General features: G+C 44.3%; 2 protein-coding genes across 2 annotated transcripts; one reads left to right on the top strand and one right to left on the bottom strand.

The window, feature by feature from the left end:
- Window positions 1-3,848: 3,848 nt before the first annotated feature.
- On the top strand, window positions 3,849-20,515 carry SRPRB (SRP receptor subunit beta). Its single transcript, XM_073625532.1, has 7 exons — window positions 3,849-4,046; window positions 9,355-9,449; window positions 10,645-10,722; window positions 11,688-11,770; window positions 13,349-13,485; window positions 13,728-13,782; window positions 19,695-20,515. The coding sequence occupies exons 1-7, from the start codon at window positions 3,914-3,916 to the stop codon at window positions 19,909-19,911; spliced, it is 798 nt and encodes a 265-aa protein (XP_073481633.1). The 5' UTR covers window positions 3,849-3,913; the 3' UTR covers window positions 19,912-20,515.
- A 9,654-nt stretch (window positions 20,516-30,169) lies between these two features.
- On the bottom strand, window positions 30,170-139,930 carry RAB6B (RAB6B, member RAS oncogene family). Its single transcript, XM_073625531.1, has 8 exons — window positions 139,472-139,930; window positions 85,138-85,196; window positions 83,881-83,934; window positions 67,959-68,064; window positions 45,633-45,744; window positions 40,572-40,665; window positions 33,804-33,870; window positions 30,170-30,967 (listed from the first exon to the last, which is right to left on the bottom strand). Exons 1-8 carry the CDS (start codon window positions 139,539-139,541, stop codon window positions 30,903-30,905), a joined length of 627 nt encoding a protein of 208 aa, XP_073481632.1. The 5' UTR covers window positions 139,542-139,930; the 3' UTR covers window positions 30,170-30,902.
- Between the last annotated feature and the right edge of the window lie 4,249 nt (window positions 139,931-144,179).

Here is a 144,179-nt window from a genome sequence, read left to right as displayed (position 1 = left end):
GGGTCTGCACTGATGGAGGGGGGTCTGCACTGAGGGGGTCTATACTGACTCTGCTGGGGGCACCTGATGCAAGGACGGACTCTGCTGGGGGCACCTGATGCAAGGAGGGACTCTGCTGGGGGGGCACCTGATACGAGGACAGACTCTGCTGGGGACACCAGATGCAAGGACAGACTCTGCTGGGGACACCTGATGCAAGGACAGACTCTGCTGGGGACACCTGATGCAAGGACAGACTCTGCTGGGGACACCTGATGCAAGGACGGACTCTGCTGGGGGCACCTGATGCAAGGACAGACTCTGCTGGGGACACCTGATGCAAGGACGGACTCTGCTGGGGGCACCTGATGTAAGGACAGACTCTGCTGGGGGCACCTGATGCAAGGACGGACTCTGCTGGGGGCACCTGATGCAAGGACGGACTATGCTGGGGGCACCTGATGCAAGGACAGACTCTGCTGGGGACACCTGATGCAAGGACAGACTCTGCTGGGGGCACCTGATGTAAGGACAGACTCTGCTGGGGGCACCTGATGCAAGGACGGACTCTGCTGGGGGCACCTGATGCAAGGACGGACTCTGCTGGGGGCACCTGATGCAAGGACGGACTCTGCTGGTGGCACCTGATGCAAGGATGGACTCTGCTGGTGGCGCCTGATGCAAGGACAGATTCTGCTGGGGGCACCTGATGCAAGGATGGACTCTCATAGTTGCCAACATTGTAAAAAAAAAATGTGGGACACTTTTGTGGCTGTAGGCGGAGCTGTCCAATAATTAGGGGGCGGGGCATTCACCAGCAGGCGTGGCCTATCAAAAACAGACAAGTGCGGCGCGCTAAGCGCGCCGCGCCGAAAAATGGGCGTGGTTTACGCGAAATTGTGGGCGTGGCTTAAATGGGCGTGGCTCTAGAGGGTGTGGTTAGAGTCTGAAATGAATGAGGGATGGAGAGGGGGGGAGAGGGGGAGAGAGAGGGAAATGACGGGACAGCAGCCCCAGATCCTACACAATAAAAATATGTGTATTCTAGAAAGTTTAACAATCAGCAGATAAAGATACTCCAAACACCTGGTGTTAATGCTTCAATCATCCCGGCACCATGGTTGTTATGGTGTCAGGATGATTGAAGCGCATTATTTCTATTATTACATTGTAATATAAAATGAAATCATTCAACTCACCATAATGCAGAATCAGTGGGATCCCTGAGCGTGTCACCTGCCACGTCGCCTGCCACCAGCCGTCCGTCCTTGCTTCAGATGTTCGAGCAGAGTCCGTCCTTGCATCAGGTGCCCCCAGCGGAGCCCCCCTCACACCAGGAGTCCCCGGCGGAGCCCCCCTCACATCAGAAGTCCCCAGCGGAGCCCCCCTCACATCAGGAGTCCCCGGCGGAGCCCCCCTCACATCAGGTGTCCCCGGCGGAGCCCCCCCTCACACCAGGAGTCCCCAGCGGAGCCCCCCTCACATCAGAAGTCCCCAGTGGAGCCCCCCTCACATCAGAAGTCCCCAGCGGAGCCCCCCCTCACACCAGGAGTCCCCGGCGGAGCCCCCCCTCACACCAGGAGTCCCCAGCGGAGCCCCCCTCACATCAGAAGTCCCCAGTGGAGCCCCCCTCACATCAGAAGTCCCCAGCGGAGCCCCCCTCACACCAGGAGTCCCCGGCGGAGCCCCCCCTCACATCAGGAGTCCCCGGCGGAGCCCCCCCTCACATCAGGAGTCCCCGGCGGAGCCCCCCCTCACATCAGGAGTCCCCGGCGGAGCTCCCCCTCACATCAGGTGTCCCCAGTGCCCCCCCCCTCACATCAGGTGTCCCCAGTGCCCCCCCCTCACATCAGGTGTCCCCCCCTCACATCAGGTGTCCCCAGTGCCCCCCCCACTCACATCAGGTGTCCCCCCCTCACATCAGGTGTCCCCCACTCACATCAGGTGTCCCCCCCTCACATCAGGTGTCCCCCACTCACATCAGGTGTCCCCCACTCACATCAGGTGTCCCCAGTGCCCCCGCCTCACATCAGGTGTCCCCAGTGCCCCCCCCCTCACATCAGGTGTCCCCAGTGCCCCCCCCCTCACATCAGGTGTCCCCAGTGCCCCCCCCACTCACATCAGGTGTCCCCCCCTCACATCAGGTGTCCCCCACTCACATCAGGTGTCCCCCACTCACATCAGGTGTCCCCCCCTCACATCAGGTGTCCCCAGTGCCCCCCCCCCCTCACATCAGGTGTCCCCCCCTCACATCAGGTGTCCCCAGTGCCCCCCCCACTCACATCAGGTGTCCCCTGTGCCCCCCCCCCCCACTCACATCGTGTCCCACAGCGGTGCGCGCGCTCACCCCCCACCTAGAACCCCCGCCCCTTTCCATATCAGACTGGCAGCGGGGCGGGGGGTAGGCGGGGCGAGGCGGAGCGGGCCGAGGCGAGGCGGGGCGAGGCGGAGCGGGGCGAGGCGGAGCGGAGCGGGCCGAGGCAGGCCGAGGCGGGGCGGGCCGAGGCGGAGCGGGGCAGGGGGTGGGCGGCGACGCAGAAGCTTCGTCTAGCCCCCCCCCCCCCAGCCGTCTTCCTGAACTCCAACAAAATGGCGGCCGGCGGAGACAATGTCTCCGCCGGCCGCCGACCTCTAGCGGCGGCGGCGGCGGCGGTTTCAAAAACCGGAACCGAATTTTTCGGGACATTTGCCGGGACGCCACAAATCCGGGAATGAAGTCCAAGTCCCGGGAATGTCCCGGGAAATTCGGGACAGTTGGCAGCTATGGACTCTGCTGGTGGCAGGCGACGTGGCAGGTGACACGCTCAGGGATCCCACTGATTCGGCATTATGGTGAGTTGAATGATTTAATTTTATATTACAATGTAATAATAGAAATAATGCACTTCAATCATCCTGACACCATAACAATCATGGTGCCGGGATGATTGAAGCGCTAACACCAGGTGTTTGGAGTATTTTTATCTGTTGATTGTTAAACTTTCTAGAATACACATATTTCTATTGTTGTGTAGGATCTGGGGCTGCTGTCCCCTCATTCCTCTCTTCCCCTTTCCCTCTCCATCCCTTATTCATCTCAGACTCTAACCACACCCCCTTTGAACCACGCCCATCTAAGCCACCCCCACTATTTCACTTAAACCACGCCCATTTTGCCACGGTGCACTGCTAAGCCACGCCTACAAATGCATGCCCCACCCCCTGATTATTATACGGCTCCGCCTACAGCCAAAAAAGTGTCCCACATATTTTTTTTGCAATGTTGACAACTATGCAGTTAGTGTCAGAATGTTGGGCGCAATTTTGCAGTCCTGCTATAAGCCGCTGATTGCCGCCATTACTAGTAAAAAAAATTAAAATATCCCATAGTTTGTAGACGCTATATCTTTTGCGCAAACCATTCACTTGAATTGTTGAATTTTAAAAGCAGCGGCAAACCTGCTGCTCTCACAGGTTTGCTAATGTGACAGAACACCGCTGCTTTTATTATTCAACACGTTAACAGTCTGATGGATTTCCAAATCCTGTATTTCACCATATAAGCTCCATTTCCTGTTAAAGAATAACTGCGAAATGCAAAATTACGGTGGGTGCAACAAGATGTCCGCTTGCCCCCTTCTTGGTGTTTCGTTACTATGGAAGATTGTGGGGTGTAGCAAGATGGCGGCGACGGAACGTCACTTTCGTTACCAATTCTGACGGGCCGCCTAATCTGACGGAACACCGGTCACTTGTCCCTCCTACACGTCACCTACATCACAGCAAGCACCGCCCTCCCATTACAACACGTGATGCGCCAGGGCTTTAGCGTGCTATGCGGATCCCGGAAGCTCTCGGCTTACTGGTTGGCGTGAAGTGACACGTATCGGGGAGGTGAGGGGCATGCGTGTTGCGATTTCTCTTGTACTGCGCATGTGCTTGCTGGTGGACAGCTATGGCGGAGGTTCATGATGCTGGTGGTCCCCAGTGGTCGCTGGATGTGGAATACATCAGAAAGGAAATACAGAGACAAGACCCCACGGTCATCTCTGTAGTCATAGCACTTGTGGTTGTGCTGGTCAGCCTGGGTGAGTTCTCAATTTTCACTATTTTTCTGTGTTCTTTACAGGAGTGCCAAGAGAGGGCAGCATGGCAGGCACAGAGGCATCTTGACCATAGAGTTACTTCTTTTTATGTGTAAAAATGTGCTGTGTATATGACAAGTTAAAAGAAAAAATAATACTTTTTTAATACAATATGTGTGTGTGTATGTGTGTGTATGTATGTATGTATGTATATATATATAAAATCTATAACACACTCACACACTTTAACTTTTTTTTTTTTTTTACTTTTCATGTAAATGTATTCCTGTGACAAGGGAAGGACCACATCCCTAGGGATAGTTTGGCGGTGACAGGTACTCTTTATTGAGACATCAGCTGTTGATCAGACCCCTAATGTCTCCCCTGCGATTCAAAGCATCTGATCAAACACTGATCATGTTTGTAGCAGCCGGGGAATGATGATGATGATGGTGAAATCCTCGTCACTTCCAGCTTCGCTCACCACAGAGGAGATCAGGGTACAAATGTTCCTCCACCCCCCTCTATGGGCAGCTGACCCAACTTCTTACAGGGGGCCCAGGCTCCCCAGTGGAATGGGAGAGCCAGCAACAGCTGTAGGTAGGCTCTTTCCAAAGACTTTAAAAGTAATCAGTTGGTGGTATTTTTTATTTTATTTTTTTACTGGAAAGCCAATCACTGACCTTAAACGGTACCAGGATCATGGCTGCAGCTATGTTCCTGGTATATCTCCTTGCTGCAAGCAGTTAAACTTGCATTGGTCTAGCTTGATTTACATCCTATGGTGGTCATACACAGAACCATTTTAAAGACTGTACTCTCAATTCCCTGTCCAGGAGATACATGAGAAGATCAGTAAATCCTTCATACGCTTAACAGTCATATCAGTGATGAGATCATTACATGTATGGCCCCTATCATCTCATCCTCCAGGGAGGGATGCAGAAATTGGAAAGGGATGGTCAGCACACAGGATGACATCCAGAAAGATATTATTCTTTTACTGAAAAGTACAGCCTGGATGTTATTACAGTTTTGTATATGTCTTTTTAAAAAAGTAATACTATTTTTTTGGATGTCATCCTGATTGCCGACCATCCCTGTCCTTATTCTGGTACATAGGAGGTGTCGGCAGCCTCGAGGTCTGAGCACCGGGCAGAGCTGTTATGTGGGAAGGTTGTAGCGCCTACACACCTGTTTTCTCAGGGATGCAGAAATTCCCTGTAGTGGTCAGTGCTGGTCTCTTCTGGGTGCTGCTGGAGTGACTTGCTGTCTATACACAAACACACAGGGTCACTGGCTCGGTACTGCCACCATTCAGAGAACATCTTGAATTGTTTTCGATGAATGCAAAGTGCTCTCTGATTGCCTGAGGTTGTGTTGATGATGTAATCTGTCCCTCCTCTCCACATCATCCAGCCGTCATCCGAATCCCGAAGCATCGATGCTACGATTATATTCAACACCCCTCCCTACTGTATAGCTTGTTCATTTCTTTCTAAACAAGTAGCAGCTGTGTCAGGAGTATCAAAAAAATGGGCCACCCCATCTACTGCAACTCTCAATCGTGCTGGATATAACATGGCATATTGCGCATTTAACTGGCGCAGCCACCTTTTGATGTCTACAAAACTTGATTTTCTCTGCACTTCTGCAGAGAAGTCTGGAAAAAAGGAGATTTTCACCCTGTTAAACATTACATTCTTCTTGTCCCTTGCTTTCCTCAAAATTATTTCTCTGTCCTTAAAGAGGAGTTCCACCCAGGGGGTCCAGTAAAAAAAAAAAAATTAAAAGTCAGCAGCTACAAATACTGCAGCTGCTGACTTTTAATTGGACACTTACCTGTCCCTGGGTCCAGCGATGCGGGGGATCGAAGCCCCGCTCGCCTCCCCCTCCGTTCAGCGGCGCCGGCATTGCAACTGTGGGCGCCGGGCTGTGGCTTCACAGCCTGGCACCCACTGCGCATGCGCGAGCGGCGCCGCGCGCCGTGATTACCGCTCAGTCACCTGGGACCTGTAATGGGTCCCAGATGATTGACAGGAGGGAGGGAGCAGAGCGGATCCCTTCCTGTGCCGAAGGGGAAGTGATGTCACCAGCCCAGGCACTGGAAGGGGCAGACTACGAGGGACCCCCTAGCAACAGGCATTTAGAGGTAAGTTAAAAAAAAAATATCCAAATTTTTTTTGTTTTTTTTAGGATTTTTTCATGTATGTTTGTTTTTTGGGTGGAACCCCACTTTAAAGAGGAGCTTCGTGATCACTGATCTTGGCACCCCTTCTGGGGTAGACATTTTTGAGGGAACTCGATGAGCCCTTTTTGGTGCAAAAAAGGGGGAAAACTCTTCCTGCCCAAATACTTCTCGGAGCCATTTTTCCAGAAAATCTTGCATATTATTCCCCTCGCTTTTCTCTGGTAGTCCAATTATCCAGACATTTCTCCTTAGGCGGTTCTCTAAATCCTCCAGTCTCTCATTTTTGTCTGCTGGCTGCTCGTTATAGAAGCTCAACCTCCTTTTTCATAGGTATCATTACATCCTCACTCCCACTGACCCTGCCCTCCAACTCAGTGGTACATTCCTGTACCTACTGTAAATCATGTCTGACAAAAGCCATTTCTTCCTTAATGCCTTTTAAATTGATCCATCATTTCTGATAGAGCAGATTTGCACCCATTTACCGCCGTTAATACCTCTCTCAAAGAAGGTTCCTCTATCATTGAGGTTTCTTCAAGGGAGAGGTCAGGTGCTCCTGCTACCGTTGGGGAAGAGGGCATTGAAGACATTTTAGAAAATGTATTATGTGATCCTGGCCCTTTAGGAGCTGTAGAGGGTGACAAAGATGACCTGGGTTGTGATATTTTCCCCGTACTTTGGGATGGGTTATGTGCAAATCGTTCTAGCTTGTTAGCTATTTCCTTACTTTTATCTTTTGCTGTATTTGCGGTTGTACACTGGAGACATCCTGTATTGCTGATGTATCTCCTCTCCTTCTTGTCATGATTCTCAGCCCAATATCCAGGAATCACCTGACCACAGATATTAACCATCAGCCCGCTGCACTTTAATTATATTGCACCGCTGTGGCAGAGTGTGCAGGAGATATGGGGGGGCAACCAGAAAGCAAGAAGAGCACACCGGGTATAATGATTATCACTTTTCTGTACTGCAGAGAAATGATAGGATCATAACAGGCAGAGTCCTAAGCAGTGAGATATAAATTTACTTTACCACATCCGATGAGGAGTGAGCCAGGCACAGTGCGAGTCAATAGTACTGTCAGCAAACAAGCAAGGGGTTACCAGACCCTAATGGCAAATAGTAGCCAGAAGTGGGGACCCAGGAAGCCGTCCCGGTTGAAATGTGACCAATTCAGCCTGGAGACAGTCCCACAATCCAGGCACCAAACCCAGACCCAAGGGGAGACAGAGCCCAGACAAGCCCCGCAAGATCCATCACAAGCAGCCTCGGATTCCTCCCGAGCGCTTCCAGTCTCCACCGAGTTCTGTTCGTCGTCTCCTCCTCCTCCTCTTCTTGTCAGCGAGGATGTAGGGAGATTTCCGAGAATCCGCTGGGGGAATGTGAAGCTGTTTCTCACCGCCTGTGGCTCTCCGTCCAATCCAACCTCCGGACACACCAAGGCTCCAGAGGCTCTCAAGTCTGCAGTGTCAACTCTCCTATTTCTGTAGTAACAGTTTAGTTTAAAGTGTATTTCCACTTTTGCAGCTAAATCAAGAGAACACCTATTTTATATTTGTTACATGTTCCCATTCACACAGCATAACTTGAAAAAAATGCTGCTTATGTTTTACTTTTTTTTTCTGAACACTCCAAAACTGAAGTTTTGTTCTTCTGCTATGCATTGGGGCCCAGGGAGTTTGGTTACCATAATTAACCCTGTGAGTACTGTCCTGGCAGACCTCATGATCAGCTGTGAACTAGACTTGAACACTGTCCTAACAAAGAATTGGATATATAGAAGCTGGGCTTCTCAATTGTATGTTAATGAGAGGAAACCGAGTGTCCATCTTTGTCAATGGGGACAGCTTGAGTTTCCTCAACAGCTCAACTTGCTCAGAGTAGCTTGCAAGCTGCCCAATGCCTGCTCCAAACACCATTTAAAGGTAAAACATATATTTTTTTTGGCATGCTGTATGAATGGGAACACAAAGATGTGTATAAATAGAAGGGTTCTTTCAAATTGTACTGAAAATGTGTAAATACACTTTAAATTTGGTTGTCACTGGCATGACAATGATCATTAAGGGGTCTTTTTGTAATGTATAGTGCCCCCCCCCTTCCTGGACACACTCCAGTGTTCATTCATTTGGAAAATTTAGGGCCATAATTCTGCAGAGAACACTCTATAAATGGAATTGTTCAGTTGCATTTTTGTTTTTTGGTGTATGTAATATAAATGTGTATGTATGTATATAGATGGATGCACCGAATGGGTTTTTTGGTGCCGAAACCAATACCGAAAATAAATCTTCCTTGATCCCGAAAACCGATACCGAAACAACACCGATACCGAAAGTGACTGTTTTTAAAATATTTTTATACAGGAGATGGTCAGACTGCAGACATGGTACAGGAGATGGTCAGAGACTGCAGACATGGTACAGGAGATGGTCAGAGACTGCAGACATGGTACAGGAGATGGTCAGAGACTGGGGACATGATACAAGAGATCAATGCATTGGACGGGTGATCTGTCTATCAAAGTTCCCGGTCAAGGGGGAGGGGCTGTATGTGACGGCGCGCAGCGGGGAACACATAGCTATTGAAATGAAAGCTGTGATGTTCCCGGCGCTGTAATCAAACAGGCGGCGGCTCTCCTCTCTTCTACGATATAGGAAGCCCCCCGATAGGCGGCACCAGGGGCAGGCACCGCCCCATTTTCGGCACCAGTATCGGCAAGAATTCTCTTTCAGCTTTTTGCTGAAAGGGCCATTTTCGGCTGATATGATTCGGCAGGCCAAAATTTTGGTGCATTTTATATGTATGTGTGTGTGTGTGTGTGTATGTATGTATGTATGTATGTATGTGTGTGTGTGTATATATATATATATATATATATTATGTGTATGTATGTATGTGTGTTGTATGTATGAGTTTGCTGTATGACGCACACAACTGTACTAAATAAATTCTCAGGGTCCGCTTTCTACTATAAAAATCTGTATTGCTTTTCACATAGTGGGCAGCATTGGGACTAAACACCTTGGCTTAGTAGCTCTCCACTGTTTGGGGCAAGTAGTTTTCATGTAACAGAGTACAGTGTCTTTGTTCACAACCCTGTGTTTTCTCTTTTAGTGCTGTGGAAGTTTCTACGTCAGAGGCAAACTAGCAGAAGAGCCATTTTACTAGTTGGCTTGTCTGACTCTGGGAAGACTTTACTCTTCATCCGGGTATGGCAGTTTTATATCATTGTTAAGATATTTATAGATGAAATCTAATCAGCTGAACTAGATAAACTCTGCCAGATTGAGCTGTGATCATTAGGCCTGTGTGCTGGAGGAATATCTCATGTCAGTTGCACATTTATCATCTGACTGACGTTTTTGCACAGTATAGCTGGTAATGAAGTTGTGTCCAGTCTCTTCTAACACCCCAGCGCTCTCTAAGGCTGGGTTCACACATATGCAAATTGACTGCAGGTTTCCTGCATTCAATTTACATGACAGGTGAGTGTGACCAGCTCTCAGTGGAGCCAGTTTACACAGGTCTGGGGCGGCCGCGGCCCTGATTGCAGAATGGTCCTGTGCGTGTTTGGTCAGGTTCAGGTGCGAATTCAGGCAAAAATGCAGACCTGAATCACACCTGAATTTGTGAACAAACAGGCACCGGACCCTGGGCACAAACCCACAGCCACACATAGGTGAACCAGGCCTAAGGCAGTTTTTTGACCCCACAGCTTCCTCTCCTTTCTATTGACCAGTGCACCCACCTGTCATTTGGTAATGTCCAACTTGGCATAGGGACATTCCCACGATTCTGGGAACTAAGGGAGAGTGTGGTGACAGGGCAGCTGGGTTTAAACAGAGTAGGCCAGTGGTGGTGAACCTTGGCACCCTAGATGTTTTGGAACTGCATTTCCCATGATGCTCATGCACTCTGCAGTGTAGTTGAGCATCATGGGAATGTAGTTCCAAAACACCTGGGGTGCCAAGGTTCGCCATCACTGAAGTAGGCTATCAAAGACCACCTGTTACAGACGCATCCCAGGAATATTTCAAGTGATACTCTTTAGCTGAAGCATACCGAATTGTTACTCAGATTGGAATTTAGAACTGTGACCCTAACTCACTGAAACAATACAAAAATCAGTGGCATTTTGAACAGTACAGTGACCTATAGAAACCAGTCAATCCTTTACAGCAGTCTAATCGGTGACTAGGGATTGCCTATTGGTACAGGTTGCTCTACTTTGTCCAATTGAAGAAAGCCAATGCTGTAACTCTAGGATGAGTGCTAGAGAGGTCTGACATTTTTCTTGAGCTCTATGCACACTTCTGGGGAAAGTGGTGAGTCACGCAAGTAAACTACCATGATTTTTAGTGGAGTGTGTTATAAAGCTTAACAATTTATCTTTTTTTATTTCAGTTTTTAACTGGAAAATTCAGGAAAACACAGACTTCTATTACTGCCACATCTGCCGTTTACAGAGGAAAAGGTGACAAGGTAGAGCATTTACTAAAAGTGTTTTCCTAAATCTTTCTATAATCTATTACCAAATATAAAATCGATCCATTATGTCTCATAGGGAATATTGCACTACTAAATGTATATTTGGAGGTGTTATCAGTAATGGGACATCTTGTTCAATTGCTCATGTATGCAGTACGGGTGAGTCTTGCTCTTCCTCCTGAGCTGACAGCCTTATTGCTGATCTGCAGTCACATCAGTTTTAAGCTTGATACACATTATACAGTTTTCCCAAAACTTCTTTCAGGACAGCACCCGAGAGATCATGGCTCCTCTCACAACAGGAAACGCCTCATCATCCAAAGCTTTAATAGGAGGTCTCCACCCAGCCTGCCTTCAGTTTTTGTGTTTTCTCCAGCCAGTAGGAACACCTGGTGGGAGCCATGATCTCTCAGGTCTGTCCTGGGAGACAAGAGGTTCTTACCTGAAAATCCTTTTCTTTTTTCTGCCAGGAGTCTGTGATCCTTTCACTTGCCTCTAACTGGGGAGAGCCTGTACTGCCTGGGGGAGTGCTGCCCTGTGATTCTGGCAGTTGGGTGGTGTGCGGAGGCCCCTGCTTGCCTCCTGCAGGGCAGCGGCGGTGAAGGCTGAAGCGCCCACCGTTATTCTGGTGGCAGAGGAGAGCTCTGTCACGTCCTGTGCAGTGCACAGGAAGGGGCGGCAATTTTGGGTCAGATACATTTATACTACTTCATCATCTCAATAGACATTATTTTATGATCTTTCCACAAGGGTCAATTTCTCTTCTATTTTCTGTAACAATATTAAAGATGCACAGATTACTGAGTGCACTGGTAATTACATTGCCTTGGGTATTGAATCTGCAAGAATTTCACAAGTAACAGTATATTTGGTTATTGCTTTATGCTGAATCTGTCGTCTTTGACTACCATGAAGACAGGAGTCTTGTTTTTTCTCAACTTCTTTTATTGCATATACAGGGCTCCAGTTTTACATTAGTTGATATTCCCGGCCATGACAGCTTGAGACTTCAGTTCTTTGAGCAATACAAGACAGCAGCCAGGTACTGAAACATTGTTGGTCTTGCCAGTTACTCCGCATCTCTGTAAACTTGTAAAATGGAAGTATACTTGTTACAATAAGAACTGTCCTTGGGTATAAAATGCATGAACCCAACATTTTCTTTAGATGTCGTCTTTAAGTTTCCCAGAGCCCAGAATCCTGGAAACTCCCAACAGGCAAATTCTGACCCTTTACTTCCTGGTTAATAAATAAAATAATGGTGCGCTAATCCATTATATAGTATACCTATGAAATGCTAATACTCAAAAACTTTATGATGCAAAATGTTATGAAACATATTGTGCAAAATATCGTGCAAAACAAATAGCAGTCCAAATAAAGTCCAGAATATATAGGTGTAATCACTTCTGTGTTAACATTTCACTCCCAATCTGTGCCACACATCGATGTAATAGTGTGTAATTCGAAAGACCAACATCACCACCTCTAAGTGCAATGCCTGCCAAAGACCCAAAACACACCTTGAATATATAAATCTTGGATAATCCCAATTGGAAAAAAAACATCAGCTGTGTCCTGGATCCTATGTGTTCCTCTTTCCACACCGTGGGAGTCACTCCTCTGGATGTTACTTGGCAGTCCTCCCTGGGAAAAGCACAGCCTCCTGCAGCGCTCTCTACAGCACCGTGTCTGCTGCATTGCCCCGTCTTCCTCCCCACTTCTCACTAATTCTTGCTCTCACATCCACCCCGCGGCTGCCTGCATCTTCTGGGTCACGTGATCTAATTCCTCTCCCAAAACTGCAGCAACTGGTCTCCTAAGTTCCCAGACATTTACAAAGTGTTGGGGCTACTACACTACCTGGCCCTGTCTTAATCTTTTTCGAGATGTGTTGCTGCCATCAATTTCAAAAAGACCTTAATTTTTTTTTTCTTAAAATTGTAAATTTTCTCAGTTTAAACCTTTTGATATATTTTCTATTGTAACTAAAATATGGGTTTGAGATTTTCAAATCCTTGCATTCTGTTTTTTTTATGTTGACTTTACACGGTCCCAACTTTTTTAAAATTGGGATTGAAGATGTCCCGTCTAATTTTATACTAAGTAGCCTGTAGAGGAAAGATGTCTATGCGGTGTCGTCACCCACAGGCTTTCCTTTGGGCGTCCGTTTTCGGCAGTCGCTCCTCTACCCTGAAGCTGGCGCTGGAAACTGATCATGTGACCGGACCAGAACGGCAAGTATAGTCCTGTTTCCTCTACAGACTAGTTAGTATAGGGCTTACAGTGGGGGTGGGAGCAGTTTTAAGATTAGATGTGATTAGACCTGACTTCTACCTTAGGACTAATTTCAGCGTAGACTATTCTACCCATAATTCCTGCTCTTTAGGTCTAGGTTTGCTTCTCCAATATATTAGATTTTTATTTATCAATAACAGAGAATTATAGGGATATTTAATATGGTTAGATAATTGGCATGCACACTGTACAATATTGGTATGGTTTGACTTAAAATGTGTTTTATAAATTATAAGCACAGGTTTCTAAGACTAAAGCTCTTACTGCTGTGATGTGTATTTACTTTTATTGCTAATGATTCTACTTTTCCTCCTGTTTGCAGGGCCATGGTATTTGTGGTGGACAGTTCAGCTTTCCAGCGTGAAGTTAAAGATGTGGCAGAGTTCCTGTACCATATTCTAACAGATGTCACACTGCAGAAGAATGTCCCACCCATACTAATAGCCTGCAACAAGCAAGGTATGTCCCCGTCTGAGATGTAAATAAAAGGGAATATGATGTAGGCAGTGTACTGCCGTTTATAGTAAGATAAATGATTTCAATCCTCAAATCAGGGGTATCTATTTCCGTTTAAATTCATATTTTCAACTCGTGTGTGTAATTTCCTGATCCACACAAAACCATAAAATTCTTGAATCCTGATTGCACTGTTCTCTGCAAATTGGAGAGTTTTAAAAAAATTGCAAATTTTCTTCCAACAGATATCTCTATGGCCAAGTCAGCCAAACTGATTCAGCAGCAACTGGAAAAGGAACTGTAAGTACCACAAGTTGTTGAATAAGCAACTGGTGGAATTGTACTTTAATAAGTATTGTGATAGACAAGTTTAGTAGGATCAAAAGTGGAGATTTGCTTATAGGGACCATTTATAAATGGTAATTGTGCCTAAAGAGTACCCTGAAATGTACTCTAGTCTTGAATTCATCCTGGAAAAATAGCAGTGCACTTCCTGGTATGTGTGCTTCCAGCCTTATAATTGTATATCTTTAGGGTGAGATCTAGGATACTGCTGCCTCCTGACTGCCCTGTGCTGCACAATGTTCTCCTTGCTGGAGAATCAATGCCCTGTCCCTACCTAGATGGGCTTCCTACACAAAGACACAATGCATAGTAAGTTAGTAATGAGGGAAGATTTTGCTAGTTCTAGTGCTAGTTAAAAAATGAACAAAACAAACCATCTTTTCTTTATTGTACATCACAGGACACAGAGCACCATAATAATGACTATGTGGGTTATACGCTTACCTTTAGGTGATTGGACACTGGCAACCAATAGTAAGACGGTTCCTCCAATATAACCCCTCCTACACAGGAAGTGCCTCAGTTTTTTCGCCAGTGTCTTGAAGGTGATGGTCATGGCTGTTGAAGCTCTTCAAGTTTCTTAAAAGAAAATGTCCCACTGAGGATGTTTATAATCGGATCCATTCGGATGGCTTACTAAGCTAAAGTGGATGGTACCCGAACCTCGGTTCAAGAACGAGGTGTTGCTTGTAATTTGTCCTTTTTAGTCGCTGGACCCTTGTTAAAATTGGTATTCCTGGTCAATCTTGCCCAAGGAAACCATAAAGAGTGCTTTACAAGTCCAGGGGTGTGGACCCCAATATGGAGGACCCAGTCCCTGAAGGTCCCTAGAGGCGCCACCCGCCATGATGGGGGAAGATTGGGCCTGGCAAGACAGGCCCTGCTGCTTGGGATGGTGAGTACTCCCTTTGGGGCTTTTTTATATATATATATATATATATATATATATATATATATATATATATATATATATATAGTGAATATATGAATTTCCCCTTGTAAAACTGCTAGTGTAACCTTGAGCCTGTGCTAGGATTACAGAGGCCGGTTTTGGCGCGCATTTTTTAAATTTTTTGCATGCGCGCCACGTGCACGCCACCGGTGTGCGCATGCGCCGTTGCTATCCACGTCACAGGCGCGCGTCAGGATGGCGCTTGCGGTAGGCGGGTCGCCAATCGCTGATGCGCGCGCTCACTCTCATGCTAGTGCTTTTAAAGCAGGGAGCTCTGGCGTGCGCAAGGAGGAAGCAGAGCGAATGGTGGGCACGCAAGCCTGGTGGTCTTGGACACAGCAGTGACAGGTTTTAACTAGTTATAGTTTGTGGAGAGTACTCCTGTTTAAGTTTCCTCGTGTGTAAGCAATGTCTTCCAAAAAACGAGGAGCAGGGAACAAGGCAAGCACAGGGGTAAGAGTCCCTCCTCAAATAACAGGAGACCAACCCCATGCTGATGCAGCCTCAGTTTCTTCTGAAACACCTGCGGCTTCTGATCTGGCTGAGCCATTGCACTTGTCAGGCATAGTAGCCACTACCAATGTACCTACCTCGGCTTATGTTACAAAGGATGATTTGGCATCTGCCTTAGTGGGTCTTGAAGGCAAGATAGCTGGCATGATTGCCTCTGTAACACAGGGGGGAAGGAAGCATAATAGATCTCCCTCCCCCGGGCCTGGGCTAAGTGGTGAGTCACTAGAGCCCCAGGATTCCTATAGCCATATGGGTCCAGGTAACCTGGAATGGGCTGAGGATCTAGAGGAGGTGGTCATGAAGGACCAGGAGGTAGGCGAGGCTGAAGATTCCTCGGCAGAGGATTCCGGCTCTGAGGAGCCAATTTCAGCCTCCCATTGCCAGCAATTGTTTATCCAATCTCTAATGGCGATGGTACGAATTGGGTTTAAGTTACCCCCGGTTCAGGAAACTGCACTCGCTTGTTCCACTCTGGGATCTTTGCGACATAAGCAAATTTCCCAAGCCTTTCCCTTGCATCCGTTACTGGAGCAGGTGATTTATGCGGACTGGGAGCATCCTGACAGGATATACTTACCTCCTAAAAGGTTTTCTGTTTTGTACCCTATGGAGGAGAAGTTTACGAAGAAATGGAGCACACCTTTGGTAGACACTGCCATATCTTCCATGAATAAAAACTTAACCTGTCCAGTGGATAATGCCCAGGTGTTCAAGGATCCGGCTGATAAAAGGCTAGAGTCCTTATTGAAGGCCTCCTTCTCGGTTGCCAGTGCAGCAGTTCAGCCTGCTATTGCAGCTATTGGGATTTGTCAATCCCTAAAGGATCACTTTAAGAGGATAGTAAAGAGCATTCCTTGACAGGGGGAATCTGCTGAAGAGCTATCAGAGATCCCTCATGCCTTGTGTTTTGTGGTAGACACTTTAAAGGACTCAATTCAACAGATGTCTAGTTTTGCGTTATTATCAGTCCATATGCGCGAGTATTGTGGCTAAAGAACTGGTCCGCTGAGACACCATGTAAAAGGCTACTTGCTGCCTTTCCATTTCATAGAGAACGCCTGTTTGGCGATGATCTGGATAAATATATCCAAAAGATCTCTGGAGGTAAGAGCGCTCTGCTTCCTATTAAAAAGAAGGGGAAGCAGCCCTCTTATAAAATTCCTAATCCCCCAGGGCCTGGTGCATCTTCCCCTAAACGGTATCGACGGCCTCAGCCATCTGGGTTTAAAAGACCACAGGGTCAGAAAAAACCCTGGACCCAAAAGCCACCCAAGCCTAACTCCAAGTCTACCTTGTGAAGGGGCGCCCCCGCTCTCACGGGTGGGGGGCAGGCTTCGGCTATTTGGAGAGGCCTGGGAGGAACTGGTTCAAGACAGATGGGTAATTTCCACTGTAAAGAACGGTTACAGAATAGAGTTCCGGGAGGTTCCCCCGAACCGCTTTCTACACTCGAGGGTCCTGGCGGATCCGGAGAAAAGAAGTTGCCTACTCCTAGCTTTACACCATCTGCTGATGCAGGGGGTAATTGTAAAGGTCCCACACGAAGAAAAATTCAAGGGGTTTTACTCAAACCTGTTCACCGTGCCAAAACAAAATGGGGAAGTAAGGCCCATTTTAGACCTCAAGGCTCTCAACTTCTTTGTAGACGTCCGACCTTTCCGCATGGAGTCGGTTCGCTCAGTAATAAGGTCCCTGAGAAAGGGAGACTTTTTGGCATCCATAGACTTCAAGGATGCTTACCTTCATGTGCCGATCTTCGGTCCACACCAAAGGTTCTTACGTTTCGCTGTAGAGGGCAGTCATTTCCAGTTTGTGGCACTACCATTCGGTCTAGCCATGGCCCCCAGGGTATTCTCAAAGGTTCTGGCCTCAGTGCTGGCTTCCCTAAGATCTCAAGGAGTCTCCATAATAGGATACCTGGACGATCTACTAAGGGATTGCTCTCGCCCTACACTAGTTCTAAACGTGTCGAGTACAGTGCGGGTCTTACAACGCCTAGGTTGGGTACTAAATTTGGACAAGTCAGCTCTTTGTCCAACCCAAACCTTGGTGTATCTGGGTCTGGTCTTGGACACTGCCCAAGAAAAGGTGTTTCTTCCGCCCTTAAAGGTCGCCTCTATAGTGGAACTTGTACAGAAGGTGAGAAAAGAACCAACACCTTCTGTCTGGCTGTGCATGAGGTTATTGGGCAAGATGGTGTCATCTTTCAGCGCAGTGCCATATGCGCAGTTCCACTCGAGTGTTCCAGAACAATATCCTGAAAGCCTGGGACAAGTCTGCTCGAACCTTGGATCAGCCAATGGTTCTATCTCCACAGGTTCTATGGAACCTCTCTTGGTGGTTAAGAACCAGCAACTTACAAAGAGCGAAATCTTTCCCACCAGTAGCCTGGTAAGTGGTGACCACGGACGCCAGTCTTCTCGGCTGGGGAGCAGTCCTAGAGGAAGCATCTGTCCAGGGAATATGGTCCCAGACAGAAAAGACTCTGCCCATCAATCTACTGGAAATTCGGGCAGCTCGTCTGGCCCTGCGATTCTGGACGTCCAGATTGCGGGGTTTTCCGGTCAGAGTTCAGTCCGACAACTCCACAGTAGTGGCGTATATCAACCACGAGGGGGGTACCAGGAGTCGGGTAGCCCAAAAAGAAGTAAATCATATACTAACCTGGGCAGAAAATCATGTGCCGTTTTTGTCGGCAGTGTTTATCCCAGGGGTGGACAATTGGCAGGCGGATTTCCTGAGTCTCCAGAAATTGTTACCAGGGGAATGGTCCCTACATCCCGAGATTTTTCTACAGATCTGCCAATACTGGGGGACCCCAGATGTGGATCTGCTGGCATCCAGATTCAATGCCAAACTGGACAGGTTTGTGTCCAGGACCAAGGATCCGCTTGCTGTCGGGATAGACGTGTTAGTGGTTCCTTGGGATCAGTATTCTCTTATATATGCTTTCCCTCCGATCCAAATTTTACCGCACTTACTATGCAGAATACGGAAGGAACAGAAGCCGGTGATCTTAGTGGCCCAGGAGATCATGGTACTTAGAGATTGTGAAGTTGGCAGTAGGAGATCCGTTTGGTTCTTCCTTGCCGCCCAGACCTGTTGTCTCAAGGGCCCATATTCCATCCTTCTTTACGGTTGCTGAATTTGATGGCCTGGCTATTGAGACCAGACTACTGAAAGACAGTGGTATTATGGTTTCAGTCTTGTCCACTTTGATAAACGCTAGAAAGTCCGTTTCTAGAACTATCTATTATAGAGTCTGGAAGTCATATATTTCTTGGTGTGAGAAAAGGAAATGGAACCCTCGTAGGTATACGATTGGAAGGGTGCTCGCATTTCTCCAAACAGGAGTAGACTTGCAGCTTGCTTTAGGGACAATCAAGGGACAGATTTCGGCCTTATCGTTTTTTTTCTAAAGACTTTTCGGAAAACCTACTGCTTTTTTGTCTTGCCTGAGGGTCCTAGAAGAGGACAGCCGGCAACAAGTTCTTCTATATCCAGGTGGATTCGCCAGACTATTGTCCAGGCGTATGGATTAAAGCATATGGTTCCACCCTGCGATTTAACAGCACACTCCACTAGAGGGGTTGGTGCATCATGGGCAGTACGCCAGCAGGTGTCTATGGCTCAGGTTTGCAAAGCAGCCGTTTGGTGTTCAGTTCATATGTTCACCAGGTTTTACCAGGTGGATGTGAGGTCTCAAAAAGAGACTGTGTTTGGCCACAGCGTGTTGCGGGCTGCTTTATAATCTCAGATCCATTGGGTCTAGTGGTGATGTGTCCCCCCCTCAGATGCATTGCTTTAGGACATCCCACATAGTCATTATTATGGTGCTCTGTGTCCCGTGATGTACGATAAAGAAAAATGGATTTTTAAAACCGCTTACCTGTAAAATCCTTTTCTTGGAGTACATCACGGGACACAGAGGTCCCTCCCCTCTTTTTCTGGGATCGTCATTGCTTGCTACAAAACTGAGGCACTTCCTGTGTAAGAGGGGTTATACGGGAGGAACCGTCTTACTATTGGTTGCCAGTGTCCAATCACCTAAAGGTAAGCGTATAACCCACATAGTCATTATTATGGTGCTCTGTGCCCCGTGATGTACTCCAAGAAAAGGATTTTACAGGTAAGCTGTTTTAAAAATCCATTTTTTGCCGCAGAGACAAGGCAGAATAAGCTATTGTCAGCTGGCAGGGAACTGAAGAATAACCTGGGCATACATCATGGTAAAATTCTTACCAGTCTGGAAGTCTCAGATAAAAAAAAAAGTTGTCTTTGTGTTCACTGGATGCAGCTATAATTATATTGTATAAAATATATAATCTTGTGCACTAACAGGAGAGACTGCTTCTACCCCTCACATATGTCTGTTACATTGTTGCCTTTTGTTTTGCTACAGGAACACGCTACGTATCACTCAGTCAGCTGCTCCCAGCACTCTGGAAAGCAGTAGCTCCCCATCTAACACACAGCTTGGCAAAAAAGGCAAAGACTTTGACTTCTCCCAAGTTCCTATGAAAGTGGAATTCCTAGAATGTAGCGCTCGGGACAGCAAAGAGGAAGAGGGCGATGCCAACCTCAGCAATGTGGAGGGCTGGCTGGCCAAACTGTTGTGATGTATAGATTTTCAGTGGAAAGCCAATTAGTTGGGCACCTTCTTTGACTGAATCAAAAACATTTTTTTTTTTTTTGGTCTAAATGCTGCTTTTAGAATTAATGACCGCTGGACACAGCAGAAAAATGCTCAGTCAAGAGGACAGAACTACCATGTTCCGTATGCTGGCTTTTCCTATTTTGGACTATTTTATGTTACCAGTTGCTGGCTGGAGTATTCTTTGTTGAAACCAGTCAGCAGCTTTTTTTTTTTTTTTTTTTAATAAACTTTCTAAAGCAGAAGTATTAAGCAAATGATCTTCATGTGTCTAATTTATCAGAAATTATAGGTGTGAGAGTTCGCACAAATTGTGACCTTTTTTATTATCAACTGGCCGCAATCAGAAGAAATTGCTTGTATGGTAGGTGTCTACATGCCCTTATGCTTGGCATACGACTGCATAAAGACATGTATTGGTCACATGTTTATTTGTTCCATCAGCTGACTTCTCTAACTTCTGCCACTGTGTGTTTGAAAGACACGCCACTTGCTAGTTCCAGGGCAGTCACTTGTTGAATCTGAGGCACATGAGTTTTCTTATACAGATTTTGCTTTCTATTAGATGGCAGTGGGAGATAATTCTTATATGCAATTGGTGTTATGCAGACCACCTGCTCCTGACCAACATCATTGTGAAGGAGAGAACAGATAGAACACCTTTTCCTAGGCTTGCACAGTTGTATGAGCTCCTCTTCAGCACTGAAATAGCTTACTCGGATTTCACTGTGCACACGGAAGCTGCAGCAAGAGAACCCCCCCCCCCCCCCCCCCCCCCAATAAGGCTGCTTTCATACCTGCGGGTTAGCTGCGCTAAGCCATAGACTTTTATTACATCTTGCAGGTGTGATGCACTTTCTGAAAGTGCACTAAACCCACAGGATATAATAGAAGTCTATGGCTTGGTGCAGATAACCCAAAGCTGTGCCTGCAGATCAGTGTGAAAGCAGCCGCATACTACGACTTCCCTTTTTTTTTTTTTTTTTAATTTTTTTTTTATGAATGTGCTAATTGCAAAAGCACAGACAGGGAGGAAACAGCACAGACCTCTGGTGTAGTAGATTCTATTATGTACTCTCAAAATAAAATATGAAAGCGCATATAGTCCACAAAGAGCCCACTCAACACCGTCACAAGGAACGGATGAATGAGCAGCCAGTCTCCAGATAACTGTGTGGCCAGCTGACGGGTGTAGAGCTGGGCTGGATGCCAGCAATCTCTGCTGCTCCTGCTCAGCTAGCTCAATCCCAAGACAGCACTCGGATGATGGTCAGCTGTAAAAGTAGGGTTGCAGGATGTGTTTCAAAGACTCTTCTTTCCATTGCAAAAGTGCTGTGTATATGATGTGTAATGCCTTCCTACAGCTGAATGACAGCCATGCGGGGGTTCCATTATTCTGACTGGACCTCATATGACATCCTTTGGAACAAACTGATCATGTGCACCGATCGGTAGTGCGGTCTCTCACCCGGACACACTGCATCTCCGATCACGTGATCAGCTGTGACCAATCACAGTGTAAATGGAAGTGCCCCTTATTGGCATTCCTCTATAATCGTAGAAGTGGCTCTCCTGATGGCGGTCTATGCTGATAATCAGTGCAGTAATTATCAGTGATGCCCATCAGTGCAGCCACATCCGTGAAGGAGAAATTGCTTATTTACAAAATTTTGTGACAGAAACCCAGTGGTGATTAAATACCACCAAAAGAAAGCCCTATCTGTCTCAAAAAAATTGTAAAGATTTTGTTTGGGTACATCATTGCGTGACCGCGCAATTGTCATTCAAAGTGCCTACAGCACTGAACATTGGCCTGGGCAGGAATGGGGTGAAAGTTCCCAGTATTGAAGTGGTTAATACACTGACCTTCCTCTGCTGGCAACACCCTCCATTCTGCTGGAAAGGTCCCAGATGAAGTGCGCTTGGTATCGCTCTATCTGGGATAGGAGCCAGCATTACAGAGGATGCATCGGTTTATGGGGCTCTTGCTCCTAGTGTGGTTGGCTCCATGCATTTTTGATGCTCTTGGATGGCGAGTCAGCAAATCTGTCGATCGCAATATGGGCTTGCCGACCTGCCATCCCAGAGCATGGGCATGCCCTTCCTTGGTTTGTGGTCATGGGTTGAACACCCCTACACTACAGCATCAGCTATGGGCGTTGCCTAGGACAGCTTGCTTAGCAAAGCCCATTCCTCCACACTGCAATTATCCAACAATGCATTTGCATAACTCCTCTCAAGAGGCTCTTGAGAGGAGTTATGAGGCAGTGCTGTTTTTTTTTTTTTTAATTAAGGAAAAAATGTACAGCACACACCTGGCCCCATCCAGCAGCCAAGATCTGCCTGCATTGCATTGTGTTGCCATGTGCTTTCTCCACATAATTTCAGTTCTCACATTATCCTTTCCTATATTAAGGGAATATGAGAATAGAAAGCAATACTGGCTTGTCTTAAAAGTTGCAAGTTTTACCACTTCACTACCTAATGAATCGATGAACCAAGACAAGCAGGCAACCAGTAAAGTCAGGAATCTGTACCTGCATACTTGTTCCAGGTCAATAACTCGCAAAGCCATAAAAGTAGAATAAAGATACTAGACCTAGTACATATAATAAATTAATAAAAATGTGAGTTGCGTAAAGAATAAACAGTAATGCTTGTTAATATGTAGGTTTTAATGCATGCTGTTGCTTGAAGGAGCTTTAAAGGCGAAGTCCAGCCTGAGCTAGTTTTGGCTGGGCTTCTCCTATGGGTCACAGGAGTGCAATTTGTTTTGCACTTCTGTGACCCGTTTTCAGCAAAGAGCGGTCTGAAGTCTGCTCTCTGCTGATGTCACAGAAAATCAGTCCAGGCACCGCACCATCCTGACAAAGTCTGGATCCGCCAGGTACCTGGGCTGATACCCGTCTCAGCCTCTCAGCGAGCCACAGAGATGGCTGCTCCACAGCTCAGTGCTCTAGTGAGCGTGGGGGGGGGGGGGCCAGAGCAGAGAGATGCTGAGTGACAGCCACCAGCTCTCTGCTTGGGGAGCTGTGAGAACCGAGCCATCGGTGATGTTCGATCGTTCGGTTCTCAGTGCAGAGTCGGGCCAATGCTGCATCCACCTAGGTAAGTATGATACTGGGGGGGGGAATCTCTTTTAAGCACCTTCAAGGGCTTACATGCATCCTTGGGAGATCTTCACTAAACCCAAGAATCTTCAATGTCCGAGGTACAATTAACAACCGCATCTTTATAGTAGTACTTCTGGACATGACGTTTCCAGTAATAATCCTAGCACCAGACCTCCTGTTTAATCTAACTACCTCCCATAACGAATACTTTCACCTGATTCCTGGCCAAGATAATTTTCAGTTTCCTGCGCTGTCACAATTTGACAATTGGTCGTGCAACACTGTACCCAAATTTTTTTTTTTTGAGACCAATATAGCTTTCTTTTGGTGTGGGTTTTTTTTTTTTTTTTTTTGCTATATAAATGAAAAAAATACAGAAAAAAAAAACAAAAAAACATTTTTTTTAAGTTTCTAACGAGCCAAAAAAACATGCACTCCCCCAACTCTAGGTGTGAATGGAGCCTGAAAGTGAAATTGGTGCGTTTACAGAAGAACAATGAGGCTCCATTCACATCTGTGTTTCCAAATGCATTTCAAGTTGCACAGAAAATGTGCTCTTTGCCATGTGTTTCATAAATGCTACAAATGTGTATAGTGTTTGTGTTGTCATCACATGTTAAAGGCTCCCCAAGTGCGGCAAACACACTGAAAACTGAAGTAACGCACCCTTCGCCGCTCCAAAAATAGTTTTGGGGCAATTGTTGGGTGTAGGGCAGTCTATTCAAGTGAATGGGCTGCCCTATGCGTGACAAGTGAAAAGGCAATGCGGGAATGTGTGTTTTTGTGAATTAGGTGGAGATGTGAATGAGGCCTTATGACTGAGTGTCTCCGTCCACTCCCTCCTATGTACTTGTATAAAAATGCCATACACTATGCAATCTGTTTGTACAAACTCTGTACAATTTCCTTTAGATTTACCAGAACTATGAAATAGAAAGACACCTTAACAATCCATTCAATTTGTAGCAAATCGGGCAGGTCCTTGTACTACATAGCTGATGGAAGATCTAAAGCAGATTGTACAATCAGATTGTATAGGATGTGGGTGGAAGTGGTATTGTCATGAGGGAGGTGTAGTGAACACGCCCTCTTCTGTGATGCAACAAGGAAGTGATGGCTTCTGGGAGAGGCCTAACAGGAAGTGAATGCTGATACGAACTACAGGATGGAATCTGAAAATACATTCAAAGATACGAGACTGACAAGATTCTAAATATCATGTGAATGAGGTAAGTGAGCGAAAAGTACATTGGGATGGCTGGGCCAGGAATGGCATTGGAAAAACGCTTCTAATTATTATGAAAAGTGAAATTCTGCCCAAAAAGGTGAACTTATCCTTTAACCCTATTGGGCATGGAGTTCACCAGAGCTTCACAAGTTGCCACTGGAGTCCTCCTCCACTCCTCCATGACAACATCACAGCTGGTGGATGTTCGAGACCTTGCGCTCCTCCACCTTCTGTTTGAGGATGCTCAATAGGGTTTAGGTCTGGAGACATGCTTGGCCAGTCCATTGCCTTTACCCTCAGCTTCTTTAGTAAGGCAGTGGTCATCTTGGAGGTTATCGTTATCATGTTGGAATACTGCCCTGCGGCCCAGTCTCCGAAAGGCGAGGATCATGCTCTGCTTCAGTATGTCACAGTACATGTTGGCATTCTTGGTTCCCTCAATGAACTGTAGCTCCCCAGTGTCGGCAGCACTCATGCAGCCCCAGACCATGACACTCCCACCACCATGCTTGACTGCAGGCAAGACACACTTGTCTTTGTACTCCTCACCTGGTTGCCACAACACACGCTTGACACCATTTGAACCAAATACATTTATCTTGGTCTCATCAGACCACAGGACATGGTTCCATTAATCCATGTCCTTAGTATGCTTGCCTTCAGCAAACTGTTTGTGGGCTTTCTTGTGCATCATCTTTAGAGGAGGCTTCCTTCTGGGACGACAGCCATGCAGACCAATTTGATGCAGTGTGCGGCTTATGGTCTGAGTACTGACAGGCTGACCTCCCCCACCACCACTTCAACCTCTGCAGCAATGCTGGCAGCACTCCTACATCTATTTCCCAAAGACAACCTCTGGATATGACGCTGAGCATGTGCACTCACCTTCTTTGGTCGACCATGGCGAGGCCTGTTCTGAGTGGAACCTGTGCTGTTAAACCGTTGTATGGTCTTGGGCACCGTGCTGCAGCTCAGTTTCAGGGTCTTGGCAATCTTCTTATAGCCTAGGCCATCTTTATGTAGAGCAACAATTATTTTTTTCAGATCCTCAGAGAGTTCTTTGCCATGAGGTGCCATGTTGAACTTTCAGTGACCAGTATGAGAGAGTTAGAGCGATAATACCAAATGTAACATACCTGAGACTTTGTAACACTAACGAGTCACATGACACCGGGGAGGAAAAATGGCTAATTGGGCCCAATTTGGACCTTTTTACTTAGGGGTGTACTCACTTTTGCTGCCAGCGGTTTAGACATTTAATGGCTGTGTGTTGCGTTATTTTGAGGGGACAGCAAATTTACACTGTTATACAAGCTGTACACTCACTACTTTACATTGTAGCAAAGTGTCATTTCTTCAGTGTTGTCACATGAAAAGATATAATAAAATATTTCCAAAAATGTGAGGGGTGTACTCACTTTTGTGAGATACTGTATATATGAAAATTTATCAATACTGATGTACTGACTACCTATCTCATTTCTTGAGGCCCCAAAATACCCCCCAAGTGAACCTACTTTTTGGTAATTATACAGTCAAGGTATTTTATGTAAACTGGTGATGTGTTCCTCACTTCTTAATTCTAATGTGCAATATTAACATCGAGAAGGTAAACTAAACATATTTATGTGAAACAATGCAATACATGTTTGAACATCATTACTTTGGGAGCTTAAATTTAATTAATTCATACATATAACAGATGTCTCTTGAAAAATCTAAAAAATAACGTGAAAAAATATCAAAGCATAAATTCCCTGAAAAAATCCCAGGATGTATTATAATATCTGTACTGTGATTTTAAAATCTTCAAAGATGTGAACACACACCACTATGTTTAACAAAGGTCAAACAGTGCTTATGATACCTTACCAGTTGGACCTCGCTATATTTAATGGAGGTCAAACAGCGTGTATGCGATGTCTCAATGCACTCCCCAAGTCCTCCAGCTGGGAATTTCAACCACCGCTTCCTCCTATACAGATCTTATTTAATGAGATACTCAGGGGACAAGAGTAGAGGAAAATACCATAGTGTAAAACCATACATTTTATTAAAATAAAGAAACTGAATGCACTCACAGGTGACATTTTAAGAGAGATCTCACACAGTATCACAGCAGCAATAGCAGGCCAGTGATCCAAAATGAGCCACCTGATGCGTTATGGCCATACTGGATTTTTTCCAAAGTTTTTTTTAGCTGGTGTAGTAGCGTGGAGGTGTTATATACACTTTATTTTTTATTTTATAGTCCAAGGTGTTTAGTAAGAGGCTTGGTGTGTTTCTTGAAGTAATTTTTGGAAAATTATGGAATGAAGTACGCTTTTTTTTTTTCACAAAGTTGTCATTAAAGGAGAAGTGCAGCCAAAGCTTGTTTGGCTGTACTTCTGTGGATCACAGGAGTGCAGTCCATTCTGCACTTCTGCCACCTGTCGGTTGACTTCACAGAGCCGGTCCAGGCTCATGGAAGAGCGTTACCGTGTGGTCAAGATCTACCCATGTGCTTGGACCGGCCCCCGGCTCAGCCTCTCAGCGAGCCCCTGAGTCAGCCGTTCTCGCACCCTACACAGCTCAGCACTCCAGTGAGCGCAGGGGGCGAACAGGGGAGAGCCGGTGACTGCTCATGGCACTCTGAGAACCGAGGTGTACCCTTGGCAGTGTTTGATCGCTTGGTTCTCAGTTTTAGAGCTGGTGGGGGACAGATGCTGGATCCAACTAGGTAAGTATGATTCTAAAAAAACAAATCCCATACTTCTCTTTCAAGTTATATCTCACACACAGCATAGGCACATTTGGGTTTCAAGGAGCATAAATTACACATTTAATTTTCATAACACCTATCACATTTTAGGTGGCCTTGGGACACCAAGACTGTGGAAACACCCACAAAGTTATCCCATTTTGGAAAACGATATTTCTAACATGCATCATAGGCATAATAAGAAATACACCTTAAAACACATTCTGCTACTCCTCCTGAGTATGGGGATACTACATGTGTAAGACTTTTTCACAGCCTAGCCACACAGAGGGGCCCAGAATCCAAGGAGCACCTTCGGGCTTTCTAGGGGCATAAACTATGCATCTAATTTTCTATGTACCTATCACATTTGTGGAGGCCCTAGAGCAGGGATCCTCAAACTACGGCCCTCCAGCTGTTGCAGAACTACACATCCCATAAGGCATTGTAAAACTCTGACATTCACAGACATGACTAGGCATGATGGGAATTGTAGTTCCTGAACACCTGGAGGGCCGCAGTTTGAAGACCCCTGCCCTAGAGCACCAGGACAGTGGAAACACCCATAAAATGACCACATTTTGGAAAGCAAACACTCCAAGGTATTTTCTAAGAGGCATGGTGAGTCTCTTGTGAAGACTTAATTTTTTTCCCACAAGTTTTTGGAGAATGCAGAATGAAAATGAAAATTATTTTTTTTACATGAAGTTGTCAATTTAATAAGATATTTCTCATACACAGCATGGGCATACTTAGAATTACAACCCAAAACTCATTCTGCTACTCCATCTGGTGATACCACATGTGTGAGAGTTTTTCAGTGCCTGAAGTGTTTAGGTACCAAACATTGTATCTTGTGTATCACACACATCAACCAATTGTATCAAAAGCAATGTACTGTAATGGTCGCCTCTATACGAGTGGTCAGGGAATATAGCTTAGTGTAGCATCACCTATAGCAGTCCCTGTTCCTATAAACCAACCAAGCCTAGTCTAATGGTACATGGCTGCCCCCAAGAATGCTATGTTCACTGGCCAGGAAGTACAGGAGGCTAAAAAAGGAAGAACACAGGGGTTCCTGTGGTTCCAGGAGTGCAGTTGCCTGCAGGGGATGGCTGGCACTGGTGTCTAGCAGAAACAATGTCAATTGGACATGCAGATAGGTCAGCTGAAGTGCAGGCAGGGACATGGTCAGCATATGGGCAAAGAATCAGTCCAGCCAACAGGCAGAAATGTGGTCAATAAACAGGCAATTCAGGATACTAGCTACACTTTTCTGGAGACACTGTGGCTGGTGTGCTGGGGATCGGTGACTGGTTGCACTATTAGGCCTCATTCATATATGAGGTTGGGGGGGGTGTACCCCCTTTAGCAGCGGTACACCTTTGTATACCTGCTGTGGCTACAATGATTTGCAGCTTTGAAAGGATATATACCCCCTGTATGCCTGCCAATCGTGACCCATTCAAAGGAATGGGGTTGCTTGTGCAGGTCCCAAGAGGTAAATCAGGCATTGAGAAGACAATACACTGCCTGCAAAATGCTCTCTGAGGAGCGATCCAAAAGGGGTGGCTCCTTACAGTGTATTGCACATGTGAAGAAGTATTTATGGTGATACAATGACTGTTGTGGCAGTGATCAGGGACACTAACTGGGTTGGTGGTAATCGGGGACAATGTAACTGCTGTGGCAGTGATCAAGGACACTATAACTTCTGTGGCGGTGATCAGGGACACAAACTAATGCGACAGTGATTAGGGACAATATGACTGGTATGGCAGTAATTAGGGACATTTCTATTTTTTTTTTTTTACACACTGTCACCAGAGTATTGCAGTGTCACAATAGTGACACTGTACTACTTTGGGAAAGTGATCTGGATCTTTTTTTTTTTACACTATGATTGTTGGCACAGTGGTGATCACTGTAAAAGCAATCATTTTAACTGTCATGTCTGGCTTTTATTCATGACTTATTGTCTACAGTACTTTTGTGCTTGCTGTGATTGGCTATAGCTATCACATGGTACAGAGCCGGTGTGATTGGCCCTGTAATATGTGATCACTGTGACCAATCACATGGATCACAATAGTAAGCAATCCATCCAATCGCACTCTTAAATTCTTTGTATTGTTTTATTCAATGAAAATCAAAGAAAATGCATACGTACTGGGGCTGACTTACTAAAAGTCAAATAGACTGCAATTTCTCCAAAGCTTAATAAATGAGGGGAAGCTCTGCTGGTTTCCATCATCCAATCATGTGCAAAGTGCCACGACACCTCATTTACTAAGCTCTCAAGCAACTGCACTTGCAAAGTGCATAGCCTATTTGCCTTTAGTACATCAACCCCTCTGTCTCCACCCAATGTACCACACTCTCCAGACACGTTTCACCCTTAAGGGCTTACTCACAGGGGTTAGAGTAGGTCATATATAAACTTTCACTTCACTACAATTTGCCAACTGAAAAATGGCTGCCATATTTGAGTAGTCACTTCATAATTCAAGGACATGCGCACTTCAAAGGTGCTCATCTTGGAAAGTTGTCCCCTTTGGAGGATTTTCATTCACTTCTTGCTGTGATGACAATGCTAAAGTTTTTGCTTTTCCTTTCTCTTTGTCTCAGAAGCAGTGGTCACAAGGACAAATAGATCTTTCCAGCAGGAACACAGGCAGCAATTAAAACGTGACAGGGGGTATAATCATTTTGCCATTCTATTCAAAACTAAAAAAAGTTGCTTTTACATACAGTTAATTCTGACAAGCACAAAATGTTTTTACATATTATGAATATGGGGAATTGGTGGATAATCATCCCTTATTTTGACAGTAATATGTATCTTAAGTATGAGTTAAGTGGAAGAGTGGTGAAACATCATGTGATCAGAATAAAGCAAATAAATCATACCCCCTCCACATTCCATGTTATAACAATGTTCCTGTGGAATTTTTTGCTGATGGAACCCTCTGCTTCTCTCTGAGATATTAGTAGCAGTGATCAGAAGTTTAACAACATGATCCTTTTCCCTCTTTGATAAGTGGAATCTAGAAGATCCAGACCAAATGTAGATTCTCATTAGGCAGCTATTCTGCACATCTCAAATGTCTGCCATTTAAACATATATTAACACCACAATAACTTTGTGTCACATCGTTTTTGGCAATTTTAATAAAGTACAATTATACATATATTACAACAAAAACTGGAAATAAAAATAAAATGTTAATAACAGCATTTAGAGTCAGGATTTCCTTTCTCTTCTGAGGTGTGTTGGGGGCTAGGTTGTATGTGTAGGGAGGTATTTGTTATCACAGGGAACTGAGGGAAGAGAAAGTATATTTGATCTAAAATTGTAAAAATTAAGTTAGAGTAAGCTTGGTGAATGAAGGGATTTACATGTGCATATTTAAATCAAATCCATTTGGAGTACTCTTGGCTTTCACCAGTTGGCATAGAATAAATCACTCGGTGTACAGGTACTATCTACGTCTAGACACTCGGTAGTAAGGGAGTGATTCTGTACATGTAATTGTTTATAACAAGGTGCATATATAAGGACCTGGGGATGTGAGCACAAGAGGGACAGAAAGAAGAGACAATGTGGAATAAAAGTGCAATGAGTAACAATTATGGAAGGACTCTGGTAGAAGAGAGAGTAGAAGACTCAAGACCAACACAAGAGCCAAAAGGCAAAAAAAAAGACAAAAAAGCAAACAAGGTCTCCAGGGAGGTGGGAGAAGTCAGGAGCAGTGGAGGATCTTGACATTCTCTGGATGTGGTTTCCAAATGTTTGTTTTTCCAGGCTAACCAATAGGAAGCATCTCGGGGCTAAGCACACGGCCTCTGGCAGCTCACCTGTCATGCGCTGCGTATTAGCAGGAGCACCCAGCATCAGTTACTTGCGGTTCTTGAGGTTTATCAAGTTTAATGTCAATCACTATAGCAGAGGATTAGCAGTTAAAGAACTTATATATACAGAGGACCCTACAGTGAAAATAAAACTGATGATATGAAGAACCTTTATTATCAGTAATGGCTGTTAAAAGGGAAGGCTGCACACATTTAGCTTTGCAAGGCCAAATCTACAAAAGATCTGCCTCCCCTTAACTTTAGACAACAAATTAGGTTGACCTAATTTTAAGGGTTCATGCACATTGCATGCTCTTGATGCTTTTTTCTCCTACAGAAGTTTAGCAGCAACAAAAACCCAAGAAAAGGCCATGTTTTTGCATGAGCATTCATGTGTATTTATGTGCATTCCCACATCTGGCATTAATACATTCTAATGGCTAGAAGTCTGGCCATTAGAACACTTTAATGCAGGAACATGCCTATCGTTAATGCACCTCTATGTGCAATTAGACACTTTTTAGTGTTTTTTATGCTCAAAAGCTCCCCTCATGAACACACAAGTGATGGGTTTTTTTTTCTGCCTCTAAACGCCCCGCCTCTAAACTCTTCTAAACTCCTACTGTATGCTTTAGTCTGCTTGGATACATATGTTAACATAGAGGGTTGTTTAGAGGCAAAAAAACAAAGTTCAAACGCCTGTAAAAGCAGCACTTTTGAAATTAAATGTGCATGAGGCCTTAAAGTGGATGTGAACCTCAGACATGAAATATGAATAAAGCATATCCCTCTATAGTGTATACTTGCCTCAGTTAAGAGCATTAAGTGTCATTTCTGTCTGCTGCTTTGTTCCTCTGCTATCAGCATGAGTCACTTCTGACAGGTTTTACTGACACCATGAGAAAAAAGGTGACAGGGGAGGGATCTCCAGCTGATTCACAGCCTCAGCCTTGTTCCTGTGTGCTTTGTGAAAGGAGGTGTGTCCCTTCCCTCCAACCAACTCTCAGGCCTCTCCTCACTGAGCTCCTCAGATTGTAACTTCAGCCCCCTTTTTTTCTGCTTGCTCAAACACTTTGAATAAATGTAGAGAAGAGAGGACTGCCGATAAACTGATAAACCTTATGTAGGAGGATTTGTTTAATCTCTGTGTATCACCTGAGACCAGTCACTTCACTGGGTATATGGAAGGGGATACAACCACTCTAAATGGAGCCAAACCCATTGATTGAACTGTTTTCCAAAACAATTACATTCAAGGCATGCCATGAGTGCTAACTGTCACATTTGCCACATGTGCAACACAATGACAACTGCAAATTAAATAGAGGCTAAGATGGCGGCTTCCTTGGCTGTATAGAATGGGAGGGTTTAGTTCTGCTTTAGCATATACTTAATGTTTTTCAGTGAACTCTATGTCAAAGAGAAGGGAAGGGAAAAGTAGGCCCTTGAAGAGAGGGTCTTAAAAGAGACCATGCCTTACATTGATTAGAATCCATCTCTTGTGTCATTAAAAGAAACTGCTCCAGGAAACTTGGTCTCATTTACATCCAAACCCTCTCGCCTCATGTTCAGGAAAAACTCCAAAAACACTGACATTTTCTTTATTATGTGGACAGAAAGTGCCTTGTATTTGTTCATCAAAGTCAATGGGTGTGTATGGATGAGTAAAGATCAGGGTATTCGACAGACTGGATCCACCCACTTTATGCAGGACATGAGGACATCAGAGCTGCTTCGATGGTACTACAAGGGGGCAGTCATGGAAAAAACTGCAGCCCTAAAGCTCTGAGCTGCACATATTTAAGAATGCTGTACACAAAACTGGGCACAGTAAAGCCGTAGTTTGTCATTAGGAGTATACTATATAAGATTGATGCCTGAGTAGACACTAAGGGGGGGATTTACTAAAACTGGTGCACTCAGAATCGAGTGCAGCTGTGCATGGTAGCCAATCAGCTTCTAACTTCAGCTTCTTCAATTAGGCCTTGGCAATAAAACCAAGAAGCTGATTGGTCTCTATGCATAGTTGCACTATATTTTGCACTCCCCAGTGCTAGTAAATTACCCCCTAACTAGCTAGATAAGGCAAACATTCTCTTAGGTCTGTAGGCACCTGCAATCATGTCAGCATACCTCCCAGACCATGCTGACATCCTATAAATATTATGCAGATATGTAAGTATATAGCTTAGTCAACTGTGCTCTGCTCCATAAAGGTATTAGAACGCAGACTTGCAATTTTTTGTCATAAAGTTTATGGACTCTACTCAGTAAAAAATATCCTGTTGCTTCTTATGCTGTATCTCATTCTATTTGTAGAGAATAAGGAGGTGGCCAAAGCAAAACAATGTGCAATTATTTTATCTATCTATCTATCTATCTATCTATCTATCTATCTATCTATCTATCTATCTATCTATCTATCTATCTATCTATCTATCTATCTATCGAAATATAATACTTCATGTACACTGCTGCTGGTAAATGGACGTTTAGGAGCAGCTGACCCTGAACTCTCCTCTATCCTATCTTATCAGTACATGTACACAGGGTCAGTTATAGTCATTTCTAGGGCGTTGAGTTTAGAGGCATTTTCTGGAAAGCAAAAAAATGAGTTCAGGATGGATGTTCAGAGGCATTTGAAACTCCAAATGCCTGTAACAGCTTGTAAACGCGGTAACTCTTCTTAGAGTTTTAATGGAGATACATTTTTGACTATTTGCAGAAAAAACGCTTCTAAATGCAAACGTGGCTAAACGCGGCAAAGTGGACGTTTTTAAACATTGGTTACTATCTGTCAAGTTAAATCGTTCAGGAGAGGTTTTAAAACGTCCTGTGTACATTAAGCCTTAGAGCAATGCAATACAGAGGTTATAAAAATACACCAGGTTCTGAAGTTACGAAGCCTCTATGATAAAGGATACTGCCATCCTTGCTTTTCTCCTCTGTACACTCCATCCCCGGCAGGGCAGAAGCCACTCGGCGAAATAGCTGTAAAGGAAACAACTGTAAGTCATCTTGTGGGATAAAAGTTGGGATCATGGTCTTGATATTCCTTGTGGTCTTCCTATTTCAGATGCTCTACAAGTGGTATGCCAACCACAAAAGCTCTTTAAAATTCTCTCTGTCTTCTCTTAGTGGACCTGATGTATAAAACGGGACTGTATTTCTAATACCAACCAATCACATTCAAGCTATCTATTTTCTAGCTCAGTTTAAGAAATTTTGGGGTTGATTTATAGAGCAGCAACATGGCCTTACTATGGCAATACTATTACAAAAAAGGAAACACTGTTCATTTATAAAGCACAAAAGAGTGCTGTACAAGTATACTTTGCACTTCATTTGCTTCAACATTCCGATGTAAGCGAAGTAACATGTAAATAACTGAATGGGGGAAAAAAGTCCTGATTGGGGGTGGTTGGTCCCGATCATGTGACTTGTCAAAGTAATGTTACCAGTCACTCCTTCAATCACAAAGTGCCCTTAGCAGCATTATTGCAGCACTGTATGTAATATACTGTAGGTATTACAAGTGACATTTCCTGGCAAGGAAAGCTCCCCAGATGCCCTATGCACCTCAAATATTGTCTACCCTTAGTTGCAAGTATATCCTACTGTCTATCCTATATATTAATAAAAGCATACCTCCCAACATTTTGAGATGGGAATGAGGGACACCTAATATCAAACGTATGTAGGCATAAGACACGCTCCCTGCCACATCCCCTTAAAGGAGAATTAACCAAAATAAAAAGTTAATTAAATCCACAAGGTCTTTTTTTACCACTACTATTCCTTTATATTGGCCTTTAAAATTTACAAATGCAGCAATTTAGAATTTGGATGAAAGGTTTAGCACTGGAAAACACTTTTTGAACGATAAAAAGTACATTTTATACACAACTATATAGATCAGACCAAAATGAGGAACAAATGAGGGGGAAAGAGAGACAGAGGGACATTGCTCCAAATCAGGGACAGTCCCTCGAAATCAGGGACAGTTGGGAGCTATGATAAAAGTAGATTGCAATTGCATTTTCTCATTGGAGTGGATAGATACCATGTGAATCTACATCCTTTTTCTGGTAAATATTTAGTCTCAGTCCCTCCTGCTGGGTGCTATAAAGGGAGAACGTAACTTAGTTAGCAGGAAAGTGCAAACACCTACCCTCAGATCCATTCCTAACAGCATTGCACAGTCCACCTTATCAGATACATTGCACCCAGGGCTGTGCATCCGTCCCTGTACAGATGTAAACACTGGGATGTGCAGGAATATCTGTAAAGTCACTGCGTCTCTCAGCCTGTCATTGATAGGTTAATCAACAGTAATAGTCAAATGATATACAATGTTTTAATCTGTTAAGAACTGAATATTAGGGCTAAATCATGTTATGGTTTTCATAATCAAGACTGGATTTATACTTTCTACCCACAAGGCCCACTGTATTGTGCTGTTCCTGCTACCCCAAGTTGACTAGGTAGCCTTGGTATCACACTAACATGATCTGATATAATAATGATGAAGACAGCAAATGCTGGGGGTAGTGTGGCTTAATGACAGAGTTTCCCCACTCTATGTCAGTACATCTAGAACTGGAGACTGGAAGAATAGTGCAAACCGCTGCCTCAGTCCTCTGACAGTTTATTTCTAGGTGTACAAAACCAGAAAAGCTGAACTGTAAGTGGACAGTACACAACTAAAATGCACAAAATGTTCAGAAACCAAGCTTTTTTTATAATACCCAGGAATATGTTTCTGACATTGAACATCATAACATGCTGATGGTGATGGCTGTGTGCCACCGCAGACGTCCCTGCAATTCAAGGCCATGCTTTTTGATGGCTTTTAATGCTGACAGTAAGGAATGTGTTGAATACAAATACAATGCTGACCACTGGAATAGTGTACATTTAAAATACATATACAGTTATAAGCCTTATTTTGTATTGATGAGAATAACCAATACTACTACTGCATGAAGCAGGAGGCTTCTTTTCTGCTAGTTTGTAAGTGTAGTCTAAGAATATCAAATAACTGCAGGATCATGAACCAAGGACCTGCCCATCTACTTATTACCATATTGCACTGCATGCTGTGTTCATCCTGTGACTTACCTTTCTAGGTACCTTGGTTTTGGGCACCAGTTGCAGTTGGCACCTGTTAGTTCTCAGACAGAAGCTTTCATTGTTGAAAACAAAATTAAAATTGAACAACTTGCAACAATTTCCCGGACCTCTATTCTATTTCTACCCTTGACCTAACCTTGACACCTAATCCTAAACTTAGCCTCGGTTCACACTGGGACGACTTGTCAGGCGACCTAGGTCGCCTGACAAGTAGCATCCCGTTCAGTACAATGGAACCGACGCAAGTCGCTCCGACTTAGAAAAAGGTTCCTGCACGACTTTGGGGGCGACTTGGGGCGACTTGCATAGACTTCTACACAGAAGTCGTTTTGCAATTCGCCCCGGCAGTCGTGTGCAGGTCGCCTCGGTGAGGCGACCTGCAAGTCGTTCCGCCTCTGGTGTGAACCGAGGCTTAAAAAAGCCTGAATGTTAAATGAGTCCCTCGAAGTAACCCAGATATTTCCCCAAAATGTAACACTAATCCTTTACCTAACCCCAACACTTAAAAATTATCCCTTAACCTGAACCCCAACAAAAAATCTATCACTTAACATTAAAATACTACAAAATCTGTAACTGTTAACCTTAACCCTACTGTATCCCTAACGTAACCCTAAGGCACCTTTCACATATTCATCAATTCAGTCATGTCAAAACGGATGAAGTATTCATCCATTTTTCATCCGTGCTCATCAGTTTTTCATCCGTTTTTTACAAAAAAGAAAGTGACTGGCCTGAACTTCAAACATTGTATATAGCTGGTTGCTAAGGAGGGGGCCAGGAAGCCTGCCATCGTGTCCTTAACAACCCGATGAGTCATCCGCTGACAGCTGAATGTAAAAAAAAAGAATTGCCGGCAAAAAAAAACAACGTGCAGTCCCCCCCCCCCCGGTGCATACCAGGCCCTTCAGGTCTGGTATGGACTCAGACCCCCCCCATGTCAATATTTTTTTTTTAAATGGCATGGGGTCCCCCCAAAATCCATACCAGACCCTTATCGGAGCATGCAGCCCAGCAGGTCAGGAAAGGGTGGGGACGAGAGAGCGCCCCCCCTCCTGAACCATACCAAGCCACATGCCCTCAACATGGGGGGGGATGGGTGCTTTTGGGGGGGCTCTGCCCCCATGTTAATGGAGACAAGGGCCTCTTCCTGACAACCCTGGCCAGTGGTTGTCGGAGTCTGCAGGCAGGGGCTTAGATCCCACCCCCCTATGTGAATGGGTATCAGGTACATTTTACCCCTACCCATTCACCCCAACAAGCAGTGAAATGTAAAAAAAAAACAAGAGTCGGTTTTTAACAAGTCCTTTATTAAAAAAAATAGCTCTGAGCCGTCTTCTCCAGCAGTCTCTCCTGGTGCCATCTTCTCCCGCCACTATATGTCTTATATAGCCATGGGGCATGGCTATCCAATGATGTCACAAGGAGCGGGCTCTCCGGGTGACATCATCAAATGGCCACGCCCCATGGCTATATAAGAGATGTCAGACAGCGAGGGACAACACAATGCAGGAAACAGCTTTAGGAAAAGAGCGTCTTTTTGTTTTCAGCGGGTAACTGGCGGTGAGGAAGAAGACAGCGGTGGCGAGGAAGGAGCGGTGGTGGGAGAAGATGGCTCGGGGAGAAGACAGCTCAGAGCTATTTTTTTAATAAAAGACTTGTCAAAAACCACCTCTTGTTTCTTTTTTACTGCTTTTTGGGGTGAATGGGGTATGATGTGGGGTGGGGGGCGGGTTCTGGGGGCCCCCTTGTTAAAGGGGGCTTCCAGATTCCGATAAGCCGCCCGCCCACAGACCCCGACAACCACCAGGGTTGATGGGAAGAGGCCCTTGTCCCCATCAACATAGGAGCAAGGTGCCCATGTTGAGGGCATGCGGCCTGGTATGGTTCAGGAGGGGGGGCCCAGCACTCGTTCATCTCCGCCCTTTCCTGACCTGCTGGTCTGCATGCTCGGATCAGGGTCTGGTATGGATTTTGAGGGGGACCCCACGCCATCTTTTTTCATTTAGGCGTGGGGGGGGTCCCGTCTGAACCCATACCAGGCCTGAAGGGCCTGGCATGGACCTGGGGGGGGGACCCCGCTGACAGCTGATGACTGATCAGTTGTTAAGGATGTGGCAGCTGGCTTCCTGGCCCCCTCCTTTAGCAACCAGCCAGTGAGGGGGAAAAAAATCAAAACGGATGTCAGCGGATCGGGTGTAACCGGATGTCGTTCGCTAACATCCATTTTTCACCCATTATGTTTTTTTGACGGATGAAAAATAGGGCTTTCATACGTTCAAAAAAATGGATGTTGACGGAAGCGGATGAAATTGGACGCAAATGAATGATCATCCGTTGTCATCCGTTTTTTCATAGGAATGCATTGATGTCCGTTTTTCATCCGTCAGTGTGTGAAAGGGTCCTTAAGCTAACCTTTCCTACTAAGGTAACACCTTAACAGTGCATACCTTATAGGTTGCCAAATCCACACATTCCTGTAGCTAGAAAACTGAAGTCTAAAGTCTAAAAGGTGCTGATTAATACCTTAAGGCTATAAGAGTCAGTGCCAGACTGTGCACTCCTCTGCTACTTCCTACCAAAAAGCTCTCAGTAATGAAATACATTACTGAGTTCTCTAGCCTCCCATTCAGATTTTTCCCTTTTTTTCAATGGAGAAAGCAGGGTGTGAGGCAATGATGATGCTAGGTAATACTAAGACCGCAAGGAAAATGCTAGTGGAGGGCTCAGTTGACTGGGTCTAGCAACAACAAAAAGAGATATTTAAGAAAATATATTCATAAAATTTAAAGCATAATTCCACTTTCTTGGGAAAAAAATATTGCAAATAAAAAAATAATATAGCATATACAATTGTGGCACAAGCCATTGTGTAATTTATTGTTATTAGAAATAATATTTTCAGTCTGCAGCGAAGTAATTTTCTGTAAAATGCAATGCTGCAATGCGATATGGATACCTGGAGGCGTTCTGTACACAGTTGGTGCAAGGAATGCCCCCCAGAGATGTAATCCCCCCCCCCCCCAAATTAAGGTACTGCTTTCAATAAACAAAATTGATGTGAGGCTACATTAATAAATGCAGAGGTGCATTTGTGTCTTTTATATTTGCTTGGAGTTCAGGTTTAAGATGAATTTAAAGCTAAACACCAGGAATTCACCTTCTTTGTAAAATGTGCTGAATTAGTAGAGGTTATGTTCAATGGGGTGCCTGGCACCTCATGGACTTATCTCTTTAGTTTGCAGTTTTCATTTTTCCTGAGTTCCAGTAGCATAACTATTGGGTCTCTGATTCTGGACCTACTGGTCTCAGCTTCTTCAGCTGCAGGGTCACTTTCAGCTGCTGTGCCTGCCCTAACCTCCTCCTGCCCAATCACGGAGTGCTTTGTATTAAGTGAACTCATTCACTCATTCTGCGAATGAACAGTGGAGGGGAGGGGTGGGCATAGATGCTGTCTGTGAGAAGACAGCGCCTCTGCTGTCAGAGCCCCAGGAGTTTTGTGATAGCTGCACTCCCAGGGGTCCTTAAAATTGTCGGATGTAAATGAAAGAGATAAGTCCACAAGGTGGCATGCACCTTATTGGACTTAAAGTGATTGTAAAGTTTTGGGTTTTTTTTTTCTTTAAAAATGTCATACTTACCTGCTCTATGAAATGGTTTTACACAGAGCAGCCCGAATCCTCCTCTTCTCGGGTCCCTCTTCTGTGCTCCTGGCCCCTCCCTCCTGTCGAGTGCCCCCACAGCAAACAGCTTGCTATGGGGGCACCCGAGCCTAGTCACCGCTCCCTGTGTCCAGTCAGACACAGAGCTGCGGCCCGGCCCTGCCCCCTCTCTCTCCTGATTGGCTGACTGACATTGATTGACAGCAGCGGGAGCCAATGGCGCAGCTGCTGTGTCTCAGCCAATCAGATGGCTGAGACACTCGTGGGCATCACTGGACAGAGATGGGGCTCAGGTAAGTATTAGGGGGAGCTACTGCACACAGAAGGTTTTTTATCTTAATGCATATGATAAAAAACCTTCTGACTTTACAAACACTCATAGTACGCCAGCACATTTTACAAAGTTGCTGAATTCCTGAAATTAATCTTCAACCCTATCAAAACCAAAAAATCTAAACCTGTTACTGTTTTTATACTCAATCTCACCAACACTAACAGGCATAATTAGTTGCAGTGTTCCCCAAATCTGTTCTAAAATCCAACCAGCGGTTCTGGGTTTGTAGACATCTATATTGGTAGCTTCACAGCTTTCCTGAAACAGTATTTACTCCAGCTGTGCATATGGGAAATTACTTGCAAAATATGCAATGTAGATGGAACTTGATGACAGGTTCAGGAAACACTGACCTTGTTTAAAGATCAGTGAAGATGTGCCAAGTGCAATAGCCTAAAGCAACCCATCAAATTTCAGACTGCTGAAGTGAGCTCAGTTAAGACTTATAATTAGTTGACCTGGGTCCCTGCACTTCTTACATAGTCATATCATGTGACATTGATTTACTAAAGTAAGTAGGTTCTAAATGATGGGTGGACGCTTTGACAAACACGTACTCTTACCTGTTTAACATTGTATCCTGTTTTGGCACTAGTTTCAATAAACATGACATTGAGCTCCTTTGCCCGTTGCTCCCCTTCTTCTATGGTGATCTGCCTAAAAGGTAAAAATATGGAATTTTTATTTAAGTTACAAATGTTTAGCAACTGCAGTCTAAAGGAATTTATCAACAGTTTCTTTTTTTTTGCCATACAGTAGTTCTGTTACCTGAATTAATAGCTACTGTTAAGTCCCTAAATACAACAAATGAATGCTTTTTCCTTTACACCTACCATCACAAAAGCAGCTAATAAGTTATCTAGAATCCATCTACTAAGTGAGCATTATATCATGCTAACTACAAGATTTACAACTTGCACTGAATAATGGGACCTTTTGTTTTCTGGTTTACTCAAATATTCAGCACATGGATTCTACAACATATGGTAGTACCATAAAAAAGGGGTCCTTCACAGGATGGGTTGTAGTTTTTCTACAGAAGAAAAGCAAGGTGCACCAAAAACTAAGTGCAGCAGAAGATGCAACAAATTATATATTTAAATAAATCAGCCTAATGGCTACTCACACTTTTATAAAGATCAATAGGCATATAACGGTATAATACTGTGGTCATTCAGCTGGTCTCCGGTGGATGGTGGTGTGTAGATGTTGACACGAGAGGAGAGGACATCCGTCTCGTCATCCAGAGATCAATAGCCATTTAGATCTGATGAAGAAGCGGATGCTCTAAAACGTTATCTCCATGTTCTGACGTCACTTGCGATGCCACTCCAAGTGCGTTCCATGATGGTTCCAAGACCAGACGGATGTCCGGCTGGTTGTTCCTCTCCTCTTGTGTCAACATCTACACACCACCATCCACTGGGGACCCGCTGAGTGACCATAGTATCATACTGTTATATGCCTATAAATCTTGAACAACAAAATTGATATGGTTTCTAACTAATATGGTGTATCTCAATTGGCATGCCTAAAAATACCATTTTCTAATTAAATCCATTGTATGTCTCAAGGGATTTCACATCACACGAACTTACTATGTAAAGGTTTTAGGCAGGTAAAATACTACAAATTAAGAATGCTTTCAGAAATAGAAGTGTTAATAGTTTATTTTTAGCAATTAACAAAATGTAAAAGTAAAAAATAAAAGGACAGAAGAGAAATCAAAATCAATATTTGGTGTGACCACCATTTGCCTATAAAACAGCATCAATTCTTCTATGGAACGCTTGCAATTTGTTTTTGAAGGAACTCGACAAGCAGGTTGTTCATCTTGGAGAACTAACCACAGATCTTCTGTGGATGTAAACTGCCCCAAATCCTTCTATCTTTTCATGAATTCCTAGACAGCTTTGATTATGTTGAGGCCAGGGCTCTGCAGAGGCCAAACCATGACTTCCATGACTCCCTGTTCTTCTTTACACTGAAGATAGTTCTTAATGATATTGGCTGTATGTTTAGGGTTATTGTCCTGCTGCAAAATACATTTGGGACCAATCACATGCCTCCCTGATGGTATGGCATGATGGATAAGTATATGCCTGTATTTCTCAGCATTGAGGACATCATTGGTCTTGACTAGAGATTGGCCGAACACCCCTGGTTCGGTTTGCGCCAGAACTCTTGAACATCGCAAAAGTTTGGACCCAAGAGACGAACCCAATTGAAGTCTAAGGGACCAAACTTGAGGAATCAAAAGTCCCCATTTTGAAGGCTTATATGCAAGTTATTGGCCATAAAAGGGGTATAGGGGCCCGCCTACTGTTTTGGGGGACAAGTACCAATGCAAAAGATTGCTTTTAAAAGGAGCAGTGATTTTAATGATGGAATAAAAATGAAAAATTCCTTTAAATATAGTACCTGGGGGGTCCCTCTAGTCTGCCTGTAAAGTGGTGCATCTATACCATGTATAGAATCTGCTGCAGCATAACTGACATTTATAAAGAAAAAAAATACATTTACATTGATTTTCCCTACAAGCTTTCTTAATTTGGACAAGCTGGAATGTAGTGCACTGGTGCCAGCTTGGGTCATAGAGGATGAGGATGATTTAGTAAGCCAGTGCACCACCTCCTGTGCATGATGTGGCTGGATAACATGGGCAACATCACTAAACAAAGACAAATGTGCCCTGCCTGAAGAGGGAACACGTCCACCTTTGTCTGTGGACACAGGCGCTGCTGGCCCCCTCATAGTAGCACGGGAACGTCTGCCTCTCCTTGTTGGCCTCCCAGACATGATGGGGGGGGCTTATTACTCAAATTTAATAGAAACTGGAAATTGTGTGATTGGAAGCACTTTATTGAATGAAAAACTGTGTTTGGTGCACGGTGCATTTTAAATTGAGGACTGAAGCTGACAGAAATGTAAAAACTATAAAAAATAAAAAAAGGGGGAACACCAGCGTCACAGTCAGAAAAGCTGCGGCTGACAATTTAAAAAAGGGGGGCAGGCAGGGGACAAAAAAAAAGAAAACACGCAACAACCAAAGAAAAAAAAAAGGGGGTATACAGCACTGTATACAGCACTAAATGCTATATAATGCTGTTAAACACTGTACTACACTAAACTATACTCTCACACTATACTAACACTCTACACTCAGAGTCACAATAAGTGAACACACTAACTAGTAGCAAACTGAGCCCTGCTCTATCTAACTCCAGCACAATGCAAAAGCTTCCTGTGGGAAGGATTCTTTTATAGTGTGGGGTGAGACTATGAGCACTGAGCCGTTATTGGAGAAAGTCATCATCACTTTGTCTAATCAGGGCTCTGACAGCACTCCTAAGTGAAAATGTCCAAATTGAGCCCAAAGTGTCAATATTTTGTGTGGACACCATTATTTTCCAGCACTGCCTTATACATAGTTACATACATAGTTGCTATGTATGCCTTAACCCTCTTGGGCATTGAGTTCACCAGATCTTCACCGGTTGCCACTGGAGTCCTCTTCCACTCCTCCATGATGACATCACGGAGCTGGCGGATGTTAGAGACCTTGCACTCCTCCACCTTTCATTTGAGGATGCCCCACAGATGCGCAATAGGGTTTAGGTCTGGAGACATGCTTGGCCAGTCCATCACCTTCAGCTTCTTTAGCAAGGCAGTGGTCATCTTGGAGGTGTGTTTGGGGTTGTTATCATGTTGGAATACTGCCCTGCGGCCCAGTCTCTGAAGGGAGGGGATCATGCTCTGCTTCAATATGCCACAGTACATGTTGGCATTCATGGTTCCCTCAATGAACTGTAGCTCCCCCATTTTGGCAGCACTCATGCAGCCCCAGACCATGACACTCCCAGCACAATGCTTGACTTTAGGCAAGACACACTTGTCTTTGTACTCCTCACCTGGTTTCCGCCCCACATGCTTGACACCATCTGAACCAAATAAGTTTATCTTGGTCTCATTAGACCACAGGACATGGTTCCAGTAATCCATGCCCTTAGTCTGCTTGTCTTCAGCAAATGGTTTGCGGGCTTTCTTGTGCATCATCTTAAGAAGAGGCATCCTTCTGGGACGACAGCTGTGCAGACCAATTTGATGCAGTGTGCGGCGTATGGTCTGAGCACTGACAGGCTTACCCCCCCACCCCTTCAACCTCTGGAGCAATTCTGGCAGCACTCATACGTCTATTTCCCAAAAACAACCTCTGGATAGGACGCTGAGCACGTGCACTCAACTTCTTTGGTTGACCATGACAAAGCTTGTTTTGAGTTGAACCTGTCCTGTTAATCCGCTGTATGGTCTTGGCCACCATGCTGCAGCTCAGTTTCAGGGTCTTGGCACTGTTCTTATAGCCTAGGCCATCTTTATGTAGAGCAACAAATATTTTTTTCAGATCCTCAGAGAGTACCAAATTTAACACACCTGAGACCTTGTAACACTAACGAGTCATGTGACACCGGGAAGGGAAAATGGTTAATTGGGCCCAATTTGGACATTTTCACTTAGGGGTGTACTCACTTTTGTTGTCAGCAGTTTAGACATTAATGGCTGTATGTTGAGTTATTTTGAGGGGACAGCACATTTACACTGTTATACAAGCTGTACACTCACTACTTTACATTGTAGCAAAGTGTCATTTCTTCAGTGTTGCCACATGAAAAGAGATAATAAAATATTTACAAAAATGTGAGGGGTGTACTCACTTTTGTGAGATACTGTACATAATGCTACTTATTAAGACAGCATGTCAATAGTCAGTCCTGAACAAACAGCTAAATAGACAATTCCTCCTACAAGCCAGTTATAAAGATTTGCAGGGGGCACGCAAGTGACACTCTGCAGTGGAGATACAGCAGATGCATCCTTTGGCTTAAATACTTTCCAGGAAAATGAAACCTTCCCATCAGCACCTTCAGAGAAACAATCATTTGTCTTTCATAGCAGAGACGTTCAATATCAATATTTATTGATTTATTACATTTGATTTCTGAACCCATGAGGTATTCTAATGTTTGCTGTGTTACATGGGTCAATAGACCAAGCTATCATTACTTTCGCCTTAGACAGCAGTTTTCAGATACAATGAAAGGATGTGGTGAAGTGATGACATTGCAAAACTGTGAAAGCTTTGAACTTATAGAGGCCCGGTTCTAGGGTGACAACATCTATAGGTTGAAATTTACCTTATCTCCTAGTACATTTCTTGCTGAAGGAAAAATAGAAAATGATATACTGCATATCGAATCAGGCAGTAAGAGGGATGTTTGATGAGAGAAGACAGCATAACAATAAGGGACCTAGAAAGGAATACTGGAGAGTAGATCACGTCATGGCTTAGCTTTCAGTTTTGACTGGAGTACACCAAGCCCCTCTTGATTATGAAAGAACATTGACAATAAAAATTGTCAATTACAAAAAAAAAAAAGAAAAAAGAACATTGACTAGGGGTTATAGATATTCTGGGGGGAGATAAATATCTAAAGTAATCATATGGTGGAAACTCCAACAATGAGTGCAGACTACAAGGTGAAAATACTGCTACTTCTACCTATAATCCTTCGATAATATAAAGAAGAGATATAAGAGAAAATAATGAACAAGCAATTTGTTCTTACCTTTTATCTGCCAGATCTGTTTTGTTTCCAACAAGCATTATTATGACATCACTTCCTCTTTCTGTTCTCACATCGTCAATCCATTTGGATGTTTGATGGAAGGAATTCAGATCTGTAAAATTAAATGAATAAAGCTGAAGTTTAATCAGCTTACTGTATATTTAGCCTTCCCTGGTTCCTTTCCCTCATGAAAATGAAATCATTAACTAAAGCTTTCCATTTTTAATTTCATACCTTATTTTAGACCTTATTTCATACCTTATTTTAGACCTAGTAACTTCATCACTGAGTCTTTGTGCTTTTCTACGCAGTGCAGGAAGATCATAGATGGTACCTCCTGAAAACATCACAGCACCCTGCCGCAGTACACCTTTTAAGAGTCCTTAGATCTGATGCAAGCAGTGGGCTGCCTTTTTTTAGGATTATCAAAATTTTCAAATGCCCTGATGAACACATGTCTGTCTGGAGGAGTGGGCATTCATGGGCTGAGCAGGCAAACGAAAGCTGTAGCACAGAGTGTATTTACTAGAGGTTTCAAGAGCAAGGTTCTTCACAGACCTGTGATTTGCTAGTGGTGGAAGCTTAAATACTACAATGTGTGTGTGTTGTTTTTTGGTCACAACCTTACATGTCCAGAATGTGGAACTTTGGAGGTATTTGCGATGATTGACCAGCATGCTAGTCAATTTCCTTAAAAGAACGATGAATGGTGATGCCTTGCCAGTTGACCAGCCTTTCTAGTCCTTGTACCCCTTAGGAGGTGCCCTGGGATCCGTGACCGAAGTGCTGCTTTTTTATGCAGTAGAATCAAGTAATTTCAGTGCAAAATACTTTTGGAGATGATAAAGTAAGTATGCATTTGAGAGGGATAAGGTTATAGTTAAGGTCAAGAGTTAAAGTAAACCAAATTCCACCTAACATTAAATTGTGTTGGATAGAGTAGGGGAGAGTTAGAATTTTTAACAGGGTTGTTTTTTTTTTCTTCTGTGACCCTATTTCCCCTTACTTCCTGTTTTAGTGGAACTAAAGCTGGCCATACATTTTACAGTTTTCTTGTTCAATTTTCTTTAGATTTACCTTCAATTATGTAGTGCAAGGGCCTGCCTGATTGCATACAAATTGAAATTGTTTAGGTTTGACCTCATATTATATGGTTTTGGTAAATCTAAAGGAAAATTGAAAAAGAAAATTTTATAATGTATGGCCGGCTTAAGCAGCCCAATAACAAGGGAGAACAAGTGCTTCTAGGGGCAGACACATACCTTAATACAAAAACCCTGAGGTTCTAATATTTCCCCATTATACTATGAAAACAGTTTTAGTTGCAGTCTGTCCCACTCAAGAGATTTCTCATCACTTTCTGCCCCAGGGACACCCTGTTCAAGGAAGCCAAGGTATGTCCCCCTATTGGAGACTCAGGCAGCAAAAAAGCTGTTCTATCTTCTCCATGCTCTATCCAAAAGTAGAAAAAAAGTTTTGGTTGGAAGTAATGTTTAATATTGGGATTATGTTTGTTAAATTTTAATTTTTAGATTATGGCTAGATAAAATGTTAAGGATTCATTTTAAAGGTTAGGTTAAAGCTCAGACATGAAATATGAACAAAGCATATTCCTCTATAGTGTGTACTTGTCTCAATTAAGAGTATTAAGTGTCAATTTTGTCTAACACTTCGTTCCTCTGCTATCAGCATGAATCACTTCTGACAAGTTTTCCTGACACCATGAGAAAAAAGGTGACAGGGAGCTCCAGCAAATTGACAGCAATCAGCTCTGTTCCTGTGTGCTGTGTGAACGGGGGTGCTTCCCTTCCCTTCAATCAGCTCTCAGACCTCTCCTCAATGAGCTCTACAGAGTGTAACTTCAGCTCTCCATACCCTTATTTCTGAACTCTTAGACAAGCTTTAGAATTCAGCTGTGTTTAAAGTACTTGTGCGCTGCTATGTGCGTGAATAGAGACTTCCATCTATACCTTATTGTGAACAGCTGCGACCATTAATTTTTTTTTTTTTAAAGATATTTTTATTGCATGTTTTTTACATACAGACAGACATACAAACAAAAACAAAATCCAAACATAAAATACAAAATGCTCCTATGTCATCCTAGAACAAAAGGAAATTGTGCATCATGCATTTACTATGTTATTCAGAGTGGATGACTTCTAACTCGACATTAGACTCTGTATAGACAATTATCACAGTCATGGATAGTACTATCATGGCAAAAGTAATTCATTGTATGAGGCAAACTACCTTAAATAATACCCAATTATGGCAGTGTAGGTGTGAGGGTTAGTGGGCAAGCCAGCCATCTGTCCCAGATCTTGTGAAATGTTTTTTACCTCCTTCGGATATCAAAGGTGAGCTTATACAGTGGTAGGGATTCGTTAACCAGTTTTAACCAGAGACCCCTGGTAGGGGTCGCAGTACCCTTCCAGGTCAGCAAGATGACCTTCTTCGTGTAAATATAGAGGATACAAAGCAGTCTCTTGGCCTGGGAGGGAGCGGTGAGGTCACCAAAGATGCCCAAGAGACAGTTCTTGGGATTAAGTATATTGGGGAGACCCAGTGCTGAGGAGAGAAAGGTGCCTATGTTCACCCAGAAGTTCTGTACTATAGGACAAGTCCAGAAGCGGTGGAGGAAGTCAGCTATGTGTCCACATTTTTTAAAGCATTCGGCCGAGGGGGATATGCCCATTTTTTTCATTTTAACTGGAGTAAGGTGTGATTGGTGAAAGACCTTGAGTTGAATTATCCTATCTCTGGAAGAGATAACCGAGGTCTTAAAGGTGTCACAGAATTCAGACCAGTCTTCTTCTGTGATAGGGATGTCTAGGGAGTCCCATTTCTGTTGTGCTGCCCTGAACCTAGGATTAGAGTTTGTCACTAGGGCTGAGTAATAGGTAGATATAAGTTTTGTCTGGTCCGGAGCTCTTAGGAGCTTTTCCAGGTCAGGGGTCTCTAGGGGACTAGCTAGGGAGCCAAACTGTGCTCGTACAGCATGTCTGAGTTGGTAGTAATATAATAGATAGGTATGTGGCAAATCCAAGTCTAATCTCATCTGGGAAAAGGATTTGAAACCCTGAGGAGTGTATATATGGCATAAGTATTTAATCCCCTTGGATGTCCATATTTTAGGGTCAGGTAGGGAGTTTAGTTCCTTAAACGTAGGGTTATATACCAGAGTGGACTATTGGAAGAGGCCAACCAAGAGTCAGAGGTACGTTTGACTGTCACTGTTTTAAACAAATCGAGAGAAGTATGCATGATAGACATTCCAGGTTCCGGTGGCGTGCATCTGCATTATTCGAGTCAGGGTGTAGCCAGTCATGAATATTAACTAATTGAGATTCCTGGTAGTAGAGATAAAAGTCAGGGAAAGCTAACCCTGCCAGGTGGGATGGGATACGAAGCGTCTCTTGTGCGGCTCTAGGGGGTCGTCCATTCCAAAGGAAGGTGGTGCAGATAGAGTCTATGCTCTTAAAAATGGATTTAGGGATTTTGCAAGGGGAATTAGCCATAACATACAGCAGTTTAGGTAGATATATCACTTTAAGGACATTGGCTCGCCCCATAAGGTCTAGGGGTAATTCCTTCCACTGTTTGGTCTGAGTCTGCAATTGGAGTAGTAGGGGGCCTAAACTATTGGTTATATAGAGGGATAATGGCAGTTGAATTATAACTCCTAAGTACCGAAATGAGGTGGCCATTTGCAGTTTGGAGTCTGGTTTGATTTCTGAGGTAAGAGCTTGATCTAGGGGAAAGAGGATTGACTTGTCCCCATTCACTCGGAATCCGGAGAAGTCGCCAAATGTATTAATGACAGCTAACAGGATTGGTAAGGGAGTCATGTGGGTTGGCTAGGTAGACTAGTGTGTCGTCTGCATAAAGAGATATTCATTCCTGTATGTCATTTATGGGAAGACCTCTGATGAGTGGGGAGCTACGGATCTGAATCGCAAGGGGTTCCATGGCCAGGGAGAACAGGAGACGAGATAAAGGGTAACCATGCCTGGTGCCTCTGGTAATAGGGAAAGTCTTGGTAACTTGAGAATTAATTCATATACGGGCCAGTGGCAGGGTATACAGGAGTCGGGGGCCGAATCCATATCGCTGCAATACTTACATAGTTACATAGTTACATATAGTTACATAGTTACATAGTAGGTTAGGTTGAAAAAAGACGCAAGTCCATCAAGTCCAACCTATGTGTGTGATTATATGTCAGTATTACATTGTATATCCCTGTATGTTGCGGTCATTCAGGTGGTTATCTAATAGTTTCTTGAAAATATCAATGCCTGACGCTGAGACCACCGCCTGTAGAAGTAAATTCCACATCCTTGCCGCTCTTACAGTAAAGAACCCTCTACGTAGTTTAAGATTAAACCTCTTTTCTTCTAATTTTAATGAGTGGCCACGAGTCTTGTTAAACGCTCTTATGCGAAAAAGTTTTATTCCTATTGTGGGGTCACCAGTACGGTATATTGAAATCAAATCCCCTCTCAAGCGTCTCTTCTCCAGAGAGAATAAGTTCAGTGCTCGCAACCTTTCCTCATAACTAATATCCTCCAGGCCCTTTATTAACTTTGTTACCCTTCTTTGTACTCGCTTCATTTCCAGTACATCCTTCCTGAGGATTGGTGCCCAGAACTGGACAGCATACTCTAGGTGCGGCCGGACCAGAGTCTTGTAGAGCGGGAGAATTATCGTTTTATCTCTGGAGTTGATCCCCTTTTTAATGCATGCCAATATTCTGTTTGTTTGTTAGCAGCAGCTTGGCATTCCATGCCATTGCTGAGCCTATCGTCTACTAGGACCCCCAGGTCCTTTTCCATCCTAGATTGGATGGCTTGAAACAGGTATGGCCATTCTACGCTGTCAAAAGCCTTGCAGGTGTCAAGGGACGCGATAACCCGAGTGGGTGGGCAGTCATGTGGGTAGATCAGGTTGTGAAATAATCTGCGGATGTTCATCCTGGTCAAACGACCTGGTATGAAGCCCCCTTGGTCACTCCCTACCAACTTCGCAACCACTTTGTTCAGACGGTTGGCCAGCACTTTAGCCAGAATTTTGACATCTTCGTTGATGAGAGATATCGGCCGATAGGAGTCACATTTAAGAGGATCTTTTCAGGGTTTAGGTATTAAAACAATTAAAGCCTCTCTCATTGAGGGGGGGAGCACTTCTTCTTTCAGGGCTTCATTATATGTATTAAGTAGGATAGGGCTAAGGAGATGTTGAAAGTGCGTGTACCATTCAGCTGGAAAACCGTCTAAGCCTGGTGTCTTACGAGTCGGCAATTGTGAAATTGCAAGGGAGAGCTCCTCCACAGAGAGAGATTCATCTAGCTCCTTGCGGTCTTGGTCTGTCAGTTGGGGAGTGGTATTTGGGTTAAATAGTCATCAAGTTGTGTCTCCGAGTATTGAGCTCTGGAGGTATAGAGTTCACGGTAGAAGTTAAGGAAGGCGTTCGTTATATCTTTAGGTACATCACTGATGTGATCTTCAGAGACCAAGATCCTGGGGATTGAGACAGGGGGGCGGTCAGGTCTAGTAAAATATGCGAGTAGGCGCCCCGCTTTGTTACCATGTTCAAACATCTTCTGGGTGACATAGAGCATGCGTTTTTTAGTGAGGTCTAGCAAGCGGAGTTCGTACTCCCTGCGACATTGCAGCCATGGAGTTAATGTAGCTGTACCGGAGTTTTGGGCGTAAGTCGCCTCTGCTTCTAGTAATGCATTTTCTAGTTCCTCAGTATGTTGGGCATTTTTGCGTAGGATACCAGTAATAGACATGAAGGTTCCCCTTAACACTGCCTTGGAGGCTTCCCAGGCTGTGGTGGGTCCAGTGGAACCCCCGATTCACCCGCCAGTAGTCAGTGATGCCCTTTCTGGCATTCACTCTGTATGATATCTTCCTCCAGCCAGTGAGAGTTCAGTCTCCAGACCCGAGGGCCTGCTCTTGGCAGGAGGAGGAGGTCAACAGACATACAGTGGGGACGGAAAGTATTCAGACCCCCTTAAATTTTTCACTCTTTGTTATATTGCAGCCATTTGCTAAAATCATTTAAGTTCATTTTTTTCCTCATTAATGTACACACAGCACCCAATATTGACAGAAAAACACAGAATTGTTGACATTTTTGCAGATTTATTAAAAAAGAAAAACTGAAATATCACATGGTCCTAAGTATTCAGACCCTTTGCTGTGACACTCATATATTTAACTCAGGTGCTGTCCATTTCTTCTGATCATCCTTGAGATGGTTCTACACCTTCATTTGAGTTCAGCTGTGTTTGATTATACTGATTAGACTTGATTAGGAAAGCCACACACCTGTCTATATAAGACCTTACAGCTCACAGTGCATGTCAGAGCAAGGGAGAATCATGAGGTCAAAGGAACTGCCTGAAGAGCTCAGAGACAGAATTGTAGCAAGGCACAGATCTGGCCAAGGTTTCAAAAAAATTTCTGCTGCACTTAAGATTCCTAAGACCACAGTAAAGGGAAGACGTTTGGGACGACCAGAACCCTTCCTAGAGCTGGCCGTCTGGCCAAACTGAGCTATCAGAGGAGAAGAGCCTTGGTGAGAGAGGTAAGGAAGAACCCAAAAGATCACTGTGGCTGAGCTCCGGAGGTGCAGTCGGGAGATGGCAGAAAGTTGTAGAAAGTCAACCATCACTGGAGCCCTCCACCAGTCGGGGCTTTATGGCAGAGTGGCCCAACGGAAGCCTCTCCTCAGTGCAAGACACATGAAAGCCCGCATGGAGTTTGCTAAAAATCACCTGAAGGACTCCGAGATGGTGAGAAATAAGATTCTCTGGTCTGATGAGACCAAGATAGAACTTTTTGGCCTTAATTCTAAGCGGTATGTGTGGAGAAAACCAGGCACGGCTCACCACCTGTCCAATACAGTCCCAACAGTGAAGCATGGTGGTGGCAGCATCATGCTGTTTGGGTGTTTTTCACCTGCAGGGACAGGACGTCTGGTTGCAATCGAGGGAAAGATGAATGCAGCCAAGTACAGGGATATCCTGGACGAAAACCTTCTCCAGAGTGCTCAGGACCTTAGACTGGGCTGAAGGTTTACCTTCCAACAAGACAATGACCCTAAGCACACAGCTAAAATAACGAGGGAGTGGCTTCACAACTCCGTGACTGTTCTTGAATGGCCCAGCCAGAGCCCTGACTTAAACCCAATTGCGCATCTCTGGAGAGACCTAAAAACGGCTGTCCATCAACGTTTACTATCCAACCTGACAGAGCTGGAGAGGATCTGCAAGTAGGAATGGCAGAGGATCCCCAAATCCAGGTGTGAAAAACTTGTTGCATCTTTCCCAAAAAGACTCATGGCCATATTAGATCAAAAGGGTGCTTCTACTAAATACTGATCAAAGGGTCTGAATACTTAGGACCATGTGATATTTCAGTTTTTCTTTTTTAATAAATCTGCAAAAATGTCAACAATTCTGTGTTTTTCTGTCAATATGGGGTGCTGTGTGTACATTAATGAGGAAAAAAATGAACTTAAATGATTTTAGCAAACAGCTGCAATATAACAAAGAGTGGAAAATTTAAGGGGGTCTGAATACTTTCCGTCTCCACTGTAAGTGTGTGATTGGAGATCCCACGAGGCAGATATGAGACTGACTGGACAAGAGGAAGTACCTCTGCTAGGGCAAATGCCAAGTCTATACGAGACATAGTATGGAAGGAGTCAGAGTGACAGGAAAACTGTCGGTCATCTGGGTGCTTCCATCGCCATAGCTCGGTGAGGTCATATACCTGGGTCCAGTCAACAAATGAGGGGTAGGGTCTGCCCCCTCCCCGAAAGCGGTCCACAGTAGGATCAAGTACAGCGTTAAAGTCGCCTATAAACAGTAGAGCACCAGGGGATCTGGACAATAGTAAGAGAGATATGTGGGAGAGAATTTCTGGAGAAAACAGAGGAGGAACATATACGTTCACCAGGGTAAAAACTATGGAGACTGTACGAAGGGTAATTTTAATAAAACATCCTGTGGGGTCTGTTTTTGCTAATACAATTTCTGCTGGGAGGGACTTCGCTATTAAGATTGAAACCCCTCGAGAGTAGTTGGTGTAGGTGGCATGATATTGGGTAGCTAGCCAGGGACGTTTAAGAGTCCGTGATGTAATATCAGTAAGGTGGGTCTCCTGCAGACAAATGATATGAGGCTTATATTTTTTTAAATAGGAAAACACTAGGGACCGCTTGTGAGGTGAGTTCAGACCCCTGACATTCCAAGAAATAAATTTTAGCACATTAGCCATATATAGTCTTATCTAACGTAATATCATTAGGAGAGTAATCAAACATTACAGCATACCACATATAACATAGCATATAGTATTGCTCATACTAGGGATGCAATAGCAGTAGAAAAAAGGTGTCCATAGGAGCATATAAAACAACAAAAAACCTGAGAGACCAGACATTCTTATCATCCCTAACTTGAGATGAGACTCGTGTGCCGAACATCCCCCCCTCTTCCCATCCCCCACCCCGCTCTACTAACCCAAACACAGTGAACATTGATTCCCGGAACAAAAAAGAATCGCTCTCAGCAACAGTCATGAGAGAGATTAGTAGGACCTGTGGCCTCGCCACCTACTGGTATGGGGGAGGTAGCGGTTTCATGGAGGCTCTCAAGTAAGGTGCAGGTGTCCATCTAGCAGAATTTAGGATAGTTCTGTAACTTAAGGCACATGCAATAATAGTAACGGTGTGTTAGGCACAACAGGTGCAATCTGCAAGCAGATTAGAGGATATATTGCTATTTGAAATGATCATCAGACCCGGTTAGGGTGTAAGGAAGTTCAAAGAAAAGGGGCAATGCAGATATCCAGTCTTGAGGAATCCTGTCTGCATGGCAAAAAAAGAGTGAGCACAGGATAGAATTCTCCGATATCTGTGTCAGCAGTCATTAAACAGGATAACCGCATAGGCACAAAAAACCCCCACAGAGCCTGAGGCCAATGACATCAGTTGCAGGGTTGCCTGGGTTGCTATCCAAAGTAGGTATCCAGCCAGGCCATAGCTTCTTTAGGGCAGTAGCAAAAGTGAGCTTTGCCTTCATGGATGATGCGCAATTTAGCAGGAAATAGCATTGCATAGGGAGGCCTTCATAGCGGAGTCAGTCTTTTACCGCTGCATAAGACATGCGCTGGCGTAGCACTTCTGCTGAAAAATCAGGGTATATGGAAATGGAGTTGCCATTGAACTTAAGTGGGCCTTTTTTTCTGGCAAGACGCAGTATAGCAACTTTGTCACGGAAGTTGAGGATTTTCTTGGGGGGGGGGTCCTTGGTTGTGGAGGGCGCGGGGGGGGTGCGATGTGCACGCTCTATTTCAAATGCATGTGAGAGCTCCTCTAACACAAAGATATTACACAGCCATTTATGAAGGAATCTTTCAGGGCGGGAACCTTCCGATCGTTCAGGGAACCCCACAAATCTGAGATTGTTCCTTCAGGAACAATTTTCCAAATCATCCAATTTAGCTCTGAGGGTCACTAGCTCGTCTGTGGCCATGCGTACAGTCGCATTCAAAGGGTGCACAGTATCTTCCAGAGAGCTGATACGTGCCTTCACCTCCCCTGTCCAATCCCTCAGGTTCTGCATGTCCTGCTTCAGCAGGGAGAAATCAATATGGATGCTCTCCATTTGTACAGTGAGAGAAGCCTTGCAATCTTTTATAGCCAACACGATTTCTGCCAGTGTAAGTTCATCTATGGAGGGACTGGGGGAGGTGGGGTCCGCTGAGCTGGCAGGGGAGTCTAGGGCTGCTAGGTTTGTAGCCTGGGTGCGAAAGGCTGCAGGAATAGAGTCACTCCCTTGTGCAGAGACCTGTGATGAGGATGGAGCTGGATGCAGCGTGTCCTTGTGCATGGCTGAAGGGTCGGCGCCATCTTGCTTTCCGAACCGGGCCGGCTGCTCTGCCATGGATTGGGGCGCGGGTGGCCCATATTTATTTACCATCATGCCTGGAACGGATGCCTGCTGTCTTTATGAGTATTTCGGTCCCACTTGTGAGGGGATTGGACCCAGGATGCCTGTAGGATGGATAATTAGAGCCGGAGCTGTGGATCTAAGCTACTGCTCTCATGGACCTCAGGCAATATCACACTGCGATCATTAATTAGTGACCTCACACTAAGATATAAATAACTTTTGTAAATAAATGGTGGGCTCATTCAAACCTTTTATCATATGTGAAAAACCAACAGAATATCATAAGGAGCAGTAGAAAGATGCATCAGCTGTCCTTCTTATGCACCTATAAACTTCTTCATGTGACCATATCCAGTGACATCACTTCCGGTGTCTTGTATGTCCGGAAAGAGGTGAGAAGGTGATTAGCCGATATTGTATTTGCTGAAAGTACTGTGTAAAGATGTGTTAAATTTGAATTTGTTATACGTATTTTAAAATAAAAAGTTTTTTAGCAATATTGCGCAATGAAAATTTTTTCTTATATATCCTGAATAAATGGGAAGCTAGAAGTATGCATCTAGATAATCCCAACCAGGAGATTGTCGGTGAGACGGATTACATCAGGTGGACATATACAGGAACTGTGCATCATTATGGTAACAAAAAAGGCGCTGTTTCACCGATCTGGTCATTCCCTAAGGTGAGCGGCCAATTCATATAAAGCTGGCTGGCACTTTCATAGGCTTAGAAGAAGAGGAAGACATGCGTCAATCTGTAAGCAATGGCTTTCCAACCCCAGGACCCTTGGGAGTAGTATGTGACTGGGAGGGGGAAGTTCCAGATGCTGTCACCCTGAGTGACCCCGAGGAGTCTGCTTCTCAAGCCTCGGCAAATTTGAGGCGCATTGGGCAACCTCATGCTTCAAAGCCTGCGAAAGGACCTAAGAATGCGTGGCATAAAGGAGAAGAATGATTACTGGTTGGCAACCCTCCTTTACCACCGTTATAAGGGGAAGGTCAGAACTCATCCTGTCCCCACAGAGAGTGCAGAAGATAAAATCTCTTGAGGACACGTTAAAGAGGATTTTATTGAACGTTTTTCCTGACTCCAGTAGGTTACAGTGTCGTGGAAAACATAGTTTTGAGTCTTCTGTTGTTCAAGAGAGGAACGTTAGAGAAGGCGTCTGCCTAAGTGAGGCATTTCGGAATTTTTTTAGTCCTCGCCGCCCAGGGCCGTCAGCTTCCACATCCCATCAGCAGCGTCTGCATCACATGGTGGACGATTACCTCGGGGCCAAAACAGAGATGGAGAGCTTTTCAGCTGACGATCCACTGACTTACTGGGTCATGAGAATAGATCACTGGCCAGAACTTGCCCAGTATGCTATTGAGTTGTTGGGCTGCCCTGCATCCAGCGTGCTTTCAGAACGGGCATTCAGTACTGCAGGAGGTTTCGTTACTGATCATAGAACGCGTCTGTCCACAGACTCCATGGGCTGTTTGACTTTTATAAAAATGAATCAGTCCTGGATTACCAGCTATGAAACCCCTGATGCCGATGTCACTGATTAAGTCTTTTTGGGATGTGGAATCTCTGCAGGACTTCGAGGCTGCCTAGCTTTGAGGGTGTTCAATGATTTCATCTGGAAGAATGTTTTTGGTATAGGTTTCATGGGCACAATTAACACCCAAAGACCAATTTTTCTGTACCAGTTTAACAGGTGCATATTGTAATTTTTTACAGCAAGGCCAATTCTTGCTTTTATCAATAGTACCTCTATAGGGTTACGGTGGGAAGGCGCCCCCGACACCCAAAGAGTCATTTTTCTGCACCTGTTTGACAGGTGCATATCATTGCAATTTTTTACAGCAAGGCCAATTCTTGCTTTCATCAAGAGTACCTCTTATGCCGTGTACACACGGGCGGACTTTCCGACGGACCGAATCCGGCGGACAATCCGACCGTGTGTGGGCTGCATCGGACTTCCGACGAACCGTTTCGGTCGGAAATCCAACGGACTTTAGATTTAAAATCTGCTTCAAATCTTTACGCCGTAACTCTGTCGGACTCAATTCCTAACGGAAAGCCTGTTCGTCTGTATGCTGGTCCGATGGACCATATACGACACAAGGGCAGGGTACTACATCTCGCGCTCACTGCAATAGGAAAAACACATTTTCCTATTGCAGCGAGCGCGAGGGGGAGGCGACGATGTCCTTTAGGTCTGGTATGGATTTTAAGGGGAACCCCCTACACCGAAAAAACGACGTGGAGTCCCCCAAAATCCATACCAGGCCCCTGTCCAAGCAATGCAGCCTGGCCGGTCAGGAAAGGGGTGGGGACGAGCGAGCGCCCCCCCTCCTGTACCTTACCAGGCCGCATGCCCTCAACATGGGGGGGGGGTGCTTTGGGGGAGGGGGGCGCCCTGCAGCCCCCCACACCCCAAAGCACTTTGTCCCCATGTTGATGAGGAAAAGGGCCTCTTCCTGACAACACTGGCCGATGGTTGTCGGGGTCTGCGGGCGGGGGGCTTATCGGAATCTGGGAGCCCTCTTTAATAAGGGGGACCCCAGATCCTGGCCCCCCCTATGTGAATGAGTATGGGGTACATGGTACCCCTACCCATTCACCTAGGGAAAAAGTGTCAACAAAAAAAACACACTACACAGGTTTTTAAAATAATTTATTAGACAGCTCTGGGGGTCTTCTTCCGACTTCGGGGGTCTTCTTCCGACTTTGCCGCTCTCTCCGGCCTCTTCTCCCAGTGTCTGGTTCTTCTCCCACTCTCCGGCCTCTTCTCCCGGCCTCTTCTCCCCATGTTGAGGGCTTGCGGCCTGGTACGGTTCAGGAGGGGGGGCGCTCGCTCGTCCCCACCCCCTTTCCTGACCGGCCGGGCTGCGTGCTTGGATAAGGGTCTGGTATGGATTTTGGGGGGACCCCCCACGCCGTTTTTTTCGGCATAGGGGGTTCCCCTTAAAATCCACACCATACCTAAGGGCCTGGTATGCCCCGCGATGGGGCTCGCAAGGTGTCAATCTCGCCGATAAAAGCGAGATTAACTTCCTTTTCTAGTCCCATCGTACCCGAGTCACGTTCAAAATGAACTGACTTTTTTGTGTGTGGGCAAGTCCGTTCATTCGGAAAGTCCGTCGTAACTCCGTCGGGAAGAACGGCAGACATAGTCTGCCCGAAAGTCCAGTCGTGTGTTGGCAAGTCCGTCCGTAGTCCGGTCGTGTGTAGGCAAGTCCGTTCGTAAAAAAAGTCAGTCGGAAGTCTGTCAAAAGTCCATCGGAACGTCCGCCCGTGTGTACGCCCCATTAGGGTTATGGTGGGAAGACGCCACCGACACCCAAAGACCAATTTTTATGCACCTGTTACTTCTATTCAAAGTCAAAGTGACACCAGAATGTATCTAAAAAAATCTCTAATCTTGTTCCCAGTGCACTACATTGTGGCCTCATCATACACACTGGCTCCCCAGCTGTTGCTGAGAAATATAAAGGCAGCTTGCAGGGAAAATGTCTTTTTTTTACTTTATAAATGCAATTATTGCTGCAGCATATTCTAGACATGGTAAAGATCTGCCACTTTACAGGTAGACTAAGTTGACCCCCCAGGCACTATACAGGAAGGAATTTTTCATTTTTATGCTTTCACTTTAAAAATCAAAAAATCACTGCTCATTTAAAAACGAAGTTTTTCACAAATTTTTTTTTATTGATACATGTCCCCCAGGGCAAGACCCGGACCCCTATAACCATTGTATGCCCAATTACTTGCATATAAGCCTTCAAAATGGGCACTTTTTATTTTTGACGTTCGGGTCCCATTGACTTTAATGGGGTTCGTTATTCGGGTCTGAACTTTCACGGTCCGCTCGGGCCATCCATAGACGTATGTGTGTAGATGTTGCTATGCTATGTAAAACTATTAGTTTCGTTTTTACATTTTAGATTGGGGTGCCTCAAGATTGTGCATAATTTTAAAGGCTGCCTTGGCTGAAAAAAGGTTGAAAAACACTGCATCAGTGAATCCCATGAAATCAGAGAAAGGGATGTGAAGTGTGGTAAACACCATGAAATCAATTAAAGGGATGGGAAAAGCGCTGAAAACTGACTGATATTAGCTAGATGTATTTGAGATATTGAAATGACAGCACTGTATGCCAGTCTAGATAAATAAGTAGATGTGTCAGCAAAGGCATAGGAAAATGTTGGATGAATTTGAAATTAAACCCTTTATAAACAAAAGTGTATTATATGTTCTTCTCCCATTCACACATTTTCAGATCTGTGAACACAATTCTTACCAATGTGATAAGGAAACACATCTTGCTAACAAGACGTTAAAGACCTGTTAATTACTACTGTTAATTATCTAATGGGCTAATAGTGTTTTTACTGATTAGCAAAACGAGTTTGCCCCGCAGGGGGTCTCCAGCTGATAGTCATGCACAATGCAGTATCTATAAACTCCATTAGATGGCAGCACATTTATTGTGTGCACACAACATATTACAATGGATTTTTCCCTAATTATATAGCCAGTATAAAAGCCTCAGCCGCCTGCTATGTATTTCTATCCAGGTTTATTCCAGTCACAGGCTGAAAGCTGATTGTCACACTAAATTCAATTATGTCCCTCTGCTTTATTTAAAGTATCAATTTTTACAGTTTATATTTTGTACAAAATTGTAGCTCCTTTTTTTACACTTAGGAAATATATTTATAATTAGCAGTGTACACAATGGTGCAAGACAAGAATGCCGAGCCAACTACTGTACATTTAAAAGAGAAGTGTGTTTTTTTTTAATTAAAGATTCATACTTACCTAGGTGAATGCAGCATCAGACCAATGCTGCATCTGTCCCCCCGCTGTCTCTGCACTGAGAACCGAGCCACCGAGCATCGCTGATGGCTCGGTTTTCTCCTCGATAGGAGAGCTGTTGACTATCAGTCAGCGTCTCTCCTCTCTGCTTCTCCATGCACATTGGAGCGCTTACCTGTGGAGGGGCGGGGAGCGGCCGTCTCAGTGGCTCGCTGAGCCACTGAGACTGCCATCAGTCAAGGCAGCTGGCGGATCCAGACTTGGGAAGTCGGGATGACGCGCTGCCTCAACTGATGGCAGTGACGTCAGCGGAGATCGTACTTCAGACCGCTCTCTGCTGAAAACGGGTCACAGGAGTGCACAGCCTAAAAAGCTCAGGCTGGACTTCTCCTTTAAAGAAAGCCAGTACTGAGAATAACATTTAAAGAGTTCTTATGCTGATCTCCTTCTGAAAGTGCATGTTGCCTGGCTGGCTGGATTCAGTACTTATTAAATAACAGACATGGAGCAAGCATGCAGATCAGAAAAGTCAGAGTTAAATCAGTGACATTGAAGATACTGACACTATTGAATCAGCAAGACAATCGGGCATCTAGTATTTTTCAGAAGACTGAGAAAAGAGGTAATAACCTTAAAACGCATAGCCTAGCCCCTGGAAGCATCCTGCCCCCTAGAGCAGTGGTTTTAAACTTTTTTGAGACCAGGACCTGGTATATTCGTCTAAAGCCTTTCACGCCCCAGTAAAAAATAAAGTTTATAATCACTCAATAAAAGTATGGGAATGCAAAACACGTATTGAAATGCTGGAAAGCTCTGGATGGGGCTGGGTATCCCTGTGGGGGAAAATAAGTAATGGAGGTTGTGAAGTGGGTTAGCATACTTTGCAGCATACTTGGTGGCCCTGAAGGGGGTGTGGCTTCTGGAGGAAGCTGGGGGGCACTGTTAGAGGTTAGACGCACTATGGTGAGCTGGAGGCTCTGCAGCAGAATGAGTATCACTGTGGGTGGCTGGGCGGCACTGTGGAGGCTGAGGGCTCCCAGGGGACCTGGACACACTGTGGGCCACTATGGGAGGTTGGCATGCACTGTGGGATGTTAAGGGATCTGCAGGTGGCTGGAGGTCATAGATATGCTGAAAAAAAAGGTGTCTCTTTAAGCGATTCCTTAAAGTGATTATAAAGTCTCGTTTTTTTTCCTATAAAAATAACAAACATGTTACACTTACCTGCTGCGTTGCAGTGGATATGCACAGAGCAGCCCAGATCCTCCTCTTCTTGGGTCCCTCTTCTGTGCTCCTGGCCCTTCCATCCTGTTCAGTGCCCCCACAGCAAGCAGCTTGCTATGGGGGCACCCGAGCCGAGTCACAGCTCCGTGTCCATTCAGACACGGAGCCCTGACCCAGCCCCACCCTCTCTCTCCCCTGATTGGCTAGCTGACTTTGATTGACAGCAGCGGGAGCCAATGGCGCCGCTGCTGTGTCTCAGCCAATCAGGAAGGAGAATCTGGGATGGCTGAGACGCTTGTGGACATTGCTGGACAGAGAGGGACTTCACGTCCTATAGCAACGCTACCATCCCAGCAAAAGTCCTGCAGCGCCTGTAGCGCAATACCTATGTCCAATAGGCTAGTGAGTAAAGACTGCCTGGAGGAGTTCGCACTTGACAGGTAATACTCAAATATCATTGTTATTGAAGAGGGTGGCGTGAGATTTTATGCTGTACTTATTTCAATTATCTTGGCCAGGCAAACCCCTCCGAGTTGCCTGTCACTAGAAGAGCATCCTGGCACCTCGGCAGGTGGCGTTAACCCATTTAGTTCCGCTACTCTGGCAAGTGGACAGCCTGCGGACAGTAGTAGCTCCTCTTCATCAGAGGAAGGCCCAGAACTGTTCGGCTTCAGTTTTCCCTCCATTGAACTGTGTATCCAAACAGTCAAGCAGGCCAATTGTATGGGTAAAGTCATATTCACCCTTTCTTCAGAATGGCAAAGTCTGGAGAGAAAATCTCCTTTATTTGTCTATACAGGTTTTATCCTTGTTAGAGATTGGATAGCATTCCTTTAATCCCTGCCTACAGTAGATATGATGTTTGAAATTTGGGCTGCGTTTGTTTTCTCAGGCAAGTTTGGTGTAAGATACATTCTAACAGTAACTTTCTGTGTTGGTAGGAAACTTAACACAGCCATACCCAGGCCCGGATTTGCCACAAGGCCACCGAGGCCAGGCCTCGGGGCGGCAGTGGTGCAGGGGAGGCGCCGCTCCTGCGGCGACTTCGCAGCCGCCCCCCTATTCGGGCTGCCCATTAAACTTTATCAATGGCACCGGTGCCCGCAGAAAAGATGGCCGCGAGCCAACCACCCAACTGCGCATGCGCCGTTCCGAAGCCGGCCGGGCTCGGGAAAGCTCGTACGCGCTCGGCCGGGCGGCGCATGCGCAGTAGCGTGATTTCGCAGCCCGGCGCCATTTTTGAAAAAATCAATGTATTGTCAGCGGTGCGGCAGCGGGGGAGAGAGATGACATCTCTCATTGCCCGCACCGCTGTTCCGCCCTCCTCCATCTGATAGAAGGCAGCATGGCATCCCCATCTGGTGGCAGGGTCCAGGGAGCATGGCAAGTGACATCCCCATCTGGTGTCAAGTGACACCCCCATCTGGTGTCAAGTGACACCCCCATCTGGTGGCAAGTGACATCCCCATCTGGTGGCAGGCATGGTGGCAAGTGACATTCCCATCTGGTGGCAGGCAGCATGGCAAGTGACATTCCCATCTGGTGGCAGGCAGCGTGGCAAGTGACATCCCCATCTGGTGGCAGGCAGCGTGGCAAGTGACATCCCCATCTGGTGGCAGGCAGCGTGGCAAGTGACATCCCCATCTGGTGGCAGGCAGCGTGGCAAGTGACATCCCCATCTGGTGGCAGGCAGCGTGGCAAGTGACATTCCCAGCTGGTGGCAGGCAGCGTGGCAAGTGACATCCCCATCTGGTGGCAGGCATAGTGGCAAGTGACATCCCCATCTGGTGGCAGGCATGGCGGCAAGTGACATCCCCATCTGGTGGCAGGCATGGCGGCAAGTGACATCCCCATCTGGTGGCAGGCATGGCGGCAAGTGACATCCCCATCTGGTGGCAGGCATGGTGGCAAGTGACATCCCCATCTGGTGGCAGGCATAGTGGCAAGTGACATCCTCATCTGGTGGCTAACATGGTGGCAAGTGACATCCCCATCTGGTGGCAGGCAGCGTGGCAAGTGACATCCTCATCTGGTGGCAGGCAGCGTGGCAAGTGACACGCGATGGTGGCAGGTGACACACTCAGGGCTTCCAATGATTCTGCATTATGGTGAGTTGAACTATTTCATTTTATATTACAATGTAATGATAGAAATAATGATTTTCAATCATCCTGACACCATAACAACCATGGTGCCGGGGATGATTGAAGCACTATCACCAGCCATTGCCTGCGAAAAATCCTTACCCTTCACGCGCCTACCCTGAAGTATTTTCAGTCTGTACAATTAAAGTCAGTTATTTTCAGTGTTCTCGTGTGTGGAGATATGTTTTTAATTGATCTATTGTAGCAGTCATCGATAAAGGACGAGAATGGTGGTGTGTGTGGGGGGGGGGGGGCGGCATTGAAGGACCCGGCCTTGGGGCGGCAAAGGGAGTAAATCCGGGCCTGGCCATACCAGGAGTGACTGGAAGTCCGTCCTGCTCCCGCAAGATGGGAAGCAAAGGGAACAGAGAATGTTCCTCCTCTCAGCAGGTTCCATTCTTCTAGGCAGATGGGCTGCTATAATACATACACATCAGACCTAGGGGGGTTTTCGTCCTGATTCAATTCACAAAAAGAATATACAGGCTTCAATTCAACCCTATATGTAGTTTGCAAGGGATGGTGGCTAGCGTCCGGTTGTAGATCTGAAGACGTTAAACTTTTTTATCCCCTTAGAGATCTTCAAAATGGAGTCCATTAATCCTTTCATTTGCACAAATTTTGAAGACAGTCAGGAGGTTTCGACCACCACGAAAGAGAATTTTTCCCAGTGGAATCTAACGGTGTTGCTGGATTTCAAATCAGTTCGACCACTTGTACAATAGAACAGTATTCAATTTGTGACACTACCTACTAGGCAGTATCTATCGCAAGATCTTCAAGCAGAAGGATGTCTGAGATTCAAGCTCGTAGAGCTTCAGAAAAAGATATTGTTTTCTTTCCAGAAGGAGTAGACTTGTGTCCAGTAAATCATATTGTATCAAGGGTAGCGACAGCCCACCATCTAACAGTCATCTGTGCATTGCCTAACTTCCCAGAGGATCACTTAGGAGGGTCACACAAATTGGACATGTACAGAACTTGAAGTCCCTATCCACAATTGCCCTTTTCAGATCATGTAATAAATCTTTCATCTTTCCAGCTGAAATTCATCAGGGAAAAGAGGCTACCTCCTGGACTTAGTAGGTTTGGACGTGCATATAGGGCTAGGGGTTGTGAACCTCCTTCAACAGTGGATACATACAGTGGGGATGGAAAGTATTCAGACCCACTTCAATTTTTCACTCTTTGTTATATTGCAGCCATTTGCTAAAATCATTTAAGTTCATTTTTTTTCCTCATTAATGTACACATAGCACCCCATATTGACAGAAAAACACAGAATTGTTGACAAATAGCACCCCATATTGACAGAAAAACACAGAATTGTTGACATTTTTGCAGATTTATTATAAAAGAAAAACTGAAATATCACATGGTCCTAAGTATTCAGACCCTTTGCTCAGTATTTAGTAGAAGCACCCTTTTGATTTAATACAGCACCCCCACAGCATGATGCTGCCACCACCATGCTTCACTGTTGGGACTGTATTGGACAGGTGATGAGCAGTGCCTGGTTTTCTCCACACATACCGTTTAGAATTAAGGCCAAAAAGTTCTATCTTGGTCTCATCAGACCAAAGAATCTTATTTCTCACCATCTTGGAGTCCTTCAGGTATTTTTTTAGCAAACTCCATGCGGGCTTTCATGTGTATTGCACTGAGGAGAGGCTTCCGTTGAGCCACTCTGCCATAAAGCCCCGACTGGTGGAGGGCTGCAGTGATGGTTGACTTTCTATAACTTTCTCCCATCTCCCGACTGCATCTCTGGAGCTCAGCCACAGTGATCTTTGGGTTCTTCTTTACCTCTCTCACCAAGGCTCTTCTCCCCCGATAGCTCAGTTTGGCCGGACGGCCAGCTCTAGGAAGGGTTCTGGTCGTCCCAAACGTCTTCCATTTAAGGATTATAGAGGCCACTGTGGTCTTAGGAACCTTAAGTGCAGCAGAAATTTTTTTGTAACCTTGGCCAGATCTGTGCCTTGCCACAATTCTGTCTCTGAGCTCTTCAGGCAGTTGCTTTGACCTCTTGATTCTCATTTGCTCTGACATGCACTGTGAGCTGTAAGGTCTTATATAGACAGGTGTGTGGCTTTCCTAATCAAGTCCAATCAGTATAATCAAACACAGCTAGACTCAAATGAAGGTGTAGAACCATCTCAAGGATGATCAGAAGAAATGGACAGCACCTGAGTTAAATATATGAGTGTCACAGCAAAGAGTCTGAATACTTAGAACCGTGTGATATTTCAGTTTTTCTTTTTTAATAAATCTCCAAAAATGTCAACAATTCTGTGTTTTTCTGTCAATATGGGGTGCTGTGTGTGCATTAATGAGGAAAAAATGAACTTAAATGATTTTAGCAATTGGCTGCAATATAACAAAGAGTGAAAAATTTAAGGGGGTCTGAATACTTTCCATCCCCACTGTACTCTTCCAGAGCGGTTTCGGTCTCATGGGCTGCCCATTTTAAGGCGTCGATGGAATCCATCTGCAGGTAAGTATCATGGTCACCTCAGGATACCTTTTCAAGCGGTATGGAGTAGATCTTGGGTCTTGCCATTAGTGGACTGCGGAGGAAGGATTGTTCCGTCTTCTGTCCCATTCTAATTAAAAATTGATTCGACAAGTAGACCCCACCCTGTCAGCAAGTTTTTATCACTAGTATGCTGCCATGGTGGTATCAGGAAAACAGAAAATTGTATTAAATACTTACCGTAATTTTCCTTTCCTGACGCCAAACCATGGCTGCAAACGGACCCACTCTTGTACGTTTCGGCATGTAGCTAATTACAAAGAATGGGGTGGGGACCAACTAGGCCTTTCATTTATGCTATTCACTGGTCCTGAGGGAGTGGAAGAGAGGCGAAGCCTATCACTAGTATGCTGCCATGGTTTGGTGTCAGGAAAGGAAAATTACGGTAAGTATTTGATACAATTTTCCGTTTTCCCGGTGCTAAACCTTTCATCCAATTTCTAAATCACTGCATTTGGAAATCTCAAAAGCCAATATAAAAGGAAAAGTAGTAGTAAAAAAATCACTTGTTGGTTTAACCAAGCTTTTTTTTTTGTACAAATCTCCTTTAAGGGGGAGTGGCAGGGAGTGTGTCCTATATCTACATACTTTTTCTAATAGGTGTCCCTCCTCCAATCGCAGAAAGTTGGGAGATATGGTAAAGTCTTACAGACTTATGGACCAACAGACTAGCAATAATTCAAGCAGTATTGGCAGTAGGATACATGCTGGTAACTGTACTTCATATGCAGTATTTTCTTGTTTTTACGGGCAGATCTTTTGTAGGCTGGAGATATATAAAAAAGAAATACGGTCTGCTGAATTAATCCACTAGCTCCACCAGTTTGCCACCAAACTCCTAATGTTCTTTTCAACCACTCTCTCCAATATACTGTAATTCCCCCGTACACACGATCAGACTTTCCGACAACGAAACCATGGAATTTTGTTTGAAGGTTGTTGGCTCCAGCTTGTCTTGCATACACACGGTCACACAAATGTTGGCCAACAAGTACGAACGTAGTGACGTGGTTTTTCAGCTCTTTAGCGCCACCCTTTGGGCTCCTTCTACTAATTTTGTGTTAGTAGAAGTTTGGTGAGTGTTGATTTGCGCTTTTCTTTTTGTGTTTTTTATTTTGCGCTATTATTATTATTGTTGATATCACTTGAAAAAAAAAGCCTTTGAAAATTAGTTTGCAATAACTCCTTCAGTATTACCATTAAAGCAGCTTCATTATTACCCCATTAAAGAAGAAGAGAATTCTGCGCTGCATTTGGAGATTTCCTACTTTGCCACGTCACAAATTTTTATTCTCCATTACGAACGCTAGTTTACAAGACTGGCCGCTTCTGCTTCTGAACGTGCGTGGACTTGTGTACACACGATCGGACTTTCCGACAACAAAGTTTTGTTGGTGGAAAATTTGAGAACCTGCTAGCCAACATTTGTTGGCGGAAAGCCCGACAGCAAATGTCCGATGGAGCATACACACGGTCGGACTTTCCAACAACAAGCTCACATCCAACATTTCCTGTCGCAAAATCTGACCATGTGTACACGGCATAAGTCATATGGTACAGGTTTGACATTGTTCAGTTTATGAGTAATTATCTTTTGAATTCTCTACATTTATTGGGACTTCAAGCACAGAAAAAGTACTCACTTGTGATGTCATAAACTACCACAGCCACAGTAGAGTCTCGGATGTAGCTTGGGATGAGGCTACGGAACCTCTCTTGACCAGCGGTGTCCCAGAGTTGCAGTCTGACCTGAGACAAGATAATGTGCAACAAGTCACAGAAAAGACTACAGATGTTGAAAGAAGTGTTGTTTAAGCTAGTTTACTACCACAAATTTTAGTGATCAGACCTCTGCATTTTCTTTAGTGCTTGAGTCCTGTGTGTGTACTCAAACAAGCCAAACGTAAAGGGAGGCCATAAAGCCCTGGATATAGAATCATAGCATGGCCAGGGATGGCACCTGGACACATATCTCATGCTAGCTTGTAGCATCAGGGTAGAAGTCTAAGCTGCCATACTCCAACTCCCTCTAAAGATGGACCACCTCACAGTGAAGATTGTGAACCCCAATAAATGCATAATACTGTACATGACTGTGATCAAGGTTGGCTGCTGGACATTAGATCAGACTAATACAAACGTGTACTGTTTAATCTCTGCAAAAAGAGTAGCCCCTTTTGAACTCTAAAGCTGGTAAAGTCCACTCTGTGATTTTTACCTACAGGTAAGCCTATAATAAGGCTTATCTGTAGGTTCATTTAATATCTCCTAAACAGGCACTGGTTAGGAGATATTCACACTGGATGCAGCTGGTGACGTCACTGGCGCATGCGCTCTGAAGGTGCCGGAACCGAGGGCTCCTGCACGCATGCGCGGGAGTGACGTCACTGGGGCTTCGGCCACTCACACAGCCAGAGTCTGTGAACTTGGAAAGGAAGACTGAGGAAGATGGAAGCCCTGTCAGCGTTGACAGTGATGCATACTAGCACATTATGCAATTGTCTTGCAGGGGAAAGTTTTTTTTTTTATACTGCAGCGGTTTACAACCACTTTAAAGTAGAACTATAGGCAAAACTTTTTTCTTTTCATTTTGGATAGCATGAGGGAGGGTCATAACCCCTGTTGGTTTATTTTTTTGCCATCTGAGACCCGTTGGGTAGAACTACCTTGACATCCTGTACCATAGCCAAAACAGGAAGTGAGAGGAAATCCCTGCACATTAGGGGAATTCCTTGGGGACTTTCCAGACCATTGGAACTAGTGTTCCCAACAATAAAAACTAACAGGTGTTCTAATCCATCTCCACTCTATCCAAAACTAAAAAAAGTTTCCCCTTTAGCTATACTTTAACTGCTTTCCAACCAGCCGCCGCAGTTATACTGTGGCAGGTTAGCTTGGCTGCGTGAGTCACCAAAGTGTACGTCGGTTCCTTTAACAGCTATAGCAGGCATGCGCCCACGGCGCGGCACGGAGCTGATGCATGCGATGTCCACCAGCTACCCACGATCGCTCAACAGAGAGCAAGACCAGGGATCTGTCAATGTAAACAAACAGATCCCCATTCTGACAGGGGAGTAGAGAGAGATTGTCTGTTCCTAGTGATCAGAAACAGTGACCTCTCTTTACTCCCTGTCAGTACACTCCCCTCACAGTTAGAAACACCTCTCTAGGGAACACATTTAACCACTGGATCGCTCCTGATGTTAATCCCTTTCCTGCCAGTGTCATTAGTACAATATCAGTGCATATTTTTAGCACTGATCACTGTAATAATGTCACTGGTTCCCAAAAAAAAGAGTAAAAAATGTCAGTTAGGTGTCCGGTCTGTCCGTTGCAATGTCACAGTCCCGCTAATAATTGCTGATCAACGGCATTACTAGTAAAAAAACAAAATTTATAATAAAAAATACCATAAATATATCCCCAATTTTGTAAATGCTATAACTTTTGCGAAAACCAATCAATATAAGTTTATTGCATTTTTTTTACCAAAAATATGTAGAAGAATACATATTGGCCTAGACTGATGAAAATATTTTTTTTGGGATATTTATAATAGCAAAAAATAAAAAATATTGGGGTTTTTCAAAATGGGCGGTCTTTTTTTGTTTAGAGCGCAAAAAATTAAAACCGCAGAGGTGATCAAATACCACCAAAAGAAAGCTCTATTTATGGGGAAAAAAGGACATCAATTTTGTTTGTGTACGTCGCAAGACCGCGCAATTTTCAGTTAAAGTGACGCAGGGGTCGTATCGCAAAATATGGCCTGGTCATTAAGGGGGTAAATCCTTCTGGGGCTGAAGTGGTTAAGGATTGCTGAGGCATATATTTTTGAAAACCTCTAAATTCTTAATCTCCAGAACACTTTATATTTAGGGTATCTGCAAAAAAAGTAATCTCCCGATATCCTTTCAGATGAAAAAAATATGTTTCCTACAATGTTTGAATTGCAGCTGCTAGGAGTCTCAGAAGGTGATCTATTACTAACCCCCTTATGCTAACTGACTCACAAGCTAAATGTGGCTAATTTACAATTAAATACTGAAAATGATATTAAACCCAAAACTAACAATGTAACATATGGCAGCTTACCAATCGATGCATGTGGTGGCTGCAATCCATTTATTTTTCTTTAGGCTTTTCCCCTGTTTTCCCCTGATGATCTGGCCAGTAATACTCCTCCAGTATTAGAGTGCCTCCACTCTGGATGAAGGAGCAACAGAGACAACTTTGGACAGCAGCATTGTCTGGGGGGGGGGGGGGAGCTGTACTAGCAGATTTAGAAACACTAAGAAATTGAAGCTGAACCCCAACTAATATTTTATAAGGAGTTACAGCAAACATTTTTTTTTTCCTTTCGGGATAAAGGTTTTACATACAGCAAATGCATAAATGCAGACTATTGACTACATCTGCAGGAAAGCTTGTTCTTTTGAAAAACAACAGACTTACTGACTGGATCTTCAGGTGAAAACAAAAGAAACCCCAAAAAAGTAAACAAATGCAGCCATCACATCTGAAAATTGGTAAGCTGCAATCTAATAAATGTTTGCTTTGGGTTTAATGCTACTTTAAGTCCCCGTGAGGTAGGGATCACTGTGTCAGTGATAGCATCTTGTTAAATATTTTTTTTAGCAAGGAATAACAGAAAAAAAAATTAAACGTGACTTGGGATTGTTGCTAATAAATTTTAAGGAAAAGACAACATGTGCAGTGAGCCATAACAACAAGGCATAAGTCAACTTTTATTTTTTCAACTCTAACCAATATGTTTAGTATGGATTCTTGCATAAATCAGTAAGACCAACAAGACGACAAATTGTTTTGGGCTTATACTATTAACTTCCAGCTTGTGGTAGCTGAGCCCTGTAGACCGTCTGTTACAATGATTTTTTCCTCCCAGTTACAGTACAGATAGGGCTGGCCTCTTGTTATTTGGCACCCTGAATTTAGCACAGCACTCAATCGTTCCAGCCAAAGCATATGGAGGTTTTACACATGCCAAGAATTCCCCTTTGTGTCAGGAAATCCTTCATTTCATTTGTTGAAACAAATTAAATGAATTTACAGACTTCATTGTCTTGGCTACATAGACAGAGCCTTACATAAAGTCTTTATGTCCGTGTAAGATTTTATTCAGCCATTTTATTTATAACGTAAAGATAATCAACATACATTAAACAGGAATAGTTTGGGAAAGTAAAAGCTTTTTTTTTTTACGTTGAACAAAGGTTTTTATTAATCAACTGGTGCATACATGTTATGTTTGCTTTTACATATAAACTTAGTAACAGATACATTGAGTGTTATACAGTCTGTAATTAAGATATCTGGTACATTTTTTCCATCATGTGAGTATATTCTACAAGTACAGCATACATTTAGTACATAGAGACTACATATTGAGGCGTGTGTTCAATTATTAATTTCAAGCTAATTTGGTTTTATTAGACACATGTATCATATTCCTGGAGCCAGCGATCCCATATCTTGTTGTATTTGTTGGGGCAGCCTCTGTTGATATATATGCATTTCTTATACAGCAGGGTATTATTCACTTCTATTTTCCATTCTACTATTTTGGGAGGCATTTGTCTCATCCATTTTTTAGCTATGATTTTTTTTTGCTGCGAACAGCGTCTCATTAAGAAATATTTTTGTATGCTTATCAATTGTATCTGGTATTATGCCAAGAAGGCATTGTTTTGGGTCTAATGCAAGGGGTGAACCCATTGTATCGTGTAGGAATGTCACGATTTGTTTCCACAAGCCTTGAATCTTGGGACATGTCCAGATCAAGTGGAAGAAAGTGCCTGTCTCTCCTCCATACATTAGGCATGTGATAGATTGGGTGCGTTTGTATCTTGCCACTCTAAGGGGTGTGAGGTATGCCCTGTGTAGAATGTAGAGTTGCGACAGTCGATCCGATAGTTTGGGGGATACGGCCTTACAAGACTCCAGTGCCTCCTCCCACTCCTCATCCCCTATTGGTCCCACCTCTCTTTCCCATCAGGGTTTCAGGTCGTATGCTATTTTAGTAGAGATGGGGGTTGAGAGCATGTTGTAAAATGCTGAAATCGGAAAATAAAAGCTTTACATTATTGCAAACTGTTGGCCATACTGGGAAAAAAAATCTGACATTTATTAATGCAGTTGTGTGTATAAAATTATATAATTAATATTTTGTCCTTGATGGTTCCAACCAAGACAGCTCCCCAACTATCCTCTTATTCCACCAATTTTAGGCCTAGTTTACACTGGCATTGAATGCAGGCGTTTGAGGGGCAATTTTAACTCTCCTCAAGCGCCTATACAGTTGATAATATGGACAGCGTACAGTGCTGTTCACATTTTTAAAACATGAAGTGTTAGCGTCGCTTTGCTTCAAAATTGACGCTTCATGTGAACTTTGAAAGGAGTTGAAACATTTCAACTCCTTCCACTAAAGTCTGGTAGGTTTATTTTAACAGCGAGAGACAGAACAACAACAAAATTGTTGTCAATAATAGAAGTCAGACGTTTCTTGTAAATGGCCACATTTGCACACATCTCTGGAGGGATTTTCTCCAACTCCTCTTTGCAGATCCTCTCCAAGTCATTAAGGTTTCGAGGCTGACGTTTGGTAACTCAAACCTTCAGCTCCCTCCACATATTTTCTATGGGATTAAGATCTGGAGACTGGCTAGGCCACTCCAGGACCTTAATGTGCTTCTTCTTGAGCCACTTCTTTGTTGTCTTGGCCGTGTGTTTTGGGTCATTGTCATGCTGGAATACCCATCCATGACCCATTTTAAATGCCCTGGCTGAGGGAAGGAGGTTCTCACCCAAGATTTGACAGTATATGGCCCCGTCCATCGTCCCTTTGATGCGGTGAAGTTGTCCTGTCCCCTTAGCAAGAAAAACACCCCAAAGCATAATTTTTCCACCTCCATGTTTGATGGTGAGGATGGTGTTCTTGTGGTCATAGGCAGAATTCCTCCTCCTTCAAACACTGGGATGATTGCTCACCAATCTCATGATCATTGAAACTCTACGAGGTAAGATCTTGTATGGAGCCCCAGACCGAGGGAGATTGACAGTTATTTTGTGTTTCTTCCATTTGCGAATAATCACACCAAATGTCAGCCTCTCATCAAGCTGCTTGGTGATGGTCTTGTAGCCCATTCCAGCCTTGTGTAGGTCTACACTCTTGTCCCTGACATCCTTGGACAGCTCTTTGGTCTTGGCCATGGTGGAGAGATTGGAATCTGATTGATTGCTTCTGTAGACAGGTGTCTTTTATACAGGTAACAAGCTGAGATTAGGAACACTCCCTTTAGGCTGGGTTCACACTATTGCGAATTGGATGCGGGTTTCCCTGCATCCAATTCGCATGTAAGGAGACTGTGACCGGTTTTCAATGGAGCCCGTTCACACAGCCCTGGGACAACTGCGGAGTGAATTGCACAGGAGTCCTGTGCATCTTCTGGTCCGAAATTGGACCTGAAATGTTGAACAGGTACGCACCAGACCCCTGCTGTGAGTCGCTCCGCATGGAGGTGTGAACCCAGCCTTAAAGGATATGCAAAGGTTTGTTTAAAAAAAACAAACAAAAAACAAACACACATGTCATACTTATCTGCTCTGTGCAGTTGGTTTTGCACAAAGTGGCCCCAATCCTCCTCTTCCTCAGCTGCGCTCCTGGCTCCTCCTCTTCTTGAGTGCCCCGTTGGAGAGCCTCTCTCCCTCAGGGCACTCGCGCAGGCATGCTCCCGTGACCTGCTGCTGTGTTCATTGACACAGACAGCAGGACTCGGCCCCGCCCCTCGTTTTCTGTGTCATTCGATTTGATTGACAGCAGCAGGAGCCAATGGCTGCGCTGCTATTAAGCTATCCAATCAGGACCTGAGACACCGGCTGGAGGTCCTGATTGGGCCCCCCCACCCCAAAGCACCTTGTCCCCGGGTTGATGAGGACAAGGGCCTCTTCTACGGGCAGGGGGCTTATCGGAATCCGGGAGCCCCCTTTAATAAGGGGGCCCCCAAATCCCGGCCCCCCACCCTATGTGAATGAGTATGGGGTACACCGTACCCCTACCCATTCACCTAGGGAAAAGTGTCAATAAAAAACACAGTACACAGGTGTTTAAAGTCATTTATTAGGCAGCTCCAGGGTCTTTTTCCGACTTCGGGGGGTCCTCTTCCGACTTCGGGGGTCTTCTTCCGACTTCGGGGGTCTTCTTTCGACTTCGGGGGTCCTCTTCCGACTTCGGGGGTCCTCTTCCGACTTCGGGGGTCTCTCCGGCATCTCCTCCCGGTGTCCTGATCTTCTGCCGGCTCCTCCGCTATCTTCTGCAGCTCAATTGCTAGCGGTGGCCCGGACTTCTGCCTTCTTCTTAGCTTCCAATGTTGACATGACGTTCTCTCCACCTGGAATGGTCTCTGAGCGCTCTGCAATGGACTTATATAGGCGGTGACCCCGCCCCCTTATGAGGTCACTGTCCCGGGGCATGCTGGGACTGTGCCGTCATAAGGGGGCATGGTCATTACCCGGTGACCAAGCCCCCTAAAACGTCACAGTCCCAGCATGCCCATGGACTGTGACGGCATAAGGGGGCGGGGTACCGCCTATATAAGTCCGTTGCGGAGAGCTCAGAGGCCATTTCAGCTGGAGAGAGCGTCGTGTCAACATCTCTGGAAGAGAAGAGGGAAGAAAGCGATCTAGAAGTCCGGGCCACTGCTGGCAAAAGAGCGGCAGAAGATAGCGGTGGAGCCGGCAGAAGATGCGGACAACGGGAGAAGACGCCGGAGAGACCCCCGAAGTCGGAAGAGGACCCCCGAAGTCGGAAGACCCCGGAGCTGCCTAATAAATGACTTTAAAAACCTGTAGTGTGTTTTTTATTGACACTTTTTTCCCTAGGTGAATGGGTAGGGGTAAGATGTACTCTATACTCATTCAGATAGGGTGGGGGGCCGGGATCTGGGGGCCCCCTTATTAAAGGGGGCTCCCGGATTCCGATAAACCCCCTGCCCGCAGACCCCGACAACCAACGGCCAGGGTTGTCTGGAAGAGGCCCTTGTCCTCATCAACATGGGGACAAGGTGCTTTGGGTTGGGGGGCCGCAGGGTGCCCCCCATGCCCCAAAGCACCCACCCCCCCATGTTGAGGGCATGCGGCCTGGTACGGTCCAGGAGGGGGGGCGCTCGCTCATCCCCACCCCCATTCCTGACCGGCCGGGCTGTGTGCTTGGATAAGGGTCTGGTATGGATTTTGGGGGGACCCCCACGCCGATTATTTGGCGTAGGGGGTTTCCCTTACAATCCATACCAGACCTAAGGGCCTGGTATGCCCCTGGGGGGGAACCCACGCCAGTATTTTTATTTAAAACTTGGCGTGGAGTTCCCCTTCATGATTCATACCAACTACTGTATGTTTTCATTTGTTAATGCCAAAAATGTGGCAAAGTCGTACAAAGTAGTACTGCTCCCAAATCGCTATAAAATCGCGGCCGTAAAATCGCGCGACTTTGAAGTCGTATAAGTGTGAAAGGGGCCTTAGACAGTGCCGCAAGGTCATGCTGTCGAACAAACTTGTCTCTGTGGAAGAAGTGTTTTGCTTGTATCTCTGCGTATGGCCATTCTTGTGCCAGGTAGGTATTAGCTAACCCCGGAGGGGAAGTCTGGATTGCCTCTGATGGGAGTAATCGAACACTCCGTGGTCAGCAGCACATGTACTTTACAGACCCTGTCAAATTCATGAAGAGTTTCCCCAATGAGGAGATACGTGTGAAGGTTGGGACTCACAGGCTTTTAGGAGAACCAGGGGACTGACGAAGCTCAGTTCTCAAGATCCTTCGTGCAAGATTCCCCCAGTCTTTGCGATGGGTATGAATCCTCCAATCTACAACCCTAGTCATATGAGCAGCCCAATAATAGCTCTGTAGATCCGGAAGGCCAATTCCACCCTTAGATTTTGGTAGTACTAGTTTTGCACACCCAAAGCGTGTCGATTTAGTTCCCCAAAGGAAAGACCTACAAATCCTCCTGTAGGCCACAAAGAAGGCGGGTGGTAATCGGATCAGGATAGTCTGCATTTTGTACAGCAGGTGGGGAAGAACTGTCATCTTTAGGATAGAGGCGCGTCCAAACCAAGAGAGGGTGGGCACATCTCACCTTTGTAGATCTTGTTGTAAACCTTTCAGTTCTGACAAAAAGTTTTTATCATATAGTACATTTAGCTTGCCAGGGAGTTGGATACCCAGATAGGTGATGGCATCTGCTTTCCATTTAAAAGGAAAATTCGTCTGGCACTGCTGTACTAGGTTGGCCGGTAGAGAGACATTCAGTGCAAACGATTTTGAATAGTTGATTTCTAGAATAGAAATACGTTTAAATTGTTCAAGGATTGGCATAAGGTTGGGCAGGGACGTGAGCGGAGCTGATAGAAAAAAAGATGTCATTCGCAAAGACCGTAATCTTGTATTCCCTGTGATGGACCTCAATACCCTTTATATTCGGGTTGGCCCGGATGCAACGTAAGAGGGGTTCTAATGTGAGGATACAGAGTAGGGGTGAAAGAGGACACCCTTGTCTATTGCCGAAACGTATGGAGAAGGCATCCGATAAGTGGCCATTGAATTTGACTCTAGCTCTTGGACTCACATAAAGTGATCCAATGAAGGTACGCATACTGCTCCCCAATCCAAGAGCATCTAGCACCGCATCCACATAGTCCCAGGTCACTCGATCGAACGCCTTTTCTGTATCCATTGCCAGGAAAAACCCTTCCCACTGAGTACAGGTTAGCCAATGATGCAAGTTCAGGGCTTTAATGGTGTTGTCCCTGGCTTCCCTGCGAGGGACAAAACCTACCTGGTCCATTCCTACCCAGGCTGGCACATGGTACGATACGAGGGTCACCAGAATTTAAGAAAAGATGTCCACGTATGACACACTTATGTGCCTCCCATTGAGTCATGGGTGACACATCTGGCGTGTCATTATGGCGGAAATAGTCACTAAGGGCCTGTCTAATGGTCTCCGCATCCCCAGGATCAGCTAGAATAGAAGCATCCAACCTCCACATCTTAGTGGACTCCTCTCTCTGAGGGAATCGTAGGGTCACTGTAATCGGGTAATGGTCGGAAAGCACTATGTTTTCAATAGTATCGTCAGAAAGGTAGGACAGGTCTTTTTCTACACCAGGACAGGTCTGCCTGGTGTATAAAAAGATAGTTCAAACTCACGTAGTGATTATGCAACGCCGAGAAAAATGTGTAATCCTTCTCTCTAGGGTTAAGAGTGCGCCAGGTGTCATGTAATGTAAGGGGAGCCAGTTGAAGTTTCACCTGATGTAGAGCAGAAAAGGGAAATGAAGAGGTGCCAGTAGATGTATCCAAAAGCGGGTCTAGAGCCATGTTAAAGTCCCCTCCCAGGATTAAAAGACCTGTCTGAAATGAAGCAAGTTTCAGAAGAGTGTCTTTCAGAAAGATTACCTTTTTGGAATTGGGACAATATACATTTGCCAGAGTCACTGGTCTGTCTTTCCAGGTGCCTTTTAAGAAGAGAAATCTACCCTCAGGGTCCAGCATTTGATCAGTAAGGTGAAACATAAACGACTTAGCCAGCAAGATTGAAACCCCCTTGGTTTTGGAGTCAGTACAGGTTGCATGGTAAACCTCAGAAAAGCGCCTATCAGCTCAGCGTGGAACGGAGCCTGCCTTTAAATGGGTTTCTTGCAGAAAGATAACTTGTGCTCTATGTCTGTGAGCTTCCGTCAAAACACTGCTACGCTTCTCCAGGACATTGAGGCCCTTAGTATTTAAGGAATACACTAAGGGACAGAGGAGCTGAAGAATGCACTGCAAAAGACATGACTGAATGCTGTTAGTGCGCGTGGATGAGCATCTGTTAGTGCGCGTGGTGAATACTCCCAACACAGGTATGGCATAATAGCTACCAGAGGTGGGTGCAGCCTGCTGGCCCACCTAGTTGGGAACACTAAGGGGTATGGGAATAGGGAAAAAAACATACCAAATCATTTCAAAGGGGAACCTGCCTCCTTGAGGTGGGGATGAAGTCTAACACCAAGGTGAATCCATATGCCACCACCACCCAAAGACTTCTGAGCTGGAGCACATACAACATGGAACAAACCTCAGCCACAAGAACCAGAGAGTTCCAGATAGAGCTCACCTAGAATAAGCGACTACCAGTGCTCTCTGGAAGTCACCCCCCCCCTTCCGTATAACCAGGATCCAGTAGAAGGCAAAGTAGTATGTGTCAATTAATTTTGGGGCCGGCGTAACCCCTAATATTGCTATTGTGCGTCACACTGGGGCCACCACCCCCAGGACCCTATCCAATATGCATGGGCCTAGAGAGCAGAAGCCCCTGCGCCCAGCCTTGCTCTATTGTGGGCACCCTGGACAGATCTAGACCAAGGGACCACATCACATTAAGAAGGTAACAGATTCCTCCTGACTTAGTGTAGATATAATAATAAAAAACAGCAGTTAGGTTAGAGGCCCCCGAATAGCACATTGTCACTTACTCCACATCTTGGAGCAGTTAGAGAGCCATGCCCCCTGAGCTTCTGACATGCAAAAGGACTTGAATATTCTAAAGGTTGGCAAACTGATACCCCCGACCCCTAAGGACTTAACATTCAGGTCGGAGCACAAACCTCGGGTCTGAAGCATCAAGAGCTCGGGGGTACAGGGCTCCAAAAGCAACTAACAATCAATCTCATTTCTATAGTAGGAGATAGAATATCACCCCTCCACATTACCGGTGAGCTTGAGCATGGCTGATATTACATCCATTTCAGGGAGCATCCCATCTTACTGTGCTGTTAGACTTGAGTCTCGTGGGTTCTAAATCTAACAAGATCCCCCGAGGGCCAATGATGGGAAGAAAAAGAGAGAAACCATAAACATAATAACAAAACTGTAATAAACAGGAAAAAATATATATATATATATACCAGTGTTGTGATGACCATTAATAACTGTATATGCTCCACCACTTGTGTGAGGGAGCCATGACTCTCGCCCACAAGCAGGCAGCGTAGAGACCAGGTAATGCCGCTGCAAGGAAGTTCACATGGCAAATGACCAGCGGCCTTCAGGTGTCTCAAGGTGCCTAGTGTGGGAGCACACGCAACTCCCATAAGTTCCACTGTGACTTTGGTCAGTGTATTCTCTTCTGGAGCACCACCAGTGTAGAGCATATAGCACTGAGTTTAAAAGCCCTGAGAGAGAGGAAGCGTCCCTCTGCTCTTTGTTGGTATAAAGTCCTGCATCCAGGAAACCTGTTCGCTCACCGGGTTCCTATGCAATTTCAGGTCAACTAAACGAAAAAGGGAAGCAAGAACCTTCTCCCAGGCCTGGGTGGATTACCAGATTTCTCTTGCCTGAAAGGATGCGAGACAGAAGGCCATGCAGGGTAGTCCTTCGAAATAGCTATCATGATCTAGCATCCAAGATCTGGAAACGAGCGGTTGTACAGTCAATGGTCTGTTCTGCATCGGACGGACGACAGGGAAACTCGTGGGCTCTCATCCATTTCCATATCACCAAGAATCTTCGATGGGGAGGTGGTTGAGGGTCTACTACGCATTTGTCTGTGTCTTTGCGATCTCGGAGTGGCATCAGGCTTCGTGGGGATCCAGGGATCTGGTTGCAGGAATGCACTGTACCAGTCCTGGACATCTACCACCCGGATGCCCAGGGTGTCACAGAAAGACTGCAGGTCGGCTGGTGTTCTCAACTGTGCCGTGCAAATACCAGTAGTTGCTTGCAGGCAGAAGGGGAATTTCCATCAAAAAGTAATGCGTCTGTCATGTAAAGCATGCAGAGGAGGATGTAGATCTCTCCTGTGTAGAAGGGTAATGGCCGAGAGATCTTGAAATAGCTGAATGCATGCACCCTCATGTTCCAAATGTTCATGGTTGCGGGCTAATCACAATATTTCTTACTTTTGAGTGAAATTAACCAGACAGCACACCGCATCTCTAGGGGGATCAGTGTCTCTGCTCCTTGGTCTGAGAGCCCTGTGACACCTTTCTATTCCAACAGTTGCATCAGGCGGCCTACCTAGCAGAGTATTAAAGACGGCCCAGACAGCAGACTGTAACTAGGATCCTTCTACTGACTCTGGTATAATTCGCAGGTTTCTCCTGCTGCCCCTGTTGTCTAGGTCCTCCATGTGCCTGTGCATGTCCATCAAGTGCTGGGCATGAACGCTTGTGACTCTTTGGACTTGCTGGATGGCTGCCCCATGTGTCATGGCCACCGCCTCCACGTGTTCCAGCCGAGAGGCCACTGCTCGAATGTCCGTTTTAAGGTCAGAAATGGCTGCAGACAGGGGGCTCTTGATATCCATGGTTACTTGTTGCAGATCGGCTAAGCACAGTAGGGGAGAAGAGTGAGAGATGAGCGTACCTGCAGCAGAGGCACCAGGGGAGTCAGCGGTAGTGCCGTAACTCCGGTCCGAGGCCTGAGATGTGGCCTGTGGATTAGCGTGCTGGTGCTGAACATCGCCGGTATGTTCCTGCTAAGTTGTGTGGATGAGTCCTGCGGGGACCAGGTGGCTGACGAGCTCCTCCCGGTCATCTTTACCCGTTAGTGTGAGGGTTGTCCCGCTGATTAAAGGCAAAATAAAAGCTCTGGATGGCGGAGCTCTCAGTCTATGCTGCCATTTTCCTCCGGTGCTAGGCCACACCCCTGTATGAAGGTTTTAGCTTTGTTGCCCTTCTCTGGACTCTCTCCAGTTCCAACACATCGATCCAGACTGGTGCCTAGAACTGAACGGCATACTCAAGATGCAGCCGGACCAGAATCTTGTAGAGTGGGAGAATTGTCATTTTATCTCTGGACTGAATTCTCTTTTTAATACATGCCAATATTCTGTTGGCTTTGCTTGCAGCAGTTTGGCATTGCATGCCATTGCTGAGCCTGTCATCTACTAAAACCCCCAGGTCCTTTTCCATCCTAGATTCCCCCAATATTCTTCCCCTAGCGAGTAACTTGCTTTCGTATTTTTAGCACCCAAATGCATTACTTTACATTTTTCAACATTAAACCTCATTTGCCATGTAGTTGCCCACCCCCATTATTTTATTTAGGTCTTCTTGTAAGGTTTCCACCTCCTGTGCAGAAGTTATTGCCCTGCTTAAGTTGGTATCTTGCGCAAATACTGAGATTTTGCTGGTTATCCCATCCTCTATATCGTTTATGAATAAATTAAACAGAATCGGTCCCAGGACAGATCCTTGGGGGACCCCACTTACCACACCGAACCATTCCTAGTACTCACTATTGATCACCACCCTTTGGACCCGCCCCTGCAGACAGTTTTCAACCCAGGTACTCACCCTGTGGTTCATGCCCACAGACCTCATTTTGTATAGTAAACATTTGTGGGGAACTGTTTTAAATGCCTTTGCAAAATCCAGAGACATCACATCCAAAGGCCTTCCTTTATCTAGATGGCAGCTCACTTCTTCATAGAAAGATAATAGATTGGTCTGGCAAGAACGATTTTGCATGAATCCATGCTGATTACCACTAATGATACTGTTTTCATTACTAAAATCTTGGATATAGTCCCTTATCATCCCAATCAATAGCTTGCAGACTATTGATGTTAGTTTGCAGACTATTGATGTTAGGCTAACTGGCCTGTAGTTCCCATGGATATATCTCACCCCTTCTTAAATATTGGTACCACGTTGGCTTTTCTCCAGTCGTATGTGCTACCGATGAATGCATTGCGTGAAAAATACAGCAAAATACAGCATTTGACAGCAAAAGGACTATGTTTAATCTGCTTTTCTAAACACACCTCAGTAGGACCTACTACATCCAAAGAAATGAAGTCTAAAGCAGCCTCTGAGCTGTTATCTACTCCATTCTGAAACATGTGCATGGAGCCTTAAAGAGGTTTCATAAAAAAATTATTATCTTTGCGAAATAAGGCTAGTATTTCACACAGCCTTTATTTGGTCTCTGTATATTTTTGTTTTTTATACTGCAATCCAGAGAGATGCGCTGTATGTCAAATGTAATATGTGCTTATGCCTGTATACCTCCAACAAAATGGTGGCGGCTACTATGGGGACCAGCACAGCTATTAGACTATAAATAGAGTAGGAAACATGATTCTGTCTACCAACCTATACCCTTGAGATAACCCATTGGGCGCAATGCGTGAGGTAGGCGGTGATGCGATCATGCTGGGAGGAACCAGACGGAGCTTGTGAATGCTATTCCATTGAAATCAATGAGAAACTGCTGACCTGCGTTTGACAGGGATTTTAAATGCATGTCAAGCAGATGATAATGCTTGAGTACACAAGCCCTTACTTTCCTCAAAAAATGTGTCCCTTGGCCTTCTGGTGTAGGTAAACTGCTGAGTCTTGATGCAAGAAGTCAACTTCTGTTCTGGTCTATGCAATTGCAATTGTTTTGACTCCCCCCCAAAAAAAAGGTATGTCTACTGTTCATTGGAAGTTATATACAGTAGTATATCAATTAGTAGAGGAAGCAAATGTTATTTTACTATGTGTACACGGGTGCCATTGGCTATAGTCCCTGCTCCCCTCCCCGGTCAATGTCAGAGCGGATATGAGCCTGAGTGGAACTGCGGGATGTGGGTGTCTGCCCATTCTGTTTCCCCTAGCTCTTACTCCTCTCTCCCTCTATTCTGCTTGAGCCAATTGGCAGCAGGAGGAGGATACAGCAGCAGCACTGTAGACTGGGACAGGTAGTTTGTGGAATAACAAGCTGCACTGCACAGGGATGGCTATAGAAACTACAGATCCCAATAGACTCTGGGACTGGAGGAGGGGTTAGAAGGGAATTTTATCAAACTACATGGGAAAGATCAAGGTTGTTGGCACCAAGGGGACTTAAAGAGGGACCACTGACCGTATGTCCACTGCCTTTTGGAGGCCTGGTCAGAGGAGACCCAATCTGGTGACTTGGAGTAAAGACATCTGTTGCAGCGTGGCATCAGCTGCACCAACAGCACTTGCACAGTTGATACATCTACCGCCTGCTGTTCGTCAGAGGGTTCGGGGAGAGACTGATGGGACCCCTTCCATTGTGGATGCCTGCAGTGGTACCCCAGGACTTGGTGAGAGGGCAATCTGCCCAGCACTGACATTGTTAATAGAGGCTGATTTGCTGAGAACAGAACATCAAGTGCACCCAGGTCTCACATTGTGTCTATATCACCCTTACACAGCTCCTCTACCAGATTTATACTGCACACCTACTGACTCTACACCACTGTTATACTGAACTGTTACTGCATCTGACCCACTCCTGCTGAGTACCTGTCCCGCATCTACACTGCATCTATGCAAAGACTATACCATTCCTATAGTATTCGCTAACTGCATGCAGGTTCATCATGACAGTTGTTAAGTGTATCAATACATGTTAAAAGGCCTCAACTATAGCTGGCAAAAGAAACATCTTAAGGACTGTCCCCCGTCACATAACCTGCCCGCAAACCCCTTTCATTTCCCTATACCTATTCTTGGGTGCATACATATATAATAGAAACTTCAAATACTCACTGTTCTGTCTTCTAAGTACATTGTCTTTGACAGAAAGTCTATTCCAATTGTAGCCTATACAAAAGCAAAAAAGAAAGTTAAACTATAAAAGTGCTTCAGTTTATTTATATATGCTTAAATAGATAGGTAGGGGATGTAAAAGGTCAAACTATATCTCATACTATATCTAACTATATCTACTGTAAAAGAAAAAAGCTGCACTGCATTTATGATTATATATTTGGTGTTGTGTGGAAACACCTAACATTGGGGTTGGGTTTCTTTTTCATTCATCACCCTGAATGTGCATAACCTGGTTCACTTTAAAGTACACTTGCCCTTAGTGTGAAAAGCATTAAAGTACACATTAATATCCATAGCCTGACCACAGGTACACTTTAAAGTGGAACTTTACTCCAACCCTACCCGTTCTGGCTTAGGCTAGAATGATGTGGTGCAGTTCTTGAGCCTCCTGGGATATGCACGTCACATATCTCAAGAGGCATCAGCTCCCATCCATTAAGGGGGCCAACCTGGCAGCACGTCATTAGAAGGCAGCTGTCTAAACCCAGAAAAGACAATCTCCTCCCATTGATGTAATGGAGGAAGATGGTGGCATGGGATCGGAACGGTCATTGTGGAGAAGAGAATCGCAGCAGGGCATGCTGAATTGGCTGGGGTAGTATTTGAATTGAGGACAACCCAACATCAGGAAAGTAGGGGTTAAAAAAGGGGGGTTATCATGGAGTTCCTCTTTAAGTATGAGAGTTTTCCTTAGGATATAGCTTAGGTTACGGGTCAAGATTTGTAGGTCAAGCCTGGATCTGGGTTTTTAAGGTAACATATTTTCTTATTTTAATTGAGTGTTAAAATGAGACCAGCTTCTTTAAGAATATACACCCTTTAATTTATCATCCAATAGCAAATACAAGGAAACCTATCGCTCATTCACCACCTCCAAACAATCATTTATTTTACAAAAATGTTAGAAATCTTGTCTTCCTACTTTTTTCTAAATATATATTTATCAAAAGGACTTTCCCTTGCTGCTATTTTTTTTTTTTTTTTAATTTGAGCAAACTGGAAGGATCTGCATTTGTTACTTCATTTTAGAAATTTAGAAAAATAGCATCCTTGTTATCCACCTTATATCAGGACATTGTGTAAAATTCACATCCACGGCTGATAGTCCAGTACAATAAATGGTTATAAATTTTGCACTATACAATATTCTGTGTATTGATGTTAAAAATCGGGAACTCAAAATTTATAGTTTACCTGATATGTGTTGTCAAAACTGTCATACATAAATCTTGTGATAAGAGACGTCTTCCCGACTGTAAGACAAGAAAAGGTGAATGTTATTGTAGGTATACTGAATCTGTACCCTGCATATATTGTGTATATATATATATATATATATATATATATATATATAACATCAGCTGGATTCACTAATAAAGATACACAAACCAGGTCTACATGAAACATTGTTTGGATACAATTTCTTACTTTTTGTGTGATTTATTATTACCATGTGATTTCTTTATTGATTGTAACAATTATTAAAGCGCATGCAAAAACTTTTTTAAGTTTAGATGAAGTGGAAAGGGATTGTCGCCGCAACAGAAAGTGATGGAAAATCCAAAATTTTAGAGGCGTCACCAGAACCAGGGGTGAGGGCAAATCGTCCAATTGGGACACCTGTTCTGGTGACAATTGTTTAAAAGGGGAATTCCTCTCACTTCTCAATTCCCATTGCATCTCTGGGGCAGAATGTGAAATAAAATTTCTCTGATGGGCCACAGCCAGCAAATATTTAACTAACAGATGTTTTAATCCTTACTTATTCTATCTAAAACCAAAAACAAGGTTTGACTGTACATACACTTCAAGGGTTAGCAAACACAGATGTTTGGGGTTTACTTCCACCCACTTTTTATACTTTGCACCCCTGCGTTCATGATTACTATACAATTTCTCCTTGGATGCTTTTTTTGTTTTTTCCTGTAATCGAAGCACCTTATTTTGAAGGCGCATTCTCCGCTTCCGCTGTACCTCGCCGTACGTCATTTCTGCCTGCCCATTGATTCCTGGGATTTGAGTGTCATCAATCCCAGGATTCAGTGGGCATCCTCCACTTGTAACATTGCGCTATTTCCTAACAGGTAATGACGCGATGCAAGGCGGAAATAAGCATCGCGCTTTGTACGATATGTACATGCGTGAGATCAGGAGGTGTCTGCTGGTTAGCCAACAGCACCGTATCCTGGAAGGAACAACAAGTGGGCTTCAGTTGCCCATACTTAAGATGGGAACACGCTTGCTGAAGAGAGCAGAGTGAGTATTGTAAAAAAGAAAGCGAATAAGAAAACCTACATTTATTAAAAAAATATGTTATGTATAGAATTAGTTGCGACCATCACTGGGGTGTTTAAAGAAAAAAAAAACAAGCTGGAACTCCTCTTTAAGCTTATTTTAATTGCCCACAACCCCTAATATTATTTTTACTTAATACCAGCTTACAGTCAATTTTTCTTGAAAAAAATATGATAATTACCATTGCTGACCTTCTTCTAAATATTCTAGCTGCCTGGTTATTGTGTTGATCATTTGGCTTCAAGTCTTAATAATTCACTGACCAGAAACAAATATACAAATCAAGAAAGACAACGCTCATCATTCTTGTTATGGGTTTGCATTGAAGCCAATGGAACAACATGACAGCCATTAAACTAGTGAGGAGTCAGGATTTCGACATGTTCCTCTCTGCAAATGTTCCTAAAAGATAAGATGAATCCCATGTGCTGTCCATAGTGCTGACCTTGGTTTACTACAAGATCACTTATTGGGAATTTTTTTCCCAAACTGTTACTATAAAGAGGAGCTCCAGTCTCCCCCAAAAAATTAAAAGTCAGCAGCTACAAACATTGTAGCTTCTGAGTTTTAATTTAAGGACACTTACCTGTCCAGGGATCCAGCGTTGCCAATTCTTCAAACAGCTTTGGGTGCAGGCGCCGGAATCTTAGGTAAGGGAAATCAGCAGTGGAGCCTTGCAGCTTCACAACTGAGCTGCACTTTGTGAATGGTCCCACTGAGGGGGGAGGGAGGGGGGCTGCACATCCTCATAGATCGCCATGGCGATCTGACCCAGATGTGGGAGTGGGTATCTGTCAAAACCAAGTACCCGCTCCACCCTCCCCCCCAAAAAGTGCCAAATGTGACAGTGGAGGGGAGGGGGAGGATGCACACAAGTGAAACTTCCCCTTTTGGGTGAAGTTCCGCTTTAAGCAGCTAACTCCACTTTTTGGACCATGTTTCATGTTACACCCATATTTAGTAACATATGTCAGAGGCAAAAATCAGATTACCCCACCACATCCCCTATTTAAATGTATGAACCAGTATCTGGGGAAACCCCTGATATTGGTTAATAAATACACCTATATTTAGGATGTAGCATTAAACATGGACAGAGTTCACAGCTTCCCCTTACAGAATTTGGAGTTTTCTCAACTTCTTCTCATCGCTGGCTCCTTTGAATTTGCGATAGAGGGACTGTAGTTCTCAATGGAGCAAAAGTTTTTGTCACTACATTTGTAGCCCATTGATATTTTCTCCAGCTCGGTAATAGGTTCCTACTTCAGTACGGTCATGAGCGGAAGGTAGAGTCTGCAGAATCCAAAGCATTGCTCCAGCAATCCACATATAAAGTCCTGGCACACCAGGAATGCAGGCTTTTATCAGCAAAGCAGGGGGGTATTGTATGCTTGCTGGCCCCCTTACCACACCCTAAATTATTGCATTGGACTAGTAGTTTCAGGAGAAAGAGAGTCTTTGGTTTCTTTTTTTTTATTAAAAAAAATGTTAAAGAGTAAAAAAAAAAAAATTATTTTGAAAGGACAACAGATTACACTTTTCGTTATTTGATAATAGAGACGGTGAGACTACAAACTCTGTGGTAAACAAAGTAAAAGAAAAAGGGGGGGGGGGTAGCAAGACACATCATCCACACATTTTTGCATCTGTTAGCAGCAACACACTGTAAGTTGTCAATGATAAGTAGGGGAATGTATGTTCCTGAAGTTTACCCCTACAAATTGATAAAAAAATGTATCTCTAGTGTTAAGTCGTTATTGCTGTTAGAAATGTAAGTAACTAGTACCCAAGACAGAAGAATATATCTGTTGTGTAATTCTATAACGTGCTGTCCCTGGAAAAAAAAAATGTTTGCATAACAAAAAAAAAAAACTCCCAGTTGATGAATTACACTGGAAACACCCATGGTAATGATTTACACACTTTACATAGATATTGTTACATGTGATAAAAATAATAGTGATTACTGTAAAAAGGAGACATCTGCTATCATAAAAAAAATCACAATAGAATTTTCACACTAACCTTTTATGAATAAAGCTCAATATGTCTACAGAAAATAAAATTTGGTCGTACTTGTAGCACCCTCTAGTTAGGCAGGTGCTAGAGTGAGGATTTTTCTATAGAGCAGGAAAATTTAGGCAGGTCTAGATGGTGGCTAAGCCTGTTTGTTTTCATTCTGGGCTGGGAGTGGCTCCGGGCGGGGCCGGGTGATTCACAGGTAGCATCACTGTTTCCTCTCTCTTTCTTCTAGAAAGTTCTGGAAGGAGAGGAGGGGAGGAGAGGTGAAGCTGCCTGGAGTGTCTTGAGCAATTCCCAACTTGGATTGGCAGGGAGCAGGCCTCCTTAAATACCTGGGGTCAGCCCAGCTGTGAAGGAGTTGTCAGGTGGAAGAGCTGGAGTGAGAGAGTGTGGTGGCTGTCTGGGGGGGGGGGGGTGACTGTGGGCCGGGGCTCAGGTGCATCCAGGAGGAGTAAAGAGATCCTGGAAAGAGAGGCACATGAGAGAGCAAGGAGAGGACAGCGGGAGCAAACACTGCTAAGAGACTCCAGGGAGGGCAACTGGTCACAGCCAGGAGGGCTGGTAAGTGAAGCATAGTCGGGAGGACTGGGGAGGCATGCCTGAGAGAACTGGGAGATTGCAGTTTCTAGATGGGTGCAGAACCAGAAGAGAGGACTGTGGGAAGGGCAGTGGAGAGAGGTCATTGCAGCCAGGCTGGCTTGGCAGGGCATGAAGAGCTATCTGTGATTGGTAGCTGAACAGAGGAAAGCTTGCACCTGAACTAATTCTACACCACAGGGGCCGAGGTCCCTGCCCGCAAAAGGCAGTTCATTAAGGCCTGGCTGAATTAGTGTCAGGCCTAACCATGCAGTGCTAGCTAGTTTGGAGGCATAACAGTCTGCAGCAAGTGAAGTGCTGGAGGAGTAACAGTCTGCAGCAAATGAAGTGCTGGAGGAGTAACAGTCTGCAGCAAGTGGAGTGCTGGAGGAGTGCAGTATAAGGTCTTAGGCAAGAGTTTGTCCTGGAGAGAAGACTAGAGTTTACATACTGTAGTGTATATAAAAGTCCCAAGCAAATTGCACTGAATATTTCTGGGCATCCCATAATTTCCTATTTCCCATCCAAGTTCAATCCCCCCAATAAAAAAACAAAAACGAAGCTTATGCACTGTTCTATGTCTGAGTGACTGAGAGATGGATGTCTGGCTGGGCAGGGTGACAGGTGAACCACTACATTCAGCAACTCCTACAGGGTTTGGCTACATACTCTTGCCAGATTAGACTGCCAAGATTCAGTTGGCAGTAAAAATATGCTGAATCGTGATTTCAATGTCATGTGTCATGCTAGGAATGTGATGTGTCATACCCAAATGTGACAGTAGTGCCTTGTCACCTAATTTCACTGTTATAATGAGCAAGTCGAATGAAAGTCATCCATACCCATTAAAGTCCAACTCCAGCAAATTAGAGGGCACCAACTTAACGCTTGTCCTGTAGGACTGCTTTCAAAGTAGTTCCAGGAAACCCTATTTACGTTTCCTAATGCTGTTCTTCATATCACATGAGGACCCATACATATGCCTGTTTGGCTACTGGTCCCCTCCCCCACAAACTCAAAAAGGTACAATCCATTGGATCCACACAGCTCTCCTTTTTAGCGTGGAGAAAAATAATGGTCCATAGACCGTCATCTCAACTGTCCTCTATAAAGGACCTCATTTTAGACAATCAGACTAATTTAGAGAGAGCACCTTGAAACATTCATTGATGGGGCCACTGCTTTTAATATTGATGTTGAACTGCAGCTCCTTCTTTCTGTTTATTCAGGAGAGGCATCTCTCAAGACATGTAATATATATAGTTATTACATTCCCTTTAAAATCCAATACTTTAGCCTCCAGTATGCACACATGCTAAAATGCACATTTTAGGCCTAAAGATTACTTAACTTCCTAACACATTATATTCTTTCTGAAAGTAGAAATCCAAATTAATCAAATCCATATTTTCAGTAAAAAATACACTCAAATTTATTTTAGTGCACACAAACACAATATATTACCCATTTTTGGTAAATTATAAAATATTTGTTTAAAAGAGGTTGTGTCACATAAACAAATACTCAAAATGTCAAACCGGTGTAGGTGCCCAATATTGCTCATAGGTGGCTTTTGAACCTTTACAGCTCATCAATTTAGTGTTAACAGTGAATGATAATCCTGGAATTATTGCTCTCACTCCGGCGTGCATGGTGATACCTAATATGTCTGGTGCAACAGATGTTTTTTTTCATTGCTTCATTAAGAACTACAGTCCCTCTACTGCAGTGGAAGATGAGACTTGCAGTTTTTTCATTCACAACTCTCTGTGAATAAATGATGCGACTGTGCCAAGCCAAATTTAGAGGAGAGGGTGGAGAGAAGAACCCCTGGATTCTGTAAATGAGAGGGGGGGGGGGCTGTGGATCAATACTCCCAAGTATTGATCTTGTAGTAGCCCAAGGTCAGCACTATGGACAAGCAACCGATAGGTGGAGGACTGTGTAGCATGAAACATTGTCAGGAGGGTGAAATTAGCTTTTCATGTCAGAATTTACTTTCTGTTGTAAAAACCATAGTAACAAGCAATTCATTTATACTGATCCTTACTTTCTAGATCTTTACAAGGATCACCGTGACACTGGCCAAATTTTTTACGTTTTGGACTGGATAGGAAAGGGTTAGAATCCCTATCATGTTTTAATTGTTATCAGTCTCTCCATTACGGAGATTCACTCTCTCTAGTTGTTCCATTGTCTTCGGAAGAGAAATTAAGGCAAAATCAAGATGTTGAGTTGACACTGTACTGTAACAGCAATAAATAAAAATTTCCATTGTTTATTCTAATGAAAACATAAGGCACTTCTTGAATTGATTACTTTCTCATTGGTAGTCTACAAGTGAAGGTGGCCATGTAGTCCTTCAGAGTCTCTCTGTCGGGTCATAATTGCTGTCAGTGATGATTATCGCCAGGACAGAAAGTGAGGAAAAATCCAACATTTTGAGGTATCACCAGAACAGCAACAGAGGGGAAATCTTCCAATGGGGAAATCTTTTTCTGGTGACAAATATCTATGGTGGCATTTCTCATATCCTCTTATTTGTAAAAATGAAAATAAAAATTGGTTCTTGGTTATAGATATACTTTATGAAATGACAAGATTGTGAGTGGATTTGGTCATACAGAACCGAAAAGTCATAGTGTCAGTGTGAGGTCCAGCAAGGGGCAGTGCAATGCGCCTTAGTGCATTGACTGTTTTCTTTGTTTTGTTTTTTTTTTTTTGAAGTCTCACATAGTGACAGTTTATTTGTATCTCCTGCAGAGCAGAGTGGTGACATGCAATGCCATCCAATGTGCTGAAGAAAGCATGTTTGCATCTTTCCACACCGCTGTTACACCTGATTCATGGTGTGAACTGACCACACAGAGAACGATTGTTTTTTGTGCCCTAGCAGTGATCTCTGTTTTAATTGCAGAAAAACACAAGTCACTGCATATTGTGTGCACGTAGCCTTACTGGAAAGGGCAGCCTGATCACATATGTGTGTAGCGCTACCCCTGAAGGGGTCGCTTAGAGTTAACGGGTTCTTTCCCACAACAATGCAGAGGCAGCCTGGCACATAGCAACAGTCCATTCACTCCGGCTCACTGAACAGTCTAAGGATTTGTCTCTTTTGTCTTCCATTGCTTGTAAAAACATGGAAAAAGATTTGGGGTGATGTAGAATACTCCACAACGCTTGAGCACAATAGGGCAGGGGACAACTCTTTCTCTCTAAACAGCAGCAACACAGTCCTTCACTCACAGCTGAGAACCATGAGATAGTTTACAGAATAATTGTAGCTAGACTGGAACTGGAGTCTATAGATTCATGGCTGGGGACCATAAAGTAGCTTTAACACAGATGCAGCTAGACTGGTTCACAGCTGGGGACCATGAAGTAGCTTTAGCACATATACCGCTAGATAGGTTCACGGCTAGGGACCGTGAAGTAGCTCTGAGGTGCAGCACAGACAGGAGGCTCTATTCACAGAATCCTGAAACAAGACCAGTTCATAGGTGCAGCCACTTGTGATGAAATCCATCATTCAGTCCAAAGGGCACCAGGGGCAAGCAGCCCTCTCCCCACCCTTTTCATTTCAGCTCACTGATCCATTCCCTCAGGAGGGAAAAATACAAGGGCTCCAGACAATTTAACAGCATCTCAGTCACCTTCTGGGCACACACCCCCAGGGATTGGCTAGGCCATGCTCAATATTCAGGCTGGTTATTTGAATTCTCTCAACTAAAGCTCTTGAAACTTCTTCTAGAGGCAGAGGAAAGCAATCAAACTCCCAGCCTGTGAAGCTCTGAGCAGACCAGACCAAACAGTTACCGCTCCTCTAGTTCAAGCAAGAACCAAAAACGAAATTTGCCTAGCAGCCTAACTAGAAGGTCACTACATGTGATTTTATAGTTTGACCATAGTTCTACTTTAGTTTATTTTTATAACCTGCTGACTGGTTGGTATGAGCAACAAAATGTTACCTTTAGCAATTATTTCTACTTAAATCCTGAATGATCGCCCCCTAGTATTAACCCCTTCCCTGCCAGTGACATTTATACAATAATCAGTGCATTTTTATTGCACTGATTGCTGTATAATTGTCAATCGTCCCAAATATGTGTCAAATGCATCCGATGTGTCCGCCATAATGTCGCAGTCTCGATAAAAGTCGCAGATCGCTGCCATTACTAGTAAAAAAATAATAATAAAAATGCCACTTGTAGACGCTATAACTTTTGCGCAAACCAATCAATATACGCTTTTTGCAATTTTTATTACCAAAAATATGTAGAAGAATACGTATCGGCCTAAACTGAGAAAAAAAATTAGCTTTTTTTAAAAAAAAATTGGGGATATTTATTGTAGCAAAAAGTACAAAATATTGTGTTTTTAAAAAAATTGTCGCTCTTTTTTTGTTTATAGCGCAAAAAATAAAAACCGCAGAGATGCTAAAATACCACCAAAAGAAAGCTCTATTTGGGGGAAAAAAAGGCGTCAATTTTGATTGGGTACAGCGTTGCACGACCACGCAGTTGTCAGTTAAAGAGACGCAGTGCCGTATCGCAAAAAATGGCCTGGTCATCGAGCAGCCAAATCTTCCGGGGCTGAAGTGGTTAAATGAACCGCAGGATGACTTTTGCCATCTGCTGCAATTTGTAAACCAAGGGGGTCATATTTTTTTCTTTTTTTTCCATCATAGCAAAATACGTGTTTTGCTTTGAGCAATGTCATCACAAAACCAACAAGGCTAATGTCTGTGTGAGGTCCAGTGGGGAGTGTTGTGATGCGTCTTTCAGTATATTGCACTGTTTTCTTTTTTTTTCTCTTTAAAGTGCCACATAGTGATACTTCATTCATATCTCCCCAGAGCAGAAGGGTGACATCCAGCAGGTTTGCGTTATTTCACACCGTACCATGCATCACATCAGCATTATGGTTGTGTACAGGCACATAGAAAGTAACTGTTTTCTATGTGTCCTAGTATTGATCTGCATTTTGCTTGGGCAGAAAAATGCAGGTCACCACATATAGGGGTTGATTTACTAAAGGCAACTAGACTGTGCACTTTGCAAAGTGCAGTTGCACTCTGCAGGTGCAATTGCCCCAGAGCTTAGTAAATGAGGTAAAGCTTCACTTTGCAAAGAACACCCGATCACATGCAAAAGAAAATAAAAAAACAGCATGTTTGCTTGCACGTGATTGGATGATGGAAGTCAGCAGAGCTTCTACTCATTTACTAAGCTCTGGAGCAACTGCTCTTGTAGAGTGCAACTGCATTTTGCAAAGTGCACAGTCAATTTGCCTTTAGTAAATCAACCTCTTAGTGTGACTGTAGCCTTACTGGTATAGGCAGCCTGAACACATATGTGATTTTATAGCTTGAGCATTGTATCAGGTATAAGGTGAAGACGCCTTGAGGTGAGTGCATATACCTGTAGGATCTTTCTTCCATACGCTTTCCAATTAGCCAGTGAGCCTGTAGGCAGGTTCAGATTTTCCTTCATACGGTAGGTGGCACTGTGCCTTTATACAGATAGAGTGGAGTTTGTAAGTGGAAAATGACTCCTCATGGACTCAGTCAGTATGTCAGAGGGAGCAGCTGTGTGGTTGGAAGCTGAAACCTCTAATGACCTTCAGCGGCCATCTTGGGCGAGGCAATCTTTTTTAAAAAAGCGTCCCACGTCATTTTGGTGCACTTCTGGTGAGTGAATTGTAGGGAGAGGAACCCGCTTGTGAGGGACTGTGAACAGCTCAGGGTCGGGTTCCTGGTGTGGAGGAATTGTTTAGGGAAGGTTCCTTCAGTGAGATAAGGAGCCGATGCAGCCAGCAGAAATGCTTACTACTTACACCCAAAAGAGCCACAACCCTTGTTAAAGTGGTAGTAAAGTCTTGGTATTTAAAGTTCGCGCACTGGCAGGTTTTTTTAACAGAAGAGACCCTAGTGGTCTCTTCTGTCATAAATGACCCCCCTGCTTGTCAGCGGGTAATGCGATCTGAGTCGCATATGTACATACACTCTCTATGCTGCAGCGATGTGACTCCCTTGCATATGCGCGGGAGTAATGTCACCGCTGCCCAGCCATTCAAGCGGCCGAAGATCTGCTGGATCAGCTGAGATTCGAACTGTCTATGGCCGGCTTAATACAAGGTACCCAAAAGCCAATATAAAGGAATAGTAGTGGTAAAAAAGCACTTGTGGGTTTAACCAATACTTTTTTTTGTACAATTCTCATTTAAGGGGTGTGACAGGGGGTGTGTCCTATGCCTACATACTTTTGCTAATAGATGTCCTTCATTCACATCTCAAAAAGTTGGGAGGTATGTACACGCTGTGAGTTATACTGTGAGTGGGAGACTGGGGATGCAGAAATGTTCCTACTTTTGTGCTGTGCTTCATCTGAGGTCTGGTAAGTGCGGAGGCATTAATTTTCTGTTTTGGGAAGGAGGAAGTGAGAATTCCAGTCTGGGAGAGTTTCTTTTGGTGGGGGTGTAGCGTCACATATGGCGACCCATCACATTTCGCTACCCGCTGGAGTGCGCATGCGCGACGCCGCCAAATGCGTTCCAACACTTTTACGACAAAACTCCACCCCTAAGTCCAGGTTCAAGCCCCACCATCCAAGTGGACATAGAGTTAGATTATAATTATGCCGAGCGAAACGAGGCTGTGCCTGAAGCGCGGCGAGCGAAGCGAGCCCGCGAGGGATGTGGAGTTTTGTCGTAAAAATGTTGGAACCCCCTTCTGTGGCGTTGCGCATGCGCACTCCAGCAGGTAGCGAAATGTGATGGGTCGCCATATGTGACACTACAGGGGGTTAAGGAAAGGGGGTGAGTGTGCTTTTGGAGAAGGGGGGAGTTTCTTGTGGAGAAGTTTACAGGGGAAGGTTAATGGCAGGGATTTGCTTCTGGGAGGGAGTTTGATTGAATGAAGGGAGACTTTCTTCATAATTAGGAATCTTTGCTGGGGGAGAGGGTGTTGACAGAGGGAGATATTTTTGCTTTGGGAGGTCAGTTTAGAGACAGGGGGATTTAATTTTGGTGGGATATTTGAGGGAGGGAGATATTTTACAGTGGGAATCTTTGCTTGGGGAGGGAGGGCTCTTAGGAGGGAGAGGGGGATTTTTTTTCCTTTAAAAGAGATTTTTACTGTAAATTATACTTACCTAGGTGGATGGAGCATCGATCCAATGTTGTATCTGTCCCCAGCTGTTTCCAAGACCAACAACAGAGCGATCAAAGACCGCTGATCACTCAGTTCTCAGCCTTCAGTGTGCAAAGAGTGGTGACTGTCAGTTCCTGGCTCTGCCCCCCCTCCCCCATGCCCACTGGAATGCCAGGCTGTGGGTCTCTGCGGCTCGCTGAGAGGCCAAGCGAGCTGCTGGTCCAGGCATCTGGGTGAATCCTGACTTTAAAGTTAGGATCTTTCCACAGCCTGGACCTGCTGAACGATGTCAGCTGACAGTGGGCTATAGCTGGCTGTTGGCTAAAAATGGGTCACAAAAGTGCAGAACGAACTGCGCTCCTCCCCAGGAGAAGTACAACCAAGTGGTATGCCGTCCCTTCAGAGCGCATGCACCGGTGACATCACCGGCTGCTTTCCATGTGAATATCTCCTAAACACCACAAGTTTAGGAAATATTCACTTTACCTACAGGTAAGCGTTATTATAGGCACAAGTTCAAGAGTTGGGTTTACCTCATTAAGACTGAATAAAAGCCAACCATATTGACCAGGTGCAAAGGGCAGCATCCTGTGGTAGGCAGTGCACAATATTTTTTTTTTCCCATCTCTTAAAACATTTAATAAAATTTCTTAGGACACAGTTTTTTAAGGTTTAAATAATTTACTGAATTTACTGCCTACCACAATATGTTGCCCCTTGCTCAATTTGCACAGTAAGGTTAGCTAAAATCCAGTCTTGGGTTTCATTCATACATTCTACATGACCATGATGCAGCAAGTATACTGCAGATACCTGCACCCGGGATCTCAGATGTTCCAATATCTGCTCAGCCTGTACACCCGAGTGATGGGCTGAAAAGAGCCAAGGCTGTCTGCTGCTGTAAACATGTATCCACCTGTATCTGCACATTCAGTTGTTACCTGCAGGTAGGGATACATTTTTGCCCTTGGATAAAATCTCTCTGCATCCAGGGTCAGAAATTTGTCCCTAACAGCAGGTAACCACTGTGACCCACGGTTTGTTAGTGTGTCGTTCAGGCTCAATCGATGTGGGGAGTAATGTAGATGATAGTGAATGTGCTGCAGGAGTGCCGGCAAGGGATGGAGTTCATCCCAGTTCCTGTAGTCACTGAAGAGAAGAGAAGAAAAATCCCTGGTGCCGCACATCCACGGAGTCCTATGGTAATGTAGTAGTGATGGGAGAGACCTCAGGCTGGGTTCCCGCCAGGCCACACCCCAATGTGTTTTGCTTTGTCCCCTGAAGCTTAAACATGGGGACCACTGGATGTGCAGATACATGTTAACAGCAGTAGCTCTTTTCAGCCCATGAGGCTGAGCAGCTGACAAAAATTGGAACATCTGGGATCCTGGCTGTAGGTATTCATGGTATACAGTATCTCACACAAGTGAGTACACCCCTCACATTTTTGTAAATCTTTTCTTCTATCTTTTCATGTGACAACACTGAAGAAATGACACTTTGCTACAATGTAAAGTAGTGAGTGTACAGCTTGTATAACAGTGTAAATTTGCTGTCCCCTCAAAATAACTCAACACACAGGCATTAATGTCTAAACCGCTGGCAACAAAAGTGAGTACACCCCTAAGTGAAAATGTCCAATTTGGGCCCAAAGTGTCACCATTTTGTGTCACCACCATTATTTTCCAGCACGGTCTTAACCCCCTTGGGCATGGAGTTTACCAGAGCTTCACAGGTTGCCACTGGAAACAGCAAATTTACACTGTTATACAAGCTGTACACTCACTACTTTACATTGTAGCCAAGTGTCATTTCTTGAGAGCTGTCACATGAAAAGATATGATGAAATATTTACAAAAATATGAGGGGTGTACTCATTTGTGTGAGATACTGTATTTGCCATTCCATGGCCATTTAGAACATATGAATGAGATCTAAAGCCTGGTTCACACGGTAAGTTTTTTTTTAGTTCAACCCAGCAGGCTAAACGAAGAAAAAAACTAGGGAGCTTAGGAGAAGCTTGCTGTACTAATGAGTACACTACCGCACCACAACTGCGTGCATTGCGTTCTATTCAGTTGATTGGGGATCATTTTTGCTGCGCTGCATTGCAAAGTCTCATGGCCCCACTCTGCTGTCATGTTTTTACCGTACCTCCCCCAACATTAAAGTGTAAATGATGCCTTTAAGTTTGAAAGCCCTGAACCCCCCCCCAGGAGAAAAAAAATGATCTATGGCCCTGAGTGGACCTAAAGTTCCAGCACCCAGCAATGTAACAGACACTTTCAGGCAGAGTGATTTTCTAATGGTGCCTGTATAGTCCCAGCCAAAATGTCACTATGAGAAGCAGTATAGGAGACGGAGCCTACGAAGTAAGTGACCACTGAACATCAATGATTCAGCACCATTCCTCTCACTGACTAAGGGGTACTATTCTGACCATGGCACAGGCATTTTTTACTTCAACTGTCCCTGGAACTTGTTTTACTTTCACTAACCACCGAAGGGGCACTCAATTTCGCTGACGTCGGGGCATATTTTACTCCTACTGACCACTGCCTTCAGGAAATTTTGCACTCTCAATGACCATTGACATAGGGGCATTTTAACTCCCACTGAACTCTAGTGCTGAGGAACTTTTTTTTTTTTTTTAAGGGTAATTACATTAAACTTTTTATTTCTGGGGAATTCTTTACTCCTACAGTCTGGCCCCCATACACTATGATGGAAAGTGAACTGGCCAACTGTATAAAATTTTGGGGACCCCGAGTTATAATTTATCTAAAGTCAAAACATTTTCCTGTTTGGATAGTACAGGGAATGGATAATATATAAGTGGTATAGGTCAGGGGTGCTCAACCCGTGGCCTGTGAAGCCCTCTGATGTGGCCCTGACCTCAAACCAGGAAAGCACATGCCTATACTCTGGGATGGTGGGTCGGCAAGCCCAGATCGCGAACCAGGGGTTGTTGACCTGCCATCCCAGAGCATCAGAGTGCATAGAGCCGGCAGCAGAGGAAGCAATCGGTCGTGGAAAGAGTAGGAGACACATAAGCCAATGCTTCCTCTGTAGTGCTGGCTCCTGAGGAGTTTTGGTGTGCTTTCTGAAAATACACCACTCCCTCAAGATGTCATAGATGTCTATGACAAAGCGCAGATAACCCACAGGAAAGCTGCAGGTGCACTGCTCTGCACCAGCTGTGCAGGTAAACCGCAACACATTAGTGTAACAGTAGCCTCAGGGTCTTAGGATTGTAAGGGCTTGTTTACATTTGCGTTTTGGAGGGTGGTAATATCCCATCGTTTTTTGTGGCCTGCAACCAGTTACCAAATCACTTAAGTGGACCCCGCTCATCAAAAGGTTGAGCATCCCTGATATAGGTGGACAATACAGCTTGCTTGATAAGGAACCCAGCAAGTTCTACTCATCGTGAAACAACACTTTTTATGCATAGAAAACAGCAAAACAATGTATAGTACACTTTTGCAGAGGAATTCCTGAGTCTTAGGATTTAGGGTGCTCTCTGCAGATAACCCTTTCTTATCCAGATGAAAAATGATATTGTAACGTGTTTGCAGAGTGGATCACACTGTACACACACTACCCAAGCAACATATTAAAGTGTCACTAAACCCACATTGTTAAAAAACTATCAAAAAATGCTGTATTAGATGCTGTTCATACTCACACTAAGATTCATTTTCTGTATTCTGCAAAAAAACTGGTTGATCCTGCTGTTCTCTATCTCCATGTTTTGTCCAAGTCCCCAGTGCAGCTATGGATTTTGCAGAGCTGTGGTGGCAAATCTGCACATGCTCAGTTTTCAGTGAGTTTCTATGCTGAACATTTCCTCCCTATCACATCTGAGCAGCCCATGTAACTATAAAGTCACACATGTGGGCGTATACACAGTGGTAAATGACAGCCCACTCCCTTCCTCCTCCATGCCCACTAACCAGCTAAACACAATGGAGGCTTCATCTCCCTCTTGTTCTAAGACACAGGCTGGAGGGGTGTGACACAGCCTGTGACTGACGGAAATCCACCCACACCATGCTACCATGATATTAAAAATTTTATTTCAAACATACTGTATATTTGTATGACAATTTAACCACTTCAGCCCCCTTAATGGCCAGGCCATTTTTTTCGATACGGCACTGCGTTACTTTAGCCGACAATTGTGCAGTTGTGCAACACTGTACCCAAATAAAATTGATGTCCTTTTTTTTCCCCACAAATAGAGCTTTCTTTTGGTGGTATTTGATCACCTGTGTAGTTTTTAATTTTTTGTGCTAGAAACAAAAAAAACGACAATTTTGAAAAATAAAACAATATTTTTTACTTTCTGCTATAAAGCACACCCAATAAAAAAAAATGTAAAAATCTAATTTCTTCATCAATTTAGGCCAATTTGTATTCTGCTACATATTTTTACTAAAAAAAAAATCCCAAAAAGCATTTATTGATTGGTTTGCGCAAAAGTTATATAGTGTCTATAAAATAGGGGATAGATTTATGGCATTTTTATAATTTTTTTTTTTCTAGTAATGGCGGTGATCAGCGATTTTTAGCGTGACTGCGACATTGCAGTGGACAGATTGGTCACCTAACTGACATTTTTGACACTTTTTTGGGAACCAGTGACATTATTACAGTGATCAGTGCTAAAAATATGCACTGACATTGTGCTAATGGCACTGGCAGGGAAGGGGTTAACATCAGGGGTGATCAAGGGGTTAACTGTGTTCCCTCAGTGTGTTTCTAACTGTGTGGGGGGATGGGCTGCCTAGGACAACACACAGATCCGTCTTCCTGCATAGCAGAACGACAGGATCTCTATGTGATCCCCTGTCAGAATGGAGATCTGCCTTGTTTACTATGGCAGATCCCCGTTCTGTCACTGCGGGGAACGATCGCGGGCGCCTGGCAGAGTCCGCCATGGCCTGCTGATTGGCTCCCCCACTGGCCGATCAGCGCTCACAGATCGCCGTGTACGAGACAACGTACAGCTACGAGCGATTCGCACAGCTGAGCCAACTGAGCTGAGCCAAGTAAAACTGCGGCAGCTGGGTGGCAAGCGGTTAAAACAGGGGAGTATTATCTTGGTGATACACATGGACCGTCACCTATTTTTTATTCATCACTGAGATTTTTGTCATGTATTGTACATTAATCAACTTTTGTATATTTTTTACATGATTGTTTCTATATCTGAATTTACCTTTACTGTACTGTACCGAGATAGTCCAACTGCCCCTTAGCTCTCTGGTGAGTACCTGGCTGGGGACCAGGCTCCCAACCCCCTTATCTTTAAGCAGTTAAAACAGTTTATTGATATTATTTATTTATTTTTACTCCATATTCTAAAGGTTGTTTTTTTTTTTTTAACATGTGACCAGCAGCAGAGGACTAGAAGCCCCTCCCGCAGACAGGCTGGGAAAGCTCTGGGTCATGTGACAACTCTATATCAATTAGAAAAAAGGTACTTCTTTTTTTTTGTAAATAAAAATAATAACAGTGCCATTATCCATATGCGGAAATAGAAGGGACAATGTAAATTTAAATAGTGTGTGTTTAGTTTTACTTCAATTGTTGCATAGTCCAGAGTTCAGAGTGTCCAGGGAGAGTGTGGGTTCTACAGCCAACTTATTCTCATTTAAATGAAACTTCCTCTAGGGAGGTTGTGTGCACCACATAGAACACAGTAGCAGGGAGCTTGTCTAAAACTGTTAGTGGGTATTATGCGAGAAAGAGAATCAAATTTGTGTGCCTGTTAGTGTACCTGTTGTAATTCCCCCTTAATAAAAACTCAGAGACACAGAGAGGTTAAGGGAGGGAGAAAAAATTATAGAGCAAAAAAATGTCCCACCAAACACCAGAGGCAGAAGTGAATGGGACGGAAAAAGGTGAGGCTTGAGTTATGCTTTAATGAGCTACTTTCTCGCCATTTAGTGGTTAGTATATAAAGATATGCATCTGTGTTGAGCAAAATAAGGTTATTGCTAAGCTATTGGTTTTTCTAAGCTGCACTAAGATTATTAGCTGCCATCAGATAACTGTGACCACAAGGCAAAGCATCCACACTTTTTATTTGGTTTTCTAAAAAAGTGTTGTTCAGTACCGTTGTAAATTAGGAATTTTGCAACATCGCTGGAATCTGATATTAGCGATTCTGATACATGACCTTTGTACGCAGTCTAATTAACTGCCGTAAGTGTTAAAACAAGATCACTATCAACTAACAAGACTAATGCAGCATGTGATGGTAATTCGTTTTTAAGTAAGGTTTTCTACCACAAAAAAGGGTTGTTACATGTATTCTCTGCCAATTAATCTTTACTACAAATACACCTACACAAGTTCCGCTGTGATTCAGATAAATTGGTTCCCTGACATTAGGCCTATATTTAAGACCAGGTTGCACTAGGCAGACATGAATGATGATGCCCTTTCACACAGGCCTAGTGTCTTTGAACTCCAGTTATGGAGCTGATTTATGAAAACTGCAGCAAAAGTGGTAGCTACTCCACCCAAAAATGGAACTTCTGCTTTAAGTGCAGGTCATTTGGCATGTCATTTTTTTTGGGGGGGGGGGGCGGATAACCTCTTTTTTAGAGGCATCCAGCTCCCACTTCCTCCCAGGGCTCAGCGGCACTGGAAGGAAGATCACCTCTCCCCCTTCCTGCAATCTTCTGGGGCATGTCACAGATCCCAGAAGATTGCCCGGCTGTGCGCAGCGCGGCTTGCGCATGCGTACCCTCTGTGAAGCCACAGCCTTGGAGAGGAGGGAGAGAGAAGCGGGACTTCATACGCCGCATCGCTGGACTGTGGGACAGGTGAGTGTCCGATTATTAATTTATAAATTTTTTTTTTTTTTGCTCGGCGGAGCTCCGCTTTTATCATATGGCTTTATTGGTCATTGACTTGAACAAGTAGGCACTGAATGCGATTGGTTACTATAGGCAATTCATCTGTTTCTCCACCTATTTTTACAGACCCCTTCATTCTTTCCTGTATATATAAACTTAGCAGTATGTGCGAATGGCAAAATCCCTTAAACAGACCCTGTCTCCAGACCATTAATTCCAACGAAAATCTCTGCAGAAGTTGCATGTGCATTTAGGTATTTTATGCATGTTATTTATCTGTAAAAGCCTCCCTTGGGTAGACTTCCAAAATCCCTGAGACTGCTACAGGGTGCTGCCATCTTGGTGATGCCAGCAGACCCAGCGCTCTCACTCATGCAATACTCTATATTATCCCCCTTGCGCCTCCCCCAGCAGCTACACAAAAGGTTATGTAGGGAGGTGAAGGGAGGGACAGCGATCATGGGCCAGCACAGACAGTAGTTAGTCACTCCAAGAAAAATATAAGGCTATGATGGGCAAAGCATGGAGGGGGCTGTGCTAGGGAACAAGTTCTCTTTAAAGACTAGAATGTGAAATTTAAATTTCTGTCACCAGAACCAATGATAACAGTACTTAGTGTGAAGACTGGGGATGAGCTGGGTTCAGATCCGAACCCGGTTTGCAGGAACCCATGGGAAGCTGTCACATGACCTCATCCTTGTCAGCCCAATGAACGTAACAAAGAGGCAGGGATGTTTGTCACATCATTGACCTAATATGTTAATGCCATATTATTATTCATAGATCTTGAGGTCAATATACTAGCATTCCAAACTATAATTTTCACCTACAAACAAGTGGCTACTGCCCCCACCTATAACTGGTCTTTGCAGCAAGGAGCTCTGGAAGGGTGACTTATGTCAAACAAAACCAAAGAAATTTCCAAGCTCAACTTACTGACCAGCCTGCGACCAACTGAATTTTCACCTCATTGCACTGATATTTTCATATTTTTTAGGTAACTGCAAAGACATGTGGAGTGTTTCTTTTTATCAGCTTTGACAATGATCATGTCATTATAGGAGAGGTAGAATCTCCTAGTTATTTCTTATTTCAAACAAAAAAAATCAGTATATACAGAACAGTCGAAAATAAAGATCTACCATAAAGGTCTCAATGTTTTCTCCTTTGCATCCAGAGTTTTTCCTTATTTATTCCCGTCAATCAAAATTCAATTTCCTGCATACATTAGCCTGAGGCTAATCTACACAGTGGCAGACTGTGATTACTTCACACAGCGGTCGCCATTCTAATTATTATTCTCCACCTCGCTCTATTTCCCTCTAAGATCCCAGAATACAGCCACCTTTCTGGCTACTATAGGGAGCAACTGACATCCATCAACACCTTGAAAAAAAGGTAATTATGATTTTTTTTCTTTAGTTTTCCCCAGCGTCCATGTCTAGACTCCTTTTATATATTTTTTTTTTTTTTTTTTACTGGCAGAAGTTGACCAAACTGCTTTAAAAAACAAAAATCTTAACAGGTGTGAACTGGAGGCATTTATAGGTTCCTTTATAGACCTAATGCAGCTTGCCCTGGTAATGATGGAGTTCTTCTCTCCCAACCCACCTCCCACACATTACTACTGGTCAGTGCAACAGCCCATCATAGTGATTAGTGAGTCAATAGGCATATATGGGATGGGAGTACAAAATCAGCTGATGTACAGTGCCTTGAAAAAGTATTCACACCCCTTGAAATTTTCCACATTTTGTCATGTTACAACCAAAAAATATAAATGTATTTTATTGGGATTTTTGTGAAAAATAAACACATAATTGTGAAGTGTCAGGAAACTGAAAAATGATTTTCAACGTTTTTTACAAGTACATATCTGAAAAGTGTGGCGTGCACACTTGTATTCAGCCTCCCTGAGTCAATACTTTGTAGAACCACCTTTCGGTGCAATTATAGCTGCAAGTGTTTTGGGGTATGTCTCTACCAGCTTTGCACATCTAGAGAGTAAGATTTTTGCCCATTCTTCTTTGCAAAATAGCTCAAGCTTTGTCAGATTGGATGGAGAGCGTCTGAACAGCAATTTTCAAGTCTTGCCACAGATTCTCAATTGGATTTAGGTCTGGACTTTGACTGGACCATTCTAACACATGAATATGCTTTGATCTAAACCATTCCGTTGTAGCTCTGGCTGTATGTTTAGGGTTATTGTCCTGCTGGAAGGTGAACCTCTGCCCCAGTCTCAAGTCTTTTGCAGACTCAAACAGGTTTCCTTCTAAGATTGCCCTGTATTTGGCTCCATCCATCTTCCCATAAACTCTGACCATCTTCCCTGTCCCTGCTGAAAAAAAGCATCCCCACAACATGATGCTGCCACCACCATGTTTCACGGTGGGGATAGTGTGTTCGGGGTGATGTGCAGTGTTAGTTTTCTGCCACACATAGCGTTTTGCTATTAGGCCAAAAAGTTCAATTTTGGTATCCAATGACCAGAGCACCTTCTTCCACATGTTTGCCATGTCCCCCACATGCCTTCTTGCAAACTGCAAACGGGACTTCTTATGGCTTTCTTTCACCAATGATTTTCTTCTTGCCACACTTCCATAAAAGCCAGATTTATGGAGTGCATGACTCATAGTTGTCCTGTGGACAGATTCTCCCACCTGAGCTGTGGATCTCTGCAGCTCCTCCAGAGTTACCATGGGCATCTTGGCTGCTTCTCTGATTAATGCTCTCCTTGCCCAGACTGTCAGTTTAGGTGGATGGCTGTGTCTTAATAGGTTTGCAGTTGTGCCATACTCTTTCAATTTTTGGATGATGGGTTAAACAGTGCTCCGTGAGATGTTCAAAGCTTGGGATATTTTTTTATAACCTTGCCCTGCTTTGAACTTCTCCAACTTTTTCCCTGACCTGTCTGGTGTGTTCCTTGGCCTTCAAGATGCTATTGGTCCACTAAGGTTCTCTAACAAAACTCTGAGGGCTTCACAGAACAGCTATATGTATACTGAGATTAAATTACACACAGGCGGACTCTATTTACTAATTAGGTGACTTCTGAAGGTAATTGGCTCCACTAGATTTTAGTTAGGGGTATCCGAGTAAAGGGGTCTGAATACAAATGCACGTAACACTTTTCAGATATTTATTTGTTAGAAATTTTGAAAACCATTTATCATTTTCCTTCCACTTCACAATTATGTGCCACGTTGTGTTGTTGTATCACATAAAATCCCAATAAAATACATTCCCATTTTTGGTTGTAACATGACAAAATGTGGAAAATTTCAAGGGGCATGAATACTTTTTCAGGGCACTGTATATGGCTCCTACAGAAACCTTGGTGGCTCACAACCTCAGGAAGCCTGCTCACACAGCTGGGATGTTGGCAGGAGATGTATTTATAAAATAGGGAAGAGTCAAACCTCCTTGTTATTTTTTTTTTTTTTTTAGTCTGTGTCCCATTGCTCCTGCAGATTCTTCCTCCAGCTCAGGTCTATACTGAGGTATGGGCCCACAGCTGTGGAGCTGGAGGATGTATCAATAGACTACAAGTGTGACGGCATCACTGTACTTGTGCTTCTTTAAGAACTACAGTCCCTCTGCAGCGGTGGCAGATAACTGAGAAGAGCCAAGGTCAGGTAGACCAAAAAATATTGCAGCCACAAGTGCCAGAAGAATTGTTTGTGATACAAAGAAGAACCCACAGATTAAACTCAGGAGAAATACAGGCACAGCACAATATGACAATACTTGAACAAAAATGAGCTGCATAGTCGAGTTGCCAGAAAGAAACCTTTACTGCGCCCATGCGACATAAAAATCCCCGTTAGACATACCGTAACGGTATTTCCATGAATCTTCCAGGACAGCTAATTGGAGAGATGATTGGCTCTGCCCTCTACAGGAAACACAAATCAGACATGATTTAAAAGGCCCTCCCCTTCCTCTGACCCTCAGTTGTTTTTAAGATCAAGTAAACCTCCACCAATGTGCATAAGGCAGAGGAATAACAATCTCTCTAAATCACCACCACTAAGTTAAATAAAAGAACCAGTGCGAAAATAGGGTGGGAATCTGACCCTGTCCTGGAAGATTCATGGAAGTACCGTTACCAGTAAGTCTAATGGGGGTTTTCCCACTTCATCTTCCAGGACAGCTACTTGGAGAGGATAAGCAAGATTCTATATCTTAGGGAGGGACGACAGCCTGTAGTACTTTCCTTGCAAAGGAGAGGTCCTGCCTGGAGAGTATCTGGATAATGCTTAATGAAGGCATGAGAAGAGGACCAGACAGCAGCTTTGGATATATTTTCCAACGATGCTCCTGCTCTTTCTGCCCACGATGCGGCCAAGGATCTTGTAAAATGAGCCCTAACCCTGGTAGGTGTGGCCTGACCTTAAGACCTGTAAGCCTCACAAATTGTTTCCTTAATCCATCTATAGATGGAGCCCTCGGAGGCCTTATTCCCATTCCTGGGACCACTAAACGAAACTAGTAGCTGAAATGATTTCCTAAACTCACTAGAAATCTCTAAGTAATGCAGTAAACATCTTTCCATATACAGAAACTTTCCTCCTCCGAAAATCTGGGGGAGGTACAAAGGCTAGGAAGAACTACTTCTTTTAACCAGGGAAAACTGGAAGAGACTTTAGGTAAGTATAAAGGGTCGGGTTTAATAACCACCCTATCCTCCAAATTCTCAAGAAAGGGTCTTTACAAGAGAGGGATTTCAAGTCAGAAATCTTTCTCCCCAAAGAAATGTCTAAAGGAAGGTAGTGCACAAAGTTACCAATCCTAAGGAAGTCTTATTCAAGGGTTCAAAGAGAGCTCTGGTAAGCATGTTCAAAACCAAAGATAGGTCCCAAGGGATAATCTGCCTAATTAATCTGGGTGTAAGTCTAGGTCTTGCTAAGAGAAAGTTTTTCATCAATAGCTCCTCGGCTAGCCTGCCATCCAAGAAAAGTGACAAGGCGGCAACCTGAATCTTAAGGGTACTAACAAAAAAGGCCCTTCCCTACTCTTTCCTGCAAAAAATCCAGTGTACAGGGGATAGAAAAAGCCAAACCTGGCTCTCTTTTGCCAGGAAACAAAAGTCTTCCATATCTAATGTAAATTTCTCTTTCCACCAACTTATGGCTGACTAGAATCGTACTAATAAACTTTTTCTGAACACCCTTTCAGTTGTAAAATGCGCCACTCAGCTTTCAAGCCATCAAACGGTAAATCTGAGGGTTTGGGTGGAGTACTGGCCCTTGTCGGAGAAGGTTCTTTCAATCTGGCAGGGGCCAGGGGAGAGCTGTTGAAAGTGTTCTCAGTGTTGAGAAGCAACTCCTCCTGGGCCTCCCTGGAGCTATCAGGATTACTTCTGCTTGAACAAGCCACTGGACTACCAGGGGCAACAGCGCAAACTGCAGGAAGGCATATGCAAGACCGAACTTCCATGGGAAAGTCAGCGCATCTGTCCCTAAAGCTTCCGTCTCTCTTTCTAGCAAGAAAAAAGGTATGGAAGCCTCCTGTCTAGACTGGGTGTAAAAAGATCCACTACAGATACACCCCATCTTAGAGTGATCTCTTGGAAAATGTCTATGTTCAGCTCCCATTTGCTGCTGCCAATACTCTATTCAGATAGTCTGCTAGAATATTTGCAGTGTCACTGATGTGACCCTCCCTGATCTAAGCAATACTGTCTTCTGCCCAGTCTAGAGGCTGCTGGCTTAGGGATAAAAGAACGTTCAAGCAGGTGCCACCTTGCTTGTTAAGGTATGTTATGGCTGTGGCATTGTGTGAAAAGACCAATAACTCATCTGCTTGGATCCTAGGCTCCCGAGCTACGAATGCCCTTCCTACTGCAAGGAGCTCTCTGAAATTGGATGACTGGGCTGCATTCTCTGGCTGTCAGGCTCCCTGAGCCTGTCAGTCAGCTCCCCAACCGAGCAGACTGGTGTTGGTGGTAACTTTCACTGGGGAACGCTGTGCCCAGGGTTTCCTTCTCTGAAGATGGCCTGGAAGCTCCCACCAGGACAGACCGAGAGAGTCTCTGCCCGGAAGTTGAATGATCTGATTCAAGGAGCTCTTCCTGTATTCCCCATAACTGAGAAGAAAAGATTGAAGGGGCCTGGAATGTAATTAAGCCCACGATACCCCCGGGATTGCTGCTGTCATCAAACCAAATAAGTGCATAATTTGGTGAAGAACGGCCTGTGGGAGCATCCTGAAATTCCCCAGAGAGAATGATTTTAGATATCTTTTTGTACTGGAAGAAAGATCTTTTGACTTACTGTGTCTATCAGGCAACCCCAAAAAGGAAAGACTCTGAGAAGGAACTGGACACGATTTTTCTAGATTAATCTTTCAGCCTACCTCTTGAAATGTCTGCAGCAACAGCTGCGAAGATCAAGAAATCATCCAGATAAGGAACTATTAAGATCTTTGCATTTGAAAATAGGTCATGATCTCGGCTATGATTTTTGTGACAATTGTCGGGGCTGCCGAGAGACCAAATGGTAGGGCCCTGAACTGCCAATGGCGTGGTCCGTTCTCTGTAAGAATCACAAATCTATATAATCTGGAGGATAAAGGGATTTTGGGTGGCCTCTGCCCATTGTTTGGAAAACCGGGTCAACCTTACTCCCACCCCTAGTCTGCCATCGCTGCAACCCTTTGGTAGGTGCTAAAGGAGCAAATAGTGTCCCCTTTTTGATTTATCTTTATTGAACAACCACTTTTTCTAGGTCAGTTGAACATCTGATTTAAAATTAGATTTGATTTGGAAACCACAAAAAGGGGCTCTTACCTTAAGGATTATTCCTCTGGGAAGGAGACGCTTACTTTTCTCTGAGAAATGGGCCAGGACTTCCCATGGGGTAGAACTGAACAATAGCTTACCCTAAAAAGGAATTTCGCACAAATTATTTTTAGAAGTAAGGTCCCCCTCCTAGGACTCAGAAATGCTACAGATTTGGTGACCAGGGGCAAAGATTCCCTGACCTCAACAGGAATGTTGGAGGAAAATAAGCCATCCAGCCTCTGGATTCAAACCTCTAGATTCCTAGCAATATACTTGGAAGCCAAGGCTAGACCCAGGGAGAAAGCCAAGGCCTCAATCTGCTCAGAAGTATAGACAGCTTTTTCATTCATCAATTTTTACAACCAGAAAGAGAAATCTAGCAGAGCTAACAGCTACTTTGAAGTGGAAGGATCTAAACCTGCTCCTATAAAGAGGCAACAGATTCCGGTCCTGCCACTAGCTCTTAGCAGCTATCAGGCAGCCTGGACCTACAGTTACAACACTTTTACTTAAAGTCTAGGAGAAAACAGAGAGCAAAAGCATAGAAGGACAAACTTTTACTGAAAGCGATACAAACAAATACCACCGGCCCTAATGGCCATCATCCATAGCATTAGGAGAGGCGCATACCTTGAGGGTTACACTAGAACTGGATGCAGCCGCTGGATCAGCTTGAGCGGGTGCTCCATCTGTAGGGATGTCCTCAGTGTTCCACAGGAAAATCCCCCCCTGCCAAGGTTAGTGAGGGACACTATAATGAAGTGCCGACCCGACAATACAGTGCCGCTAGGCCAAAAACCTGCACTGTACTCCAGGCAGAGCTATTAGCAGCGGTCTCCCAGTCAGCACGTTCTAACATGGCCAGCCCGGAAATGGAAATCCGGCCACCGGAAGTACGTCACGCCACGTCCGGTCTCAGCGCCATCTTGCCACGTCACCGGAAGTGTGCCATCCGATGCCATTTTGGTACACCTGATGCAGAGAGCGGAATTTTAGGATGCAGCTCTCCTGCCAATTCTCCTCACCTAGGTCCACCATGGCAGGATGCACTCCAGGCCTGAAAGACACTGGGATTTGGAAGTTGCCTCTTAAAATAATAAGGCAAGTAATCCACCAACACAAATGGGAACCCTTTAGTCAAAGAGAAGAAAATACAGCAGACATAGCCACAACCAGTCTGAGTATTTCACCAAAAAGGGGGGGGGGGTCCGCTAACCACAGTTACCAGTTACCAGACCTATAGAAAAAAAACAAACGTTTCGGTGTGTACTCCTGGAGGGTCTGGAAACACAAAACAACTGAGGGTCAGAAGAAGGGGAGGGCCTTTTAAATCATGTCTGATTTGTGTTTCCTGTAGAGGGCGGAGCCATTCATCTCTCCAAGTAGCTATCCTGGAAGATGAAGGGGGAAAGCCTGGTTGCAATATGCCTAACACCTTGACACACCTCACAGCTTCTGGCACACTGTAATCTGTAGTGACGAGAAAATAGAGCTTTAAGTGATATTAATGCTTCAGGTTTTATTCAATTAAAATAACAACCATGTCTATACTTGCTTTTGCACAGAGCAGCTCCGATCCTCTTTTTCTGGGGTCCCCCGCAAACACTCCAGGCCCCTCCTCTTCGGTGGGTGCCCCCACAAAAAGCCGCTTTCCATGGGGGCACCCGTATGTGCTCGCTCCTGAGCCCCTCTGCTGCGTCCATTGACACAGACAGCGAGACTCAGCCTGCCCCACTCCCTTTTCACAGCATTAGATTGACAGCAGTGGGAGCCAATCGCTCATGCTGCTCTCATGCACATCCCTGGTTCGGATCAAGCTCAGGTAAGAAAAAGGTGGAGCTGCAGTACTGAAGGTTTTCCACCTTAATGCATAGAATACATTAAGTTGAAAAACCGTAAGGGTTTAGAACCACTTTAATGGTCACAGCCATAAACGCTGTGTTTGAAGAGGGGTCAACAAGGTCTATAGTGACAAGAATACTGTGAAGCAGGGTGGTGGCTCACTGATGTTATAGGGGTGTGAGCTCTAAAGGCATGGGGAATCTTATGAAAATTGATGGCAAGATAAATGCAGCATGTTATCATAAAATACTGGCAGAAAATTTGCATTCTTCTACACAAAAGCTGTGCATGGGTTGCTCTCGGACTTTCCAGCAAGACAATGACCCTAAGCATAAGGCCAAGCTGACTCTCCAGTGGTTACAGCAGAAAAAGGTGAAAGTTCTGGAGTGGCCATCACAGTTTCCTCTCCTTAATATCATTGAACCACTCTGGGGAGATCTCAAATGTGCGATTCATGTAAGACAACCAAAGATTTTGCATGACCTGGAGGCATTTTGTCAAGACGAATGGGCAGCTATACCACCTGCAAGATTTCGGGACCTCATAGACAACTATTACAAAAGATTGCACGCTGTCATTGATGCTAAAGGGGGCAACTAGGGGACTAAGGGTATGCAGACTTTTGAACATTGGTCATTTCATTTGTTTGCTTGTTGCCATGTTTTGTTTTATGATTGTGCCATTCTGTTATGACCTAAAATTGAATATGAATGCCATAATAAATAAAAGAAATGTGTTTTGTCTGCTCACTCATGTTTTCTTTTAAAATGGTACATACTCTGTTACCCATTCTCCAAGGGTATGCAAACTTTTGATCACAACTGTATCTTTTATGGAGTCCCATGCCTGTAGCAGTCAGACATATACCCTATACAAGATCCATCTGACAATAACCCTAGTAGGTATAATTGCTCATTGGGTCCCATTGGTTTCCATACCCTTGACTGATGATGGCCAAAAAGTCTGAAAAAGCTGTTTGCAGTTTGGAATAAACGGCTCTATAATATTAGGCTATATTTGCACTATATACCAGAAGTTCTGGATGTGCATTATGCCATTGGGGCTTAAAGGAATGATTTTTATGGGCTCACCCACTGTCCTAAAATACGAAACAAGCTTCTTATTTTATGGGATATGTGATGGACTGAGACATGTAAACAACTACTGTTCCTGAGAAGGCTCCACTGTGCTAAGTATAGAAAAGGCTCCAAAATAGTATTTGATTTTCATTGGTGAAATAAAGAAATTCATTGTTCATGAGACCAGATGACTCTAACCTATCCTTAGACATATGACAATGGGGACCTCTGGCGATCAGACCACCGACTTTTTTTTTTTAGACATCTTTTGAACTCATTGAGTTCACAGACCTGTCTGAGAACCCCACAGAGAACCCAGGGATCCCTGCGACATCTCTGCGACCACTCTCATCCTGCATAAAGGCAGGTTTTTCTTCACCTGCGCACTTGGAAACTTGAGTGTTTCCACTTTCTAGGACGCCCGCAGCCTCAACAAATATAAGTGATTTTCCTATTTTTCTTTTCCTATTGGTGAACCATTTTTGAGGCAATTTACTACACTATAAGTGGTCTCTCACCACCCTGAGCTACATCAGAGACCACTGCCCAGCCTTTTAGGACCGAACACCTCAGACCTTCGTGAACCACGACATCCTAGATTTTATTTGATATTCATTGTTCCGCGTTCTAAAATAGGGGTTCTAACCCTCTTTTGATCACTGACCCCAACAGATTGGTAAAGGGGGCATGGGAATGTACTAGGCAAACTGTCTATCACTATCACCAGGCCTATTAGGTACCAATATGACTTCAAAATATGTTAATAGCTTGGTTTTACTTTACATATGGATAACTAGGAACAGAACATCTGAATTAAATCATAAAGATGTTTTCATATTTATTTATGAAAAAATCAGTAAAATCACAAATATGGAAGTTAGCTACAACCAGTGGGAATTTTACTGTTGTTTTTGTGCATTAAACAAAATGGAATCCAAGTTACCGACACTTGATTGTCATCTTACACATAAGGTCAACTCCTCCACTTTTATTATAGGTTCAGTAATGCAGAGAATCTAGTTTAATATGTTTTAAATTAGAAATCCAGTTCTTTATTATCCCCATCATTTGGTTCCTATACCCCCAAGAGTTATGGATCCCCAAAATTAAGAAACACCTGTTTTAAAGCAATATCCTCTGTTGCCATTAGACTGCTAATCATGCAGAATGGTTGGTCTTTCTTTGCATTGTGTGTTTATCAGGAAAATTTCTGATACTCACATTTTTCCTGCATCTTTGCAAGTTTATTATCTATTAAGTCTTTGGACATCATGCAACTGGGAATCTAGTCAATCACGACTCACGAATTGTAAATTTCTGCAGATTCAACAGATCTGCATGTAGATATCCAGGTAAAATGAACCAAAAGTGATTTGCCATTTTTTATGAACTGAATTCTTTATCACTAGTAGTAAATAGGGGTTCAGGACCCTCACATCTCAGGATAAAACGCTTCATTCGGTAGTCATTAACAGAGAAACCGCATATTGCTACAATATAAAGAATTGTGCAACCTGAAACTGACTGAAAGGGTCTGTCAGACGCTCCGCACTGATGTAGCGTAACATAGCAACAAAGACAGAAGGGACTTTTCAACCTCTCTGTAGATTCTCCCTAGAGACCCTGCAGAAGAACAAACCATTATCCACAAAGTAAATATCCCTAGGAAGAAAATGCACTAATGCCGGACAAGTTCTTCCAAGATAAACTCCCTAAAATATCGAAACGCCTTTTGTAATTTATCTGCTATGTAACAGGAACTAGGCTCTCACTATGCACTGAACTGCACATACTACTAAATCTTAGGTATTTATATATTTTATACAGTATATCATATTACAAAGAGCAGTACTGAGCACAACCACGTGGCATCTTTCATTACTGTGACTGCCATAAACTGCTGAGAGTTGTGGCCTTGCTGTATGTTTCTGTACATTATTAAAAAGCTACTACACTAATAAAGTTGAGCTATTGTCAGATAGATCATTAAGTGCATGCATTCTAAGTAAAGTGTAAGGCCTTATTCACACAGCCAAGCCAGCCATGGTGTACTAAGTAACTTGCAGAAAAATGGAGGCAGGAGTCCAGGTGGATGCAAATACTTGCAGCGTCTGAGCCTGTACAAAGCAATGACAGTCTGACAGCGACTGCAACTCAGGGCCTGATCTAGGGGGTGCTGGGGGGGAGCTGTACACCACACCCCCCGCCATTTTAGTCAAACCCCCCAGGCCTCTAAGACCAGTATATACACTGAGCTAGTCTCCGATCCCCAGCAAAGGTCCCCCTCTGCAGTGGTTGGTCGCTAGGACTGCATATGTCCTAAGAACCCTAAGTAGCAGAATAGAGAAGAGAAGGGTTGAGGTGGCAAAGGTTTCTACGGGTAAATGTTAGGTGGTTGGAGAGAAAGGAGGTGGAAGACAGGGAGAGAACAAAACTAATAAGGTGGTGATCAGAGGGTGGGAGAGAATTGTTGGAGAGGTTGCACAGAGTGCACAGAGAGAAGAAGACAACGTCAAGGGTGTTGCCGTTGGAGTGAGTAGGAGCCTATATCCATTGCTTCAGGTCAAGAGATGAGGTTAGACTGAGAAGTTTAAAAGTAATAGTAGTGTTAGCGTTAACAGGGATGTTAAGAGGAAGTAAACTAGGGTTGTCCCGATACCGATACTAGTATCGCTATCGGCACCGATACCGAGCATTTGCCCGAGTACTTGTACTCGGGCAAATGCTCCTGATGCTTCACCTGATACCTGGACAGTCAGCAGTGATCGGTGAGTGGGGGAGTTACAAGCTCCTCCCCCAGCAGCTTTTCAGCTGCTTTAGTGAAATTTATACAGCAGTGATCGGTGCTTATAACTCTCCCATACACGATCACCGCTGACTGTCACCGCATCCTCCTCCATGCCGTTCTGCTGTCCCCCTCCGTTCTTCCTCCATACCCCCTCCGTTCTGCTGTCCCCCTCTGTTCTGCTTCTGTCCCCCCCTGTTCTTCCTCCATGCCCCCTCGGTTCTGCTGTTCCCCTCCGTTCTGCTTCCGGTACTTGTACTTGGCCCTAAAAAAGGGGTATCGGGACAACCCTAAAAGTAAACCCTCCCACTCTGATGCTGCTTTTCATTTAGTCCATTATAATAAGTAATTATCAAACTATAGCCACTGTAATCCAGCCCAAATCGCATATTACTTACTGTTTAAAGAAACTTTAAAAAACTTGTTTCCAGGGGTTAGGCAGCGCCATCTTAAGTATTGTTTTCTGAGTCCACAGTAGTGTGTATTTCTGCCCTTACATTGAGCACTTCCTGTACTGTTAACCAAGCCTCCTTCTCAATCCAATGTTTCTATGGCAACCCTGCTTCACTGCTCATAGTATTTCATAGTATTTACTTGTGCCTATTATCTATTGTTTGCCTGTTTTTAGTCTTATCAGCTTCAGCTGATAAGGCTGCAGTAATACTGTCCCTTGTCCAAGTTTACACTCCATGTGATGTCACATGGTCACATGGGGTGTAGTAGGAAGCTCTGAGTGATTATGCAGTCTCCTGGGGTTTCAGTGTTGTGCCGTAGGAAGATCTGATAATAGACAGACAAGTACTCAGGGGAGATCTGGGCATGCTCAGTGAAGTCATTCTAAAGAACAAAAAGGATTACAACAATACTAAGCAAGTAAGGAGATATCTACAAGCAGTGTTCATTAGGGTTTTTTATGCTGATTTACATGGGACAAAGTTGTGGGGGAGGGTTTACAACCACTTTAAAGTCACTGAGAATGTAATCACACAAGGAGCTATTATATATGGTTAGGGACAGATAATTATTCATGGACGGAGCTGCATGGCATCCAGGGGAAATTATCTGTACCTAACCTCAGATAATGGCTTCAAGGCAGTTTTCTGTAAGTTACTTGCTACGTAACAGCCAATTTGGCCATGTGAATGAGGCCAAAATATAAAATGCACATGCCTCCACCCTTCATCCACACCAGAAAGTCAGGACAATCATTGTTCAGGCATCACCCTAGTCCAGAGATGACACAATTATGTGAATCACATTACCTGTGCAGTGTGTGTATACATCTCACCCAGGTCACTCACCCTCTGCCCTGCCAGTGTAAACATCCATCACACTCACACAGATCAGCCCGCTTGCTGCTACCTTGCACCCTGTGACCTGCCAGTGTGAAAATTCATCACAATCACAAAGCTCAGCCTTCCTGCTGCTGCCAGAGAAAAAAAAATCAATCTCAATCTGACACAGCATAACCACCCTGCTGCTTCTTCTTGCAAACATCTAGAAAACTGCAGTGTTATTTTTTTTTTTAGTTTGTAACTACTTCAGCAGTTTCAATTATAACCAAATTTGTTATTCAATAAAAACTGGAATCCATGAAAAGTCCACAAAGAGCTAAGAATTAAACAGTACAAATATTTAGGGAAAACTGTGATTCCAATCCTAAAGCTGGCTATACATTATACAATGTTCTTGTTCACCTTCTACTATGTAGTGACAGTGCAAGGGACTGCCTGATTGCATACACATTGAAAGTGTTTAGGTTTGACCTCATATTATATGGTTTTGGTAAATTGTTGTACAATAAACTTGTGCAGCAAGGTCCCAGGCCTCCTTTGATCTAATGAGAACATCTAGGGCCAGGGATAGCTGACATCCTTCTGTATGTATGCAGTGGGTTGTGAGGCATGGTGGGTGCAGAGTAGTTGAAGTTATTGGGCGCCAGACACTTCTTGAATGCAAAAGAAAGTTTATTTCTCTTAACAAACTTTTTGGGGGAGAGAGGGTTAGGGCCAGGACACCCTTAGGTAGTTGCAAGATTAATTGGCAGGCTCCGAGACTTCAATAGGAGGACAGCCATGCAGGGAAAGACATCCAGCAAGATGCCACATCTGCATATGTAGGAATGCTGTCTCCTATGGCAACAGTTTTTAACTGCTCCTAGCTCAAAGCTGAACAGTTCATTTCTATTCCACTACAATCACTCCTGTAGTTTTTCAGCCCACTGAGCCCCCGGTCTCTCACTAAACCAGCTGACTCACTGCCACTAAATCCCTCGAGCTCCTCCAGTCCTCAAGGTGGTATCTTCCTCAAGCGTCACCCCTGCTTCTCTGGATCCTTAGCTTGGCACTCTAGATACCTCTCAAGCGTCACCTCCACTGGCTTGATACCCACTCAAGTTTCCCGATTCTTCACCGTTCCCAGTTGGTGAGAATGCTGCTCCGGTACTTGCTTCAGTTACTCACTGTGGTCCCTGGTAATTAGGCGGATAGTCCCTTAGTGGCGACAGCTTCCTCTCTACCTCCGACCATGTCAGGTTCTCCGGCCAGCAGAACCATCCCTTTTTGTTGGACTGCAAGCCGCAGTTACAATCCTGCGCTGCTCTCTTGCTTCTGGATAGGCCCTCACACAGCCTAGTAGCCAGATGTGCCCAGGATAGGCCCCATCTCCAGCCTAGCAGCCCGGGCAATACAACACATCCACCCAGACAGCCATCCAGGTGGCACAGAACATAGATCACCTGACTCCACCCGAATATATAGGCTCTCCCAGCAGGACAAGGGATTCAAGAAAACCCTTGCCCATTGGCTGAGATATTCCATATACCCATAACTTGACCTTGCATTGCCCTTCTCATATCTAGTACCACCAAGCACCCAGCCACCTAGTGGTAGAAGAGAAAAGTGCAACAAGGCCAAACTTAGGGAGAAATCAATAGATCTCAACCAGGATAATTATTCCTGGCCAGTAAATTTGTGAGGAGCTCCCTGCCTAAGCTCCAGGGTGCTACACTTGTATAGTGTATGGCCAACCTTAGGAAGAAAAAACTTTACACTGAGTGGAAGAAACACTGGTTGCCGCAGGACTAAGAAAATGCTTCTTCCTATCTGCAGCAAGAATGCTAACATTTTCCCAGAATGTTGGCTATACACATAACAATCAGATTGTTTAATGAAACAATGGTTTCAATATTTTGATCAAATCAAGCAATTATCATTCAATTTTATGCTACCATGTAATATTAATTGATTGTGAGCCATTTAGCAGTATCCAATTGAAGATGAAAGTGATTACCGTATTTATCGGCGTATAACACGCACTTTTTTCCCCTTAAAATCAGGGGAAAATCGCGGGTGCGTGTTATACGCCGATCCCCTGCGATCCTGACCTGTCAGAATTAAAAGATCGCTGACCGCGATTTAAAAATGGCGCCGCCGGCGCCGAAATACACAGTGCCGGTCCTCAGCTCTTCTCGGCGGCTTTCGGTTTCACTCGAGCGCCGCCCGAACCTAGCCGAGTATACTCGGCTAGTTTCGGATAGCTCCGCTCACCGTCCGAGTGGAACCGAAAGTAAACGAGAGCCGCCGAGAAGAGCCGAGGACCGGCTCTGTGTATTTCGGCGCTGGCGGCGCCATTTTCAAATCGCGGTCGGCGATTTTGAAGCTCACAGGCTTCAGCAAGGCTGGACTGGGGCAAGGCTGGACTGGTGCAAGGCTGGACTGGGGCAAGGCTGGACTGGACACTGGGGAAGGCTGCACTGACATGGCTGCACTGACATGGCTGCACTGACATGGCTGCACTAGCAAGGCTGCACTGACATGGCTGCACTAGCAAGGCTGCACTGACATGGCTGCACTGGCAAGGCTGCACTGGCAAGGCTGCACTGGCATGGCTGCACTGGCATGGCTGCACTGACAAGGCTGCACTGGGCAAGGCTGGACTGGGGCAAGGCTGCACTGAGAAGGCTGCAATGATGGGCATTTAAATGTAAGTTTTTTTCCCTTCAACTTCCCTCCTAAAAGTTTTTTTTCCTTAAAATTCCCTCCTAAATTGAGGTGCGTGTTATACGCCGGTGCGTGTTATACGCCGATAAATACGGTAGTTAAATTGAAAACTCAGATCATTCTCATTCTGACTGTGCAGTGTATACTATAATTGTCTGATTATAAGACTTGGTTCACACTGGTGCAATGTGGGGAAATCCTGCGGTTCCTGTGCAGTTTCCCGCATCGCACTTGAATCGCAGGAGGTTCACACTGACATCTGCGAACCGCTGCGGGTGTCAATGTAAAAGTATTGACACCCCCAAATCGGTTTGCAGATCGAAGTGTGAACTGTGAAATGGGGCATTAATCGGATTGCATATACTGTATGTGAACACCCATGCGATCTGATTCCAGTGCAGACCAAAAAAAGGGTCCTGCACCATTTTGGTGCAAATGCAATGGGATTTCAGCTATACAGTTTGTATGGCTGAATTTGCAACGCTAAGACACTGCACTAGTGTGAACCCAGCCTAAAGCAAGCGCTTTCACTTTTTGTCTACTTTTTCTGATACAATTTTGATATTTATGCCACATTCACCACTGCGAATGAGCCCAACATTGTTTACATGCAAGAACCCCAGCAGGGGGATCCTGGTGATTAGCTACAGGAGGCAGCCTCATTGAAAGCAAAGGGAGGCTACAAGCTCCTGGAGCTAATCACTGCCACTTGCATGTAATCGCTCATGCAGCAATCACCTGCGACTGATCGGCCCTGGACTCAGACAGCCCAGGGTCAATCACTTGTAGGGGTTGCCTCCCGCAGCTAATTATGGAGTACCCCCGCCGGAGTTCTTACATGTAATTGGTATCAGGCTCATTTACAGGTGTGAATGTAACTTAAGAATACATTGCATCAAAAAATGTCTTTTTTAGAATATCTGAATGATTACAACAATCAAATTGAATAGTTGATAAAATAAGGCATGTATGGTCAGCATAGGGCCTCAGGCACACTTTTCGTGCCATTGAAGCCCATGTGCTGTGTACAGCACCAAACCTACCTACTTGCAGCCAATCTAAAGAATATTTTTCTTAATTGACTTGAGTACCATCTTCATGGAATCATTGTGATCAGCAGGGCATCAGCTCCCAAATCCCTTGCTGATCTGAGCAGAGTGGGTGAAGGACACTTAGTTTCTACAGAGTAGGCACGGGCACAGTCCACTCTGCTCTATGGGTGGCCAGGAGTAAACGGACTCTGCTGTCCATTTACACCCAGCTACCTCCCATCTGAACCACCTAAATAGATGAGGATGGATCCTCTTCTGTTTTTTTTAGCAGTCCCAATCGGACCTGGAGGTAGGCCTGTGCAAATGGACAGTGAACCCCTGCCTTTCCATAGGGATGAATAAGCCATCCAATCAGGTTTGACTGAAAAACAGCCCTGAATGCCTACGGAATGTAGGTTGGGCATCAGGGACCTAGGTGCTTGTGCTGTCATGCTGGGGAGCAACTTATGTATCTCGTTTTTGTTTTTTGTTTTTTTGAGTAGGAGTTATAAAAAAAAAAAAAAAATGAAATGCAAAGCACCATTTAACAACATCTAAAAATACATAACAAGTCAAATGTTACAAATAAAAACACGCACATAATATTTGCTTCCTCAAAACACATAGATATGAATAGGCCTTTAGGTCAATCAGTGTATTGGACCCCGATTTAACAATTTATGTTAAGATGGCCATGCACTATACAATCTGATTGTACAATTTCTTAAGGCTACATGCGCATGGGCAGAAAAAAAAAAAGCCGCTTTTAGAAGCGTTTTTCTTTTGCTTTTATTATATACTATCTAAACACAGCTCATTATTAGCCAATCTGTCCATGCACACTGTGGCGTTTATACTCGTATTTAGAACAGCGATTAGGAGAAAAATAAAAATTGTCCCAAGCCGACATATGTGTGTAATTGCAGGCTAATGACTAGAACAAATTAATGTCCTGTCATTTTGAATGAAATTACATGCATACATCTTATGCGCATAAACACACATGAACGTGCATACATACATGCAAGCGTAAATGCGCAGCTGATTGAGCATTTTTTATACTGGATTTTTCTGCCATCTGCTGGCAAAAAGCTAAAAGTGCAAATGGTCATGTTTTAATGCGTGAGGGGCATCAGAGTTACCAAACCTAAACAATCCATTCAATTAGTATCAAATCAGGTAGGTCCTATATAGTTGATGGCAGATCTAAAAAACATTGTACAATCAGATTGTATAGTGCAGAAGTCACCAACCAGTGGTCCACGAGAAAATGTTGGTGGTCCCCAGGGGTTCTGCAGCAAATCAACATTGTGGCAGATGTATACCACCCAATGTTGTTTCTAGTGTTGCTCTCAATTCGCTTTGACAGTCAATACTGTCATGGCGCATTGATACCCAACACCTCTGTGGTTCTGGGAGCTCAGAGGGAGGCGCTGGGAGTAGTGCAGAGAGTGGGAGGTGAAGGAGGAGGGGACTTTCAAGGCAGCGCTGATCACAGACTGTGGGAGGGAACACGAAGCTCGAGCACATGGCTGGATAAAGAGGTGAGATCCAATGATGATTCTGTGTAGGGCAGCAGTGTGATGCAGAGTGCAGGGAGCGGTAGGTGGGCATAAGGTCAGAACATTGTGTATATAAGGAAGCAGTATGCAGAGTGTGTGTGTGTGTGTGTGGGGGGGGGGGGGGGGGTTGTTGGGGGCAGAGAGCCAGAGCATTGTGTGTATAAGGTATGTAAAATTCATGTTAGAGGTCCACAGGATTCAAATTTGTGAGTTAAGTGCAGGGCCGTCTTTAAGGCAGGGCAAAAGGAGCAGCTGCCCTGGGCCCTGTCATTGTTGTGGGGCCCAAAGCAACTGCTTCATACTTGCCAACTATTCCAGTTTAAATTCCCTTGTTCCTTGTTCCTTGAGGTTTTAGTCCTGTGCTGTGTCCTGACATCTCAGTGTGAAGTTCTGTTACTAATGCTGCCCAGCTCTGCCCTATTGTGTACAGATGACTCACCTGCAGACCCTGTGTTTACATGTAAATACCAGCATTGATATGTAAATAGCGACGGCATTCATATGTAAATAGCAGAGGAACCGCACTACAGAGGCAGAAGAAAGTCCCAAACCCTTTTTCAAAATCACACGATACCAAGGCACATGTCAGCAGATACGTGAGGGTGTCATTAACAAATAATGGCACTGCTGTGTATCTGCTGAAGGGCAGAATGTTTCTGTGGTGCGAGGAAAGCGATTTTGCATGCGTTCCCAACACACACAAATGTGAACGCAGGCTAAATGTCTCAGTTACATTGGTGGTCAGTGTAAATCTTCTCATTACATTGGTGCTTGGTGTAGAATCCTTTCATTCACACTAGTGGCCAGTGTGAATGTCCCCTTTACATTGGTGGCCAGTGTAAATCCCTCCTTACATTGGTGGTTACTTTGAATGCTTCTTTTACATTAGTGGTCAGTGTAAACTCCTTTTACATTGGTGGCCAGTGTTGAAACTCCTCTTTATATTGGTAGTCGGTAAAAAAAAAAAAAAATCACCATTGTCATTGATCACACCCTCCCCCCAGCACTGCCACTGATCCCAGGAGTCCTAGGATCACTAGGAGTTTTCTGTCTATTAATGGGTCCCTTCACCTCCCCAGTCCATGGTATGCAGACAGTGAGGAGATGATGTGCTGTAACATCTAGCAACCAATCAGTAAGCAGTAATGATGTGCAGTAATCTCTAGCAACCAACCTGTGCGCAGTATTGATGTACAGTAATCTCTAGCAACCAATCAACAAGCAGAAATCATGTGCTGTAACCTCTAGCAACTGCTCAGTGAGCCATAATGTGTGCTGTAACCTCTAGCAACCAGTCAGTGAGCAGTAATGATACACTATAACCTCTGGCAACCAATCGCAATCGCTGCCTGATCTGAATCAGTAAACAGATTTTTAGTCTAGCTGCTATTTATTGTATGTCTCAGAGCAGATGGAGAGTGAAACTGCATGGGGGGGCAAGAAAAATTTTGTCCAGGGTCCAAGCAATATTAAAGACGGCCCTGGTTAAGTGGTCCGTGAGGTCCATGAAGTCCAAAAGGTTGGCAACCACTGGTATTGTGTAATTTCACAGTATTGTGAAAAAACAAAAAACTTAAACAGAAACTGCAGTCTGCTCGCATAATTTGTAATAAAAACATCTTTGCCATTCTGAAGCTTCCCGCCAACCACTTTGCATATTATTTGATATATACTGTGATTCTGTACTTGCCAAATATGTTGCAAAAATCTCCCTCCACTGAGTCTGGCTGCATCCATTTTAACTGTAAGCAGCTGAAGCTGCTGACTGTTCAGTTCCTGGATTTACACAGACACACAGAGGCACACCTCCAGCTCTGCAGCTCTCATTGGCCCACTTATGACTCATCCACCCTCCCTTGCTGGCAAACTCTCACCAGAGTGAGAGAAAGAGAGAGCTGTGCATGGTGTCATAAGCCTAGGCTAATGACCAGGCAAGAAATAGGAAGTGGGCTGTATAAGGTAGTTACTGGCAGAAAAAAAAAGTTTTACTATCCAAAGTTAAAACAACAAGGGCAGAAGATTTCATAGATGGAAAGATGAAAAAAATGACTGAAGTTATGCTTTAATAGGTAAACAAGCAAGCACTATTAATTAGGCAATGTTAGGATCAGTTAAAGCAGAATACCACCCCCCCCCCCCCAAAAAAAATAAAAGTCAGCAGATACAAACACTGTATCTGCTGACCTTTACTATTAGGGCACTTACCTGTCCAGGCATCCAGCGCTGTCTTCACTCGAGCCGATTCATCAATCTGCTCTCAGGTGCTGGCGCTACCATCTCACCTAAGAGAAAATGGCAGTGAAGCCTTGCAGCTTCACAACCGGTTCCCTACTGTGCGAAGCGCGCTGCGCTCTGTGACTGGGCTGGCTGCGGGGAAGGAGGAGGGGGCCCAACTTCTGGCTCAGTTAGCTGCAGGGAACTCAGCTGGAAGTGGGAGTGGGTAACCGTCAAAACCAAGTACCATCTCCCCCCAAAAGGTGCCAAATGTGACAGAGGAAGGGGGAGGAGGCAGACAAGCAAAGCCCGTTTGGGTGGAGCTCTGCTTTAAGTTTGTGGAAACTCTTGTGACCCATAGCAATCAGATTTTGGTGTGCTTTAGTCATAATTATTGGTGGATTATAACAAATATCCAGGGCTCAAGATTTTGATGGGGCCCCATTAATACTGTTGGAGAGGGAAACTTGGAATATTACCATGGAAAGACACTTTTATCTTTTAGGCCTCATGCTCACTGGCCATTTGGCCCATAGGTGTCAAATCCTGGTGTTTTGTTGGCCAGGATGCTGAAATACTCGACAGGTGGAGGCAGTACCGAGCTGTACTCACATATGCGTTTTGGAACATGGGAATTCTACATTCCCAGCACACATATGACCCTAAACATGAATACCATCTGACACATCATCCAGCCGTGTGTTTCAGCCTATCATAGATTTTACCATCTTCTGGCAGTGGGGCTGGATGCTGCACCTGTGCCTTCTGGGCATCCAAAACTCCAGGATTTGACACCCATGGGTCAAATGACCAGTATGCATGAGATGAGGCCTTATTGCATTAGCATGGTGAACAAATATAACATTTGTAGAAAACAGGACCTGAGCACTACGCAGAGCCCATGCCGGTGTTCTGCCATATAGTGTCCTTGTATCAAATAGTGTCCGCCTCGTACTGCGCAGGCGCTGCGCCTGCGCAGTACGGAGGAGCAGGAGATGCCGAAAATGTCCGAAGGTGATCAGCTGACCATCAGCTGTACACGGCGCTCGGGCACCTGTTAGCGATGGCAGTGTAAGAGGGCCCCTCGCGGGCTCGCTTCGCTCGCCACGCTTCGCTCGCCACGCTTCGGGCACGGCCTCGCTGCGCTCGGCAAATATTTATTCTAACTCTATGTCCACTTGGATAGTGGGGAATGATCCTGGACATAGGGTAAGAATAAATGCGCAGGCGCCGTGTACAGCTGACGATCAGCTGTTGAACTTCGGAGACTTTCGGCGTCTCCTTTGTCCTCCGTACTGCGCCTGCGCAGTACAGGGAGGACACTATATGATAGGGGACTGAATTCGACAAGACACCGGCCTAATAAGCTGCTGTTCAAACCAGTGAAGGATGAGATTTGATTGGCTGTCATGGCTTACTGCACATTGCACTTAGTCATTGTTCTGTGATGCAGCAAAGTGCACTTCCCAGCATGCACGCCTTTGGCTTCAGCTGTGGGAGACTCATCCTCCCTGGAGAGCTGAAGTACCTACTAGCAATTAATCCCAGACTGAAGCAGGTCATTAGGATTCTTCTCAAAGACGCCGTGTCCTTCCCTGAACCGCCTTCATCCCGAAGAAAGGTGATGGCTGTGCAGCCGCCGGAGCATACACAAAACCCTTCCTTGTGTCTGGCCCGGGTGATTGACACCTCTGATTGCCAAACACCAACACGGTCTCCGGGAACACCCGCACTGTCAGAGAGCTGAGCGCTGTTTGACTTTATTAGGATTCAGTGTTGACAGCTGAGGAGAACTTTTCCTATGAAATGAATCAGCTAATGTAGAATTAATAAAGTGGACCGGCCAAGAATGGAAGGTCGAGCTATTCCACTATACAGCACACAGGAAGAACAATTGCACCAAGCATCCCAATGCAGGGAATGTCTTCACCCCCTGCGACAATACACCTCCCTAGGGAAATGCATGGTGGGGTACTTTTTAGGAGATAAGGCCCCCTATTTGAGAAGCCCCAGATGGAAGCAGCCATGCTCTGATTACTGCACTCAAGTTCTGAGGCAATGGTCACTTTAGGCCTCTTTTACACTTTTGTTACCTACTAAAAAGCAATCCACATTGGATCGCACTATAGATGGCATTTGACATGCGGTGAGGTGTTACATTACGTCCTCACCACTTGTTTTAACCCCTTAAACCCTGCATCAGCACGCTGCAATCATAAGCACTGCAAAAGCATTGTGGCTGCAAGCATATGTACCTTCCCCCCTCCCTCCCAGCTGAATTTGCAGCTTAAAGGCCTATATCACCTTAACCAAAAAACTGCCTATGCAGATAAGGGGTGTCTGTAGATACAAAACAAACTGTGCAGCATTGCCTAAAACTGAATAATGCCCTTGCTATACATTTATGCACCTCATGAACTGAAAAACTCCTAAGATATTGCTAAGAATGTTGCTAAGAGGCTCCTAGCTGTCACGGTTTACCTTTACAATCACATAAGTAAGCTCTTTCTCTGATCCAAACTCCCTCACAGGCACTATTTCTCCCCTGATGCAGTAGCTCAGAGCTCTGCTTTAGAGAGCTCGCTCATGTGATGGTGGGGGTGAGCAGTAAGCCTCGGTTCACACTAGGGCGACTTGTCAGGCGACCTAGGTCGCCTGACAAGTAGCGTCCCGTTCAGTACAATGGAACCGTTCTAATCGGAGCGACGCAAGTCACTCCGACTTAGAAAAAGGTTCCTGTACGACTTTGGGGGCGACTTGGGGCAACTTGCATAGACTTCTATACAGAAGTCGTTTTGCAAGTCGCCCTGGCAGTCGTGTGCAGGTCGCCTCGGTGAGGCGACCTGCAAGTCGTGCCGCCTCTGGTGTGAACCGAGGCTAAGAGCTAGGTGTCTCTTAGCAACATCCTTAGCAATGTCCTAGGAGTTTTCCAGTCAGGCTTCATGAGGTATGTAAATGGACTACACCTATAACAAGGGCATTAGCTCTGATCAAAGTTGCACAGTTTGTTCTATCTACTGGAGCTAACCATGAGGCTTTAAAAGGAACAGGTAATGTAGGTTCAAGTGAAAAATACCGCAATCAAACAGAAACACTAACTAAAAAAAAAACACACACAGAAAGGAAAATGGAAGAAAATGTAGCCGCGCTATACAGTTGCATATATCATAAACAGTGAATATGAAATAACAAGAACAATTAGGTGAAAAAAATGAGTATTGATAACACCTTACAAAATATATGATAGTGATCCAAAAAATAATGATCCAAAATTAAGTGTCAATTGTTATAGGTCTATCCCAATAAATGGCTCATAAGTGAAATAAAATTAAATACATATAGTCTATAAGTCGCACATAAGAGCATGAATAGATGAGATCTTGGGGTTAATGTGTGTTCCACCACCACCAGTTGTTCCCCCAAACACCAAATAAATTGCACGCATACCAGAAGACAAGCTGAATATGCTTGCGGCTATATACCCAGCCAGGGACTTTATCCAGTGGGTTCTGGGGCGGCAGCTCTAAGATGGGCAATATGGTGGAGGAGAGATGTAGAGCGGATGGCCAGATTGGCTCGATCGAACAAAGTTCACGGATAATGGTCAGATGTCACCCAAAAATGAAAGGGAACTCTCCTCTGCTGCCACTTCCAGCTATCTCTCCTCTCTACTTCCTCCTGACTCACCTCTCCACTACACCTATAACAAGGGCATTAGCTCTGATCAGGTGCACAGTTTGTTCTGCCTACTGGGGCTAACTATGAGGCTTTAAAGGGAACAGGTAATATAACTTCTCCTTTAACCGCTTGCCGACCAGCCGCCGCAATTGCACTGCAGCAACATGGCGCATCTGCGTGAATTGCCGTCATGTTACATCGCTTCTAGATTTGGCCACTAGGGGCAAGCGTGCCCCCTGCTTGCCTACGGAGCCAATGCGAGTGCCCGGTGGTCACTCGGGGCACATGGAGAACCGGGATCTGTGTGTGTAAACACACAGATTCCGGTTCTCTGAGGGGAGAACAGACAGATCGTTTGTTCATACAGAGTATGAACAGCGATCTGTCATCTCTCCTACATAGTCCCCTCCCCCTTCAGTTAGAACACACAATAGGGAACACATTAACCCCTTGATTGCCCCCTAGTGGTTAACCCCTTCACTGCCAGTGACATTTTTACAGTAATCAATACAATTTTTATAGCACTGATCACTGTAAAAATGTCAATGGTCCCAACAATGTGCCAAAATTGTCCGACGTGTCCGCCATAATGTCGTAGTCCCGATAAAAATCGCAGATCGCCGCCATTACTAGTAAAAATAAAGTTAATAATAAAAATGCCATAAAACTATCCCTTATTTTGTAGACGCTAGAACTTTTGCGCAAACCAATCAATATAAGCTTATTGCGATTTTTTTTTACCAAAAATATGTAGAAGAATACATGTCGGCCTAAACTGAGGAAAAAAATAGTTTTTTTATGTATTTTTTGGGGATATTTATTATAGCAAAAAGTACAAAATAATGCGTTTTTTCAAAATTGTCACTTTTTTTTTGTTTATAGCGCAAAAAATAAAAACCGCAGATGTGATCAAATACCACCAAAAGAAAGCTCTATTTGTCGGGAAAAAAAGGACATCAATATTGTTTGGGTGCAACGTCGCACGACTGCGCAATTGTCAGTTAAAGTGATGGAGTGCTGAATCGCAAAAAGTGCTCTGGTCAGGAAGGGGGTAAAATCTTCCGGGGCTGAAGCCGTTAAAGTGGTTCCAAAGGTAGGAGATTTTTTTTTACCTAATGCTTTCTATGCATTAAGGTACAAAAATCTTATGTGCGCCCCCCCCCCCCCCCCCCGATATACTTACCTGGGCCTGATATCGATCCATCGCTGTGTCCAACTGCAGTGGCTCTCTCTGCTCTCCCTCTTCTCACAGGACAGAGAGGCAGCAGTGGGAGCCATTGTCTCCTGCTACTGTCAATTAAATTCTGTGATGAGAGGGTGTCTATGGATGTAGACAGCGTGGCTTGGGATCCAGCCCACACATGTACCACTATAGGAAGCTGCTTTTTATGGTGGCACACTGAGAAGTGGAGAAGCCAGGAGAGCTAGCCAGGAAACCCGAGCGGATAAGGATTGGGACCGCTCTGCACAAAACCTTTGCACAGAGCAGGTAAGTATAATATGTCTATTATTTTGAAGAAAAAAAAAGCACCCTTTTTTTGCTTAAAAGCAGTTATTCTTCCTCCAAAAATCTGTTCCTTACAAAAGGCACCTAGACATATAAGTTTAGGGCCGAATAGTAATGCAGGCTGTTGCTTTGGGTGTAGACATGTACCTGTGAGGTTTCTTGGAGGTGACCTTCCCAAAAGGATGCTGTCCTAGTAGAGTGGTGTGCAGAAATGAATCAGACCAGAAGACTGGAAATTCTGTAAGTGTCCTGTCTAAGATGCCAGACCAACTCCACAGATATTCAGGAGCATCCCTACACTATCCCTACTCAATAGAAACTTGTCCCAAATACTAAGCCTACCTCTCCCTCACAAACAGGTCCGTGTCCCTACCTAAAATTTCCCACACTGTGGTTCCAGCAAAATTATACAGCAGGGCTGTATATAACACCTTTATCTCAAAGATGGCTGTCCAAATCTCAATGAATTCTGTGTCCAATCACAGGCTTTCCCAAGATGGCGTTCGGAGTCCATGGCAGAGGACACACTGGTGCCATCATAGCTCCCCGCACATACATAGGAGTTTATCTGCAAAACTATTCGAATTACGTGACTAAGGAAAGGTGGGGACATCTAGTGGTAAACAGTAATGCCCCGTACACATGATAGGATTTTCCGATGGAAAATGTGTGATAGGACCTTGTTGTCGGAAATTCCGACCATGTGTAGGCTCCATCACACATTTTCCATAGGAATTACCGACACACAAAGTTTGAGAGCTTGCTATAAAATTTTCCGACAACAAAATCGGTTGTCGGAAATTCCAATCGTGTGTACACAAATCCGACGCACAAAGTACCACGCATGCTCAGAATAAATGAGACGAAAGCTATTGGCTACTGCCCCGTTTATAGTCCCAACGTACATGTTTTACTTCACCGCGTTCAGAACGATCGGATTTTCCGACAACTTTGTGTGACCGCGTGTATGCAAGACAAGTTTGAGCCAACATCCGTCTGAAAAAATCTGATGGATTTTGTTGTCTGAATGTCCGATCAATGTCCGATCGTGTGTACAGGGCATAGGAACTATGTGCCTAACACCCTATTACTTGCATCTCTCCATTAGGTTCCATGGAGTGTTTTACTTTAGCAAAGTACAAACTCTCCATAGGATTGAATGTAGAGTTACTGCCTATGCACAGACCTGAATCAGAATTATTTGACATACGGTTCGGCAGCATTATCTCACTATATCAAAGACAGGTGAATATAAGTCTTACAGGGGGGGTTGGGGGCAGTACATAGGCACATTTACACTTAGAGCCCTTTCACACCGGGCCGCCCATAGCGTCGGCGGTAAAACGCTGCTATTTTTAGCGGCGTTTTACCGTCGGATTAGCGGCGCATTTCGCCCGCTAGCGGGGCGCTTTTAACCCCCACTAGCAGCCGAGAAAGGGTTAAAACCGCCCGCAATGCGCCGCAGTAGCGGCGTTTTGCTGGCGGTATCCCAGCGCTGCCCTATTGATTTCAATGGGGAGCAGCGGTGGAGGAGCGGTAGACACACCGCTCCTTCACCGCTCCAAAGAAGCTGCTGGCAGGACTTTTCCTGACGTCCTGCCAGTGCAGCGCTCCGGTTTGAAAGCCCTGGGGCTTTCGCACTGGAGACAATGTTGCAGCTGTTTGAGGGCGGATTGCAGACGCTATTTTTAACGCTATAGCGCCTGCAAAACACCCTTGGTGTGAAAGCGGTCTTAAAGTGAAACAAAACCCTCCAAACCTTTAACCACTTCAATACCAGGCACTTACAACCCCTTCCTGCCCAGGCCAATTTTTAGCTTTCAGCGCTGTCAGATTTTGAATGACAATTGTGCAACCATGCTACACTGTACCCAAACAATTTTATCATTTTGTTCCCATAAATAGAGCTTTCTTTTGGTGGTATTTGATCACTGCTGGGGTTTTTATTTGTTTCTGTTATAAAATTTTGTAAATTATTAAGTTTTCTCCTTCACTGATGGGCACTGATGAGGCTGCCCCGACAGACACTGATAAGGCGGCACTGATGAGGTAGCACCAATGAGGTGCCACTGATAAGATGGCACTAATGATGAGCACGGATAGGCGGCACTGATGGGCACTGATAGGTGTCACTGGTGTGCAGCACTGATGGGCATTGATAGGCAGCACTGATGGGCACTGATAGGCGTCACTGATGGGCACTGAAAGGCTGCACTGATGTGTACTTATAGGTGGAACTGATAGGCGGCACGGATGGGCGTTGATAGGTGGGCAAGGATGAGCACTGATAGGTGGCACTGATGGGTGGCACTGATGGACACTGATGGGTGGCACTGATAGACACTGATAGATGGCACTCATGGGCATCACTGATAGGGAGACATCTGGCAGGCATTGGTAATGGGCACTGACTGGCACCATTTGTGGGCACTGATTGGCATATTTTGGGCACTGACTGTCATCCCTGGTAGCCATGGGAGGCATACCAGGTCATCCATCCCTGGTGGTCCTGATGGCATCCCTGGTGGTCCAATGTGGGCATCCATGGGGGGTCTGCACTAATAATCAATCAGCGCAGACCCCCCCTGTCAGGAGCTCTCCTCTATTCACTTCTGTCAGATGGCTTTTACTGTTTACACTGTGATCAGCCGTGATTGGACACCGAGATCAGACTGACACACCGCACCACCGATCACCGTGCTGCACGCCCCCACAGGAGTGCGGCGGCAGTTATCCTGAAAGATGCCATATGACGTCCAGTCAGGATAACTGAACCACCGCCCTGCCGTCATTTTGCTATAGGCCAGGTGGGAAGTGGGTAAGGAAGCTGCCATTTTAGTCTCTGACCTCCAGCTGCCATTGTGATGCACGTGATCAGTTATGACACCAACCATTTCATTTCTTGATAGTTCGGTTAAGAGCACAAGCAACTGTGACAGCTATCATTCACAGCATTCCATTTCTGTTTTAAAGTACCCTTTGGCTGTTCTAGTGGTGTCTGGTGTCACAGAGTCTTTGAATGTCACTATGCTATTATCACTCAAGAAAATAAATTGCCATAGACAGGGTTATCTTGAAAGAAGACAAAGCTGCTGAACCATCAAGGCTACCTGCCAATATATTTTACCACCATTACAACATTGTAAGCAAAGGGCTGGCCTGGTGCTATGCTCACATGAGCCATTCAACTCTGGTTTCCCTGCACCAAAAGCATTCCTTCCTGCACTGTACCACAAAGATCCCTGATGTATCATTGCTGACAATGTATGTCAGATTTTCATGCATTTAATTTTTGCTTACAAAATGGCTGCTTGATAGAAAATCAGCTTTCCCCCTTCGGGCCCTTTAACACTGTTCTGTAGAAAAGTCGCAGTAAAAATGCATATTTGCTGTGTTTCAGATGCATTTCTGGTGCATTTTTGGGTTGCCTGCGACTTTACTGCGATTTTACATCGATTTTGTCATGATTTTGCCGTGATTTCCCTTTATTTCAATGGGAAGCTGCGTTTTTGGTGCAGTTTCGAAAACCGCACCAAAGATGCAGCGCTTTTCAAAATGCACTGCACCCACAACGCAGTGGTGTGAAAAGTCCCATCTGGTTTAAAGGGAAACTTTTTTTGCCTTTTTCTTGCAAGGTAAAAATGCAGGAATAACGGACCAGTGTAAAAGGGGCTATAGTATATAGGATCAAAGGTCTGCACAAAGTCCACAGCTGATGTTTTATTATCTGATGATGATTTCCGGATGGAAAAAAAAAATGGGGAAATGGTACAGTATGATTTTAATTTAAAGTGACACTAATTGATATGCTTACTCTTCACAAAATTTCCATACGCATCTACAACTTAATGGCCCTGTAAACTAGTTTTCATTAAGTCGTTTGTTATTCTTCCTCCTTGTAACATCTTCCGAAGCTCCCAAATCTCTCTTTTTCCCCCTTACTTCCATTTGTTTGTAATGAGCAGTGCACGTTAGTTGCAGTCATGTGCACTGCTCTATGCACACTACACATCTCATAGTCTATTATTATTATTATTATTATTATAATACAGGATTTATATAGCGCCAACAGTTTGCGCAGCGCTTTACAACATGAGGGCAGATAGTACAATTACAATAAAATTCAATACAGGAGGAATCAGAGGGCCCTGCTCGTTAGAGCTTACAATCTAGAAGAGGGTCAAATGGAACAAAAAGGTAATAACTGTGGGGGGTGATCAGATGGAGAAATCAGAGGAGATATCAGAGACAAGTAAGAGAGGGTGACTACATATCTACATACAGTGGGACTATGGAGAACAAACATAGCCATCCTCTCACAGGAAGTCAGATCATAGGAGCAAAATAAAGGACTTGGGAGCTTCAGAGGAGGAGTGCAATAGAAGTTACTCTTTTTAGTTAAAGTATATGTGAATTCTTACCCTGTAAAACAACCCATTCAGTTTAAAATAGAAATGAAAGGCAAAGAATTTGTGTAATAAAAACACAAATTATAAATATTTTTTTCTTTTTTGTAAGTGACATAACCTCTGTTCTCAACTGCATTAAGGGCTTAGAGAGGTGGGGGAGGAGAAACAGCATGCCACTGATCTTCTCTGTGAATGACTGTGTAGGGGTAGGAGGGTGTCAGCACAAGTCTTGGCCAATAGAGGACATGCAGGCTGTGCTCCCAGCACAGCCAGAAACTGATCACGCTATGATGCCTGGCTTGGTTTGTTTACAATTGGAAAGCAGGATCACCAGGAATTTCACACCAAGGAAGCAAAATGATTGGAACACAAGTACGTGGTACAGCAAGCACATATCAGGAATATGAAATGTTGGCGTGACATATTCTTTAGGAATACATTCTTGAATATCATTTTTTAAACCAGAGTTTAGGATCACTTTAAGAAAAAGGCATCTCCTCTAATAAATGACAATCCTCCTACACTGTTGTACTGACAACTCTCCTTTATCATTTAGCAGGAGGGTGAAAGGTACACTTGAATTAAAACAACATTTTTTTAAGGCCATACAAATGATATCATTTTGATTATTCTGATTGTTAACCACTTGCCGACCTCCCCATACCGATATACTACGGCAAAGTGGCACGGGTGCGCAAAACAACGTACCTATACATCGCTGCGCCATCCGCGCCACGGGAGCGTGCCTGCGGACTCGCTGTCCACCGGTGGCCCACGATCGTGGCACGGAGAGCCAGAACGGGGAGATGTAAACAAGGCATTTCCCTGTTCTGCCTAGCAACATGATAGGGATCTACTGCTCCCAGTGATCAGAAGCAGTGATCTCTGTCATGTTCTAGTGAGCCCATCCCCCCTACAGTGAGAACATGCTGAGGGAGCACACTTAACCCCTTGATCGACCCCTAGTGTTTAACCCCTTCTCTGCCAGTGACATTTACACAGTAATCAGTACATTTTTATAGCATTGATCGCTGTATAAATGTCACTGGTCCCAAAATAGTGTCAAAAAGTCGCAGTCACGATAAAAATCGCAGATCACCGCCATTACTAATAAAAAAAAATATTAATAAAAATGCCATAAATCTATCCCCTATGTTGTAGATGTGATAACTTTCGCGCAAACCAATCAATATACGCTTATTGCAATTTTTTTTTTTTTTTTTTTACCAAAAATATGTAGAAGAATACATATCGGCCTGAACTGTGGAAGAAATTTGTTTTTTTATATATTTTTTGGGGATATTTATTATAGCAAAAAGTAAAAAATATTGCTTTTTTTTTAAAATTGTCACATTTTTTGTTTTATAGCGCAAAAAATAAAGACTGCAGAGGTGATCAAATACCACCTAAAGAAAGCTCTATTTGTGGGGAAAAAAATGACATCAATTTTGTTTGGGTACAGCATCGCAGGACCGCACACTTGTCAGTTAAAGCGACGCAGTGCCGTATCGCAAAAAGTGCTCTGGTCAGGAAGGGGGTAAATCCTTCCAGGGCTGAAGTGGTTAAACTTATACGGGAAATTCAGGTATGACACTTTAAGGAATAGATAACGTGAAGAACAAAGCATGAGCATAAATCAGTAAGAATCATTTGGAAGCCATTAACCATATGAATTAAACCCAAGCCTTCATTAAGTATTGATTACCCCGGAAGGAAATTGGTACACTCTGGGATTAAGCATGCACAGCTTGATGGTAGTTATAAAAGGTTAGTCAAAGCATTTATGCTCTGCAACCTTTAGCATCCAGGAGATAGCCTTATAGTTATTACTAAGCAAGTTATTTCCATTTCTTATCATTAACCTTTGAATCATCTTAACTAGTTGTGTCTTTTTTTTTTTTCTCATTTTAAGATCATTCATCAAATATGTAAAATTTGAGTAAATTCTGTGTATACAGTAGAGGCCAGATTATTACCATCCCTACTCTCCCTATTAGTGAAATGCTCTTTACCAAGCATTTGAATTTCATTGGTCATCATGGGTATCTGCTCATTACACAAAGCACTTTGCCTTATGGAGTCAATCGTTTATCCTTCCTGTGCTCACCAAGAGCAGCTTCCCTCCATTCACTTCTTTTACATCCCTCAATGTAATATCTAAGATTGCTCATGTCTCATTCCTCGGCAGCTGCTCATAAAGGCTTTCAGTTATTAATGACTTTTCTGTTCAGGTCACAAAGTCTCTAAATATTAGCCTTCAGCTGTCACCTTTGACCCAGCGTGCTTTGTGACATTCCAAGCTGGGAATATCTTTGGTCTATAAAGCTGCACAACGCACCATCTCCTCTCAAGGTGACCAGTTTAATGGAGGGCAGCACACACTAAAAGCTAGCCATGTGCCAGTAACATTTTTTTTTTACAAAATTTCGTCTCATTTTAAGAACATTTGTTCGATTTGGTTGGTGGGTCAAATCAATTGATCATTTTTTACATTTTTGAAATTTGAAGGCGCAGGATGAATTTTTTTTTTCTCAAACGAACGAAATTCCAACATAACGTACATATTGTAATTTGAAACTTTAATTTAATACATCTGGGACTCAAGTAGCTGCTGTAGACAAAATTTGACAGGCGTTTTAATTAAATTAGTTGACTCAACGATGGCAAGATGGCACGCTCTTGCGGATGATTTTGAGAATTCTTGCATGAATGTTTGAACACACTCTACTGGTGCATGAATAGCTTAAGTCTAGCCTATGCGATTTGAAATAGGTTGCCCAAAGCATAGAAATTTCCCTAAGGGCTTTGTCACATGTGCATAATGTGCAGGTTCCTGTTGGTAGAAGATCAGGCTTAAAATACGCATCTAAATCGCTCATGTTTAGGCGCGCTTAGCCGCATACAACTCTTCTTTTGTTCCAATGAATGACTACATATGTACACATTCATGCCCATTAAGGCTGGATTCACACCTATGCATTTTTAGTGCTTTTTGCATTTTGCAGATTTGCACTACAGTCCATTTAACATGGTTTCCTATGGAACACGTTCTGTAGTGCAAATCTGCAAAATGCAAAAAGCACTAAAACTGCATAGGTGTGAATCAGGCCTAAGGCTGGGTTCACATATATGCAGCTGCAGTTTGCAGTCCGGTGCGTTTCTGTTTGCCAGTACAGATGCAATTCAGGTGCAGATTTTTCCCTGAATTCGCACTTGAACCGGACCCAAAAACGCACAGGACCCATTTCAAATCCGGACCGTGGGCGCCCCGCACCTGTGTGAACCGGCTCCATTGAAAGTCTGTCACTTTCACATGGTATGCAAATTGGATGTGGTTAAAAACGCATCCAATTGACATATATATGTGAACCCAGCCTCAATCTGCAGATGTGTGCAGCCATGGACACAGCTATGTCCTACTTTTTTTCGTGTGTAGCTAAATGCAGCGCACATTTTTGTATGTGGACCCAGGTGTGTGTATGGGCTCATTGATTACTATAGTGCTGCGTTTAGATGGGCACAAAACTATACATTGTCAGCATGTAAACGCAGCTTTGTTTCTGAGCCTTTAAGATGTGCATCAAAATGCATGATAATTTGCCATGCGTTGTGGTCATTATGGTGCATTCAGATGCTATCAGGCCCCTTTCAGGATCGATTGGGTCCGCCTGTCAGCTTTTTAGGTGGACCCGATCGGACCATCCATTGACGTCTATGGAGCGGCGCATGTAAAAGGACATGTGTCCGTTTACACCCACTGACATCCTATCCGCTGTAAACAGATGGATGGGGGATCCGTTCCCCATCCGTCTGGTGGATTGGATGACAGTTGGATATAAACGGACAGGCGGTCCATTAACATCCAACCACCACATAGAGGAAACTGGGCTGTGTCCGTATATTCGCTCTGCAGAGTGGAGCAGACACAGACCTGTCATCCTCCTGCTCAGCGGTGATCAGCGGAGAGATTCCACGCTGAGCCGGCGGATCTGCTAGCGGAGTCCGCTCCATGTGAAAGGCCCCTTAGGAGTAAACGGTACCCCATCGTACCTGCGATAAAACACGTGTTTTTTTGCGTGCTGTGTAAACACAATTCTGTGGTGCACCGATATGTTAGGGCTATTAATGTGTAATACTTTTTCCACGTTATAAAAAAATAAATAATTCCTGTATGTTAATTCTGGCAGTCAGTGCTATCATACCTGGCCACCCAGCAATCCATGGCCACCATTTTTACCAGTATGTTAATTGTGTGGTGTTTCTGCCACCGATGAGTAGAAGTGGCCACACAGGCCCATAAGCATTCTGTTGGGTGTAGCGGTGGCACGACCAAACCTGCTGCAACTTCCTACCTTGAATATCTCATTGATTTGTGAATGGTGGCAGACATTGAGATCCTCAAGTATATGTTCATTCTTACAATGTTCTCTGCATTCAGCATTCCTTCTTAAATTCTTCTACCACCTTGCAGTAGCCATACTCAGATCTGATAAATGGCAGTAAGTATATATTGTCTTAAGCTGATTAAAAAAATAATATGGCGATCAAACATACAGGAAAAAGATTGCCAGCCCTCTGATCTCTTTCCTATTAATCACATTGCCAACAAGTCCTAATTTTAGCAGCCAGACCAGTAAAAAACCCTAGAAATGATCCCATGATCTCACTGCAGAATTGTCTTTTTTTTTTTTTTGCTTGAAGCTTGAAGATGCAAATTCAGTACCGGCCAGATCAAATCAATCAAAGATTATTTTATTTTTCTTGTGCCCAAAGGTTTTTTTATTTATTTTTTTTTATATTTTTAATAAAGGTTTCAGGAATGACATAGTGAATCAGTAAATATGTAAGGTATCACCACTGCCTCTGATCTGAGCTGGGTGAGCAGACAGTATGCAATAGTCTGCCGGCTTCTATAAACATATACCACCCTTGACTAACATAATTTCTTGTCCTCCCCTACAGATAAGAGGGAGGCCGTCTGTGTGTGTCTCTTGCACATATCCCCAGAGTCATTAAGGGTGTGTCCATCTGAAGCAAACCTTACATTACTCCATAGGACGCCTGCAACCTGCTATGTTATAGGAAATATATGTTCCTCTATACAGTAGATAAAGCTTACAGGACACATTAACTCCTGCAACCTCCCTAAAATCAGTTTATGGTGGAGTTTATGGTGGACAAGCATGAGGCCTCAGCTTAGAAGACAAAGTATTTATTGCTGAGGTCACATATTAATCAATGAGCACTCGATTTTACCATTTCTCCTAATTCTCCTTGCCCCATGGCCAACAATAATGCAATTATATCATATAGTCTCCAGAATAAAAGCCACATCCTGCATTAAAAGGGCAGTTTTCAAAAATTCTACATTTAAGCATAACGTTGAAGAACACAAGAAAGGATAATCTGTTGGGGGTTACGCTTCTGCGTCAGTGTGGGAGGGGTTAATGAAAAACAAAAAAACCTCACCTGAGCCCCCCTGGCTACTTATAAATGGGGTTGGGGCTCTTAGAGAAGATGAGGTCTTTCCACCGATGGGGAGGGGAACAGGGTTACTGGAATGGTGATGGTGGATCCTGCAGACAGAGGACCTGCTGACATTGAGGTATGATGGAAGACTGCTGGAAGACGCCGGACTATTTCCAATACAGTAAATACATTGAGAAAACAACATTTCATATAAAATAAATCAACGATACTTGTGATGGTCTTGACACTTACCGCTCTGTTCTCCTAGGAAGACCAGCTTGAATTTCCTCAGTGGGTTTCCAAAATCTCCCCCTGCAGACATGATGCTCGGGGAAGGACCAGGAGACAAGACCAGGGAAAAGAGCAGCCAAATTCCCTCTCTGTGTAGCCGGTCTCCTGTGGACTTGGTCCTGTGTGTGTGCACTGGATGAAGGATGCTTAGTGCAAGCTGGAGGAGAGGGAGGAGAGCAGGGTTAACTGGGTGGTGTCTGCAGTGAGACAGGAATAGGTTAATTTCTTCCCTAGGAGAGGCAGAGCAGGCACTACAGTAGGTGAATAAGGATGCTTTTGGCTGCTCTGCTCCACATCTCTCCCCTCCCCACCCATGCACAATACGCCTGCGTCCTCCTTCTCCCCCCTGCCACTCACACACTGCTGCTCAAGCTATGCTGATGTCAGTGCACAAGCTGATTCAGAGACTGAATGAGCAAGAAACACAGACCAGCAGAAGAATTGCCTGTACAAACACCTGCACTGTCATGCAGCTGTAGCAGACTCATTTGCATGATGCAGGGCTCATCGTTCCTTTATATTCATCTATATAAATGTGACATATGCAGCAGCACCCTACAGAGCTCCTGGATCTGTTCATATCAACGCCTGCCACTGTGCAGCTTACAGTCTAATGTCTCTATCATTATACAAACTATAGCTGGCTAGGGCAGAAACAAGTAAAATCAGTTTGCATTTTACTGGATGGCTTAAGCCTACTAAAACACAGAAAACATGTAGACTCCTGGCCATAGACGGATCGAAATTCAGACAGTTCAGCAGGGATCCATCTATGGTTGTTCCTGTTGCTGACCATAATGGACAAAGATCAATGCATAGTAAATACAGCAGCTCATAGCAAGCAGGAAAAAAAATCTTAATTGAGATAACATAAACTGAAATACAATTACTAAGGGGAGCTGCACTTTCATTAGGATTGCTAAGTCATTCTGCTTGCCATTGAACACTATACTTTTCCTGATTTTCACAAACTGTGCCGCCAATATTGTTAGAGACAATTAGACAGTATGGGGATCAGCGATCTTTGCACGCGGTACTGATGTATGAAGGCTACATGGCAGAACGTTTCTGTGCAAAAAACACAAGTATGGTCCGTATCGTGAGCTCATATTGACAAAATACTGACCAGTAATGCAGATTTTTTGTGTTTTTTTTTTTTGTTTTTTTACTGATCTAAACACGGTGCTAGTTTACTGATATTTATGCGTATGTGTGTACATGCCCATTATAAGCAATAGGCTGCAACCTGATAATGCGCATGCTCATACCTCCCAACTTTTTGAGATGAGAATGAGGGACACCTATTAACAAAAGTATATAAGTAATAGGACATTAAAAGGGAAATATTATAAAAAATGATTAGGTAAACCCACAGGTGTTTTTTTTTAATCACTACTGATCGTTTATATTGACTTTTGACATTTACAAATGCAGCAATTTAGAAATTGGATGAAAGGTTTAGCACTGGGAAGCACTGTTTGAAAGATAAAAAGTGCAATTTATATACAACTATATAGATCTGACCAAAATGAGGGACAAATGAGGAGGAAAGAGGGACAGAGGGACTTTGTTCCAAATCAGGCACAGTCCCAGGGACAGTTGGGAACTATGCTATGTGTCCTAACAAATATTTGATAATGACTGAGCAATCCAGGGTAACAACGATCCGTACTTTTAAGGGTTGATTTACTAAAGGCAAATAGACTTTGCAAGTGCAGTTACTCCAGAGCTTACTAAATGAGGGGAAGCTCTTCTGACTTCCACCATCCAATCACATGCAAGTAAAAATGCTGCTTGCATGTGATTGGGTATTCTTTGCAAAGTGAAGCTTCACCTCATTTACTAAGCTCTGTAGCAACTGCACTTGCAGATTGCAATTGTACTTGCAAAATGCAAAGTCTATTTGCCTTTAGTAAATCAACCACACAGTGTCCTTTCTTACCATCTGTGTCCATTTCAGCAGGGGTTCCCTTAACATATTTGTGGCAGAATCGAAGCCAAATGGTATGGATGTCACTTTTCGATATTTGGGTCTGTTCAGTTTTACCCACCCAGAGCTTAACGAACCCATGTTATTCTGTGGGTGGACGGATGTAAATGAACAGGCAATCCGATACATCCGACTACCTCTGATCAGTCATGTTTAAAAAAAAACAAAAAAAGATGCAGACCCTTTCTTTGTATTTTGGACATAGATGGTAGTTGGATGTAAACAGATGCACGTTTACATTCTCCTGCCCTAACATGGAGCTCCCATTCAGATCCGCCTGTAAAATTGTGTGAAAGGGGGCTAAGGGCTTGTTCATACCATGTACACGGCAGTGCCATTAGAAATAGGCCTTACAATATTATCATTCGATACATAACATGCTGGAAAGCTGCCGCAGATAGGACTCTTAGGCCTCATGCACACTGAGCGTTTAGCCCAAGGCAGGAGGCCCCAGCGTTTAGGTGTGGGTGGAAGCTACATGTGTACTGTCCAGCCCTGCTGCCAACAGCCTATCAAACTCTGACAGCTGCTGTGCCTGGACATGGTTGCACCCGGGAGCAAATGCCTAGAAAGACTGCTTACTTTCTGGGTATTTATCCCTGGGCACATACTGCCCTAAATGTTAGTATCGCTAGGAGCATGTCCAGTCTCTCAAAGAGTTTGACAAGCTGCCAGTGAGGCTGGATGGTGCACCTTTATCCTCCATCTGCACCTAAACACCAGGGTCTCATTCACCAGGGCTAAACACCCAGTATGTTTGGGGCCCTGTCAGTCAAGATGATGTCTGAGCCCTTATTGCTTATATTAGAAATTACATCATAACCATATAGTTCTACTGGAAAGAACATTACATTACACCAATTAGCCATACTTTATGACCACTTGTAGGTGACAATGATTATCTTGTTTCAAGGGCATCTGTGGGATATATTAGGCAGCAAGTAATCATGTTGTCCCTGAAGTTGATTGTTGTGTATGGGGCTGTGTAGCTACAAACTGGTAAGGGTGCCTACAATGTGAGCATCAGAACTGGACCAGGGAGCAAGGGAAAAAGGTGACCTGGTCTGACAAATCATGTTTTGTTTTACATCATGTGGATGACCTGGTATGTGTGTGTCACTTACCTGGGGATAAGATGGTACCAGGATGCAAGATGGGATTAAGGCAAGCTGGCAGGGATAGTATGATGCTTTGAGCAATATTCTGCTTGGAAGCCTTGGGTCCTGCCATTTATGTGAATGTTACGTAACACATACCACCTGCGCAAACATTGTTGCTGCCCAAGTACACCCCTTCAAGGCAGTGGCCTCTTTCAACAGGATAATGTATCCTGTCACACTGCAAAAATAGTTCAAAAATGGTTTGAGGAACACAACTATGAGTTTGAGGTGTTGTATTACACTCCAAATTCTGCAGATTTCAATCCAATGGAGCATCTGTGGATTGTGATAGAAAAACAAGTCCAATGCATGGAGGCCTCACCTTGCAACTTGCAGGATTTAAAGGATCTGCTACTAATGGCTTGGTGCCAAATACCACAGCATGCCTTCAGAGGTCTAGTAGCCTCCATGCCTCAACGGGTCAGGGCTGTTTTGGCGGCAAAAGGAGAACCTACCTAATGTTAGGTGGGTTGTCAAAATGTTAGGCCTGGTTCACACCTATGCAGTTTTCTTTTGATCCTTTTCTGCAGTACTTTTTGAGGTGCATTTTGCGTTTTTGCACATGCATTTTTGAAGGGTGAGAAACGGTGAGCAATTATAAATTGCTGACCAACAAATATCTTTGTTTCAGTGTATTGTTTGTCGCATTGACCACAGGATAGATAAGCTCCAGTAAGAACTGGTTGTGAAACTGTTTTCAGACAAATTTTTTCAACCGTCAGCATGACCCATGAACTAGTTTAAACAAGATGTCACGCTGTATGTCTTGACCCCCCCCCCCCAGGTGTGTTAGGTGATTCCTTTTGTTCCAACTTGTATAAAAACTCAGCTCACACTGCCATTAAATTGAGCATTCTTTGAAACGACTTTCTTGTGTTGTGTTGATTTGTATGCTCCCGGGGGCCCCGAGAAGTTCCACTGATCGTCCAAACATCTAAGCTGGATTGACCCTTACAGCGCTGGTGGAAGCAGGTGGAATGCGATGATCATCTGAGGTAAGTGAATCGTGTCTATTTTGTGGACGCTGTTCTTCTTGCCTTGGCTTCGACAATACCGCATCCTTGTATAGTGCAAAATTGTAGATAGGTTCATTGTAAACTGCCATCCTTTTGGGAAGCACACATGCTTTTGGGAAGCACACATGCTTTTGGGAAGCACATTAATTCTTTGGGAGACTGATTTGAAAATAGTAAAAGCAGAGGCTCCTAAGGGAGGAGCCGGATGGACGATCAGGGGAACTTTACTAACATTTGGCTTCTTTTTCTATTGCTGTATAGAGTATAAGAATATTGTTTAGAGCTTATATTATTGTTTTACATTGCAAGAGGGTCTTATAAGGTGAGACAATGACCCTTGGTAAGTTTGTATAAGTTGCTTGTAACCAAACTAAGAATGGGTAAGGGAGGAAGGAAAGAATACCCCCCACCTAATCCCAGAGAGACATGTAAAGACTATGTGGCCAGATTATGTGGAACGGAATATTTTTTGATATATCCTTTCATAGATGATCTGGCCGGCT

This window comes from Aquarana catesbeiana, linkage group LG04 (genome assembly GCF_042186555.1).
Source record: "Aquarana catesbeiana isolate 2022-GZ linkage group LG04, ASM4218655v1, whole genome shotgun sequence".
NCBI classification, from domain to species: Eukaryota; Metazoa; Chordata; class Amphibia; order Anura; family Ranidae; genus Aquarana; species Aquarana catesbeiana.
Note: the sequence above shows the minus strand (reverse complement) of the source record. Positions and strands in the feature narration are given on the sequence as shown.

What these genes read in the sequence shown, in the direction of transcription:
- SRPRB (XM_073625532.1), top strand. Translation starts at nt 3,914, where the DNA reads ATGGCGGAGGTTCATGATGCTGGTGGTCCCCAGTGGTCGCTGGATGTG. An exon ending in AGACTTTACTCTTCATCCGG is followed by an intron (nt 9,450 to 10,644) that starts GTATGGCAGTTT and finishes TTTTTATTTCAG; the next exon opens with TTTTTAACTGGAAAATTCAG. An exon ending in CAATACAAGACAGCAGCCAG is followed by an intron (nt 11,771 to 13,348) that starts GTACTGAAACAT and finishes TCCTGTTTGCAG; the next exon opens with GGCCATGGTATTTGTGGTGG.
- RAB6B (XM_073625531.1), bottom strand. Translation starts at nt 139,541, where the DNA reads ATGTCTGCAGGGGGAGATTTTGGAAACCCACTGAGGAAATTCAAGCTG. An exon ending in CTTCCTAGGAGAACAGAGCG is followed by an intron (nt 85,197 to 139,471) that starts GTAAGTGTCAAG and finishes CTTGTCTTACAG; the next exon opens with TCGGGAAGACGTCTCTTATC. An exon ending in CAGGATACAATGTTAAACAG is followed by an intron (nt 33,871 to 40,571) that starts GTAAGAGTACGT and finishes TTTCCTTTACAG; the next exon opens with CTATTTCGCCGAGTGGCTTC.